At 42.4% G+C, this 143,424-nt stretch overlaps 3 protein-coding genes across 5 annotated transcripts; 2 read left to right on the forward strand and 1 right to left on the reverse strand.

The window, feature by feature from the left end:
* Positions 1–6,624: 6,624 nt before the first annotated feature.
* On the reverse strand, positions 6,625–10,160 carry SSNA1 (SS nuclear autoantigen 1). 2 transcript variants are annotated; one of them, XR_012463508.1, is made up of 2 exons: positions 9,986–10,094; positions 6,625–9,023 (listed from the first exon to the last, which is right to left on the reverse strand). XR_012463508.1 is itself a non-coding variant. In XM_074157352.1 (2 exons), exon 2 carries the CDS (start codon positions 8,962–8,964, stop codon positions 8,620–8,622), a length of 345 nt encoding a protein of 114 aa, XP_074013453.1. In that variant the 5' UTR covers positions 8,965–9,023; positions 9,335–10,160; the 3' UTR covers positions 8,444–8,619. The 2 variants fall into 2 exon arrangements, 1 of the variants encoding a protein (XP_074013453.1); XM_074157352.1 differs by having other exon boundaries at positions 8,444–9,023; positions 9,335–10,160.
* A 499-nt stretch (positions 10,161–10,659) lies between these two features.
* Positions 10,660–73,223, forward strand: WAC (WW domain containing adaptor with coiled-coil). 2 transcript variants are annotated; one of them, XM_074157017.1, is made up of 14 exons: positions 10,660–10,893; positions 11,044–11,080; positions 12,500–12,698; positions 34,867–34,973; positions 35,753–35,868; positions 36,346–36,458; positions 37,883–38,191; positions 47,752–47,997; positions 50,003–50,122; positions 51,098–51,246; positions 56,391–56,509; positions 65,543–65,729; positions 69,239–69,366; positions 71,749–73,223. In XM_074157017.1, exons 1-14 carry the CDS (start codon positions 10,853–10,855, stop codon positions 71,816–71,818), a joined length of 1,941 nt encoding a protein of 646 aa, XP_074013118.1. In that variant the 5' UTR covers positions 10,660–10,852; the 3' UTR covers positions 71,819–73,223. The 2 variants fall into 2 exon arrangements, with proteins under 2 accessions (XP_074013118.1, XP_074013119.1); XM_074157018.1 differs by lacking the exon at positions 37,883–38,191 and having other exon boundaries at positions 71,749–73,217.
* Positions 73,224–101,589: 28,366 nt separating this feature from the next.
* On the forward strand, positions 101,590–105,875 carry BAMBI (BMP and activin membrane bound inhibitor). The gene is made up of 3 exons (XM_074157459.1): positions 101,590–101,665; positions 104,730–105,020; positions 105,457–105,875. The coding sequence occupies exons 1-3, from the start codon at positions 101,590–101,592 to the stop codon at positions 105,873–105,875; spliced, it is 786 nt and encodes a 261-aa protein (XP_074013560.1).
* The last annotated feature ends 37,549 nt before the right edge of the window (positions 105,876–143,424 follow it).

The following is a 143,424-nucleotide window of genomic DNA, read 5'->3' on the forward strand; positions in this document are numbered from 1 at the left end:
TCAGATCAGGTGTCTGTTGTTGCCTCTTCTATATAATATCCTTACCCCATCCAACCATAACTTTTGTGGCACTATCAATCTGAATGAAATCTCTTTATCTTTTCAAAAAATTTTTCCAAGTGTGCCAAAACACGTCTGGACAACATGAAGATACTGAAGTATCTCTAACCCATCACATGGCAGAAGAGCAGCGTGTTCCTGGTCAGCAGCTTGGGATAACTAAAAATGTGGTAAGCAAGGGGCTGGGAAATAGGGACAACAAAAGCTGTTGCAGCAGGGAGAGGAGGATAGGGCTACAAATGAGGGCTTATGTAGTAGCAAGACTGGGGGAGCTACTAAAAGCAGTGAGGACACAACCTAAAGCAAGTTGTTAATGACCAGGCTATTTAAATTATCCTCTCTAATGGCAGACAGCACTGAAATATTACAAGGGTTTCTACCAAGAATGTTCTAGACTTGTTAAAATGTTCAGTATAGTTATACTTTATATATTTTTTAAGGTGTATATTTATCATGATACGTGAAATAGAAGAATACTGCTGTCAGGTGTCACCTGTCCTAGATCAAGGTCTTTTTTAATCAGAATTCATACAGCCAGCTTCTTTTCCCTACAGAACAGTCCTATCTGCCTGTAGCTCTCCAATTCCTGACTTGCCATGGTACTTCATTAACACAAAATGAGCTGTGGTGGAATATGGTTACCACACAGCCTGATGCTGTTACATGTGGTCAGAATGCTGTTGTGTGGTTTATATACCATTCCAGATGGACTAGAATTCAGATACTCCACTGCATTTAAACACCAAGGAGCCTCAATATCTAGAAAACCCTTAAAGGCTGTTGGTACAAATACCTGGTGGTCTTACATAGGTTAGCATAAGGTAATAAGAAGCCTGATGAAAGTGAGACAAAACACCAGGGTCTGTAAAGACAAGCTATCTGAACAAGGTTAGGCTTGTAAAAGGTAATTAATTAGCAACTATCATTAAAAGTTCATTCTGTTCCTGTGACCTGCCTCCTACAGTCAGCTCCCAAATATGTGTGAGTAGGGGCTTGGAGAGAGCGGGTCTGGAAAGTAAGAATAGCTGCTCCAGAACTGGGATACTTCACAATGAAGGTATCCATGGAGAAATAAGTAATACTTTTAAACATTGTCATGATGCTGCATGCCTGGTAAAGTGAGTAATAGCAGAAAATATGCATCTACTCAGTTCTTTCTTTCCCTTCCCCCAACATGCAGGTTGAAAATGCATAATCCAGTTGGTTTATGTCAAAAGCCAAACAGGATGTGAATCCCTTGGAAGCAGCCCAAGTCAGAGAATTCGTGAGGCTAAAAAAGCAAAGCCACCATCCCCAGACCTGTCCCTGATTTGGGGCAGATTACTACTGAGTGTCACTGTCTATCAAGGGGGATAAAGATATTAACATTCTCTGTATGGTACTTTGTGATCTGTTGATTGGAAGCACTTGTTTCTATGTCCTATATAAGTATGTATATACTTGGCATTTTTAAACATTTTTTAAAATAAACAGCATGGCATAAACCCAAATCTTGTTTCACTTAAATTGCTGCTGTACAGGTAGTTTCTTTCTGACATTCCCAAAGAAAACCCATATATTCCCATGCACAACATGAGCGCGTATGGCAGAGTGCCACAGGAAGCCTCAATGGAAAACTTCATTAAAAACCAAACAAACAAAAAACCGAAAGTACATTCCAAATCGAACAAGCAATGCTGGTTCCAAATCATTTAAACTACTAAAAGGAGCCACAAAACTTGCAACTCAACTGAAGGATTAGACAGCATTTGACCAAGAACTCGGTGTACTACACAGTGAATACAAACCACTTACTGGCTTGCGGGCTTCAGTGGAACTTGAGCATCTGTATGTTTTCCTTTGGCCATAGATTTTTGAACTTGAACAACCTGAATCTAAAACAAGAACACTTCAGGCTTTGGAGGAAAGCCCCTAAAGGGAATACGATTTTAAACAAATATCCTTCTCATGGAGTCACATCTAAAGTTGCACATCACTAAAAGACAGAATTTCCCGAGTTTCAAGAACAGAAACAAGCTACACTTTTCTAGCAAGTCCAGTGACTCCTGAGTGCACAAGATTTTGTAACTGTGTCCACATGGGCAATTGCTTTTTGGCAGGGCAAATTAACCCTTGCTGAGCATCGTACTGCCACAACTATACTGCTTCCAGCTGTACCTGAGCTCCTGCATTTAAAGATAACCCAATTGTGATCAGGTAACAAATTCCTTGTGACTGAGAACAGGGACTGGGTTTTCTTGTTTTCAGTTTGCTTAAGTGGACCTTGCAACAGTAAACTATGACCACTATAATCACTTGGTTTGAATCGTCTCACAACCCTTTACCATGAGCCAGGCTAACAAAGGTGCTCCTCTCTTTCCACAGGTGGGTGGTCTCTACTGAAAAGGCAGCTGCTCTTTTGCTCTCCACCCTGGTATCCATTCCCTTCACACTAGCAACAATTCTTGAGGAAGCACCAATATTGAATGATTTTCTTTACCTTGGGATTGTCCATTACAGCAAGTAAGCCCACCTACTACTGGACAGTAAGCAGCACAAATCTCCAGCAGGATTTCTGTTACTAAACAGCTGCATAAGCATATGAAGAATTACTACTAGTTAGGTTTTTTTCAAACCTCTGCCAGAATATGATTCAGCCCTGAATACCAATTTTATTTAAAAAATGCATCATTAACTCTCATGCTGATTTTCAACTCAAAGTGTTCTTACTGTATAAAGAAAAAGAGGCTTCAAAAAAAGTTAAAGCTTGCAGAACACAAAAAGGATTTGGTCTCTGGAATCGAGAGACATGAGCCATGCCTGATCAGAATGGGTCTCCAATTGTTAATAACCATGTAACAACAACAGAGAATACTACAAGTGATAATTTGATCTAATTCCGAATAAAGATAGGGAGATTTGAAAGCATTTAGGAAAGAGATTTGCTATTTTTTTTTTTTTTTTTTACGATGTTCAACTAAATCAACAAAGCAATTTTAAAAAAAATTAAAGTTATACATCTGTCATAGACTATGATGGAAATAATTTTTTAAAAAGTGTTCCCATATACCACGTATCAATGGAAAGCTTCTTACAAGAGCTCTCACTGGAGCATGAGAACCTATGAAGACTTAACTTTAAAATGCTCCATGATCCGTCTATTCAGTATCATACTTTGAAAAACGTTTAAAATTAAGTGTTAAAAATTGTTCAGCCTCTTATTTTGTTTTACAGTCCCTACCTAACACTTCTGTCTTCCTGATTTAGGCTGGCCACTGCAGAAAGCTGTGTGTCTGCCTCTGACAAGATAATAAATGAGAACACTCAACACTGTTAAAAGTCCTTCAGGGCCAAGTACGTATATTTTATGAAATATGAGTGGTGGTAAGTAGAGGGGAACATCCCACACAACTTAATATGCCTTGAAGTGAGGTGCGAACAAAACTGAAGCTCCCATCGCAGTCAGCAGAATCACAAATCAATCCCACCTCCAGAGGGAGACTGACTTTTCTCAAATATCTTTTCTTGAACATGATCTCTGTCTACAGCTGCCTATTTTCCTACAATACCGACAAACTATTTCAAGCAAGAGTAACATTTTCCCATTTATGACGTTCAAATTAAGCATATGTACAAATATTACCAACTTTGAATGATGTAGCAAGCCACAAGCTAGCTACAGTCAAAAGATTTGACACCATCATTTTCAATGCCGCTGCTAAATAAGATATCCAAGCTCATACTAGAATTTCTAATTTACTGTAGTGGTTACTGCAGCATAGTCTAGTCTTGCACAAACAGACAAAAAAATGCAGATTGTTCCACCCCATGAGATCTTGTGAAACTACTTTTGAAACCACTACAAAATTAAAGCTTTTTATTAGCCCCATGTCTTCTAACATTGTATTTTTGTTAAATCAAACTACAACACTGAACTACTTTTCACACAAATCCCATAAACTAAGTCTATGAATGACCAAATAACATATAGCTCCCTTTTCTGCAAGGCTGAACCTCTCCATCACGTTTTATTAATAGCTAACATGTCAGTTGTGTCACCTGCACACATCTGGTTTTTTTACAGATAGATATTAAACAAAACTTCATCTGAAAATCAATTGAGGAAGACAACAATCAAGGACTACTCTGGGGCAACCGAAATTAAAGACAGATTTATAAAGCAGTAAGGAGCAAAAACCAAAAAAAAGACTCATTCCCCTGTTTAAAAAAAAATATAGAACAGTCATCCAAGAAGCAGTTACGGTGCCTGACTCCCACTGCCCCCAGCCCCCGGTAACAACAGTGGGTGACAAAGCACCTAGTGCATAAACTAAACCAAAGGCCAATCCGTCCTTCCCCCAGCGGAGCGGGGAGAGATATTTACATCTATATTTAAAACTACACACATTTTAAAAAAACCTAAATGACTGCTCTGATTTTAGGAAAACTTGTGTATTCATCTATCTGTTAAAAAAAAACCAAAACCAAACCAAAAACCAACACACACACCCCCAAATCAACATTAAAGCATGTATTGATACTTCTTTACTCACTACTGAAAAGGAGGGAAAACATATTAAAAAAATGAACTTTTTTATCTACTTCTTACATAAAAACTCAAGAGGCCAGGATCTAATCAAAATTCAGGATAATTTCAGCAACTACCACAAGGTACATCTTCTAACTCAAATTTCTCCTAACATGCAAGATCATCTAAGGAGTAATAGATATTGGTCTTCTGCGCAGGACTCATCTACACGATGAGTTAACTGTAGACATTTGATCCTTTTGCTAACAATCTTCTGAAAGTTCTTATTTCAGAATTGAGTACTTTGTTCCAACTTAGCTTAATCCATTTAATCCATTTGGAGTGAGACACACCTATACCACAAGACCTAGATGGAACCAATATAATTAATTCTGAAATTGCAACCCAAGACCAAATCATCTGGGTTTAGATTACAGCTTGCTTTGTTGTTTGAACTGATAATTCTTTGGGTGTTTGAAGATGCCTAGTCTTCCTAGTCTGAAGACCTCCTAATCCAAGGAAAAAAACCTCTTGTATTCACCGAGTTAAGTGCCAGAAAATTGCCATCCCTCTGCCTAAATTCTCCAAGGTCAATCTGACATACACACAGTGTGCATCTAATACACTGACAGGACTTAGGGCTCTTTATAAAATCCAAGTAGTTCACCAATTAACATTTACAAGAGAGCTACCAAGGTAAGAAACAATGGCAACGCATCCTGTGTGAGCCTGGCACTACCCTTCCCCAGCAAACAGAAGGCTCAGATTCCACTGTCTCCTGCTGGAACTGGCCACTGTGTAGCTGAGTATGTCAGTTTGTGTTGCTCTCCACCCCAAAAATTAGGACCCATCCCAATTTACTCACGTCCACTCCTGTAAGGTGATTAGCAGAAAGCGTGTGTGGCAAGGTACCTGAATTGCAGGATAAGCATCTCTGCAGAGACAGTGACGGATTTTAAATGACTGCTTCTATACGGGACTTCACCTAGTGGTTCATGTAACCACCTCCACACAGAAAATGACTTTAAACATACCACTCACAAGCAGTTTCTTTGCTAACCATCAAACTCTATCTATACATAATAAACCTAGCTTACTTGGCAGAGTCAACGCTCTAATGTTTTGAAAAACCTTTTGATTGCTAGAGTTGTACACGCTAGGTACATGTTTAAGAAGTATTGCTATAAAAGCTGGGAATCATCATCTCTCCTCCTGTTATTTAGAAACGAGGTGAGGTGCTACTACACAAGTTCAGGAAATCAGAGCAGTACTCAAGATGCATTTCACTGGAGCTTTGAATCAAGCCCAGGTAGGAGTTTCAAAAACTGTGTCTCCTCACATACCAAATGAACTACAAGACACCCAACACAGCACTTTAGATTGGCACTACAATTTGTTAACCTGAACTTTTGTCATTAAGGCTCCTAGATTCTAAGCACTCAAGTAAATTACTGGATCTAACCCAGAGTCATATAAAATCAATACAAAAATTAAGTCAGGAATAAGTACAATGCTTTAAGTTTATAACCTGCCTTACTTCATGCAAACTTTCCATTGCAGACCAGCCCTACAGAGCTGCTGTAATCTGCAAATTACCACTTCTTTTCTAGCAATACTACGTATCTTTTATTCTAAACACAATGAAGCTGTTTAAGAAAAGCTATTTATGTCAAGATTTATACTACCTGAAAAAAAAAAACAGTGAAAAAGGTTTACCACTTCAGTAAAAGGACAGGGTAAGTTCATTAGGGTTAATACAGAATACAATGGTAACAGCTATTATTGAGTAACAACTCTGCAGGTGCACTTCACAACGACTCCACACCTGGGAGTTATTCTACAAATAGGCAAGCCCTAGAGATACAGTATTATTGCTCTTCATTCGTGAATCTGAATTTAAACAGAAATTGTATAGACTGGGACCACTGAATGGAACTCTAACAACATTTCAACTTTCAAATAAAAAGTTGGGAAGCCCTAGTGTGTGTAAATACTAGCCGACAGTTACATTTTCCCTTAGTTTTGTAACTTAAAAAATTCAAACGTCTCCAGTATTTCAGTTTTGACACTGTAATAGCTACACTTAGATGTAATAATGGTCATGAAATAGACTTCTTCAAAGACTTACAAAGCTTCTCTTAAAACTTCTTAACAGCCTAGGTAGACCAAGAAGAGGCATTATTTATGATTATTCTAAGGCAAACAAATCTGTAATTATTGTCTGAGACAAATACAAGAAATTAACTATACTGTTCTCTATAAATGACTTTTTTATGATACTTTTTTTTCCACATAGACAATTTTAAGTTCCCCTTCAGATAAAAAAAGCAGCGGTTTACATATGCAAATGTAAAAAAAGTCCTTGCTCTTTACTTAATACCTTTTCCTGACTCGTCCTATTTTGATGTATATTAGTTACTACTACCAGACTAAGGGAAGAGAAAACGCCAGAAACATCCACTCAAATAAATTATGGTTTTGCTACTAAAAAATAGCAACATTTTTGTGTTTCACTTCAATATAAACAAGGCGGTCCTGAATACTGCAGTACTACAATGAGAGCAGTACCCCATAGATTATCAAATTTTATCACCTCAGTATTACTCGAAGGAAGTCAGCAGAAATGCTATACAAGTAAATTGTTGATTAGCTCGGTCACACTAATCCCTGATGCAGCATCACAACCAGAAGAACATAAAATTTGTTTCACATTATTGCTGAAGAGCTATTACTGAAACTATTCACATCTACATACTCTTTATACTTGCACCTGAGAGACACAGTTATCAAGTAAGGAGATCACAATTGCACTTCTTTCAATTTAGCTAATTGGTATAGAATGAAGATTTGACTATCAGATGCAGATTAAAAATAAAGTTACTGCTGTAACACATGAATGAGCAGGACAAAATGCATGCGTATGTACACATACACTGAGGTTCAGTAACTACTAGAAATAGAAAATGGGATTAAATTCGGATTTCTGTCATGCTGTTACCTCCTCCCTGATTTCTAAACTAAGTTCTACCTTAACATCACCTGTAAGAATACCTGACAGCTGCAAACTACTTGTAATCTCATTTTCTACTTTCATCTTTCATTTGTATTTATTTCTCTTGATTGCACGTTGTTCACTATTCTTTACAATCTTATTACAATTATTTAATAGATTAGTATAGAGCTAAAGGGCACTAAAAAGGTTTCTAGAAAAGTTCCATTATTGGTTTTTAGTTCAGATTATCTTCTTCGGCCATGTATTTAAACCCTTTGTATTTCTGATTGAACCACAGTAGTTTTTTCAGGACTTCTAGACACCAGTGAAATACAGTCATCTTTTCCTTATGCATAAGTGGCTTAGTTGGTCCAAGCTTACATGGTGTAGCTGCCTGCAGAGCTGTGCCCTGCACCTGGGAGGCATGCACTTGCACCAAAACCTGTCTTTCACCATAGTCTCCTTTCTAAGCAAGGGTTTTTGAGTATAGCTTCAGAAGACACACGAACCATAGTCACCTTACCCCTCCGTTATTCCAGACAAGTGATGACAGTAAACAGGGGCTGTCTTTGTGCATGCATCAAACAGAACTCCAAACTCCTAGAGGAAGCTAAATAGTTGGTTTCTATTTGGTCCCTAACAGCAAAGCCTAAGCATTTGTAAAGTGAAGTAGTATCTGATCACTTGCATCCACTAGTTTTCAATCAAACAGGAACTCACTGCTAGCCATCCAAGGCCAACCAATAAAATATGATTTTTTTCACCATCTTCAGAAAAGCCTTGAAGCACCAGCATATCAAAACTGACAGCCTCACATCTGCCTCAACTACCTATCTGCAATATAGTTTTGTAGTGTTTAAGTAATTAGATTTTTTTTAAACAGCAAAACAGCAACTTTATTTCATCTATTTTCTAGTGCATTTAAAAATAGTAATAAAACATACAGAAAGGTTGGAAGAAAATCCCTCTCTGCTTATACTGTCGTTGCAAGGTTCTGTGGCTAACCACATTTCTCACCTAGTGGAATTTTAGCACTGTGGAGTCCAAACATTTGACCGTTTCATGTTACATTAGTTTTCAGTTCTGGCATATGCTTTAAGCTTCCCACTTCCTTCTTCAAGACGTTAAGCAAAGTTCTAGAACTATCCAATATCTTCATGTAAGCAGCTTCGGTTTCAGCAAGAATTTTATCAAGCTCATTCCGCGAAGCTACCTTTTGGGCCAGGTTTTCACATACACACTCCAGTTGTTCACTCAGGACTTGGATTTCATGCTGGAGTTTATTTTTTTCCTCTTCTGCTTGCTGGATTTGTTTGTTCAGCTCTTCTTTCTGCGTACACAAGTCTTCAATGCATTTCACCAGTTCATTATTGTAACCCTGAAGAACAGCTCCCTGCTGAGTCATCCTCCCTGAGTTCTGCCACCGCTCCCTGAAGTCCCCTCTCAGCAACAGCCTTCTGCACTCTAAAAAAAAAAAAAAAAAAAAAAAAGAAAAAAATGGAAAGAAAAATTCTGTAAGAGAGTTATAATGAATAATGCTACGCTATCACAGACTGAGCCACGGCGAAAGATGCTTTGCTTAAGGTTAACAAGCTAGTTCCGAGTTGTGCTACATCTCTTCCTTTTGCAGGAAAGGGGCAGGACAATATTCAGCACCTACACTATACCTTTACTGAAAGCTACTCTCTCCTATGATACCCTCATAGCAATGCTCAACTGCGGTATCAAGAAGTTCTATTATATTTTACAACATCTGAATATACGATGCTTTGTACCTCAGACTTGGAGGGTTTGGTCAGAAATAACCAAATGACCCTTTCCCAGGAGACGGCTCAGCAGTGATCACCAGCGGGAGCATCCACTCGGCCTCTGATGAAGAGGAACCTCCTCGCAGACTGAGCGCCAGGCACCCACTTCAGAGAGCCCGGGGCCACCTGAAGCAAACCGACCTGGCGCTGTTGCCGACTGACGGGCGCCGGCATGAAAATTTTACCGAGGCGCGGACGAGCTGCTCGACGGCCAGAGGCTACCGTTGGCCGCCGTTAGCGCCCCTCACACCCCCAACCCCGGCGGCCGTTTCACGCCGCCCGGGCCGTTCTGCCGCCAGCGCCTCGCTCCCTCAGCGGCGGGGGCGGCCTGGCAGAGTTTCCTCAGAGGCCGCGAACAAATCGGCGCCGCCGCAAGGGCCGGGCCCGACCTGCCCGGCCGCCGCCTCCCCAGGGACATTTTAACAGCCTCTTTACCGCCGAGCGCTTCCTCGCAGAAGACAAGCCGCACACAAAATGGCTCCTGCCTATACATCAAGTCCCTGGGCGGAAGGGGAGGAGGGGGTAGGTAAAAGGAGACCTTCCCTTTCCTATCTGGCGGCCGGGTGCCGCTCACCCCCGCCCCGCCACTTCTCTCGCAATTCCCCCTATTACCCCCACCTGCCTGGCGTTCCCGCCCTGTCGGCTCCCAGCGACAAAGACCTGCCGCGGCCCGGCTCCCTCACGGCTCGGCTCGGCCCGGCCTAGCGAACGCTGCCCTCGGCCAATCAGCCGGCCGCGCCCGGCCAACGGCTGCTCCGGCCGGCAGCGCCTAGGAGCCGCCCGGCTGAGGGGTGACGGAAATACCCGAGCGTTTCCGAACGTGGCGCGGAGCGTGACAACATCTCTACGGAAATAACCGATGTTTTCCGAAGCCAGGTAGCGCTCGGGAGCGGAGGGCGAGGCGGGCCAGCCGACGGGAGGAGGAGGAAGAAGGGAGGGGAGTTACGGAACGAGCCGATGTTTGCCGAAGGGAGAAATTGAAGGGCGTTGGGCTCGGCGGAGGCAGCCGATGTTTCCCGAAGGCAGAGTCGCCCGAGAGCAAAGGGGACAGAGGGGACGGAGCGTGTCGGAAAGAGCCGAAAAGAGCCGACGTTAACCGAGCGCGGCGTCGCCCGAGTTTCCCGGATGTAGTTGGAGGAGCGGCGGCGGCGGCGGTGGCGGCGGGCGCAGCGGGGGGAGGAGGCGGCCGCGGCGGCAGCAGCGGCGGCGGCGGCGGAGGAGTCGGCGCTCCCGGAGTGTCTCAGCGTGCGCGGGGCCGAGTTGGTGGCGTCTCCCCTCTCGCTGTGCGCGGAGGAGATGGGCCCGTGAGCGCCGCTCCCAGCCGAGCCGCCCGAGCCGCCCCCTCCCTCCCTTCCCCCCCTCCCTGCCCCCGGTCGGCGGCGAGGCGGAGCGCTGCCTCCCCCTCCTCCCCCCTCGGCGCCTGTGGCCCGGCCGCGGCCGTCCCCTCCTGGTCCCCTCACACTCACACACACAGGCCGGGCATTGATGGTAATGTATGCGAGGAAACAGCAGAGACTCAGTGATGGGTAAATCCCTTCCTCCTTCCTCCTCCTCCTCCTCTGGCCCCTGGCCCCGCGGGGTCTCCCCCTCCCCTCCGCCATGTTTGGGCCCCCTTCCCCGGCGGCCGGTAACGGTTGTTCGCTAACGTCTCTCTCTTTCTCTCGCTTTCTCTTTAGCTGTCACGACCGCAGGGGGGACTCGCAGCCCTACCAGGTACCTCAAGCGCCGGCCGCTAGGCCCAGGAGGAGGAGCAGGGGAGGAGAAGTGGGGGGGGAGCTACTCCAGCGGAGGCTTCGGCCGCCGCCGCAGGCCGCGGTGCAACAGACGGCCCGGTCCCGACTCTCGGCGCCGTTTCGGGCCCGTGGGGAGCGGAGGGAGGGGGGCGGCAACGGCCGCAGGCGGAGGGAACGGGGCTCCGGCGCTCTTCCGAGGCCTGCGGGACCGGGGCGAGGAGGAGAGGCCTAGTGCGACCTGTGTAGGGCTTGGGCCTAGGAGTCGGGGAGGGTACGAGGGGCGGGAGAGCGAGCCAGGGTCACTTGCAGTGGAGTGGAGATCCAGGGGGAGGTGAGTGTTTTCCTTTTAAAAACAAAAGGCATCTTGTTCTTCCCCCACCCCCCTCCCCAAGTCCTTTCTTCTCCCCAAAACTGCTGCTATGGTCTGTAACCTGAGCGGGGCATGGTTTTAGACCCTGAATAACTGGGGTTGCCAGTAAGGCTTAATTTCTGCAGTTGCCAGCTGCTAGGCATGTTCAGAAACCATCAGATCCTTAAACTGCTGACAATAACTTCAATTTCTGTAACGTAGATACTGTATTCCTCTGCTCTGTCTACTGAAAAAAAAAAAACAATTCTTAGGGTGAGCATCTGGGGAATGCCATATATTGTTGTACTGCTCTCCTTAGGGCACAGAATTGAACTGTTTTATTACATTTCTGTGTATTTGTAGTGTAATCTGACAGTCCAAGGCAGCTGTCAGTGACAGTTCATATAAATGTAAACACTTGCCACTCAGAAGCTCACAGTGTAAAATCAAGCAAGTCAAAGCGAGGCAGAACATGTAGTTTTTGGTAAATACTTCAAAATGAATCGTCATGTTACATGTTTTTGGCTCCCAGAATTCTAGGGAATTTTTTATTACATTTGCTGCAGGGTTGCTAGTACTGAAAAAGCCTTACAGAAGTTCAGGGTAGTGGTGAAAATGAGTGGCCTTGACTACAGTATGGAGGACATATTCAGAGTTCACACTGATTAATTTTAACTTTCTGTTTATTTTCTTAATACCAAGTGGAGGCTTGTGCTTCTCCCAGAAGTGTGGAAGTACTGTGGCCCATTTACTATTGAAAGTGTCCGTCAGTGAAAAGATGGAGAAATTAGGGTTTTTTTTAAGAGCAAGTGTTATGTTGGATGTAATAGTGGGAGAAAATGGTTTGAGTTCTAATTACAGAACTTGTTGCTTTAATGTAGGTAATTAAAATCAGAAGGACTTATGCTGATTGTTTAAAGGGGAAATGAAAATTAATTAACTTCAAAAAGTGTTTCAGAAAGAGATCTAAAATTTAGAAATAACATTTTAACATCAGTTCTGTAAGTTCACATCTAACGTAAATGCCTATTCTCTTGTGATCTGTTACAGGCTCTTAAGTACTCATCCAAGAGTCACCCCGGTGGTGGTGGTGATCACCGTCATGACAAGATGCGAGACGCCACAGATCCTTCACCACCAAATAAAATGCTGCGGCGCTCTGATAGCCCTGAAAACAAATATGGTGACAACACAGGGCACAGTAAAGCAAAAAGTGTGCATACTCACAGAGTTAGAGAGAGGGATGGTGGTGAGTTATCTTTCATTAACCTTTATTTAAGTAATAACTAATTTCTCATTAAAATTTAGCCATTGCCACTCGGGTGATGAGATTGTTACACTAAATATGCCTTGTACCATGTTTGGAAGACTTCAGTGAAACCAAAGTGCAAGTTTCATTGGAAGCAATCATTTAGGCATTGTAACACCTATTAATTTTCTTATTGTTACAGGTATGGTAGTTTTTCTTATAACCACAAAGATTAAATAAACTTTTTTTTTTTTTAAACTGACTTACTTATAAGTCTGACTTACTTTAGACGTACTGCAACATTTGATAACATGAAACAGTATTCTGAATTTTTCACTAACAATAAATATAAGCTGTTTTAAAGACGTTTTTAATACCTCTGTGTATTGTGGTGCTGTACTGTGTAGTTAACGTGCTTCATAGGCTAAACCCCATAAGAAATGAAAAAAAGCTTCTTCATATTTAGCTGCTGTGTAGAACTCTTAACAATCAGAAAATGATAATCAAAGGTAGCACTTACTAGAGCCTTTCTTGGCAGGAGCTCAGAGAAGAATGTTCACAGTCAAGTCAGCCTCCTGTGTTTTTACAGGATATTATAGACAGTAGTAACATCCCCAGTATTTTTTAACTGATGTTATTTTCTATCCCTGCTTCCTAGAAAAAGGACAGAGTAGGATTTTCCTTTTAATAAAAAATGGTAGCAGTTGCAGTTTAGAAAATCCCTGTTACTGACTGAATTTGGAAGCATGTTTTTCTTTTTTCTAAGTACTGTATTTTGTCTCTGTATCGAGTTATAAAGTGAAGTATTCAAGTAGAGAACTTAGAGCTTTTAATCAGTGCTTTTTTGTTCCATATAAAGTTAACAACTTGTGATGTACAGATATATTTATTGCTGCGCTACTGTTACTTGTTATAATAGTTAAAGTAAAATAAATAAAATACCTGTAAATACCTTTTAGGAAATACTAGTTCCACACTACAAATGTGTTTATGGTACCCAGGTGTTCTTACAATTCCTATTTGTTTTTCCTTATTTGGATTAATATAGAGGCTCTGTAGACCACTGATAATGTGGTATTATGGCAGAGGAGGACTATAAAAACAGGCATCTTTTGTTAGTACACTGATTTTCGTTATATCTGATCATACTTTATAGTTATCTTGGAATGAAATGCGTTTGTAAGGCCTGTAGGCTACTATTCTGTGCTACTTTTCAGGACACAGAGATGTCCTCTCTTATTTCTTGTTCACCTGTTCAAAAATACTCATCCTACGTACTCTTGCAATTCTGCTTAGTTTTGCTACAATTGGTAATTCTTTCGGCTTCAGTGGAGCTACATTTAGTGGAGTTATGCCTATATGAAAATATCTGGAGGAAGAGATTCTGTATGGGGAGCGTATTTGCTTATTCGTGTGTTGGGATTGTTTTTAAGATAGAAAAGACATTCTGAAGATCTCAATGAGTCCACCTGGATTTAGTAGTTGGGGAATGACCTGAAGCATGGATGTATACGGTAACAGTGGAGAAAAATGAATTATTTGTAGTTTTGTAAGTGGAACGAACACTATCACACTGTACCTTCTTTCCCAGGCTGTTAAGAGTGGAAAATTTCCTTTATTCTAATCTGAAAGTGGTCCTATGCACTTCATATGTTTATAAACTGGGAGAAGAAAGTAGTCTGAGGGAAATCACTAATTTTAAAAGATGAACATTTGTACTACTTAATTGAAATTAGAAATGATCTTTTGGGTGTGTGTTGTTAGTAAGGTTAGTTTGGCCCCAGTTTCAGCTTTTTAAAACATATTCAAAACCACCAAAGTTGCGTTAAATCCTGGGTATTGCGTGTTGTAAGCCAAAGCTGAGCCAATGTGAGCAGGAGGTTTGCAACTTTGTCTTTGATTTACTGAATCTTTCTGTCAGTATGAAATGAAGGTAGGTGTTAGAATATAGGTGAAATGCTGTGGTATTGCGGACATTTGTATATTGCTAATATGCAAAAGACATAATCTAATAATTTACCATGTTCTCTGTCTGTTGAATTACATTGAGGTACTGATATTGATACAGTTTTCCCTTAGTTTTGCAATTACAGACATACAATGGAAAAAAGAAAAAATATGTTAAGAAAATAGCTAAAATGTTTCACTGAAGTCCTAATATAACTAAAGAATGTTAATTGGCATTGATGCTACTGTAGTTCTTTTTTAACTCTTCTGAGGGGGGAAAAGGTTGGTTTTTTTTTTTTCGTAATAGCTGTGCATTTCATTGTTTTAAAATCAGTGGTGCTTGATTTGGAACTACTACAAAGGTCTTATTGCCTTCCTATGATCTATCTGAAATTAACAAAACAAAACTCAAATCTCCAGTGTTTATTTCCACAAACTGCATTAAAGTCCCAAGGAAACAATCTCTTTTTCGCTCATTCCTTAGAAAACAAAACAGAACAAAAATCTGGAGTGTTACTACTGAATGTAAAACTGAATTAACCTAATCTCTCCCTTTCAAGTCAATGTTTAAAAAGTCAGTCCTGTATATCTCTTAGTGATTTTTGCTGTCGAAACAGGAAGATTCACAGGTGTAAGATGCTGATACTTGGGACTCATTTAGTTACAATTGGATCACTTCTTTTGTGGTAAAGACAACTGGCTAAATGTCCTTTAAAGCTTTAAGTGTACACATATAAAAGAACTGTAATTAAATTGACTGAAAATTAGTAACTCAAAAATGGTAGAACCTCCCCCTGTAATTTTTGGTACCTGTATAAAGGTATTTGTTGTTACAGCTTATTTTTCTAATACTCATGGCAGAATCTTCTGTGTTTGTAGAACTGTAATCCATGGTAAGAAATTCAATTGCTTTCAATTAAGGTTTTAAAACGTGTTATGGGTAAGCCCTCCATACTGATAGAGTGCAAACAAAGCATTTTTCAGAGTTGCTTACTGCATGGTTTCTGTGGAATGAGACTCTGTACAGAGATGAGGACTTTTCTGGAGAGAGACTTGCAAGGGTACTTGCAAGTTTTTGTCACATCCCCGGTTTCCAAAGAGTAGTTGTATATCCAGCGTATCAAAGAACTGTAGTAACTTTGTTCTTGCTTTCAGATCTTTGTGCATGGGGACGTCGTCTCTGTATGCAAGTGTTTAAAACATAATGAACAGCTACCCCCCTCGGTGCATCTCTTATTTCTAGGTCAGCTGCTATAGGCAAGTGTGGAGTTTGAAGAGATTAAGGGGTCTTACGAGACCAACTTGAGTGTGAAGTTCCTTAACAGTAACAAATAGGGACTTAAAGCTAGCATTGTTTACAGGAATAGAGCTATGAAGGGTCTTGTAGATATGGAAAAGTGTTTCCATTAAAGAGAAAAGGGAGGTATAAAGATTTGAGGGTCCTCATTCTTGAGGGTGGACAGACTGAGAGCATAGATGATCCTTGTACGTCTCTTTACATGCATAAATGAGGTGATACTGGTGCAGGAAGGAAAACAAAGAGGTCAGATAAGTAGGGTAGCTTTGGAAATACTGTAAGGGAGAGATATATATTATTTAGGAGTAAAAATTACAAGATGCAACCCTTGGTAAAAAAGGGAAAAGGATGTTTCTACTTAAATATATGGAGCAGAATGACTGATTAAGATACATAGTAGAACTCTGTACAAAAAAAGTTAGTTCAGTTAAGCCACATGTACTCAGTTGTTTCTTACTGTGAAGATACTAAGTGTTTTGCTACATTTATATTAAAGAGACTTTGAAAATGTATGCTTCATGACATGATCTTACTGAATTGTTCAAAATAACAAATGGAGAGCATTAATGTACACAGCATGAAGTCTTTTTCTGGATTTTGTGCTAATTAGGTTATTTTCATGAAATTTGATTATAACTTGTGATACTTAAATTCCAAAATGTAACTGAACTTTTGTATGTTTCTTTTGCACGTTTTTCTTTTAATTGGCAATTAAGGATGCTGTCAATGACCACTGATATTGACTGACTGTAATACAGTTCTAAGATTCAAAATCCTACTGCTATTAGAGATTGAATGGAATATTTTAAATCAGGACTTCCTAGTTTTATTGAAGTCTGGTGGGAGCTGCTGTCATGAAGTGTAGGCTTGCTTTGTTTCCAGTGGTTCCTGAAGGAGTTCAGAGTCCTCATAGCAAAAGGACAGCGAACAGCTGGAAACAGAGCGTGAGCTTTTCTTTCCTGTCTTAGCAACCCTGGCAGTAGAGGGGGACAGGAGGCTAACTGCTGATTAAATTAGCGTGATCATTGACGAGCAGTCAGAAATAAGCAGGGCATTAGGGCAGGTACAAGAGAATGGAAGCTGCCTGGGCAACAACGTGCACTGGAAAGGGGAAATTGCAGGGTAGGTGGAAAGAGGGAAGTCTGAGAGTAGTGAAGCATAGCAAAGGGTTGAGGAAGAAGCTGGACTAGATTCCGTCTATTTAGTTAGTATTAACTGCTGTTAATGTTCAAGTAATTATTCATTATTATGAAAACCCATTTCCTCACTGTAACTGCATGGTCAAAGCTGGGGTGAGAGAAGTCTGTGATCATACATGAGAGTAGGCTCTCCATAAAACATGCTTTGAACATGCAACCTCCCTCAACATCCAACTGCAAAAAGAGATGATTTGCTCCCTTCTTGCTTGGATGTTGGCTGGATGGCTCTAAAGGAGGGGGGGTTGGTTTGTTTGTTTGTTTTTTAGGATAAATACAATTGCTTCCAGGACCATTCACCTCTTAGATTTTTTTTTTTCTGAATTAAAAAAGATGGAAAAAGTAGATTGCTGTGTTTTTTCTGATTTTTATAAAAGCTTTCTTTCAAGTCTCACTAGTACCTTCAGTTGGGGGGCGTTAAGTTTGCTTTAAAAGTTTAGAAGTTTTAGGTAGAATGTAGCTTTACATTTACTTAGTGTATTTGGCGATGTTTCTGAAGTGAGTTTTTGCTGGATCAGTTGTATAACTTATTTTCTCTTTTTTTTGTTACTCTGCTGTAATGTTCTCTAATAGAAAAGAAATTGGAACATATGTGAACATAGTATCACAGTAAAGGTAAAACTTTTGTATGTACTTCTTAAATTTTGAGATTTAGAATGTTAGTGTTCAAAATTACTTTTGAAAAGTGGCTGCAAATCTTGCTTCTAAAAAGCACAGGATGGAAGATATAAAAACCTACTGATATTAGGGAAGAATTGTGGTATTAATATGATGGTATTAAGTGCTAAGTCTTTATGCATTTATGTGGGTGCAGTCCTCTGTGTTTCTTTTCATGAAGTTCAAGTGTTTGGTGTAGGTTGAGAGAGTAAATATGTATTAACGGGAGACTATCTGAACTTGAAGCTGCAGCAAATGGCAATAAGCAGCGCTTTTCGTTTGTAACCTGTTGTTGCAGCCACTTGGGAACTTCGAATTTCACTTACTATTCTTACTTTCTTCTGTTTGCTAGTATATAAAATACAGCTCTGTAAATAGGTCCTTTAGGAGTTTCCCTTTAGCGCTTGATCAGTTTAAGGAAATATGTGTCTGTAAGTGTTTTAAGAACTCATAAATAGAGTTTTTGGATTCTAAGTGTAATTTGTTCAAGTCAGTCAGTCTAATAGCTAGACCTGGTAAGCTTTTGTATGTAAGCTTATTTTGTTTTGGAAAAGGGAAAATACTGGCTATATACAAGATCAGTTAAATCTGCTTTTCTTTGGTACATAAGCTAATCATAAGGGAATGATTTTTACTTAGCATCATGCTTTCTTATTATATGCTTCTAGCCTTTGACTTTGCAGAAATGGAATTACAGCCTATGAAACTTTTGGGTTGCTTTTTGCCTTTTGTACTTTTGGGTTGCTTTTCTGAAGGTGAAAAGAAGCAGTGAAAACCCTTAGTTTCTGATGAGCTGCCTGCTGCTAGGCCATAGTAAAGATAGCAATTTGTAACTTATCTGGCTCTTTTTTTTACTGGAATTCTTCTGTGTTCTTTAATGGCCCCTGATTAAAGTTAGTTCCTTAACCACTGTTTGGTACACAGCTGCTTTCTAAGAAGAGAAATATTTTTTTTATTGACAGTTTACACTTGTTTACCCTGCTGTTTCTACCTATTCTGTATAAAGTATTGAGTAAGCTAAGGGTCATTAAAGCTATGCAGAACTTGCAAGAGAAAGCTCTGCCTCTGTTTTGGCTGAGAGAGGAGGTGATGCTGTAATAACTTTGCTATGGAAAACCGTATTTTAATGGCACCCAATTTGCAGTGTTAACTACATTTGTTCATGAGGTCAGGCTTTTATACAATTTCATACAATTATAGGGAAAGACCTCTCAATATACAGAGAAATTGTTCTTTATATGGTTCTTCAGTAAAGAAAAAATTTGTACTGGCAATGAAAGGCAGTTCTCAATGTTGATGCTTCTAGGCTTATGCTTTGTCAGTAGTTTGTTGTAGTGTAAAAATGAATCCTTTCTGGACACAGATGTAGCACTTGAGAAGAGAGAAGCATTTCTTTATGTAGAGTTAGACTGAATTATGAAGGGATCACCAAACTTTGTGCTTGACTGCAGGTATTCCCTGCTGTAACTTTAGTATTAGAAGATGTTTCCTTTCTTGAAGACTTAAATAGATTTCCTAGCTTTTAACAATAAAACTACCCTAGAAAAAGCATATAAGTTCACTAGTTTTTCCTTTATCCCAATAATATTTTGCTAGTAGTAAAAGAATGCTGTTTAGTTCTGGGCTTCTTTTGCTTGTTTTACACTTTTTGTGCAGGTTTGCTTTTTTACTAAAGTAGTGTGGGTTTCCATTTGAAAGTGCTAGCCTAAGCATCCAGGGCATTCATGTCTAGATTTCAACATGAACCTGTATCCCTTCAGTACTTTTGTCTATTAAAAAAAAATACTAACCAGAGCAGTTATGGCTTACTAAATTTTTGCTGAATATTTTATCTCTTTTCTGAAATCAGCTTTCTCCTTGTGGTTTACTCTGCACAGGGAGTAATCTTAGAATTATGCCAGAGGCTAAAATTTTTATTTATTGAAATTTTTGTTGAAAGTGTTGCTTTGCAAAGCAGTATTTTGAAATTCATTCGTCTGTAATAAGTGGAAAATCTACAGTAATTAATATAATATATTCCTATATATAATATACATTCAATATATAGTATATGCATTATATATACCAAAATTACATCAATTTCTGAAGCGTAAGCTTCTAAAATAATTGCTGATCCTGTAGTTTTTAATCACTTTCTAAATTATTCAAAAGACATCTTTTGAATCTGATACTCCGTGATTTTCCTGCTGCAGAGTTAGTCTCAGCCCTTCAACAGCAAAAAAACCCCCAAATCCAAACAGTGAAATAGCCTGGAATTCTCCTGCATATACTTTTGCATCTCTCCTTCTCCTCATAGGCAGCGTTTAATTTTTCTCTCTACTTTCAAGCTTGTGAAGTGAGATGTGTGTTTTAAAGCACAGACTGTACTTGCCCACTGCAAGGTTGCCAACTTGCCCACTAGAAGCAGGTTCCTGGAGCAGTATTGAAGAATAATGTCTGGTTGGAATGTCTGTCCCCCACGTTACTGGAAAGGGAGTTAAATTTTTGAGCAGATGACTGACAAGAGACCACACTATTCACTCATGATTATCAGATGGGTTAAGAGATGTCTGGTAAGCTTTTGTGGCCTTGACTTATGTTTATAAGTCAAGGCAATGTTATATTGTGTTTGAAATGAAAACGAGGCCTAAAGACCGTTGTTGATTAGGCCCCATAGTATTTTGGGGCAATCCTGTTCCTTGTTGTAACTACTGTAATGAGAATTGTAAAGGAACAGTGCGTCAAAGTTTGTTTCTATGGCAGAGGTATGATAAAAATGTTAATATTCTGCTTTTGTCATCAGTCAAAAAAAAAAAAAGAGAAGTAAGTGATGCAGTATTGAAGTGCTTCATGAAAAGGGCAAGGAAGTCGGAAATACAAACAATTACTTTCCGGAGCTAAATTCCCAGTGTCTGAGGGGTAGCAGACCTCTCCAGGAGGTCCTTTTTGTGTCTAAAATTTTATCATTAATTTTTTGATACACTTCAACTAACTTCTCTGACCTGCTGTTTTGGGGTAGACATGAAATAGATGATTCTTAGCTATCGAGTAAAATATTTTGAGATCTTTAAGTAAGAAAACATTGTTTACATCGTATGTTTTATCGATCAAAACCTGGTAACTGATAGATCCCAAAGATACAAAACTTGTGATCATCAAATGAGCTGGGTTTCGTTTGTTTGTTTGTTTGTTTGTTTTTTTTAATGTGAATAGCTTTGCTCTTGGTTGTAAGTAATAACACTTCTTTATCAACAAGGAAGAAATCATAGGATCATGCATACACTATCAGTAATTTAAGACTGAATGGCAAATAATAAAAACCGTTCACTAGTACAGAGCTAGCTAAGTTATGCAAAAGTGAAAATGCTAATTAATCTACAGGAACATGTAAAAGTGATCCACTGTGTAAAATTTACACAGGAAGGAGTGTAAAAGATACTGTGCAGAACTATGACTCTTAAAACAGACATGAAACTCATGCGCAATTAAGAGCGTAAATATTGAGTGCTGTGTTACCCAGAAAGGATATATGATCAGAGGAATATCAAGTAGGACTAGAGAGATTACCTCTTAAAGCTAATGTGACAGCTACTGGAATATGGTCTCTGTTTTGAGTCTCAGTTCGGAAAGCAGGCAAAACTGCAGTTTTTCAGAGAAGAGGCAAGAAAATGACTGCAATTGAAGCTCATGCATTAGAAGGAGAGACTTGAAGAGCTCTTGATATAGTTACAAAGAAAACATTAAGGGTTTATTTGGTTAATTATTAGAGGGAAAAGAAATGGCATACTTAAGAGTTGTTGAATGTAGCAAACAAAGGTTGAAGATCCAGTTACCTTAACTTAAATATTCAGGAAATAGAAATTTGTCAGAATTTTTAATGTCATTAGTAACAATTGAAGTGACTTGTTGTGATAATTTTTGCAAGGGTGGAAGTTTTGAAAGTGGATGACTTAAAGACAGTTTTCTAAAGTTTGTTTCATGAAGAAAAGTACTGTTTTTTCTATCAGTGGAACGTGAGTAGTTCTAGTGTAAATATTGTAGATTAGTAGACTTCAAAGAGATTAAAAATTGTTAATTAGCTTCGTAAGTAGCATTCCTGTGATAATTTCCCCATCACCACCTCCAAGTGGCTTGACTCATGGCATGTGAGGATTATGAACCTGTGAATGTGTTTCATATTGCATTATAGGATTTTGGGACATTGAGAATACTTGGGTTTCGTCATTGAGAATACTTCATTTTAATAGTGGAAATAAACCTTGTTTAGTATGTAGAGTCTATTTCTTCAAAGATGATTGCACACTTCCACTTTAATGCATCCACTTTTGATGTTTTTCACTGATGTGTATGTTTACCAGATTGGATTTTAGTTTGCTGGCTGTAACTACACAGCTTCATCTAGTTGGACAGTATCTTGAATATCTTGAAATTGTTTTGCTGTTTCAGATTTGCAGAATTTGCATATGACAAAACATAAAATTCTCCTTAAATTTCTTGTTTTCTTTGACAGAAGAACTTGTTACAGAAAGGTTGACATGCTTGTCTCGCATTTTGGAGTGATTTATAGGCCTTTTCCTTTCCCCCTCATCGCCTCCCAGCATACGTTTGATTTCAAAGTTAAATTTGTTCATATGAAAGTTGGAGAGTGAGTGATAGCTTCTGTAGATAAAGGTTTCTCTTTGGGATAGAGAAATGCTGTACTCCTAAAACTCGTCTTGTGTAGATCATGTTTATGCAGGGTATGTGAAGTGAATTTAGAGAATAATGCAGCTAAAATTCTAGTTTTTTCCTCCCCCAAGGGTATGGGATTACATTTAAAAGCTGGTTTAGGTTTATCAAATTGTGTTGTTTCTGTTTCCACATCTTCTTAACTACAGTTAAGGTTTTAGCTTAAGTGTATCGAGAATTAAAACGTATTTAGAATCTGTTTTCTTCTGAATTCTGATACAGGTATTTTTACTCAACAGAAACTGTTACTGTGTCTTGCAGAACTTCTTGAAGAGGCATGTCATAGGCAGAAAGAACTCGTAACATTTATTAAATAAAGCTTTTCTTTAAATAATCAACAGTCTTTGCCAGACTTTTGCATTCATTTGCATCCTTTGCAGACTATTGCATTCAAATATATAAGATAATAAAGGCAAGATACACAATGAGTTAACTGAATGAAACTGTAGTCAGTTTGGTTGGTTTTTTTTTTTTTCTTGCCTCCATATGCAGTCATCTGACTTATCTGGATATTTATCTTGTAATTCATTGTGACCATAAAGGAAGCAGAGAGGCTAATTGGACATAGGATGAGGGCTTGACAGTGACATCTGGTTCCTTGCTGTCCATTTTTCTGATTCCTGTTCTTAGCTTTAGCTTTGGCTGTGAATGTGAGAAACAGATCTGGGCTTAGAGACTAAGATGGCTACAGGACGAGATGAGAAGCAGGATACACTAGGTTACTTCTGCTTATATAAAGATCAAACCATTTTTATTTAAATCTTAAATAGGCCAATATTGAGTGGAAATTGGTCACAGATCCTTTTATGCAGTAATTTTACTAACATGTTGAATAATAATAATAAAAAATCCTGATCATGGTCAAACTAGTACAGCTTCTTACTGGGGAGAAAATATAAAGGAATTTTAAAGAAATTTGTAAAATTATGTTTTCCTATTTTTTAAATATTTGTGATACTTGTTTTAAAAAACGCAGAAGCAGCTGTATGTTCTGAAAACATTGTATCATTTTGTGTGTTTATGTATTTGGTTAGAAAATGTTAGCTTCTTGTGTTTGATCAGTTCATCCCTTCCCTGGTTTTAGGCAGTAGTTGAAGGCATATGATTTTGTGGCTTAGGAAATTCCTACTGTAAAATCAGTGTGGGTTGTTTGTTTGTTTGTTTTTTTATTTGGTGGTTTTTTGTTTTTTGGTGTTTGTTTTTTTGTGGGTTCAGTTGATTTGCTAACATGAAATTCCTTCTTACCTTTTTCTTACTTTTAGAGAGTTGACATAGCTACTCAAAGTGTAAATGAAAATGGCTCAGCTATGTCTCCTCATGGACAGGTGATTAGAACCCCAAATGCTGCTGTGTTTATGTGGGGAAGAACAGAGCATGGAGGCACATCTCCTTTTACTTGTGTATAGAGCTGGGCTAATAGAATAGGCATTCCCACCTAGTGGGTCTTGAAAGGGGAATGGTGTTGAATCACTTTGATAAATTCAGAGGAAGAAAATTTATTTAGTTGGGTCATCTTTGTAAGTGTTTTAATCTTAAATACCATGTATCTTGAATTTACTACTACTTGCCATTTTCCCTTGAAGAGTGTGCTTCAAAACTGGCACTGTTATTACTCCGTACAGTTGTTTTGTCTGAGGAGCTGCCTACCAGAGAAAAGCTTGTGAAAGGATTAACTGTGAACATGCTCATTAATTTCTGCAGAAACAAAATGCAATCGGCTGATACAGAAGTATATTTTAACAAATATTTCTATTTTTTTTTTTAGTAAAATCTTGAGTGATTTCTGGCCTCTTTTTGGTGAAGTGAGAGCTTCAAATTTATGCTGTAACTGTCCCAGAAGATTTGAGATTTCAGTGATTTTGGTTTTGACAGTAGTGCTCTTTAATCTGCTTATTACAGGAATCTGAAGATCAGCCTTTTTGTTAAAAGAAAACATAATTTGAAAAAATATACATAGTAATGGGCATGTTAATATTAGACTTTCCTAGATTCAAACTAAGTTATTGTGTTAAATTGCCACTATTGGCACTTCCTTATAGAAGAGTTCTCAGCATAGTTAAACTTTCCAAAAAATCTCTCCTGCCTTTTTTCAAACCTCCTACATCTGTAGCTGTAAGAATTTCAGTATCCCTAGTAAGATTAACGTTTTTTTTAAGCTTTTTTTTTTTTTTACGAGAAACATTTTGTATTTCACCATGTTACAGAAATCGGATATATTTAGGCATGTCAGATTTACTGAAAATATTAGATTATTAGAAATAGATTAATAGATTATTAATCTATTAGAAAATAGATTAGATCCTCTGCCTTGGTTTCCTACATTTCTTAAATGGTGTGCTGTTTTATGTCCTCCAAGACTGTCCTCTGACAGTCTTCCTCAGTGCCTTCAAGGGGCAGCAGACACAAGCTAGAACGCAGAAATTTCCATCTCAACATGAGGAAAAATTTCTTTACTCTGAGGGTGCCAGAGCACTGGAACAGGCTGCCCGGAGAGGCTGTGGAGTCTCCTTCTCTGGAGATATTCAAACCCCACCTGGATGCATTCCTGTCCAGCCTGCTCTAGGTGACCCTGCTTTGGCAGGGGGATTGGACTAGATGATCTCCGAGAGTCCCTTCCAACCCCTACCATTCTGTGTGATTCCTAGGTAGATTTGTTACTGAATTTGTTAGTCACAGAGTTATAAATTATTCATATCTATCAGTAGCAAAAATGGGGAAAGGAAATTATTGATCTGCCCTGCTCATCTCATTTATTCTCTTTCAAACATAGCTATTCACTCCCAAATGTGGGAAAAACCCAAAGAATATTTTTTTATTAAGGCATATAATTCAAAATAATACACATTTGTGCATAAACTCTACTGTACAAACTAGGTAATGCTCTTTACCTGTTTTTTCTGCTGTGTTTATTTCATATGATTATGTTCTTCTGGATGATGGTGTGTTCACATCCAGTGTTCCCTGTGAATACATCAGTGGGAGTTCACATCTCTTCTAGTTAAGTAGTTTGAGTAGTTTGCTCGTTCAGACACCTGCCGTTGGCAAGTTAACACAGTCATACTTTTCAAAACCACTTATTTCTTTTGAAAGAATACTATTTCTACTTGATTTAATATGAGAAATTATATGATCCTCTTCATATTCGAGTAGCGTAAAGTTCACCTCGTTTACTGCCTCTATTAATGATTGCAGTCTCTATATAGTCCTTTTGAGAGTGTTTACTTAACTAGGGAAATAAAATGATACACTTGGGCAGCCAGACAATCATAAACTAGATTTTCAGTTTGTAAACATAACTTTAGCTTTTTGTGGAGAGGCATATTTTCCTATAGTAAGGAAATTGAAGGAAAGACCAGTTGAATTTTAAGTATATATTCAAGAATTATTTATTGGGAAGAGGGAAGAATTGTCTTGTCACCTACTGTGCTTTAGATATTTGAAAACCCTATTGCACAGTACCTTTATTAAGATAAGTATCCAGCCTGAAACTAAGACTATGAATCTGTTGTATTAAAACCTGTATGCATTAATTCTTAGGTGGATCCTTGGTTGCTGCGTCCCCGGTTCCTGGGCCAGTGTTTTTTTTTTTAATTAAGAACTTCTATGGGGCAGAAATTGATTTGACTTGATTTTTTTTCAGAATGCTGTTAGTATCTCTTCTTTTCAAAACCAATTCCCAGTTGAAGATTAAATAAGCATAAAGTTAAAATCCTTATATGAGTTGCATATCTATGCTGTAATAAATACATACGTGGTATGGTATGTCCTGAACTGAAAGAAGCCTCATCATTTCACAAGTTATGTAAAAGTTTACTGAGCAACTGCTGCCTCTAATACTAAATATTTTCAAGTTAGCTTGCTCATTTGTGATCAGTTACTAAAAATTTTATGGACATTGCTGTTGTCTCAGAAGAGGAGCAAAGTTCTCTTCCCCTGGCAAAGAGTAGTAGTACCTAAGCAGTGATCTTGTACTGAAGTGGAGTTTGGTTCATGTAAGATCCGGTTATTAAGTAACTGGAGGACGAAAAAGGCTTTATTGTGTTAGTCTACAAAATAAAAATAGAAGTGAATGATACAAAATTCTGCATGCCTTTGGAGGGAAGTCAAATTTGATATATCTTGAGATACGAATTTGAGATAATGTGACTTACAGTTAATATTTTTAAGACACATTTAAGGAGGAAGATCCATGTGTCTTTTTTGTTTTCCTTTTTTTTAATGTGGTTAGGCATTGATTCTGCCACAGCCTTTTTATTAAGGATACGAGTATGATAGTTATGTCTGTGACTAACCTTTTTGCTGGATTGCTGGAGTATTTTGTAATAGCGACTCCTTTTTCTCATCTTCCTACAATACCATGTACTTGTGGAGTTTCTGATTCTGAATGGTGCACGCTCAGTTGAAATGAAGGAAACTTTGGGATTAAGGTTGCAAGTGTTTGTCACTGCATAGCACTACCTGTGTTCAGAAGAAGCTGCAACTCCATCTTCCTTATTTCAGACAGAGAAATGGAAATTTTCTTGCATGTTAATTTGTAAGTAATACATACTGCATTCACAGAATCTTCAGTTTAAAGTTCTTTGTCCCCAAGAAACTATCCCCAAAACATTAAAAGAAAATTGAGAGTTGCTAAACAACATGGCTTCATTCTTATTTAATCTTATTTTTGCTCACAGGATTTTGTCAGGGAGATTAAGTTGTCATACCTTACCTAATTGGTTGGAGCTTCTGAGTGGGAGTACTAATTTGGTGCTGTTGATACATAGAAAATGGAGGAGTAGTCTCAGAGCTGTGTTCTGGCCACTGTGCTTTGTTTTTCCTCCTTTGTAAGCAGAAATTGTTTTGCACGACCCCTGACTTTGTCCACACTTCTGTCAGTGATGACCAGTTTATGGTGTATCCGTCTTCCATAGTGTTACTGTGCTGTTTGTAATCTTAAAACATTGTAATACCCAATTTTTTGAAAGTGTCTGCCCTTAAGCAATTTCCGTCTTAGGTCACTGAGGTGTATGGTGTTAAACATCAATGTTTCTTCCAATATATTTGTTTATGTTCTTTAGGAAGCTCCTTGAATTAAAAGTAAAAATTGTGACACCCCCCACCCACAATGTTAAGGGATTTGTTTATCTAGTTTTAGTAACCCTTAAGCCTAATTTTCAGAAAGAATTTAAGCATGTGCCTGTTGGTAATAATTTAAAAATACTCCAGATAACTAATACATTTTTTTAGAAATTTATTGAGTTCTCTAGTTTCTCTTTTTCTTGGGTTTTGAGACAAGAGCTTGGTAAAATTGCAATTATCTACTGACATTTAATGTGTCTCAGTGATTGCAGAAACAGATTCAGGGGATCTGACAGAAGTGAAATGTTTCTTTTGTGATGCACACTGAATATACTTTTATGCACACTGTTTTCTATTACAGCAGTTTCTCCGTCTTTGTGGTGACAGCTTATTATCAGGTGCTTAGCTATGAAGTTAGTTTCTACTTACAGCCTAGCTTAAAAATCTTAATATACTTTATTTGACATGGCCTGAAATCCTGTTCACACCTTTCTTGCTGTATTTATGTAGTGGAGTTCTTCTCTTTTGAAGAGCTATTGGACCAGTCTGAGCCACAAACCAGTGGCAGACAGTCTTCTGCTTACTCTGAGTTGTTTGGTATTGTGGAAGCCTTGTTGCCTGAGGTAGCATGGTCCATCATTGGTGGTGCTGTTAGATGTCCATTACCATACTGTATTACAGTATGTTCATGGGAGGGCTGTTTATTTGGGTTTCGTGGTGTGTTGCTGGGGAGGACTTGGAAGGGGGAAATTCAGTCTATTGTCAGTATGCTGTGCTGGTCCACACTGGAATTAGGAGAACGTCATTATTAGTTCCTGGTAAGGATTCTAACTGTCAGTTTAACACATCTTATGTTGCGTGCCATAATTAAAAAGCCTCTTCCTGTATGAAGATCTTATTTGAAGCTTTTATTTAAGGACAGAACCACCTCTCTTCTGCACTCTTGTACACTGTATTAGAGATGTAAATGTCTTCTGAGCTACAGTCAAGAATGAAAGCATAGTTTGGCTTTATTCTCAACTACCTCTAAGTTGTTTTTAGAGCAATGTCCCACTCCACTTAATCCGAATGTGATAACGTTAATAAGTGTTGCAAGATTAAAAAGACTTTAAAATTGACTGTCATCAGTGATGCTGTAGCAGCGAGTTTATTTTTTATTTAACACATTGAGATCTTCTGGGGTCATGAGCTAGAGAGTTAGGAATATGACTCTGTTGCTGAAGTCTGTAGTACTTTTTCATGTTTTCCATGGGTAAAATTGCTTAAGCTGCTTTTCCAAGTTGATTGATCTCAAATAAAGTAGGTGCCTCAGAGATGTTAAGCAGTGTTGAAGGTGTTGGTAACTTACTGGGATGATTATCCTGTGAATCAAACACTACAAAACAGCGTGGACTTTGCTGTCCTGAGGGAAATGAGGCTATGTAAGCTCTTTTGCTTGTAGAGCTACTTGGTGACTGGTATAAAACATTTATTTTGGGGGGCGTAATTAATATGTAATTGGGCAGTACAGTGATCAGGCTAGATTTTCTTTCTTTTGGCAGAACACTGTGCATTCAAGTTATTACGTTATGAAATTCTGGAAAATGTTACTGCACAGTTGGTGTATTCTCTGAGGCCATTGCTTTGCTAGAAAAATTGCAAGTTTTTATGCTTTTAGTTGCCTATGGAAGGCAGCCATATTTTATTTCAATACAGCAGGCCACAATAAAAAAAGAAAGATTGTGTTTTGTCTTATTACTTTTACATGTGGCCAATAAAAATGGCCATGATAGGCTGTTCAGTTACTGCTGAGACGTTGTGTATTGTGTTCTTCTTGTGTTACTTTTTTTCCTCCCATATGCAGAACTTTAGAAAATTGTTCTGCATAAAGATTTGCACTGAAGTGACAAAGATGTCAGTTGGAATACACTTTAGGTATTTTAATTTAGGCTTCTCCTAGATAAGTTTCTATCATTGTTACTGTTTAAACAAGCCTTAATTAGTTACCCCCATAAAATATCACTACCATAAACTATCTTGCTGTTAAGTTTTCTCTGTTCAAAAAATAATTAGTGTCTGTCGGTTGGGCAGTATTTTTTCTATTGAGGAAGTTCAAGTTCTAATATTGTCTCTAGTTTAATGAATTTGATAGCGTAGTAGCTAGAGGTGAAACATGGAGTCATGGAACAGTATGTATGGAGTGGAAACAAGTGGAATGAACTTCCTTGCTTTTCTGCTGCCCATTGTTTCTTTCCATATGCCTGGTTTCTGGGCACAGAAAAGAGGACTCTATTAGAGCCCTTCCTGAATCCCTGTTCCCTTTGGAGGGAGTGAAGGGGAAGACTGACTTTGAGTTCCAGTTACAGCACTCATTATTGCTATGGAGCATTTTGTGTGCTTCCTGCCCAGCTGGTGAGCATTTTTAAACTTTCTTTTGTGTTATCTGCACTGGCACTTTTTATTGTGGACAAAAGGAGAGTTAGGATGTTAACAAGGTATTTGTCTGACTGAAAAGGAAACATAAATGCACTACCTATGTTGGGCTGTATAAGGTTAATTATTGTACAGTGCAACACTATACTACTACAACTACTGTTATTCTACTATTTGTGCCTGGCTAAAATCTTGGGTGTGAGTGGAGGTGTGTGAACTTGTTTACAGTCTAATTTCTCAGTGTATGTTTGTTTGAAGAGGATGAAAAATAGAAAGATTTTTTTACTGTTTGCCAATCTGGATTGTAGATTATTTTTCAAAAGTAGCTCTAATGTGTCTCAATGTTCTGCATTGTGCATTTCCGTTGCAGATTTTATGTTTATGGTACTGTATAACGTTATGAGCTAAAAAGATTTTTAATTAGGCTAAGACACTTGGATGCCAGAGGGTGGTGTGGAATGCATGGTGATGTATTTGATGCTTTTCAAGCAGCAAGAAAATTTATCTTAGCTGTTAACAGATGCATGCTGTAGTTGTGAGCATAGGTGTATAGGTTTTGGAAAGGAGAGAGTTTCAGCTTGCTCTTGAAAGATGGCAGGGGAGAAGGGGAGTTGCTTTGTTAGAGCAGTCTAATCCTTAGCTCTCTCAGAATTTCAACTTATTTTAATTTCACAAAGTTAAAGTGATGTTAATGGAGACATTAATTAAATGTGATCATTACTAGAGAAAGTTGACTATGTTGCAAAATGGAATATTCTTATTTAACCCTATGTTATATCTGTTTTCCAAGTCCAGCGTAGTGTTGAAGCCTCACTGCAGTTCAGACTGTCTTGGGTTCAACAGTTTGGATCTGGAAACTACTCACAAAAGCGTTAAAGTGATTCTTGGCATGGCAGAATCTCAAATCTGTAATAGGCATTAAGTCACAACCTGGTTTTTGAACTGGTTCACAGAACCATGCTTTTTGTGTTCTCTGCTGATTTTCATGCATCAGTGAGGAAGATGTGATTTTTTTTGTTTGAAAGATTTCATGATAATTTAACCTTGACTCTGACCTGTCCTATGACCTGTTCAGCACTAGAGATAGTGAAGGCCTGCTCACAGGGTTGCATCACTACAGCTTTATATAACTGTAGTGCTGATGCCCTTCTTGGCCATCTTCCAGTTAGGAATAGCTCTTTCTAGATTTAACTGCTTCCAAAATAATGATTAAGCTGAGGAAAGTCACAGTGATGGTGAAGTAAGCATGTCTATGGGGAATTCTGCAACTGAATTGGAGGATTTATAACACAATATGAATTTCCTATGGTGCACCGAAGATGTATATTTGTAGTTGCTAGATCGTGAAGTATGTTAATAAGAATTGTAAAACCAAGGTTTTTATCCTTTTTTCTTGAAGAAATTGGGACTAGTAAGGAAGGTCTAACTCTAAGAGGAGAGGGTAAGAAGTGCTGTAAGGGAACGTTTTGAGGGGCAGTAGTGTGCTGTCTACCTTATCAGGCCTGTTTCTGGGATATGGCCTGTTCTCATAATCTACTTTGCCAGGCATGCAGCTGGGAGGCACACAGCTGATTGCAAGTCACAGCCACCTTAAAGTGGCTTGGAGTTAGGCTTTGCTGATGGTGAAAGCTAGCATACAAGGGGAACCCCCCTTCTTTTTAGAATAGACCTCCACTTGTGGATTGCTCTCTGCATACTCTATGGCCTTTTAAAGATCTTGAGCAACTTTCCCTGGCAACCTGAGCTTGCAATGCTTGCCTGCCTGGGTTGTCGGAGTTCCTAGGTGACTGCTATGCAGGTATGTACCTTTTTATACTGAGGCAACAAGGTTTTACTATGTGGTTAATTTGGTGATACAATTTTGGTGTTTGCGTATGATCTTTAAGCCCTTAACTTGTTTGAAGTGCCTAAAACTCTTGTTCTCCAGAGCATCCTTTGGTTTGGTCTTAAAAGCTTACCAACAGCAAACATCAGTTTGGCAGCCCTTTCATTTGCTTATTCCCTTGAAGTTTGGGTACTGATCTAAACTTAAAACAGTATTAGGCCTAGAATAAAATGGAGGTATGGAGGTGAAGCTGTAACTGTCCTAGACACCATTGAGTATTGATGGTTGGCCCTTGCACAAGCCCACGTAGCTTGTCCTGGCAATCCAAGGCAGTTGGTGTTGTTAGAGCAGCCGTGATCAGTTTTTACGCACCTGAGGCCAGCTCAGGTAGGGCAGGACCCCTAGGTTCAGGGCAAGCCCATGGGTGTGCAGCCTGGGGGTCCTGCTGGGAGGACTGCAGCTCAGCGCGGAGAGGCCCAGGGGCTCCTGATGGAGAAACTGCCGCATAGTGGGTGTTCTGACTATCGGTCCCAGCTGTGGGTGGGTGTGACTGCTGCAGCCGCTCCGATACCCGCTCCGAGGTGCCTGGTGACTCAGTGCTGGGGCTGGGAACCGGGGCGTGAAACAGTGGGGGGATGCTGCTGAGCTGTTAGACCGCGTGGGGGCTGAAAGTCTGCTCAAGGAGCTTGAGGGGTTTGTTTATGGGTTGGATAGAATTGGCTTTAAAGGATTTTATTGATTGAATAGGTATGTTGTTGGCTCTTATTCATGTTCGGAAAACATATGTTAGATTAGATTCACTATGGTGCTGTAGTCAGGCCACTACAGTATTTAAAAACCACTGACTCCATCTTGACTATTCTGAACAAAGTGTAATGTTACTGCATCCATGGTACGGGATTACAGTATATAAACTGCATTGGTGTTTTCTGAAGTTTTGAAGTGACTAATATCAAACTGTTCAAACAGGCCATCTGGTAAATTTTCATCTTGATTTTTTCCTTTAAAAAGGGAAATTGTTTTACCACATAGCGGAAAGGAACTATGTCTGCTTTAAGCAGCCTACAGAAATACGTGAAGAATTTTTCGTGCTTTTATCTCAGTAGAGTTTGGGAAGGGTGTAGTAAATAAATAAAGACTATTATCAAAATTATTACTACAAAAATATTAACTATCTCATGCCATAATCAGTGTTTTAAAAAAAACAGTTGATGTGATTGAGGAGTAAAGTCTTGTAATTATAACATGCTTCTGACATACATTAAGGGGAATTAAATGTGTCTGTTTTTTATAAATATATATTAAAATCTAATATGTGGAATATTCTAATGTACATAACATGTAAAGTCACATTATTCACTAGAAGCTCAATTTTTTGTTGTTATTTGTGTGCATCAAAAGCATGTGATTGTGATTATTGCTTTGACAAGCTTAAGTTACCCCCATGGTAAATCATTCCACCTGGCTCTGAGCATGCAAGAGACTTCTGGTGTAGGACTAATTGTCTTGATTTTGAAAGGGTGCATTTAAGGACAAGACATACTGTTTCAACCAAGATAGTGCAGGAAAAGGTTCAGAGCCACTGATGGTTCAGGTTGCAGTAACTCATGCATGTGCAAATCAGCCTTTAACCTTTGCTAGGATACTAAACAGATTAGTCATGGTGTATCTCTTGCTTTTTTGATGGACTCTTTTTTTCTAACCTGTAGTGTTAGAGGCAAGGAGGAAGAAGTTTGAAGTAGTAATTTTGTCAACACTTGAGAGATAGAAGGCTCAGCATTTGCATTATAATCTCTCTCATTCTGCACCATGATATATCATTTAGTCATCTTCTGCGTATGTGGCTCTCAGAAAACTTAAAAAAAATAGAAGTGTTTTAATGGCTCCATTCACTCCCACCTATCAGTCCACTATCAGTGGACTGTTCTTTAACGTAGTTTCATGTAAGATACAGTATTTGCCATTTGCAAGGCACTTTGACTTCATATTTAGATCGCTATATAGTATGTGAAGTTAGTGGTTTGTAATGTAGCATCCCTAGGTATTTAGAAACTTTTCAATAGTCAGAGGAAAAATAAAGGCAGTGAGAGTGTTATATTTGGAATATCTAGGGTTTTCCCTGAAATGTGTAATAAAGTGATGTTTTTTTTAGTTCAATGTGATTTATGTGAACATTTAAACTTAGGAAAACGAAATCATATAAAGAAGAATGGAACAGGGTTTTACTTGCTTAGACATTTTCAAGGAATGGGAGGCCTAAGAGCAGGAAATTTAACATAAGATTGCTAAGGGCTTAATGAATGGCCTTGTTTAATTGTAATTAGAACTGTTCAGGTATAACTGGTGATTTTTGCTTAGGCATAAATGCAGATATAAAACATGTTGAGAATTATCTCCCTTCGCATTGCCCAGCTGTTCTTTTGTGTCTGAGTGTTTTCATGGCAAGAAAGAAGACTGAGTTACCTTGAGAAGCAGTTGTTAGGGAGGTCAGAAGCAGATGGTGGTTTGGGAGATTCTGCTTTTGGTGTTCTAGATGTCAATACCTATATTGCAGAGACTGGGGTGCAGGAAAATTAATCTATATGTATAAATAGAAATAGTTACCTAGAACCAGTTAAAAGTAGTCTCAAAGGGGTTAAGAAAACAGCATTGCTCCAGTGAACTTGAAACCTGATTTTGTGTATCTAACTGTGTAGGCTGTTCATAAACCCATTTAAACTTTTTGACTTAATATTGAGGAAAAAATGTCTCAATTTCTGAATTGACATGTTAGGACTCCTTCAACCATCGAAAATATAAAGGCAACTTGTTCGTTTCTAGTGGAATGAAGTTTGAGAGTAAGACTAGTGAAGGGACATACTGCATTATTGTAACTAGAAAGGTATAGTGAACTTTACGCTGTGTGAAAAAGAAATATGTGTATGGTCTCCCGAAATATTTCTGCATCTGAACTATGCTGTGTTCCAGACCGTGGGCAACTTGCCTTTTCCCCTTCAACCTTAGAATGCAAATGATTGATTTCCTTCAAAACATACATGGTAAACAGTCTTTCTTTTTTTTCTTTAGGGACCAGTTACTCTCCACAAGAAAATTCACATAACCACAGTGCTCTTCATAGTTCAAATTCACATTCTTCTAATCCCAGCAATAATCCAAGCAAAACTTCTGATGCAGTAAGTATTTGTGACCGGTGTTCATCCCTGTGTCACCCCATTCACACACACTATATTTTCACCATTTTTGTATAAAACAGGCAGAATGTAGATTACCTGCTTCATTGAGTTTTCCAGCATCAGTCATTATTTTGTAAACACTGTGTAAACCCAGGCTGCAGTTATTATATGTTGTAAAACTGTATTAATTGATATCCATTAGAGCTTGGAGGTACCTGTCTGGAATTTTAAAATACTAGATTATTTAAATAAAGTAGATATCGGGAGAAATACTTTCCATTAACTTTGTTGGTAAATCTAGAGGAGATAGTATGATTTCACTTATTTTAGATGCATTACATATTGTGAATTTTAGTCACTTTATTATCTAAGTTTTAGTATTTAGCATGGTGCTTGATAAAAATTGCAGTGAAAGCAGAATAAATACATTTGTGAAGTGTTGAAAAATTTTGGAAATATAAGTGATTTTTGAGGAGGTTTTGAGGTGCAGAAGACCAATGTTATCGATACTGCTGTATCCCACTAAATGTACTATTAGATTTTGTTTCAGAGTTGATGGGAATGAACCAGAGGAAACTGTTGCAGAATGCAACAGAAGCGTAGTGGTCACATCTTTAAACTATCGAAATGAAACAGGCATTTAAGGGTGGTGTAAATAGAAATTAGTGATATGGGTGCGTATGAGGATGCTGTGTGGTTTTAAAAATGGTAGAAGCTTTTAAATTTGTATGTTAAAACTCTCAAGTAGTCTTTTGTCCAACACTGTTTCTATTTTAAAGGCTTATGATTCTGCGGATGATTGGTCTGAACACATCAGCTCTTCAGGCAAAAAATACTACTACAACTGCCGAACAGAAGTTTCACAATGGGAAAAACCAAAAGAGTGGCTGGAAAGGTATATGTGTGTGCCTATTTTCATTGTATAAAGAGCAAATACTCTTAAGTTCATTTAAGAGCAGTTGATCTTATCTAATAGATTACTGCTATAAAAGATTGTGGTCCAAGTCTACTGTGTTCCTACCCTTACCGTGACCTCTGGACCTGTTTTATCCTGTGATGATCCAGAGTGGGGGGGGGGGGGGGGAGTATGGTTGGTTTGGGTTTTTTTGTTTTTTGGTGGGCTGGTTTTGGGTTTTTGTTTTGGTTTTTGGTGGGTTGTTTAGTGTTTGATTGGGTTTTTTTGCAACGTTAGTGAGCTGGAACTACTATACTGGGGGCTTCGACAAGCACTGATGTAAGGAGTTTGCCTACACCATCTGTAGCAGCAGGCTCTTAGGATAGTTTAATTCATCTCATGTAACTTCACCTGTAGAAAGTGTTATATTATTAGATGATGTAAGTTCTTACTTAACTTGTGTTTTCTTTTCTTCAGAGAGCAGAGACAAAAAGAAGCAAGCAAAATGTCAGTTAACAGTTTTCCAAAAGATAGGGATTACAGAAGAGAGGTGATGCAGGCGACAGCTGCCAGTGGGTTTGCCAGTGGAAGTATGTGGGTTTTTTACAGTAATACATTCTTGCCTTGTTTGCATTACTGTTTTCCTTTTCAAGCTTAAAAAAAAAAAAAATTCCTTTCCTTAGCTGTTTTTCTCACCTTTTTATTTAAAAAGGCCAAAGCAGATAGCACATACAGCTCTCCCAAATGTTGTTTCTTAAAATAACTTTGAGCCTTTACTAGTACAACGCTTGCTTAATGCTTTTCATGGTACTCCTCCTTTTTGCAGCTTTTACTGCCTAATTTAATTATCTTTATAGGTTGTTATTGAAACAACTTGCCCTGTTTATGGTATAGTTGGACTGTCGTGATCATGGAGACCTGTTAATGTCATAATTCTGAACTTAAAAATAGAGATGCAGAAGTCTCTTCCAAAACCTTGATTGCACATCTGAAAATAATAAACTAATTTAATGGATTATGATATCAGGGTTTTCGGAGACTTGTGTACATTATTGAAAGCATATTTTTACGACTCCAATACTCTTAGCAAAGCCTTTCCTGGACTATGTATTTCTGTTACTTGGAAATCTTTATCTTGATACCTAGCTTTAATCTTTGTCAAATCTTTCTGGGAAATGATTGTACTGTGAGGTTATTTTCTGTATGCTGGTGCAGTAGAAGCCAAGGTATTAATCTTCCCCTCCCTGCCCGCCTTAGAACTTGATGAGGCAGAGAGGTATAAAGGGCTGTTTTGTTGTGTATGCTGAAACATACTGCATATGCTAAAACATGCTGTATGCTACAAAAAGACAGCAGAAATGCATATTGCAGTAACTTTGTTTTGTGGCACTTGAAAAATCTAGGAATCGCTAAAAAGAATTTGCTTGGTGTTTTCCCTGTGACACATATTTTAGTGTCTATGGTCGTGTGACAAATGCAGATTAGTCACTCATTTAATATATAGTCTTCTTCAGTTGGTTCAATTGAAAGTAAATTCTTTGTAGTAGTACTCAAGTGACTTGAAGTGGAATTCTTGGAAGGCTAGAATTTGAAACTATTAAGTTATACTCAATGTTCAGGATTTTCAATGAACAAAAGAAAAATGGCACGAATTATCTCTTCGTGCTAAATATAAGATGGAAATAATAGATTTTGATTTAGATTCTTTTAGGAGACTTCAAAAGTTAACTTGACTGTAACACTTGTTATAAAGCAGCCTTTCATCAAAACACAGTGCTTAACCGGAACTCTAAATCAAGCAAAGGTCAGAGAAAATGCATTTTGTCAGTGAGTAAAGTTAAATTTTGCCTTTTTAATGCTGATCTACTTGAGGCTATTTTTAATTGTAAGAAGTTCAATCAGATCTAGTTGTTGATGTGCAGCTGTATTAATCAAAGTCACTGCAATCTTAGACAAGTTTCTAATTTAATCTTTTTTTCTTATTGCAACGTTACTTGGGGAATCCTGAAAAAAGTGGAAGACAAGCATTCCAGTGACGCCAGTAGTATGCTCCCACAGAATATTTTATCTCAAACGAGCAGGCACAATGACAGAGACTACAGACTGCCAAGAGCAGAGACTCACAGTAGTTCTACTCCAGTACAGCATCCCATCAAACCAGTGGTTCATCCAACTGCTACCCCAAGCACTGTTCCTCCTAGTCCATTTTCTCTACAATCTGATCACCAGCCAAAGAAATCCTTTGATGCTAATGGAGCATCTACTTTATCAAAACTGCCTACATCCACATCTTCCATCCCTGCACAGAAAACAGAGAGAAAAGGTAATGTCTAATGAAATTCCTTCTAGTATTTAAGATGATGCGTGGCTTGTTTAAAGTATGTTAGTTCTAGAATTTAAATGTATTTTGTCCTGTTGATTGAGTTTGCTTAGAACCTGTTTACTGTTTTAATGTGTTTATTTCCCCTTAAACAAAGTTTGCTGTATCTTATAGAACTTCAATTTGACACTGCATTATTTGCTATTTACTGGCTTATTCTGCAAATTATAATTTCAAATGATAATTTGAAAGATGTATTTTAGTAGGACATATTTTAATTTTTGTCCTCCTGTTGTTTTGGATCTTTGCCATTATTTGAGTTCTTAACATAGTTACACCGTTTGAAACTCATTTTGGACCGTTATATTTTATGAACTGCTGTTACTGTTTGGAATGCCAGTGTCAAACTTTTCAGTAAACACAAGTGCAATTCTTTACTGTTACATGTCTGTAACAACTGCTCTTCTGTTTTGATCTGTGTCTTGTGATATACTGGATCTGCAGTTCTAAAGGTGCTGAAAGTTTGTTTTTCTGTACAATACCAGAAACATTTAGAGTCATCAAGCAAAGATCAAGACTTTACTGCGTATTGTTTGTGACCCTTCAAAAGTCTGCATTTTAATTGGTTTTACTTCAGTATTAGGGAAGAAGAGTTCAAGCAGACTGTGAGAATGGAGATGTGTGTTATTAGTGATGGTGTGATAACTTTGGTATAGTTGAGTTCCTAGAGAGTACCATTGTATAAGAAAATTCTATTTTGGAGGCTTTGGGCAGGGAAAAAGTACTTTCTGATAAACATGTTTGTTTTTAATTTAAAATATTGTCTAATTAGTATGACACAGTTCTTTTTTGAAAGATGGCTTGTTGCCCTGTTGATGTTTGCAAATCTGTCTAGTTACAGAAGAATAGTGCAGCGCTAAAAAGAAGACCAAAAAGACTCACATCACACACTGGTCTTATACTCTGCATTTGCTTTCCTGCCTTCCAGTTTTCTTTATTAAAGAATTCCAGCTTTTACACAGAGATAAGTGCAGTTGGCCATCCAAAGCATGCAGACAGTACCATGCACTGGCAAATACTGCAATATAAGAAAATTGTGCATGTAAAGAAGTTTTGCATGTTTTTCTTGAGACTGTGTAATTTTTATATCACCTGGTACATGAACGCTGACTACAAACTACAGAGGAACAGAAGATTTTTCAGCAAGCCTTTTTCTATTCAACGCAGTAAAACAAGAAGTAAGGTCTACTAGTTTGTGCATGGTTCTTGTGCTGAATACCACAGTCACCTGCTTCAGTTCAGCCTCTGTTTTGATTGCAGTTTGATCCACTTCTAAACTCAACGGTACAAAACATCCACGTCAAGTGTTCTCTTCTGTGGCATATCCTCTCTATTTTCATTGCTGTCTTTAAAATATACTTAAAGAAAATCCTTATTATTGCTCAGTTTGGGCATGTACTTGATTCTTGTTTGGTGTATGATCAGACTTCAAACTGGATGTATTCTTTCCCTGCTTTACTGCATACCTTTATTAGTTGCTTCTACTTACATTGAGCAACTGAATCTTACTGCAAGTGGAGGAATTTCCCATTGTGACAACTGCTACAAATGTTGGCAGGGAGTTCTAGTATTTTTTACATATGACATTAATTTGAGAACATACAATTGGGTATGAATAGTGAAAATGATCGCACAGGGTGTTCTTGACACAATAAATCCTACTTTTGAATCTGTGTTACCATGGCTGGTTCCGTATTAAATATACACTTAATTTCTGTATTCCTATGTAGTTTTTTTTTAAGTCTATAGTGGTTAAATGGATAGCTTCTCTGTAATACTCTTGCCTCGGTGTGTTTCATGGCACTTCACTGTGAGCAAATATAATACCTGAGCTTCAGACAGTGTGGATTACAGAAAGTTAGTAAGTAATTGAAGAATTTGAATAGATGAATGTTAGGCTTAAAATACTTATTCCAGAAAATGTGAGTTTTCACATGTTACTTGAATACCTCTCTTCCTGCAGGAACAGAAAAATTCAGTGCAGCTTGTATTATAAGTGATCGTTCAAAGAGTATATTCAGTAGTCTTGCCTTTTTTCTTTTTCTGTGAATGTTGGAGTTTCTTTTGTTTGCTTTTAAAAAATTTGACCAGTATAATTTCTGTAGCATTTTACATATTTAAATTTAAAAGAAGGGAAGAAGCAGTGCTGTATGTGCACTGGGATGGTTTTGGATAGCTTGCTTCTGTTACTCATTTTCCCAGAGGTGACTGTGAACCTGTAGTACTATAGGTATATGGTGTTTAAAAGTATTTGTTTGTAGCTATTATGCAAAATGAAAAAAATTAAAAATTGTCCTGAGACACTCAGTTCAAACAATCTTCTAAAAGTGTCTTTGTAAAATTGTAAAATAGTTTGAGGGGTTTATTTTTACACAAGTAAAGCAAACAGTCTTTGGGTTTTTTTTCTGTTTGCTACCTGTGCCATCCCTCTCTCTTTCGAAAAAGAGGTTAAAGCTGTATTTTTTTCCTTATAAATAGCTTGGTCCAAGTGACTGAATAGTATGCATAGTAGTCCTTGTCTAAATGAGTTCTTGCTTCTTGTCAGTGTGTTGCTGGCAGCCTTATGCTAGCATATATATACCACTGTTTTAATAGTTCTGTTCTTAGTGTGTATTTTTTAATGCAATAATAGTTGTGAAAAACAAAACAACAAAAAAACCACAGAAACCAACAACTACATTTTTTTCAGCTCAATCTCTTTTGCTGCAGGGGTATGTTGTAGTCCCACAAGGAGATTGAATAAAATCCCTGGCTGAACTCTAGCTCAGCTGTTAGCAGTAGCCCTCTGCCCTCAATGGCTGGCAGTAGTGGAGAGTTCCTGGGGAACTATTTGACCTCTACCCTTTGGTTTGAATGTTCCAGTCAGAATCTGCTGCTTCTGTTTGTGCTCACTGTGAGTGCTTTATGCAGGTAAAGTGTGGGGTTGCTTTTCCTACTTTTTGGCTGCTTTATCTGTAGGGCACATCACGTTTTCCTATTTCTAATTCGGTTACTGAATAAAACGTTGCATTGTCTTTATCTTAACAGTGTGTCTGTCTATAGGATACTTCTCACACCTTTCCTCCAAGTCCCATCAGGCAGCACTTCTGTTTCTAGTGCAGCGATACTCTCAGATTTTCCTGACAGACTCAGCACACCAGCCTGGTGCAGTTCTGGCTGGGTTGTGATCCTGAGGCTGACAGGTTCAAGTGGTTGGTCAGTGACAGCTGAGCTGCTTCTTCATCCTTTTCTCACCCCTGTGGTTTTCTTACTTGTAACACTTGTTAGTCTTTAGCAGTCAGTTATTAACATTGCTCCTGGTATCGTTGCATCTTCTTTGGCTGAGTTTTGCAGTTTTAACTATATTACTCAATTCATACAGTGGTTAGAAAAAATTACACTAGCGAGACTGTTAGAGGTTTTTTCCAGTACTTTATACTTGTTTGCTGAGCATTGCTGTCACATTTATTTTGGCAGCAGAGGTAAAATACGAAAATTAATTTTTAAGCTGGAGTAATCCAAATGAGAAAAATACTGATTTTTTTTTTTTTTGTATTTTAAATAAGTTGAGTGTATTTGAGAATTCAGTTACTGTTGTTGCCATACTTTAGTTTAGCCAAATGTGTTTACAAAATGCATTGCTTTTAAATATTGATATATTTTGGTGTGGCTTAAGGTCCTTAGCAGATTACAACTGAACTATGCAAAAAAAGTAGATGGGACTGTCGCTGCTTGGAGAACTTAGTTGGTGGACTACACACCTAAAGTACTTCAGCACAGATGAATGTGTTATGATTCTTAAGCATCAGCAGTAAACCAAGCAGTTCAGTTAGCTGTTCGAGGTGGTAGTTGTTTAATTAGTATAGCAGAGGTGAGGTTTATAGGGCAAGAAGACATTGAATTTCTGAAAATTTTGTGATGCAGTTTTCCTCCCAGAGAGAGCACACTGTGAGAGCACACGTGCATGACTGTTGCTAGCAGAGCAAAGATACAGCTCCAGCTCACAATAGAGTGATTGGGTAATATTGTAGTGTTGAACCCAAAGGACTTGGAAGGCATTGTTTTTGTTTTAAATGGAATAAAAAAATTACATCAGTGGTAAAAGATGTTGGAACACTCAAAGGATCACATTGATGATTTGGGAATTATCCAGTCAACAGTAGTAATTCCCATGTCTTTAAAAAAAATCTGTGTTGAAATCAATTAGCTGTCCATATATGTGGCAGAATAAGAGCAAGCTATATCTAATAGTATTTTAAAGCTACTCGTTGTGTAGGGAGTACTGGTATGTTAGTTGTGAGAAGGAGGACTGTGAAGGAAGTTATTGCACAAAAAAATGCATTTCCTCTTTTTGTTTCTTTTTTTTCCCCACTCACTTCTCTGTCACACTAACATGCCCGAATAACTCGGCACGCCGTGGGGAAGAAGGGAGTGAGCAAGTTCTGGGAACAGGTACTTAAAGGACTCCGGCAGGTAGAACAGGGTGGCTGAGGCACAGCAGAGCTGCAGGAGTGTTGGTGCCAAGAGCCTGTCGTTGAAACAGAGTAGCTGAACAGTCAGAAGACTTAGTTTTTCACCTCCCTGCGTTAAACCTAGTCTGAATAACTTTAGCTGTAACATACTAGGCTGAGAATTGCCTTTTAGAATGTGATACACTAGTGGATCAGCTGTTTGCTTAGGAGCAAAGGTTCTTGTTGGGAGGAACAGAGATAGGTAACAGCAAGATTCAGCGGCATTTGAATATAGCGCCTCAGACTCTGAGAAGCGAAGGGTTTGGCTTCTTGTATCTAGGTTGTAATCGAAGAACATTGTGGCACAACTGCTGAAAATGATCTGTGGTGGTTTTTTTTTTGAAAGGATTTCTTGGCCCTGTTATTAAAAAATGCACAATGCTTGGAAATGTGCAGTGTAATGTTTCCATTCTGACTTGACGTGATGTTTTTGGGGCAGACAGTAGCCTCCAGCTTACTTCAGTTGGGATATCTCCCTGTGAAACCTGCAACAAAGGCGCGCTTTTGTCATACACATTCTTGTCATAGAGAGTACTGCCTGAGAACTTGAGCTTCTATCCTTTTTGTCCAAAAGATGTGATGCAGGTCGTACTCCTCCAGAGTAGGTGATGAATAGAAAGCTCTTTCCTAATCATTGTGATCTTCCAAAATTATTTTCATTATAAAAAGTTTTTTCTTGCTCCACTTCAGTGTAAAACCAATTAATAGTTCTTCACGTTAATCTCCACATCTAGTTGTTTTTGTTTGCTGATTACTTTCTTTTCCTCTTTTTTTTTTTCTGATGGCTTTATTTTTGTTCATTTTCTTCCATAGAACTAGTTTAGTTCTATATTGTAGTTCTGTATGTAGGCTGTATCTAATTAGCTTGTTTATGTGATTGTCAGAACTCATACTTTATTTTCATATTGTTACAACAAAGTGAACAGATTTTTTTTTTTTTTAGAAGTCTTCTTAAAAGCTCCAGAAGTTGAAACTTTAATGTTCTTAGCTTAGCATGGAAAAATTGGTGCAAAGTCATGCTTTTAAAATCACAAGAAATGATTTTAAAAATAACCTAATGGTTCAAATTAGGTTTATGAACGACTGCTGTGCAATCAAAAGCCTTATTTTGCAATAATACTGTAGTTAGCTTGTTAATGTACAACACAGGTGTAGAGACCAGTGTATCTGTAACTGTAGAGTTGTAAAACTAAAGGTCTTAGATTTGCAAAGATATTTTACTTTTCTCAGTAGGCTGTGTTCATTTTGACTGTATTTCAGTCAATGATTGAGGCTTCAAATGCATTTAAGAACTACAGGACTGTATAATTCCAAGCATTTTTTTAAAATCCTAGTAAATGTTCTAGAAACTAGGAAATAGTGTTTAAATGTTGAAAGCAAACTTAACTGTGTGGCAGAATATGCGATGAAACAGTCTCTCGAAGCAGATCAGAAGAAAAGAGGAATTAAGGAGGAAAAGAAGGGAGTGAGAAGTTTCTGCTTCTATTTGTGGAAAAAGTAGGGGAAATGCACACACCCCAGAGAGTGATATCTGAGGATTTTTCTTTCATTTTGAGGAGTTTTGACTAGTTGTGTTAACTTCAAAGGTGAAACTTGCAAGTTCTGTATAGCATCATAAATTAAACCAGTTTTAAGCCTTTGTAATTATATTACACAAAAACAGATGTTTAAGTATTTAGAGGCTTTGTTTTATCAGCAGTATTTCTTGGATTTATTTCTGTGAAATCAAATGTCCAGTCTGGAAGACATGGAGTAAGACAGTTTAGTTTAAGTTAAGGTAATGAAAGTTGTGATTATACGGAACTAATCTGTATTCTATACTGTTTAGCATGTTTGTTGTCATCACAAAGGAGTTTCCCTTTGTAGAGAAGAAAATAGCCATTCAGGCTACTTAATGCAAACAAGAAATACTTGTATTTCCACAAATACTTTTTTACAACTTCTTTTTGGCAGAAATGTTTTTACATCCTTTGTTTCACTATGAATAACTTAAATTACTTAATTTGTGAAGTGCTATGGTGTTCTGAGCATTCATTGTATTCTTCATCTTCTATGATGTTCAGTGACACAGTTATAAGATGATGTACATGTAGATAGTCATGATCAGGGAGATCTATTCTTTCACAACACTTGAACTGTTGGTTTTGTAATGTTAACCATCTCAAAAGATGGGAAAGTTAGCATTAGACACCATCCTTTCTTCACATCACTTTCTCTAGGTGTTTAATCTCAGTGAATGTACAAAAAATCTCTGTTGTGGGTATATTTTAACACATGCTTAAAACTCCTGCAGTAATACAGCTACAGAATAGTGTTTCCATATTGTCTAAAAGAATTACCTGGACTGTATTGTTTTGATGTAATTCAGTTTGCATTTTTATAGCAGAGAAACTCACCCAAACTAAAGTACTTTTGCAGACCTCTTAGAATTCAGTGGGTTTGTATGACCTATTTTGAGTCCTTTTATTCAAGAAATGAATAAATATCCAGAACTGGTCTTAAGTTTTGTCTTCAGTGCATTGTTAGCTCAAGTTTGCCTTTGATTCAGTTTATTTTGTGTTCAAAACTGCAGCATGGGTGAAAAATACTTCCAGCTGTTTGGTATGGTGGTGTGGTTTGAAGCTCAGGTATTGCTTAGGTGAATTAATAATATAGTAGTGATTTGGTTCTTTGCTTAAAATAATTCAGCTGTGAAGACAAGCCTAACTACATTAAATATGATTTGAAATTAGTGCTGGTAATTGCTTAGTATTTTTTTCTGTTTTGTTTGTTTCTAAATTAGGGTGTTGGGGATTTTTTATGTTTTTGGCTGTAAGGTTCTCAAAACTGCAGGGTAGGGGTCTTGTACATAAAGGTACTAACATGCCCCATTGTGCTTAATTCCCTTGCTTTTGTCTGCCAGTGTATCTCGTCCTTGTGTGGACTGTGACAGATCCAAATTCAGTTTAAACTTCATATACTTTTGTTTAGTATGGTAAGATTCTTGTTTGCTTGATATGTCTGGACTTGTAGTTGTCTTAATAAGTTTACTATGAACACCATAATGTAAGATTTGTATCTAATACTTTTGTAACGGACTTGTACTAATGACTTACTGTTTTAAGGGGAGGGTAATACCTCCTCAGCTGTCCTAGTCGCATGTTACTGAAAACCATAGAAAAATTTTGTAACTACATTTTTTCCTCTTCAGTCTTTGTAACGCTTCTTGTCCCTCTGTAAGTTCTTCTCAGGAAAGATCCTGGCCAAATGACCAGGTCCCTTCACAGATACATTGAAAGCCAACCCCTTGTCCTGAGGAGCTTGTAATTAGATAAGGCCACCTATTTTTCAGAAGTTTGCCTGAAACATCAAAATGCATATGTGTGCCCTGGCTGTTGCATCCTTGCAAGCTGTCAAATTTGGATTCTTCAGCATTTTTTTTTCTGGTTTAGATTTCTCAGCTACTTGACTGGAAAAGGGGTTTTTTGAGTATGTGCAATCTACTATGAGCTATTTCTACTGTAACTGCAGTTACAGCAGAAGTCCCCTTTTCACTGAGATCTCTAATCTCATTTGCTTCACGTATTGATTCTCACTTCAGTCTTTTTTTAGGGTTCTACAAATTAGTCTCAAAAGTTGCAATTAAGGCTGTCAGAAGACAAAAGCTTTTGGAAATTTTGCAACACTTCACTCTTACGTAGTAACACAAAACAAGACCTTTTTGTTGTTTTTTTTTTTACTAAAAGTCAGCCTTGTCTTACCTTGATAATCTCTCCAAAGAAAATAAACCAAACACGCCTTTAAACAGTTTCCCAGTCAATTACTATAGCTTTCATTTGTATTTTTGCCTGAAATGTGGAATGTCCAGATTGATGTTCTCTGCCCAGTTTGAGGTGGGATTAAAATGCAGGTCTTCAGTATTATGGGCAAGCATCCTGGCTGAGATCGTGGATCCATATCTGTCTTCCCACTCTTCATCTGACCTGTTTGGTGCTGTAGAGGTGTTAGTCTTGATTGAATTTGGGGGCAGAGATCTCCAATGGGTTTAATGGGGATGAGAGAAGCTAAACTTGAAATATAGGGGCCCAGACTTCGTAAAGGAAGGATACGTGAAGTGACTGATGGTACGCTTTAAGTGGAAATACTTTCAGTGCAAGAATTTCTCACAGTACTAGAAAGGAGGAGAAACTTTCATGTTAACTGGAAGTCAAATTTAAAATTAATTAAATAGCTCACATAAATTAGAACAAATTGCTATACAGTATAATTGAATTTAGGTACTAACCATTTCTGTGGATAATAAGTGTTGATATTTCCTAAAATGAAATTAATAAGAATAAAGGTCTTGATGCTTCAGGAGAAGCTGACAAATTTGAAACCAGTTACGGCCAAATACATCTCTAGATGTTTTTCCACTCTGCTGTGGAGACATTAACAGCTCATGTTGTATATTTCTAGTACAGCTCATTATCCTGTCTGTGAATCCTGAGCAATGTAGCTGGATTGTGTATGATAGACTCCGGTCTTTATTTTATAGCTTCTTGTAGTCTGGTCTCTGAAGAAATGAAGCATGGCTTATACCTTCCCATCAAATTTGACATATTAACCTATCTGTGAAGTCCATGGACTGTAAGGTTTTGGTTCATAGTATATTTTCCAAAGAAGTACTGGAACCATGAGTAAAAACATAGAATATGAGTATATGCACAGTAAAATAAAAAAATCCCTAAGGAATTTTTGGCCCACGTTTGTCCTAAAAATTGGAGGGGGAGGGGGAGGGGAAGTACTGGCAGCTTTCAGTCCAGTATCTTGAAGTGGAAAAATTTTTACATGTGTTCCTAACAAATGCTAGGTTCAGTAGTGTAAATTACACTAGATATCAAATATCTTCAATTTTTGTTTTTTGGTGTGTTTTTTTCTCTTATAACAATAGTCAAGCATTTGATCTTCTGAATTTAATATGAATATTATACTAGTGAGAAGTTGTCAGGTTATATTGGGGAAAATGAAAATTACTGTCTGTCTCCTGTTCAGAGTCTGCATCTGTGGACAAGTCTGTATCCCATTCTTGCACAACTCCTTCTACATCTTCTGCTTCTGGACTGAACCCAACTTCTGCGCCTGCTTCATCTGCTCCTACAGTTCCTGTCTCACCTGTCCCACAATCACCAATTCCTCCATTACTTCAGGACCCAAATCTCCTTCGACAGCTGCTGCCTGCTCTGCAAGCCACCTTGCAGCTTAATAATTCTAGCGTAGATATATCCAAAATCAATGAAGGTAAGGAATCTTTAAAGGTGATGTAATTTCTTGTTTACACGCATTAGCATGTTATTGGATATTAAGCTCTAGTAAATGCAAGCTTTACTTTAAAAGAAAAGTGAATAAATGAATCCCTAGATAAAGTGGGGATTGTTTTTGTTTGGGTGGGGTTTTTTCCTGTTAAACCCTTTTAAATTAGCCAAGTAGCATTTAAGGCCGTTAAGCTAATAAATGCTGATGTATGTTAGCAGTCTAATTGAGACTGGTGACTTAATTGCTGAATCAGCATTCATCTGTTGCACAAAATTTAGTTACAGCTTTTTGTTCTTTTGTTTCGTGCAGTGTTCTTTGTTTTCTGTCATTTGTGCTGCTATTCTAATAATATGTGTTTGCAAATACTGAAACTTCTAGGGATTCTTAAATCTTGTTGCCTAACAACTTCTTTTTCTTTAACAGAACATGTCAGCCTTTCTGAATAAAGAGAGCATATCAGTCATTTTGCTAGCAAGTTAAATTTTGTGCATGTAATTGGTGTATCCCTTAGGTTTTTGTCACAGTGACCTAGTTCATTAGAAGAAAGTTTAGAACTAGCTATAGTGCCTTTCGCTGCAAGAACAGGTAGAGTTGATGCATTGTTGAATGTAATTTTATCTAATGTGGTGTCTGCATGTTGCAGGTTACTGATGAGCAAAGTGGCGAGGGATTTTTTTGTTTGCTTCTTTGAACTTCTTGTGCACAATCAGTGATTTAAATAGGAAGCAAAACATTTATATATAGTGTCCAGAGTTAATTATCTTTTAACTTTTAAAAAGTACAAACCTTGAAATTCAAAATAGTAAAATTTTACTGTTGTGTGTGTTACGATTATTTATAAGGAAGAGCTGTCAGTTGACTTCCTTTTAATCAGCAAATACATTGTCTTCATTCAGTGCTGATAGGCGAGTAGGTAATTATTTTTTCCTGTGCAGGGAGAAGATTTTAAAACTGTAGTGCACTAGGTTGGGCTAAAAAAGTAGGAGTATTGTGCTTGTTTGTGTTAAAAAATGAAAGGTCTGATCAAGACTCCAATTGTTTTTTATTAGAAAGCTGCCAATTTAAGTTCCTAGTCATTTTTTCTTGCCACATCTGAGCAGCAGCTGTATCTGCCTTGGAGCAAGAGTGTTTAATATTGTTCTGATGGCAGGAGGGCCTGGCCAGCAGGCCCGTGTGGGCAGGGTGACTTCAGCTTGCGCAGCGGGACTGCCCTTACTGTGCACATGATGCAGAGTTATTCTGTGTTTGTGCTGGTGAGTCAGTTTTTTCAGACTTGTGCATGGGTAGTGTATGTTCAGGAAGTATCCCACAGAGCCTGTAGACACTTTCTGAAAAGATTAGTTCAGAGGCTGGGTCTCATTGGCTCAGAGAGCGAGATGCTCTTCCTGTGGAGTGCAGTTTTAAAACAGTTGGTTGAAAATGATTAATTTTTTACTGGAGGAGTGGGGGATGGGACAGCTAAACCCCGAACAAATATATTACATTTTAAAGAAGAAACATTTGAGTGTCTGGATTTTTAACATGAAAGATCTTTTTCCTTGAACAGGAAGTCTTCCGGCCCTACCCTATCTCTTTTAGTGAGTTGAAGTGATAATGCTGTTTAATTTTTTTCTTAAATTATTGTAGTTAAAAACCAAACCAAAACATATTCTGCTTACTACAATAACAAATTGAATAAATGTTCTCTTTATGTTTACTAGAGTTATTGATGCATAAGATCAAGCTGAAGAGTTAAATTTTTATTTTCTAAAATATTTTTTTTTTTAGTGTACATCTTGGAGAAAACTCCTAAATAAAGGACTTGGTTAGACATGCCAAGCATTCGTTAATTGAATTCAAGTCACTGAAAAATAGTTCAGGTGGCTCTTTGGTGTACTGTGGATGTAGGATCAAAATCAGAAAGAAAATGCAGCTTAAATGTATTTAGCTAGTTTGAACAGTTTAAACTGATGTTCCAGAATAGCCAGTAAAACAGAATGTTTGTTTTTAGTTCTAACAGCAGCTGTGACACAAGCCTCTCTGCAGTCTATGCTCCATAAAATTCTTACTGCTGGACCATCTTTCAATATCACTTCCCTAATTTCTCAAGCTGCACAACTGTCTACACAAGGTATTCAGAGTCTTCTTTTCACTTATGTAAAATTGTTACGTTGCATTTTATAAAGGCTGATACAACTGAAACTTGTAGAAGCTGTCTCTTGTCCTATCTTTGGCCATCTGGCATAGAGGATGTTGAATGACTTCTTTTTCCAAAGATAGGATAAGAAATTGTTACATGGGGAGCGGGAAGATGACAAGCAACTACGTAAATGTGCTTCTCTGTCTTGCCTTTTGGGATTTTCTTTGTATGTTAACTAACTCTGTATGAGTAATGCAAAACATGTCAATTTATTCTGAACCTGAATTAGACGTTACTTAATGTTCATTATAAAACACAACTGTTCCTTGGTTGAACACCCTTCTTGTAATACTGTGCAACGGTGACTCTTGGGGGAGGCCTTAAATTCTTAAAAGAGTGGATTTTTTTTTGTAGTCTTTCAGGCATGGTATTCTTTCGGGTAACTTCAATACATTGTGGTTTCTAATTTAATAAAGCTAGAAACTTAAAACAGTAAGTGCAGTCATATTATTGAGTAGGTAAGCAGAATCATGCTATTGTTAATTTTAACCAGTAATTAAAACATGGGCGGGGGGCTGTTGATAGGTACCTAGAATGGATGAATAGGTTCATGCTTTCTTTCGGTTAAGTAGAATTGAGCACACTAAAACGGGAATCACAAGTTAAATTAATTTAGTCTCTCTGTGTGTAAAAATCAGTGCATAATAGCTTCTTCTAAAACTTGAGGGAAGGGAGAAAGAAGTGGAGAGTTTGGAGAAAATACAATTCTTTAGTTGGGATTGTTGTTGAACGTTTTATTGTTCCAGTTGTTCACCTCCCCAACAGTCTCAAGTTTGAGTGTGTTTGTCTGTTATCTAATACAGCATACTGCAAAGTACCAAAAAAAACCCAAAAAACTAATTCACATTTATGATAGGACATGATTTTATTAAAAAAAAAAAAAAAAATCTTTTTTTTTCTTTACAGCTCAGCCATCTAATCAGTCTCCAATGTCTTTAACATCTGATGCCTCATCGCCAAGATCATATGTATCTCCAAGAATAAGCACGCCTCAGACTAACACCGTTCCGCTGAAACCTTTGATGGCTACGCCACCGGTATCATCGCAGCAGAAGGTAAGGTCCTTTTGATTTATGCCATATTGTAGTAAGAAACCATTATAGGTAATAGTAAGTATTGCTGCTATAAATCCATGTACTAGCAGTTACATATAAAATATCTATGTTATCTTTCCCTGTAGAAAGAAAAAGAAATTGAAGCAACTATTTGGCTGTACTTTTGTGGTACAACTCTAGCATATAATTCTAGTAGACTTTTCTGTTCTTAAAGAAAACCTTGTGCTCACTTCAAATTCTGTCTGGAGATATTACCAAGAGATCAGTATATTAACATTGAAATGGAAACAAAAACTTAATCCAAAGGCAACAGGTGATACAGTTTCTAGACTTCAGCCAATAAAAGATTGTTAGAATGGAAGAGAAATTCTTGGGGAAGTTGACTTCATGTAGTCTCAAATTTGGTTTAGAAACATTCCAGGTATTTACAAGTCAATTAACCTTATGTTCATTTCCATCCCTGTCCCCACGCCCCCATTCATTCAGAATTGCTTAATGGGATCAGTGACTAGGAAACATTAATTGAAGCTAGCAAATAGGCTCCTAAGTTTCTTCCTAAGGATGGAAGTAGAAAACATAAATGAGAAAACAAAGTTGTCTTTTTTTACTTTGTTTTGCTTGTATAATCCCTCTGGTGGGTCATTCTTCAGAGGAGAAATGTCTTTTGCAGAGTCTGAGCTTAGTATTCCATATCCTACAAGTGGCAATACTGAGGAATAAATACGGTTTAGGATGAGATTATTTATTTCTAGAATTTCTCAGTCCAGCAGATCAGAGACTCAGTTTTGCTGTGTACAGGGGAGGAAGTAGATGTAGTTAGAGACACTCAAGATGAAATTCCCATTTTCTTAAGGGTTTTTCTTTTTCCTTGTTTAAAGACTTGTAGACTTGTGATTCGTCTTGTAGGGCAAGGGTGCAAAGAGATTCTGGGTTAAAGGACCTATTATACAGGAGGATTTTGGTACTAAAGGAGAGTGAAGGCACAGCTACTGATTTGCACCCTCTGGTGGAGAGTAACCTTTTACATTCAAGATAGTTTCAGTGGTAGGTAGAGCTGGAGGGCTTAACACTCTTGTGCCTTTTAGGCAAGTTTTAAAAAAACACACAAAAAAAACCCCAAAACCAACAATTTAGCAGTTTAAAGTGTTGTTTTGACTGTGAGAAATGGAAGTTTGTTGAGGAGGATTTGGACTTCTCTTAGAGGTTTGCTGTTGTCACACAATGGGAACTCGTCCCATCTCTTCATTTTACAGATCTTTCCTTTCAGATTGAAACCCTCAGATTTTAACCCAGTCTTATCAGTGTGTTGCTTAGCGTATGTAGCATCTTATCAACGTAAGAAGCATGCCTCTAAAGAGTCTTGTTTGATTCCCTCCCCAAATCCCTGTTGCCTCCTACCCCTGGCTTAGCTAAAACATCTTTCAGTTTTCTGCTTGGAAAAGAACCTCTTAAGTCTTGAAGGCCTTTAAGGAATACTTTTATCTTCAGGAGGACAGATTGCATTCCTCATCCTAACCTAAATTTTCTTATATTTGAATTTTTTTCATGGGTACAAAGAAAACTAAGCAATTCTCCGAGTTTGTTGTGATTGACAGTGGTAAAATGAATTATGAAAGCCTCATGTGTGTGCTAATCCTGCTTGTTGTCCTTGTTTCTGCCCTTGGAGTGCATCCTGAGTTTATGTGGTCATGTCCCGTAGCTAGGTGACAAGTAATGAAATGATCAAACAGCAGACTTGAAACAAAGAAGGGAGATGTCTGGCACTTTCAAATCTTGGAATATGAAAAAGAATCTTTTTAAATTGTTTACTGTCAGTAACTGGAAGTTGATCTGTTCTGGTCCCTGCAACCCAGAGATCTGAATATACTTTATAAGTAAAGTTCTGATTATCAGCTACATTATAAACATGGCAAGAGCTTTATCTTTTGGGATCATCTTTATCTACAGTGTTTTCTGAAAGAAAACTTGAAGGAAGGACAGCTCAGCAGTCTTATTATTTTCCCCACAAAACATTTATCCGTGTTCTATAAACTTTGCTGCTGTAGTATTTATCATCCTGCTACAGATGTTTTCCTAGAACTGTGCAGACAGACTTGAACACGCTGCCTTTCACCCAGTATAAAGGCCAGCATTATACCTATGAAGTAGGTGATGTGGTAATAAACTATGCTTTAAAAGAAAGTGAAGGCAGGGCAAGTGTTGTAAGTGGGCACAATCTGTCTTAATTGAATATGCTTTTGGACACACAAGCCTTCCCTCAGGTTTTCAGTAGAAGGAACAAACTTCAAGGCTAAACACATGTTTGAGAAGAATTGATCTGACTTCAGTGCAAGTCATAACTACAGCAAGGCTGCCACTCAAAAAAACAACAGAAAAGGTGTTGGTTACTTTATGCTTTTTCTGATGTAAGAATCTCTACTTACATGCAGGGCTCTGTGACTGCCTATAGTTAGTGACTTAGCCTGCAGGATTTCACCTCTGGTATTTTCAAAGGAGGATATTGTGTGTTTTATTGATATATTTATATATATATATAGCAGTTCTTCAGAAAGTGTTAATGTCTATAATGTGACACATTTTGAAATTACTATATTTTAACCCATCTTTCCGTAAGACTTCACCATAATGAGGTGAAATTGCATGTTGGGTTTATTTTTGAAGCATTTACAACATGTTTGCAATTGAAGTATTAAGTGTAACAAATTTCTGAGTTACTCCTCCTAAACTATAATGTCTTTGCTTCAGAGTGCCATTAATCCTGATGAACTGCTGTGTGTTATTATCTACATTGGCAAGTTTTCACTCCCATCCCTCTGTGAGGAAGTTACACCTCTTACTACACTGGGATATTGTAATCAAAAAGCTTTATACTTTCTAGGTACCTGGAGTAGCTTCACAGGTATCAGCTAAACAGAATTAGTAGTAATGTTTGTCAGAAGGAGCTTTTCTTGGGTTTTGTATTCCTCAATTCTGGTGCTAACAGCAGAGCTGTTGAAATGTTAACGTTAATTGTTTGTGTGTTAGTCCCACAAGTAACACATTTTGGTTCAGTATCAGATAACTTTTCCAGTTCACTAGGGAAAGAACTTTCTTGATAGTTCTTGTAGTCACATAATTGAATTCCCTAAGATGGGATTGAGATGAGAATTTAGGTGGTAAGAGCTCCAAGTGTAAGCACATCTGTTTTAGTACTCCTTTGGATGTCAGTCAGGTTACCTTATCCAGTTCTAAGAGTTTGAGGTAAATTGTGCATAATCAAGATGTGGTGCTGTGCCAGGACACACTTGGTTTCAGAGCACAAGCTCCTTGGCTTAGGGTGCTTCTGTGCAGCAGGCACAGAGGAAGCAGAAGTGGCACCATGCAAGCAGCGCCCGGTGCCGGACGCACAGAAACTTGGGTGGCTCTGGGAACAGTGTAGTGCCATCTACACAGTGGGGCCCATCGCTTAGGACGGCATGAACATATCTGTACTGCTTTTAAATTCAAGCTGGCATGTCTGCCTGGAGGTGTGCTACGTGCACACGGCAGCTCAGGTGTCACAGGCTCCAGGATCCTGGGCATCACATTTTGCTATTGAGCTGTGCCTGTGTTGTAGGGTTAGAAACTGTTCTAAATTTCTGCAAGACAACTGTGTAAAGCATAGGTTACACAGACCTCTCAAGCTCAGTGAGAATATTGCTTACAGAATTACTTTTTTTTTTTTAGCCGTTATTATTTTTCTGTTCCTGGTACACTTACTGTTTTTGAAACACTTGGAAAATAGAGAATATGTAAAATTTTTGTGGCTCGTTTGTTTCACAAATATGAGCTTTTCTTTACAATCCATTTTTGGTTTTATTTTTACCAGCCAAGCAGCTGGTTAGTTTCCCAGTTTGGATCTGTAAGGTGATTAAATTATCTCTGATGGACTTTGCATTTGAAATTGTTTCTTCTGTTTGAACAGCCTTCATAGTTGTTATGTCTGCTCACAGGGTGAGCAAAATTCAGGCATTGATAGCAAAGTTCTTTGTGTCATACATTTCATAGAAAGAATCAGGTAGTCTTTTTTTCATGAATCGGTTTAGGAATTGCTATTATTTCACCCACCTTCAACTGTTCATTTCAACACACTGAGTGATCTTACAGTCATATTACAGTTCTTACAGAACCATGACTTTTTCATGGTGCTATTCAGACTTTTTTTTTGGCTTTTAATGATAATTTTAAAAGGTGGCTTTCCCTCTTTGGCATATAAGTAGGTTTGAGATTACATGAAGATTTCTTGTATATTTAAATAAATGAATTTATGTCTTGAGTTTACTTTAGCAGATACTGTCTTACTTGCCGTCTCTAGTTTGTTCCGCAGGAGTCTGTTTCTGAAACTGAGAAAGTTTCTGGAGGTTCAGATGACCACTAGTTAGTAATCTACACCAGCTTGATGTCAGCAAATGCCAGACAGGCTGCCCAATTTACATTTTTTGTCTTTATGGCTACCTAGAACCCGTTTTTCTTCCCTCTTTATTTCTTAAAATTCTTAGCTTGATTTTCCAGAATGGGGGATAAGTTTTGGAGCTGCTTCCTCTCTTGTACATACTTTAAAAGGGACAGGGGTATGCAGAGTATGGGGCAAAAAAATGTATCTTGAACTCCATGTACTGTAACTTAGATACTAGTGTGTTCCCAGACTTTTCATTTTCATCTTTTTGTAGTTCAGGAATTCACAGAAAAAAGACAGTATCTCACTGTTGGTTTCTTAGTATCTTAAATACGAATATGTATCACAAATGAACAGCAAAAAGCTACTGGTGACTTTTTTTTTGGTAATACATTTTAGAACTCACAGTACAGTTAAAAAGGGGGAGTAGCAGACTGATAAACATGCTTTAGATTTGTTTTTCCATATCTGATAGAGGTGTTATGATCCTGTTATGACCTAGTTCTGCTCTTGCTATCTAGCACAGCTGTGGAACTGTAGGTGATTTTTAAAAAAACAAAAAACAAACCAAAAAAACAAACCTTGTGAAGAGTATAAGAATTCTGTCAACAAAAGACCATCTATCAAAAAAACCCCATTGGTCTTGTAACTTGTAATTTCTGTATTTTCCTCATTTTTACACTTTATGATTAATGTGGAGGAAATCTAATTGAAGTTTTGAACTTTCCAGGTTGCTACTCCAGGTGTTAAACAAGGACCAGCTTCACAGGCAGCACCTCAGCAGCCGGTAATAGCTGACAAGCAGGCAGGGCATGAACCTGCCTCTCCACGAAGTCTTCAGCGCTCAAGGTATATTGAAATACTTCTCTGTGCTATCCTCTGGTTTTGCTCTGGACCCAATGTATGTTGTATGTGTTGCTATTTGTGGATTCTTCTTTGACCTATTTACTGAACATGATTTAGCTCTGCTCTACTGAAAAAATGCAGCTAAACATCTTTTTTACAGAGCTAATGTGGTAGATTCTCCATTTTAGGACTACCACTAGAGTTCCATTCACAGAAGCAAAATAGAATTAATATTTCTGCCCCATCAGTCCAGAGTGAATTTTACAAATGATTCCTTGTATTTTGAATTCTGAGTCTGGAGTTTTTGTTTCTTTCTGTGCAGTTATGGGATTTGCTTAGTGTTACATATTTGTGGTGTCTTGCTGTAGTGTAATTTGATTTTTAAATTAGTAAGAACTTTTGTCTATCAGACAATTTCGCTACTTTAATGAAAAACATTCAAGAATGAAGTAAGTTTTACAAATACTTCTGGTTGGCCAGACTTTTTTGTCAACATTGCAGCCTCTGCAGATGTTGCATGATAGGAGCATTTAGCCATGGATTTACAAGGTGGGTTTAGAATCTGTATCTTGTCTGAAATTGTTCTTTTGGGAAGATGGGCTTCTCATTGTGTAGGATGTGCACGTTAGCATACTGGTTCCAGGGGCTGCAACTGAAGATTTGTCATAAGATCCTTCCTTCTGTGATGGAGTCATGGTCTAGAACTGTGACAGGAGGAGATTGCAGGTTGACTTTTTTAAAAAAGTGCATCATTGCAATGAATTCCTGTAAATCGTGTTGCACTTAAAAGCTAGATTTTTAGAGTGGTTGAATAAGGTGTGTGGTATGACATTAACAAACAAACAAAAAAAATCAGCACACTTTCCTTGTCAGCATACCTGACGCTACATGGTGGTGCTTTCCACATCATAAAATAGTGAGATCCTTTTATCTGCCCTTCTGAGACTAATAATAAAAGGGACCTTCAATTATGTGTCATTGATGCAATAATTTATTGTTAGATTTTCAAATTTGTGTTGCTTTTTGTTATTTTGTTGAGGAGAGAGGGGTTGTTTTGTGTTTGGGTTTTTTGGGGGGGTGAGTTTTTTTGTTTGCTTGCTTGGTGGTGCTGTCCCAGGGATTGGCTTTACTGGAGACACTGTGATATTGAACAGTTGGAGAGGACAAACAGAAGCAAGTCAGAAGTTTTTAATGTTTGCTATCTTACAGACACTTCATTCTAATCTTTGACAGATGTCTAACCTACAACTTATTTTCCTCTATGGGTAGAATAAAGACATAGCGTACCAGCTCCAGTCTCAGTAATTACGGATAGGGCTGCTTAAACCTTTCTGAATTACAGTACCAAAATTAGAATTATACTTGGCAACCAGCTAAACAGTTTTAATAAGAGGACTAGACCTTTTTATAAGGAGCACTGGGGTTTTGGGAATAGCTCTCAGTCACAGACCCTTTTGTCCTTTGCTAATCACGTTTCCCTGTAGGAAATCTTGCTAAGGAAGATAGTCTTATTCTTGGAAACATCATGGCCATGAGTCTATGTAAAGTGATACTTGGGGGCATTTGGCCTGCTAATCCATACACCGTACCTGGTGTCCCCCCTCCCTCTCCCTACTCTGGCATAACCCTTACCCACATTGAGTTCCCTGTAGGGGACTAATGGCCCTCTGCAAACCATCGCTCCACTTGACATCAGCATCTTGCTGGAGAAGGGAAGCTGAGTTTGTCCAAGGAATGTACCGCTGAAGCAGACGGGTCATACAAGTAGCACTGTCTGTGTTTGAGGAGGAGGCGCAGGAGATGGTGCACAAATAGAGGAGAGCGTGCAGCCAAATATCGAAGATAGTGCGACAATATTAGTATTGTTTAGTGTCCTAAATCTCTCAAATTTTTACACGTTTCTTAGAGTGGTATATTGTGCATCACGAGGTTGTGCATTTCTGTTTCTTTTGGGAAGTATCTCACTTGCAAAAAATGGGTGATTAATGAGCAGGTGATTTGGAAAAAACTGTGCCACTGGTATCTTCTTCTGTTCAGTGCGGTGGAGCTGAATGGAAATGGACCAGCTCAGATGTAGATTTACTCATCCACAAAAGATTTCATGTGTCCAGGCGGTATTTCTGAATTTATAAAGAACAGATTGTTCCTTTGTAGGTGAAAGCAGTCAGGCAGATTGAGGACTGCTCTTGGGGCTTTACTTTTTTTTATATGAATGAACAACAACTTCGCAACTTGAACTGTGGACCAGTGACCCACAAAGAGGCTCTATGAATTAAGGTTGCATTTTTCTACAGCTTAAATACAGATTCATTGTGTGGAAGTTAATTACAACTACGTTTCCTTTGCTTTTACTATTACTAAAAGTTTTAAGCAAAGGAGCTGAAATTATTTTTTACTTGTTTGGGAGGAAGCACTGCTAAGAAATATGTGAATATCTATTGATAACTTTAAGTTGTGAACATTTCAGCCATTTAAGTTAATTAATGCAATGTAGGCATACAGTGAGTCTTTTTGTAAGATATGATTCCAAAGACACACCATGAATTATGGCTGCTTTAAAAATGGAACTAAATAAGTGCTTCCATAATTAATAGTTTTATCAGATTGCCAGTTTCTCTTTATTTCCAGAAAGGACTGGGAATATTTTTTCCTTTACCTTAGAAAATGCAAAACTACTGGAGGGGGAGGTGTTTCTTCTCATTTTCTGTAGGTTGTAAGATTTTGTGGTTTGTAGTAGTGTATTTCAAAACCATCCTGTTTTCATACAGTTGTGCAGATGTCTTTACCTCTCTGGGAGCATTCCGTTACCTGTGATTAGTCAGTCTTTAGCTCATCCAGCAGCTAAGGCAGGTATTTGGCTTTATTGAAGCATTTGAAAATACAGCAGTGGTTTGGTGTATCATTGCTGCATGCATAGCTCCCCCTGCTGCTAACATAGCAGTGCTAGGATATTTGGTGACAGTATGTTTTATTCATAATTAAGATACAACTTTGTTTTTGAGAAACCCACAGATTTTGTTTAATTTTTTGGAAATGTTTCTGATGTGGTTTTTACTGATGAAGTAGGAGTCAGACAAGCCAGGTTGATAAATGGAGAGGAGGCAATTCATAAGGGAACTTTGATTCTATTAGAACTAAGGATTAAATAAGCATGGAAGGTGATGCCTCAGTTCTACTTAGTTAATAAATGTAGATGTTCTCTGCACCATCAGTATGCTGATGCTGTAGGAATACATAGAAACATAGAATAATTTAGGTTGGAAGAGAGTTCTAGTTGTGATCTAGTCCAAGTCCCAACTCAAAGTAGGACCAGCAAGCTTGAATTGCTAAGGGCGTTGTTTAGGTGATTTTTGAACATCTCTGAGCATCTTCTAATATTTGACTACCCATATGGTGAAATGGTTTTTTTGTTATGTCTAATTACAATATCCCTTGTTGCAACTTGTGTCTCTGCCTCTTTTCCTATCACTGCACATCGCTAAAAAAAAGGTCTGGCTGACTGCTCTCCCCATAGGTAGTTAAAAAGAGTAGGAAGATCCTTCAATCCCCTTACTTCAGACTTTTCCAGACTGAATAAACCCAGTTCTTTTAGCCTCTCCTGACGCAGCATGTGCTTCAGCCCCCTAGTCATCTGTGTGGTCCTTTGCTAGATTCCTTTGGTATGGCAGTTTAGTTCTTGTCTGGTTTTGGGCTTCCCTCTACATAGTTCTCTGGATACTGTGGATCTTATCAGCTCTGAAAAGAGGGGAGGAATTGTTTTCTTCAGCCATACTCTTGCTAATACAGCCCAGCATGTGCTTGGGCAGCTTTGCCACAGGGATACGTTGCTGATTTGTATTTAACTTGTCCACCAGAATCCTCGGGTCCTTTTCTGCAAAGCAGCTTTGTACCCACTCAGCCTGTGCTGCTCTGTGGGATTGTTGCAATGTTGTTGCATGGGATTATTCCACCCTGGAGGGCAGGACTTTGCCGTTTTTCTGCCCATTTAGGTCCTTCTGAATAACAACCTACCCTCCAGCGTATTGACTGCTCCCCCCAAGTAGGTGTCATCTGCAAACTCGCTGAGGGTGCGCTGTGTGCCACTGTCTAGGGTTTTAATAACAGTGTGGGTCCCGGTATTAATCAGTCAAGAACAGCACTCGCTGGCTTTCGTTTGGTCTTTGTACTGCTGACTGCAACCTTTGAGCCCAGCAGTTCGTTCAGTTTTCCACCCACCTTAAACATGAAATACGGACTTCATAAGTGACCAGTTTGGCTACAAGAATACAATGGAAATTGATGTCACATGCTGAAGTCAAAGTAAACAACATTGCTGCTTTCTCCTTATCCTCCAAGCTGGTCATCTCATCATAGAAGTCAGTGAGGTTGGTCAGGCATAATTTCCCCATGCTAAATTTTTTGTGCCTTTTATTCTTTCATGTAGCTGGAACCCCTTTCAGGAAGACTTGCTCCATAACTTTCCCAGACACTAAGGTCAACTGGTCTGTAGTTCCCTGGGCTGTCATCCTTGTGCTTCTTCAAGATGGCTTTAATGTTTGCTTTTTTTTTCCCCATAATCAGAAAACTTGCCTGCTCAACGTGATGCTTCAAGATGATGCAGCATCTGAGTTACACTGGCCAGCCCCCTGTTTATCCTTGAGTGCATGCCCTCTGGTTGCATGGACATATGCCCAGTTAGCTTAACTGTTCCTTAACTTTTTTTCTCTGCTGTAGGTATTTCTTTACTCACAGTGACTCTGCTGATGTGCTTGTGTGTGTGGAAGGCCTGAAGGTAGACCATCCCCAGAAAAATCCAGGCAAAAAAAAGTTGCTAACTATCCTGGCCTTCTTCGTGTCCTTTGTCTCTAGATCCCCTTGCATTGTAGAGGGGCAACCTACCTGTTCCTTAACCTTTCATTTGCCCCTGATGTACAGCCCTTGTTGCCCTTCATGTTCTTGGCTAATTTCAACTCCAGCTGCAAAATCTAAATGCCTTTTTTTTTCCTAATCAACTGAACATTTCTACAGTTAAGCCTTTGCATTTGTAAGTGGTTTTGAAATAGCTGAGCCAGCTAATGAAGAGAACACAGAGCCCAAAACCCAAAGAGTATTTTTTACCACAGTTACATCATTGCCATTATGCAGCGCATGAAGGACACCCAAGGCGATCAGGCCCAGCCAGCATGGGTTCATGAGGGGCAGGTCCTGCTTGACAAACCTGATCTCCTTCTATGATAAAGTGACCCGCTTGGTGGATGAGGGAAAGGCTGTGGATGTTGTTTACCTGGACTTTAGCAAGGCCTTTGATACAGTCTCCCACAGTATCCTCCTGGAGAAACTGGCTGCCCATGGCTTGGATGGGAGTACTCTTTACTGGGTTAAAAACTGGCTGGAGGCCAGGCCCAGAGAGTGGTGGTAAATGGAGTTAAATCCAGTTGGCGGCCGGTCATGAGTGGTGTCCCACAGGGCTCGGTACTGGGGCCGATCCTCTTTAACATCTTTATCAACGATCTGGACGAGGGGATTGGGTGCACCCTCAGTAAGTTCGCAGACGACACCAAGTTGGGTGGGAGTGTCGACCTGCTGGAGGGTAGAAAGGCTTTGCAGAGGGATCTGGACAGGCTGGATCGATGGGCCGAGGCCAATGGGATGAGGTCCAACAAGGCCAAGTGCTGGGTCCTGCACTTGAGTCACAACAACCCCGTGCAGCGCTACAGGCCTGGGGCAGAGTGGCTGGAGAGCTGCCTGGCAGAAAGGGATCTGGGGGTGTTGTTCGACTGGTGTCAGCTAAACATGAGCCAGGAGTGTGGCCTGGTGGCCAAGAAGGCCAACAGTATCTTGGCCTGTATCAGGAACAGTGTGGTGAGCAGGACTTGGGAGGTGATCGTCCCCTTGTACTCTGCACTGGTGAGGCCCCACCTCGAGTACTGTGTCCAGTTTTTGGGCCCCTTACCACAAGAAAGACATTGAGGTGCTGGAGCGGGTCCAGAGAAGGGCAGCGAAGCTGGTGAGGGGTCTGGAGAATAAGTCTTATGAGGAGAGGCTGAGGGAGCTGGGGTGTTCAGCCTGGAGAAAAGGAGGCTGAGGGGGGCCCCTTATTGCTCTCTACAACTACCTGAAAGGAGGGTGTAGCCAGGTGGGGGTCAGTCTCTTCTCCCAAGTCACAGGCGACAGGACTAGAGGAAACGGCCTCAAGTTGCGCCAGGGGAGGTTCAGATTGGATATTAGGAAGAATTTTTACACTGCAAGGGTTATCAAGCATTGGAATGGGGGGGTGCCCAGGGAAGTGGTTGAGGCATCATCCCTGGAGGTGTTCAAAAGACGGGTTGACATGGTGCTGGGGGACATGGTTTAGTGATGATTTTTTTTTTTTTTTGTCAGAGTTAGGTTGATGGTTGGACTAGATGATCTTGAAGGTCCCTTCCAACCTAGATAATTCTATGTTTCTATATATTCTCTCTTCTGGTGCCTGGAACCAAGGGAAATTTATGTATACAACTTGAACAAAGCTGCCTGCAAGAATCCTTCTGTATACATTTTTTTTTTAAATTCTAAGCTTTTAAACAAGTTTGGGGGTTATTGAAAAGAATGAGGTTAAAGTCTTTCCTGCAGAGCAGTGTGCTGTACCTAGTTTGTTGGCTGTTTGGAAACCTGTTGTAATTCTTTGCAAGTGTGAATGATTAGGATAAATGGCCTGGCATTGGCCTGTGAAGATAGTTGCATTATGCTGGGATGTTTTCAGTCCTCGAGGGGGTAGGTTATGCGATGAATTAAGATACCTCTCAAATTTGTTTTTTCTTCATGTTACTTTCTTACTACTTGCCTGCAAGTGATGTAAAGTTTTAAGAAATAGACTGAAACTGTTTCCTGTGTTGAAAAGCTGCTGCTGGTGGGAGAGTGATTGTAAACATAACCTTAGGAGTAGTGGCGGGTACTTCTAGGTACTTTCGTAATTAAAACCACTATTTCTCAGTATAGAGAACACAGAGTGCCACAGAACGTTGTGAGATACTGTCACAATTGTGGTGTTAGTGTTGTTTCTCTGTCCTGCTTAAGCTTACTGCTTCATCTTCCCTTACAAGGGTGGGAGGACAGAGCAGACTGTTTCCACCCTGACCTGTCCATGTCCATGTTCGCATGGATAACTAGCACTGCTCCCACATCTTCTTAGCAAAACACATGAACCAGGGAACAGAGCCCCTTTCTGTGAGTGTGGGGCGCATGGGTGTGATTGAACGAATACTGGAAGGAAAGAGCGTAGAGGCCTTTTTGCAAGGGATGGGGGAGTAGAAAAGGGCAGGTGCTGAAACGTCAGCTTCTAAGCTTCCCCACCATAGGTTATATACCCCTCCCAGTGCAAGTTCTGGTTTCCTAGAAGATCAGATCACCTGGACAGCAGTGCTTGCAAGGAGGAGACAAACCCCCACATTCTGATCCTTTGTTTGATAATGGTGATATACGAAATAGGCATTTTGATGCCAGTGGACGTTGCAGTAGAGTTGTCTATTGGTGATAGAATATGGAAACTGAAAAACAGTGAGGAACTCTTACATGTAGCAGAACTGTGTAGATGAAGCTCTGGCATTTGTCAGATGTGGTTGGATCCACATTACATGAGAGTGTAGTGTTCCTGCTGGCCCTGATAAGCTGGGCTTCTGGACACATGGGAAGAAAATTTAAGTATTAGTGATTTTTATATTTTTGGGGGGACCTTCTGTAGCTTGTTGGGCTTAATGTTAGGTGTTCAGGTTGCATATCATAGCTTTATTGAGAGAAGTGATAAACGTGAAACAAAAAACTTTACTTCTTTACCTACAGAGCTTACCATCCAAGCGTATGGTGGAGGGGTGAGTATTTGCAAATTGGGAGTACAAAAGTCCTTGCGGATTACTCAGTCATATCAGTTTACCAAAGATTTACCTATGCGGTACTGCCTTTTTTAGTCATTGCAGCAGGAATAGGCTTTTGTGAGGAGACAGGATTCTTAAGAAGGAACTCTTAAGACGGCCCCTCGCATACATGAGGAGCATCACAAGGTAGACAGGAAAAATGTCTTGTGGAGTGAGAGGGTAATTATTAGAGGAATGCAGTTAAAAAAGCCCCACCAACTTTGCTTAAAGCAATGGCTAGAATACATTGTGGATAACGTAATCTTGAGCGCTGTGGATGCCAAGATCAGCATGAGGGTTCCTTAGTAGAAATTAGAGAAGCTTTTGACAAAGAATTATAGTTGCAAAGTAGAATTGGAAAAGCGGTGTGTTGAAGTAATGTTCAGATAATGTAACATGTTGTGTTTGCTTGCATATGGAGATCTGAAAGGGGACAGTCAAAGGCTTTGTCCAAGGCACAGAGATTTTGATTCATCTAGAGTACACATATCAGCTGAATGTGTTTCCATGCACCTGTTCTCCAGCAACAGGTTAACACGCCAGCCAGAAACACTGCAGCGTGAATATGTTCCAGTAAAGCAGTCAAGTTGGTAGCTGCAAACATAGTGCTCCTGTGATACTTCTGCTCTCTTGAGTGCTTTAAGTGAGGATTTACATTATCACAGAGTTACTAAGGTGTTTGTGTTTTGGCATTGGTAAATGGTTGTACTCCTCAAAGCCCATATGGCTATATGTTTAGATCAGGACATCAGACTTTGTATTTAATGATTACTGTGACGCTTGCTGACACTCTGTTAAGTAAACCTGCTTGACTCCATCTCATACATCATAGCTGCACACCAAAGATTTTCCAATTATTTGAAGGAACAACATATGTGTATATATTCTCTATCTAACACAAAAATATAGACACAGCTTACATGTCTTGAACAGCTATCAAAGTTAAGAAACAAAAAAACCCCTGTTATATTGTAGCACTGCAACAGTTCCCATGCAAGCAGGAGGTCTGTGGAAAAGTGGCACAGGTTTGGTCTACCAGAAGTATTTATTTGTGGTTTAAATGCTTTATGTGTTTTTGTGGCTGGAAGCAATGAATTAAGTGTTTATTTCTCTATAGTTTTATCTGTGTTTTTAAATGCTCACTTTTCCTTTCAATTCTTTCTTCCAGTAGTCAAAGAAGCCCATCACCAGGTCCAAATCATACCTCTAGCACTAGTGCATCAAATTCAACACCGGCACCGCAAAATACATCTGTACGACCCACTTGTTCATTAACACCTACGCTAGCAGCACACTTCAATGAAAATCTTATAAAGCATGTTCAAGGCTGGCCTGCAGATCATGCAGAAAAGCAGGTGAGTACACTTGTGCTTTTGTTCCCTGTAACAGTGCAAAATGTATAGCTTAAAATCTGGTCTTCTTACACAACTTGCTTTTTCTAGGAATTAGAAGTATTTTTAAAAACTCTGGTGCTTGGCCTTAGGCAGAAAAAAATAGAGAGAAGAGGGATTAGGCCAGACCTGCAGATTTTATGTTGTTGTTGCCATTTAGCAGTTGAGTGTTTTTAGTCTTGCTTAAAGTACCAGGGCTTTTGAAATTCTCTCAGATGAATAGCTAACCTCATAACTATTTTCTTACTCTCAAAGTTGTGTTGAAATTTACAAAGAATGTAAATTTCAACAACTTTTTATAACACATTTTTGTGATGTGATGTATGGGTTAGGTGAGAGAGAGAAACTATTTGAGACAACTCCACAGTTTGAGTCACTGATTTGTTAGTTCAACACAGTGAAAAAGGAACTCTGCCTTGTTTGTTGTACCCAAGTTTTAAAATGATGTAGAGGGCTCAGACTGAATTTGGACTATTTTTACATAATGGGAAATGGAGTAGGATTGCCATCCATATTTTATAACTAACTGCATGAAACCTATCCTGTTGTGGTAATACAGGGAAACTTGGATGCACGTCAGCTGCTTGGAATGTATTATTCAAAGGAACCGTGTTGGTTGAGTCTAGTTCAAGTCCTTTCTCAGGCAGCTCTGTCTGACGCGGTCTGTGTGGGATATTAATCTTACTTAGCCCAGCATACTTTGCTCTTTTGAAGAGTGGTTGCTTGCTGGCTCAAGCCTACACCGGAGGCTTTTAGGTAGTAATTTTTAGGATGGCTTCTAGAAGTGCAGTCTAGACTGATAGCCCATTTGGACTCTTTTGGGGTTCTTGTTTTGTATCTTTTCATTAATTTTTTTAAATTCAATTTTGAGACATTACCAACCACTTCTTTCTATGGCCTTGGCTTGTAGTTTTGATAGCATTGCTTTCACTGTGTTCTGAATTGACATATATTTTAATGCAGAAAATATAGATTTATACAGTTATAGGTCATTTTTTCCTCACTATCAGCAATAAAGAGATCAAAAAAACCAGCTAATACTAGGCGATCATGTACTCAGTTGGATACTTTCACCTTTGTGCCAAGTGTTACATGTTATGTTGTCCTGTCTGCTATTTAAGATGATTTCATGTGACAGTGTTGCTTATAGACCGCTTTTGAAGAGTAACACGTGAGGGACTTAACTCAGATATTTGATAGAAAAAGTGGATGGAAGTATAGGTGTAATACACGTTGAAGAAGGTAAGCTAGATGAAAGTGGAGAGGCTACAATATGCAGTACCTTGGTTTCTTCAGATTTCTAACCAGATGCATAGCTTAAATTGAAATTGGGGCATAAGAGCACATGTCAGACTAAACTGAAAAATAAATAAGTAAATAAATCAGGTGAGCCAGGACAGGTATGTGTTAAAGCAGTCAGACTTGAAGAAATGTACTGTGCAGTACTTAGTAGCTAAAACAATTCTCGAACCACTAGCAGTTATCTTGCAGAATTCATAAGAAGCAGTTGATGTGGAAAACTGGAAAACAATCCAGTAATGTGATTAATTGGAAAATAATCAACATAAATATCTTTAAGCAATGTGAGAAATGGAATTGTAGGTGGTCTCGACTCAGTAATTGTAGAGGTACTTGAGTATTGAACAATATCTAAGTAGAAAAATGATGAATTTACCATTTTACAAACACCTGGGAAGAGAACCCTGATAATAGTCAGTATGGACTTTTTAGAAAGAAATTATGTCATGTTTTGGGGTTGTTTTCTTTTTCTTTTGGTAGCAGGCTTTGGTAGTATGGGAAAGCAATGAATGTTATATCCTGATTTGCACCAAGACTGTTAACACCTTTTAACAAGAATCTTGTATTCAAAAACAATTTTAAGGCCTTTTAAAGGAGATTACTTTAAGATGAGTAACTGATCAGCTTAAAAAGAAGTACTTTGAAAGTCATTATTGATAATTTACTCTGTCTCAAGGCTTTGGAGTTGTGTAGGGAGGACATGCGAAATGATAGCCTACTGGAGCCAGGGTACTCCTGGCTCCTGGATGTCAACACACTCCAGAAAAGAAAACTTGTAATGTAGGGAATGGAACACAGAGTACTTCTTTGAACTGGAGAAATGCCAGAAGTTGATGGAGACCTGTGCTAAATACTATTATTTTGGGGAAGGAAAAATCAAGTATACAAGTATTTAAGCAGATGTTGTGGATTAACCCCAGTAGGCAGCTAAGCAGCACACAGCCGCTCGCTCACTTTCCCCCAGTAGGATCAGGGAGAGAATTGGCAGGACAAAAGTGAGAAAACTCGTGGGTTGAGATAAAGACAGCTTAATAAGTAAAACGGGGTGGGAAGTGATGCAAAAGCAGTCACTTAACAGTGCCCAGTCAGTCCCCTAGCAATGGCAACCCCTGGAAAACTGCCCTCCACAGTTTTATTGCTGAGTGTGACATTGTATGGTATGGAATATCCCTGCGGTCAGTTTGGGTCAGCTGTCACAACTGCATTCCCTCCCTGCCTTGTGTCCACCTACAACCTATTTGCTGTGGGAGGGTCAGAGTGAGAAAGGGAGAAAGCCTTGATTCTGTGTAAGCACTGCTTAGCAGTACCTAAAACATTGGTGTGTTATCAACTGTTTTGCTCACAGATCCAAAACATAGTGCCGTATAGGCTTCTTTGAAGAAAATTAACTCCATCCTAGCCAAGCAGAGAATAACATTGTGAAACATAATACTGCAGGAAAGGATCTATTTCAAAAATGTTTTTTTCAGTGTGCCACTTAAAAGAAATCTGCTTTCCTTATTGCAGTGTGATACACAGGACCTCAGAGTAATTATACTAGTCTCCTTGGTGCTGTTGAAGAGTTCTCTGGAGTCATATATCCAGTGCAGTGACAAGACTTGAAGAAATGCACAAACTGGGGATAGATTGTGCCTTCTAAATTTACGCTTCTCCTTGTCTCTACCTGACTAAGTGGGGATATTAAACTGATGGAGTTTGTCTGGAAGAGAACACTTGAAAAGGGTTGCAAAGTGGGGCGCTTTTCCTGTATAAGGTGGCTGGAAAGAAGATGGCATTCAATTGTTTTTGTCACTGATACTTAATTTCAATGGGAAATTTAAGTCTGCCACTGAAGTAGTGGACAGAGACTTTTAACTCCTTTATTAAATTACTTTGGAAACTCAGAGCCCTGTCATATACTGTCTTTCAAGTTGGTTGGGTAAACATTTGTTAGGATCAAGGAAATCTAAAACATCCCTGTCTAACACAGCATGGGGCAGCCAGTGTTGTTCATTTCTGATTCTAAATGGGCTTTTGTAGAGAATTTAACATAGTTCTGATTTAATGTTCCCTTTTGAAGTTAGAGTGCTTTGCTGTTCCAAGACACAGTTACTCAGTGATCCTCAGGCTACAGCCAATTGTTTCCAACTAATTGCATGATTCAAAATCCTAACCTTTATATGTAACCATTTCAGGCATCAAGATTACGTGAGGAAGCCCATAACATGGGAAGTGTCCATATGTCAGAAATTTGTACTGAATTAAAGAATTTAAGGTCTTTAGTTCGAGTATGTGAAATTCAAGCAACTTTGCGTGAGCAAAGGTAAGTGTGTGCTTTGTGTTTATTTTCAAAATGGTAATTTTCAAGGTGGTATTAGTATTCCCATTCTGGCATTGTTTTGTATGAGTCATGTTTACTGATGACTTCGTAAGTATATTAATACTTGCCAGGTTTGCAAGCTGTCTTTATTGTACCTGTTTCCCACACAGATACTTCTTAGTCTCCAGTGACTAGAACCAGATATGGAACTTGTGTATGTATTTTCTCTTAGAAAAGAAGTACTTCCCAGATACATTACTGCATTAGGAAAAACCGATTGACTCGCACTGCTTCAGCATACTTCTAAAATATCTGTCCTTACATGGTGCATAGATCACATAGGTGCACATCTGCATGGTTTGTACTGGTCATAAACACTACAGTTTGCACAAGATATTATTTAGGTCTAAAGCCAGAGCAAGTTTGAACAGGTGTCATTTGATATCACAAGCTAAGGAAATATTAATGTTTGGTACTTAGGTGAGAAGATCTTGGGGTTCTTTAGCAAGATGTTGGTTATAGCAAAATAGACTTCTGCTTCTTAAGCATGTAAGCAAAGTAGACTTCTGCTTCGTAACAACTATGTTGCTGAAGACTGTTGTGCAAGACTGAAAAGTTTAGTCTTGTGAGACGTGCTGAAACTTTTCAGCAGTAGTCATGATCCTGAATCTATTTTCACATTCAGTTTCCTTTTTGAGTGATGTTATCCCATTAAGTCACACTACAGTTTGAGTACTGTGATTCTGATTTACTGTTTTAAGTGGCTTTAATAGCTTTGAACACTGTTTAAATAGCCAGTTTTATCTTAGAAGCTCTTGCTTTTTGACAGTTAGTAGAACAATCCTTTAGTCAGAAGTAGGCTATAAAATATTTGTAAATCCTAATAAAGAATCAAAAATATCCACTCTTTCTGAAAAATTATTTTTTAACTTCATTGCATAAATTACAATTTCTGTAGTATATTCAGTAAACTGCTTGGTTTCTTACGGGTTGCATCTCTTAAGATTTCGCTTCTGTCTCTAGGTGCACATTTGATCTGAAATAACATGTCATTGTTCAGCTCACTAAATAGCACCTTGTTTTTTGTACACTGTGTATCCTTAAACTATCCATGGATAATGATTCTTATGACTTTGAATCTATGATAACATTTACCTTTATTTTTGCTGCAATCCCAAAGATGTGGAATACATGGCATAAGTAACAAGTCGGTGGGGGGAGGCGTTCGCAAAGGATGGGATTATCAAAGCAAATACACTTGAATGATGATATTATTTCTATACTTTTGCACGGAACTATTTAAATTAGTTCGAAGAGGGAGCTTTATCGCTAGACAAAGAGATTATATTGTTTTAACCATAACTGCCGGCATATGAAAAGGCACTTTTTATTGACTGGTATATGTTACATGCCCACACCTTGTAAGCTTAATGGGGTTTTTTCAGGGTGTCTATCTTAATCGTTTTTCACCTGCCTTTCAGTAGAAAATTCACTTTTACTGAACTGGGCACATATTTGAAAAGTGTTTTACAAAAATCTGCTGAAGTGGATGCTTTTTTTGTGTTGATTAAAGTTGCTTCAGACTTTCCAGAATATGCATATGAAAATTCAACTTTCCTCAAATATTTTCTTAATTCATTCACAAGCTTGTGTTATACTTTAGCATCATGAGAAGTTGTTTCAAAATATTCATTGAAAATTCTGGGAAGCAGTTACGTAAACCAAATGTTCATGAATCACAGTAATTGGTTATGTCAGTTCAGTAGAAAAAGGAAAAAATGTATAAGGGAATTGCTAGCAATATAATTTGTTACTAAGCCAGGTGTAGTTACAACTTTTTCTTCAGATGTCTTTTCACGATCAAATATTTTGAGGTTAGATCTCACCGTAACTAGAGGCTACCGCTAACCATGGAGCCGAATACTGGAAAAAGACGTGTGGCACCTAGAAGAAAACTTGCTTGTTTTAAAAGGTTTATGAGCTCTTCGGGTTGTTGTACAGTCTGGAAAACAGCATGACACAGACATAATACCATTCTTCAGAATATTCAGTTCCTCGACGTACTCTTCCAGTGTCCCACTTTTTCTGGGAGTTAAGTTCAAGTGAAGAGCAGGCTTAAATATAATTGTGTATCAGTCATAATGAAATACAGCAACGTAATTTTCTGAACTAAGGTATCAAACATGGCAGGTCTCTCTGCATCTGCACACGGTGTTTGTCGGTGATTGAACAGATTGGGAATTAATTTTAAAATGTCTGAATTTTATTAATAGAGCTAAGGAGCTTGGTATCTTTCGTTGAAATTGTAGAAGTACTTCTGTAGATACTTATTTAATATCTCTATAATGGAAATATTTATACTGATTTATTTCTTTTCTCTTGCAGGATACTATTTTTGAGGCAACAAATTAAAGAACTTGAAAAGCTAAAGAATCAGAATTCCTTCATGGTGTGAAAAGTTGTAAACAATTGCACATGGTTTTGAGTACAGGAACTATTAAACTGATGCCCAGTCTTAACACTTTTGAGCTGCATTTGAGTAGACTTTGGACCGTTGAGCTGGGCAGAAAAAAAAGTTGACATGGGGAAGGGGACAGGAGGGAGTCAAATTCAGGGGAAAGATACAAGAATGATTTGTAAAACCCTTGAAATGTAGATTTCTTGTAGATGTATTCTTCACGTTGTAAATATGTTTTGTAGAGTGAAGCCATGGGAAGCCATGTGTATCAGAGCTTAGACATCCAAAACTAATCAATGCTGAGGTGGCTAAATACCTAGCCTTTTACATGTAAACCTGTCTGCAAAATTAGCTTTCTTTTTTTTTTTTCCTTTTTTTTTTTTTTTTTAGTTAATTTATCATTCAGAAATCTTGCATTTCCTAAAATTCAATGCAAGCGCCAGGCGATCTGTGTCTAAGGCTGCAACAATTTGGGTAATGTACAAAATATCATGAAACAACTGTTTCCACACTTGCACCGAATCGAGAGCAGTGCTTCTCCATTTCTGTTTTACAGAGAAATGTTTTTCATTTTCTGTGTTCCATTTCCCCGTGAAATCCTAAATCTGATTTTATCAGTTTTTTAATGCTTCTAATTTTCTCTTTTCTTAAGGCACTGTTGCTATGGCACTTTTTCTATAATCTTTTCATTCCTGTGTACAGTAGCTTAAAATTGCAGTGATTGAGCATAACCCACTTGTTTGTATAAATTATTGAAACGTATTTCCATTTGCACCCTGTAAGAATGGACTTATAGTACTGCTGGGCACGTGTGCTGAAAGTACATTACTTGCTCAAACATAAGGAAATAGCCCAATGAACATGTTAACATGGTTGTGGGAGGGGAAAGAATTAAAAAAAAAAAAAGCTAGTCAGATGTGAATTGTATCTGTTGTAATAAACATGTTAAAACAAAGAAACACTGGTTTTCATTTCCTTTGGTCAACACATATTAAAATTTGGTCTGTTTGGGGACTCTTTATTAGAACTGTTCTTGTTGAACATTTTTGTACTTAAATAATTCCTCAAGGGAGGTTTTGTTTAAAACTTGTAAACAGGAAAATGTGTATAAAATATTTAATGAAATATAAAATTCAACAAGAATGATTTAAGACACCTCCCCAACAGTTGTCATATGTTAACTCCTGGTTTACCTGTCTTGATATTATGACATTTCATTTCGAAGGATGTTTGTGTTGTAGCTAACTGTTTAAGTCTGGTGCTGACTGCTGTTCTTAACCATCACAAAACGCTGAATTTGTGTAATTGGAGCAACCCACCGTTTGAAAATGGTGGCAAAGCTCAGCTTTGTATATTGTTTCCTAAAGTATATTAAAAATAAAAAAGAAACTATTGCTACTACAAAATAAACGTGACTTTTTCTTTGCTTAAAAACAACAGAAATAGCCATAGCAGTACTAGTTGAATATTTGCAGAGGTGGATATGCTGCAGTAGTCTGGTCAGTAAGAAAGATTGTAGGTGATGGATTAAAAAAACCTTGATGATAAAGGTGTTAACATGTGATGCTACATGTTTTGTTCCTACAAAATACTGTCTTTCAGCACCAGAAACATTACTTGATTTTTGGTTTTCCTTTTCTCGTGTTGAGGGGGCTCAGACTGATATTTTTGTTTTAAATCAGTTGTTTTCAGCCGAACGCTCTGCCCTAACAAGATACTGCAAATGGAGCAAGTTGGAAATACCTTAACTAACAAAAATAAATGAGAAATCAGGATAGATTTACTTGTAATTGTTCCTTACTTTTTAACCCAGTATGTGCTGTTGTGTTTTGTATCATGCAAATGTTTAGTTTTGCTCAGAAAATCAGAATAGAATAATCTTGAATGAATTAATTTTAACATTGTTTCTGCATTTTTAGGGACCCAAAGCCCAGTGGCAGAAGGTTTCCTGAGACTGGTATTTGCCTAACGTCCTGTTTCTTGTAATGCTCCTTCTCTTGAGGTTGCCCAAGCGCAGGGAAATAGTATGTGAAACGGATGGACACACAGGGGATCTTTCACCGGTGGCTGTCGTTAGTTGTGGTATTCTGCTGTTCAGTTACTTGATGAGACAGAGGTTGCTTCTGTCTTAATAGACATGCTGGGCCTATTTCCCACAAGCTTATTTTGTTTCCTTCGGATTCATATATTAACCCTCTATAACATCCTCTATCAATGACCTCCACAAGTTAATTTTGTTCTGTATAAAATGACTTTGGATTATTTATTTAAACCTCTGCTTTGAATGAATTTTCTTACATGGCTGTCTGCTGTCTGTTGTTCTTACCATTAATTGTTTTAGAGAAGAGTCTCTCTTCCAGCCTGAAGAGTACTGGTGCTCTCGCTGCATTGGGGGTACTCCCGGCTCAGGGGTGCATCAGGGGCAGTCACTTAAGCTTACCTTCAATTAACATTTGTCTGCTGTTTATATAGTTAAATTTCAAGTCCATTCTTGGAATTAGGAGCTGGATGGTTTTTATGAATGCGTCATCCCTGTTGCTGTCCTAGAATAAAATTCTGCCCTCACCAAAACCCAGTCTCATTTACAGACGTAAGATGATAATGAGGCAATTCTGGATGTTTTAAAAATACTGCCTTGACTTGGAAGTTTCCTGCAGAGGAATACTCTGAGCTGAAGTGCCATCTCATTGACATTAGCACTGCTCTTCTGCCCATGTTTACTGATTAATGGTATGTAGGGGTTTCGTATTTATTTTATATTATTTCATAAGAATCGGAGCTTTTGATGTAAGAGGAATTCATTTCTTTGCCTAGCCTATCTTCTTTGGCACTTGTTTTCTTTTGCAGTTAGTCAAGCAAAAGCTTTCTTTTGCAACTGAGATCTATATGTATGTTGACTTTTTTTGCGAAGAAAACTGTTCTTGGCTGTGATACAGTTACGGATTCCATTTGCACGTTGCTCTTTTCAGATATTTGTTAAGTTCTTCTGTCTTGTATCCCTTTGGTCTTGCTACAACAGGTGTTTGGAAAGATTCAGTCTTTGATAGCTGCAGGCACCAGCTCTATTCATCTGACCTTTCTGGATGCCTGTGTTGCTGCTGCTGTACTAATTCAGCTGGAATTGTTCCTTGAAGATGCTCCTTGCTACAGATTTCTGTATTTCCCAACTATGGCATTTTGTTTGAAGATCGTCTCTGAGGAAAAGAGCTGATGTAGACTTTCTACCAATTGGGGCTCCAGCTAGCTGAGGATCTGGAAGTCAGGAAGCACTTTTCTTCTCCCTCATAAAGACACTAACCCATCTGATCAGGGACTTCCTAGAGAACGGACTGTCAGGTTTTGTCTTCCAAGGGAGCTAGTAACAACCTGGCAAATCTTGTTGGATCCTGGACAGGTCCTGCCTGGAGCAGCCGGGTTGTATGGCAGCTGTACTGCATGGCTCCAAATACCACACTTGGCACACCAGGTTTGCAAACATGGCTTGAACAACCTTCTCTTTCCAGCAGTTACTTGAGATGCGTGACAGTATTTTGTCACCTTCTGTTAGTCAAACCTGCCAGAGAGCATTTGCAGAGGGATGCCATCTACTTCTGCGTGCAGCGTCGTGCTCATGGTCCCTTCACTCCAGTTTGAAATCTCACAATTTGCGTTGAGTGAAACTTGCATTAATATAGTGAAGTTCAGAATGTTGTGCTCATCTTCCCTTTTACTGTATGTTACAAGAAAATTCGTCCAATTAATTATGGATAATACTGTCAGAGTCATCTGCACCAGTAGCTAGAATGGTACGGGGTCACTTCAATTGATTCTCTCCCTCTCTTCCTCCCTAATTTCTAAGTCGGCACATGGAGGTCTGTTAGCGTGTTTGCCTTTCAGAGCTCTGAACAGCTTCCTTCTCCTGCCTGGCCAGGCAGATTTGCTGTCAAGATCTTACATGTTTTTCTGTCCAAAAATCTGTGATTGGATCTTTTTTTCAGTGTAATTGGGATGCTGTCGGAGTTTGACTGAGGTTCCTGTTCTTCTGCTAGATGTGTCCTCATTAGCAGCAGAAAGCTTGTGTACTGGGAAGAGTTATTTGGCAAAGGGACCGAAGCCTGTGGCAGATGGTGCTACAGAAGGTGAATGTGTTGTCAGCAAGCCTGGACTAATTGATGGTGCGAAGGGGCTCTGATGTCTGTCAGCTCCATCCGGGTTCCTTTAGCTGCTGCTCTGCATCCTCAGAGTAAAGGCTTTTCCTTTCTTCTGCATTTTGAAAGTTTAATTGAACTTTTTCTTCTTGTCAGGGATTCAATTTGACAGTAAGTCTATCTTTTTTTAAAATGGGAAAGCTATTAAGCCACTGGCAGCACTGCCTTTCTGCTTGCAATAACATTGCCCGTAGAAGCATGGATAGCTGACCCTCTCGATACTATTCTTTCTCAGGATAAAAGTTCTCAGAGTTCACTTTGACCTAGGGTGGCATTACAGTTTCATAGTTATAAAATAAGTTGTATATTTTGTTCTCGTGTCCCCCCCCGGCATCTCTTCATCTGAACAATTAGAGAAGTGGTGGGGGTGTGGGTCTGCGCAGAGTGCTCTGTGTAACACACAGTGATAGGACAAGATCTTTAAGTTCTCTTAAGGTGATTTCGTTGAAAGAATTGGTGAGGGTGAGGCTTCGCCCAGTGGGAGAGCTTACCTGACATCCAGCCCCCTGCAAAAAAGAATGGACCCTTCCTTATTGCTTCCCTGCTCCCGCTGAGTCCTTTGTGCCAGCTCTGGAGAAGTTCAGGGAGCAAAGCCCCAGCAGAAAGCTGCCTGGTAAACGTGTCTGCTGACTTCGCAGGCTGAGGAGGTTCACACCGAGGGGCCAAGCAAGGGCAGGGTGGGCACCTCCTGTAGGGCAAGTTAGAGAAACTCTCGGGGCAGCAGTAAGCTCAAAGAGTAAAGACTACTTGCTCTTAAAATTTCAAGCTACATGTGCGGAGAGAAGGGCTTGGAGCATGGAGACTGGTCCAAGTTAGGTATGTTTTTCTGAGGTTTGGACACGTGTGTGCTTTCATCTGAAAAATTCATCTCTATGAACGTTTGCCTGCTGTGCAGCTGAACAAAATCCTAACCTAATGACCAAATTGCCATATTTTCAGCTCAGCATGAGTAAAGGTCTAATTATCAACTATACTCTCAATAATATATTTAAAACAAAGCACCCATCCGAAAGCAAACCGCATCTTCTATAGGTTTGGAATACAAATGGAGGCGTGTCTCCAAGGAGATGCTACTCCTCTTCAACTATTACTCCCCGTTAAACCAACACGGAGCTGCTATTCTCACCCTGGATGGTTTCTTTAGAGACCAAACCTCTCTCTAGGATGAGGAAAAATCAGCTCGGCTGTCCTCATCTGCCATCTGATGAGGTTGGAGCGTTTCCTGAACTCCTTAGTTGTTCCATGAGGATTTTGCAGGCTCCCCTGCGGGAGCCCCATGAACAAGCACGTGTCCTCGCTGCGGGTCCCGAGCAGCCTGCCAGCCTGGGGGTCTCCCACAGTTCCTGGGGCAGCTCGGGTGCTCGGCAAGCCTTGGCCTTGTGCCCGTACAGGGAGAGATGCAGCCTTTTTCTCTGCGTGTGCTTTCTCTCTCTCTCCCGACAATCTGCCTCGCTTCTGTGGTGGCTGAAGCTGTGTTTGGTGCCTGCTCGGGGGGACAGCACAGCATCTGAGCTGGTCCCAGAGCCGCCCCTGGCTCAGCAGAGACAGACCAGTGCGTGGCCTGGTAAAAAGCCTCTGCTTCAGCTGGTACTTTTTTTACTCAATTGGAGTTTTTAGCGCTGTAGCAGCTGAGGAAGCTCCAAGGTGCAGGAATCTTTCTGGTACCCGTGAGGGATTCAGCCCTGGAGGGTCAGAGCAAGAGACCCACCGAAATGAGGGTTCAGAAAAGCACGGTGGGGCATCAGTACTCGCCTGAACGGCATCGAGCGCTGCTGCTACGGCCAACTCAGGTGTAATTTGGCCATGCGAGGCCAGACCCCTGTTCCTCTGGAAACTGGGTTCCTTTTACTTAAAAAAAGGTTACCAATTTTGGGGCTCTGCTATCCCACCTAAAATAATCTTTGGTATAAGACCCTAAATCTCTGTATTTTTCTCCTAGCTAACAGGCATGGCTTTCTCTTTTCATTGTTAATCTATTTGAAGTTGTTTCTCTAGTGCCCGGTTTCTGCAGTGACCATCCTTCACCCGCATAAGATTAAGTGGAGTTTATATGTTAGGTGTAGATTTTTGGCTGATTTATTTTTTTTTATCTGAAATGGCAGCAGTTGTTCCAAGCTACTTGGGACTAGAGGTATAATTTGGAATAGTTTATCAAACAGAAGGCAACATTTTGGCAGCTGGCTAATGGGAATTTGCTATGTGCTTTTGCAGTTTCACTTGACTGATCTTCGTGGCGTTGGTAATGGTGATCTGAGTTCCACAAAACCTATTTTGTGCAGCGGAGAATGGGATGATAAACATCATCCCTGGATAGTATGTAGTAAGAGGCTTTGCTTCAGGCATGCTGTAGATTGATTATTCAGCATTTTATAGTCTGAAAACAGGTTGCCATTATCATACATTGACACAAATAGCTGCTACTATTTTTAGGTAAGCTATTCGTATCACAAGAGTAACTTCGGCTCATAGCCAGCGTGCACTAGATTTGGGAGGATCTAGTATGAAAACATCGAGACACAGAGAGGCTTAAACCTGTTTCAGGCTTGCGCAGTTATACATAGTTTTAGATGAGGAGCACCTCAAAGAAACCTGCCATTCACTTCTTAAATAGTCATTTTTAAAAATCTCATCTTTTTAATAATTCCATTCTTTTGAACTGCCTTGTTCAACTCTGATGGGATTTGGATTATTGCAAGAGTTTTCACAAGGGAAATTTTGTTAAACGCATTTTTTTCAGCAATGGCTTCCCTGGCTGACAAGTAGAAATAATTATATAATCTCATATTTTGTACCTCTTCATAGTAGAGGTGGTGAAAATTTCTCTTTAGAGTGGGAGGGATTAATTAACTTATGCAGAGTTATTCAAGGGAGAGAATTCCTCCCTGGGAATCTAACATCATTGTGATGTACTTTTGTAATGCCTTAATTTTTTTTTGTATGTATCAAGCAAAGCATACATAAATGAGAAATGTCTTAATAAACAGTGTATCCTAAAAACCCTAAATTCAGAAGAAACTTTGAGAATCTATAACTTTCCTGAGGGGAGGAAAAAGTTAAAAATGAACTCAGATTTGCCTGTTCGTTTTGTAACACGCTTGAACTCTGCACAGGCTTGAAGTTTTCAATGAGGTTGGATTCAATCTCATTAAACACCATCTTTTCCGTGTGCTTTTTCATTGTGTGGAATTTCCTGGGGTGAGTGACGGGACATTTGTCAATTACGGGAAATAGTTTTAACTGAATCTGCTTTTCAATATTAATCTAAAACTCAGAGGTTATTAATGCATGTTAATCAATGCAGAAGCAGGCTGCAGTGGCTTTAAAGAGACTTCCCTGAACTGAGAAGCCAACCCACTAGTTTTGTCCATTTTGAACCATCCAGGCCATTTTGTTTGAAATGTTGCTCTGTCTTTTTAATATTGAGGCTTGTTTTTGCTTCCCACCCCTACTTTTACATCTCTTAGGATCCTTACTGTGCCCTGCCATAGTGAACCTTCATCCTTGGTCATGGATCCTGTCCCCTCTTCAGGCCAGAAGTGTCACACTCTGATATTTCAGTTGTGCAGTATCTCTTCTTCCAGGTAGGGTTTTATCATCCACTGCAGTCTTACAATCTTCATGCTGAAGTTTTGACTGTGAAGGCCTCATCTTCCTCTGCAGATTTTTGCTTCCCTGCTGCCCTTCTCCTCCTCTGCTCAGTGTCTCCCAGATCGTCTCAAGGTCCTTCTGTTGTCTAAGGGCGATTCTCTTACTCCCCCTCTGGTTAAATCTCTCGTTGGGTGCTCAGCAGACAGCACGTAGGGTAGTCTTTAAGGAAAGTTCCTTCTCCCCTTAGTGACTGGACTGTCAGCCCTCACACCGTCTGGTCTCAGAGACAGAAACCGGCCCTTGGGGCTCTTGCACCCAAAACTTCTTGGGCAGCACCAGAAACGTTCCCCGTGAGGCAGAAGCCAGGGGGGAGGGCGGTGGGTGCCACTGGGTGTCAGTGCTTGCCCAGGGACCGGCCCAGCCGGGGGGGCAGCAGCTCTCCCCAGGATGCCAGCTCTTGTTTGGGACATTACAGGGGTGTGCGTGTGTGTTGTGTTGTCTGGGCTACTGTGTGGTTTCCCCTTCCCTTCACCACCCACACCTTAATCGTATTTCCATGGTATTTCCCAGAAGAGAGCACGCAGAAGCTTGTTTTTGAGGCCAGTTGTTTGAACTTCTGCAGTTCTTTCATTACCAGGCACAAACCCCACCATTTCCTTCTGGAAAAGCTCCATCTTCTTTCTACAAGAAACTGCTGGTTTCTTGTAACCAAAACCCTAGGGAACCCAAACTTTTACCTGATTAAAGCTGAACTGAAGACATAAGGCCGGGTGAGAAACCGAAAGTTTCATCATTCTTTTTTATGCTACTTGTGTTTCTTACTGTTATCTGAGCTGCCATTGTACCTTTTCTGAAAAAAAAAAAAATGTTTTGGGGAATGGGATTTCTAAAGGGTACTTCTTAAAAATAAAAATTCAAAAGTCAGTACTTTGTGCATATGAGTGTTGCAGAATTTCCTCTGCCCACAAGGGCTTGCAGCACCTGAAGGGAAGGGTGATGCTCTGCCTGCTCCTGGTGTTCAGCCTCACCTTTCCTCCTCACAGTGCTCATCCTAATCTGCCCCCAGAGACCCGGGTCTCGGCTACTGTAAAATAATGGCAAGCAAAAGCCTGTTAGGAAGAAGCAGGGCTTTGGATACTCCTATATCATCCTGGAAAGGATGCTTGATCTTAAAGCCTGTGTTTGAGTTGGTTTTGCAGGTTAGTGCACCTCCCCCCTCCCCGCCTCTTTGATTCTCTCCTTTCTTAGCTAAAATAAACAGAGCTTTAACATAAAATATAATGGAAATATAATAATATAGAATTTGCTAAAACAATAGAAGGGGCCAGCCATGTAGGCGTTATTCTTACTACTGTTAATTGACTGGAGCGTATTATGCCATTTTGCAACGACTTCTGATTTCATCAGGGCTGCCCCAGCAGTGGTGCTGGACCCTCTCTCTGGTCTGTCTGGATGCTGCTGACTTCAAGAGTTGGATATACTTGGGGATGCAATTGGGAAACGAGTGGGGAAAACATTGTTTTCATGTTGGTTGTTTTTACTCAAAGTGTTGACACATTCCGTCCCTCCAAGTCTCAGTGATTAAATGAGGAGGTTTTTGACCCTGGAGATGACAAATAAATTCACTCGGCTTGCCAAACTCGAAATGGAGTGTCTTGTGACGAGAGAATGGTGATGAATTTTTTTGCCTCCCCTACCCTTGCTCTCCCTCTCCACATCCATCCTGCTTCCTCGCTTTTGTACGTGGCAAAGCCACTTTGTTCCCTTGGTTGGTGGCTTTACATTCCGACACACAGACTGCACAGGAACGCTGTGCCTGGGTTTGTGTACCCAGCCCTAGGCCCCAGTGAGCCTGGAGGTCACCATGCTCCTACCTGGAGCGACAGGGTTTGAACTTGCTTCTTTTTTCACTTCAGGGTCTTGAGAGTCTTCAGCATCATCCCCAGGGAAGGGAAACCATCAGCTAGTTTCTCCCAAACCACCGAACCGAGAAGACGTTCACTTGGTGTCACCGCTGATGGAAGGCAGATCTGAGCAGCTCTGAAACAGCGCGGTCCCTTGGTACCCTTCTGGTCTGTTTGCTCTCCTGTAGTGGGAGTAAGGCAGAAAAACCCCACCAGGCACAAAGCTTGCCCTTCAGAAACCCCAGAGAGAAGAGGTGAAAGGACAGGGACCCGTCACCCGGGACTGGCCTGCCCTCCTCCCACAGAAATGCAGCTTGACTTCCAGCTGACCTTCAGGCTTTTTACAAGCTTAAACAGAGAGAGTTACAGAATTGTTAACAGCTATTTTACTGCACTTACAGATTGTGTGAGTTGCGTTTTATTGGAACGCCGCACTTGGCAGGTTCTGCATTTGGCTGCAAGGGGAAGCCGAAGGGCTGTGGTTGCTCCGACACGTTAACCCCCTGCTTCCACTGAGCCAAAGAGCCGGGCACAGCCGCAACCTCTTTCCTTACAGAGGTGCCATGCCAAAAAGCAGGGATGTGAAGCTGGTAGTTTCTGACCAGGGGAGGATATACCGTGGGGTTGGAGGTGTCGAGGGACAGAGGGGTACTCTTTGATCACAGTGCCGTATGCCAAGTCTAGCCGTGCTGTGGCTTATTGCGCAGCTTCACGGAGAGGTGATGCTGTTCCCCTTGCAGCGTCAGGTTCCAAAGCGACTTTCTTCCAATTGTTTTTTGAATAAGAGCTCTACTCAGAGCAACACCACTTAAGAAAGAAAACCTCTCCTTCCTTTTTCTTCTATAGGCATCATTTTGCAATCTGATTTATTTCACTTTTTTAATTGATGCTTGCAGTGTCGATTCACACAATAATGCCTTAAACGCTGGTAAAAGGCCGGTGCTAAAGGCATTCTGTGGAGTAAGAAATTGAAGTCTCGGTGGTAGAGCGTGGCAGCGTTCAGCCTCCCAGGGTGAGATCCTGGCTCCTGCTGGCACTTGCTGGAGGTGCTTTCACAGTGTGAAGCTGATGAGAAAGGGGGACTGCAGGCTGAGTGACCCCCAGAAAGATGTCTTCACAAGTTACTTCAATTCATGGAGACGAGCAGTTATGTGGAGATTCCTTGTTTTTCAAAGAAAGGTTAATACGTGCTTTTGAAAGTGTTTTTGATGACTATCCCTACTGGGTATAAAGTGGGACTGTCCCCTTGGACTTTGCTAGGTGGCTCTGTTTTCTTCGATGTTTCTTCTCATTTAGCATTGGTTGTTGGTCCATGACACCAGCTCTCCTCTGCATTTCTGTCTGTGTCCCTTGCTTCTTATAGGGCTGCATAAGCTCATTTTATTTCAGGCCTAAGCAATTTGGGAAGCAGAAAATTTAGACAAGAAGATGGGAAAGCTGTGACTGCCCGTTCTCTTTGCTCTGCTCTCTGGCTTGATTTTGCATCTATCTGTCTTCACGAAGGAAGAGGCCCTGGCAGCTCCCAGATGAGGTGGGATATTGTAGCCTGTTTTCCTTGTCCCATTATATATTGGAGAGAAAACAAAATATGTTGACCAGCCCAGCTTGGCAGCACAACCAGAGTGTTGCAATGAGATGATTAAGAAGTCTAATTGATTGATTTTAGTGTGAGAACTGAGACTTGGCTCCTGTATGTTTGACTTCCCAAAACTGCTTAGACAAAAGTTTGACTCTGCCAAAATACCTCCTCTGTACCATAAAGCCACATCTAGCATTCATAAAACATTTTCCTGGGTGGAGATCCTGCCCATTTCCTATTCATTCATGGGTCAAATGTAGCCATGCCGTAGCAGCTGAAAGGGTGAGGAGGATCTTCTGTGGCTTTGGCTTATGCTGACTGAGCACAGTTGATCAGTGCTCAGGCTGAGTAAAAACACACGTAGACTTGGGAGGAATTTTGGGAATGGTCTTCATAATTTTAGTTGAGAATAGGAAATAATTACTTCTGAGACCCAAAAAGGATTTGGGGCATTTCAGAAACTAGGAAATGGCCCTCAGTCTGCACAGCCTGGTCTGTCATAAAACAAGATGCACTGACAACCACTAGAAGTACTGGGAAAAGTAGGAGGAAGCTACCGTGATAAGCAGGTATCTTAGCTCAGTTATTATTCGGTTTGAGCCAGTACCTGCAAAAGCTTAGCCCATTAGATGAATTAGCTTTTCTAAAATTCCCTTTATTGTTTGCTCCTCCAAGGGAACAGCAGGAACGTGCATTTAAGTCATGAATTTTGGGGTAGATTTCCTAATCTAAGCATGCTGACCCCACATACCGGTGTAGCTTTATCTAACGTATCCACTGGTGTGACACCTCTACAAATTCCCTTCACTTCCCTATCCCCATCCCATCCCCCAGCAATCCCACCCTTAGAGAGCTCAGCTCTTCTGAGGTCCCAGGTCCTGCAGCAGAGGTACCAGAACAGCAGTGTTGGATACCATGGAGAAGTGCAGATGCCCATTACAAAATATTTTCAGTGGTATGCTCAAGTGAAAAAAAAAAAAAAAAAAAAAAAGAGTTTCTGGAGATGTCAAAAAATGTGGAGACTTAAGTCTCTTGACTTAAATATGTAGGAACACTTCTTTCAGTGTTGAGATGACATTGAGATACAATCTTGAGTCATTTATTCCTGTTTCTTTGGCAATGATTTTAAAGCATCAACTGATAAACTGTTTGGAAATGGCCAAGATTGTAAAGAAACAGGGGGACATAAATACTGTCTCTGTCGACAGAGGAAGAACCAACCTTATTATCTGAAAATAGACAATATGTGCTTAGCTGGATAAGAAAAAATGCTAAAATAACACAGATGAGAACTTTTACCTGCCTTCTTTTGAATGTTAGTGTTTTTAATGCCTAACACACATGCTAACAGCTAACAAAACTGACAGGGTGCATGCTGAGGACAAAAACGTCTCTCTGAAATGTTGGACTTCTCTTACTCATATGCAGGTGCCTGCTTAAAGGAGAGAGCAGCTCACCTAGGTGAGTCTCAGCTCTCTTTCTGACAAGACAACCTTGTCGTGAAAAGAGCCGATCTCTAGGATTGGTGCAGTTAGCCCCTTTTCTGTTGTGGGACAAGCTGCACTGGCAGCCAGAAGCAATACCCTTGTTCAGAAACAGGTGAAGGGGGGTTTGTTGTGGCTCTGGTGCTCCTCCTCTTCACCTGCTTTAAAACCATCTCTCTTTTAGTCTTTCCAGATCATGACAAAACCGCTCTGATTGAGCTGAGTTTATAGGGAATCCCAGCACAGCCATAAAATGCCTCCAGCCAGAGCCATCTGCTGCTGCTTCTCCAGCTGCATCTGTTTAATGAGAGGTAGCATCTCTGCCCTCTTTTTGCAACCTAATAAGACAGCGGGACACAGCCAGGCTTGGAGAGGGTTTGTGAACCCTCAGCCCCAGCAGCTGTGAGTGAATGGGGGACAACAAGGGGGAGTTTCATGCAGCTAATGGCTGGGTCACAGCCTGTGGGGCAGGAACAATGAAACACAGAGCTGCTGGAGCTGAGATCCCTCTCGACCTGCAGCTGTGAGGGCCAAGTCCACACGGTCACCACAAACATGCCGTGCTTCAGCCTGGGTCCTGGCCTGGGTCACTAAGGGCTGAGCTTCACTTTTTTCTGCTGGTGAGGGTGAGGAGAACACCATCTTCCAGCGTGGGGAGCAGTGCTGGGGAAATGTCTGTAGAAGCAGACTGCCAGAGTGAGGAAAGGTCGGATGGAGACAGGTCCATCATTCCAAAGACTCACACAAGGCATGTGTAGAGGCCTCCAAAGGCAAAAGCTAGGAAGTTGGAGGTTTGCAGTAATATCACTAATAAGAGAGGAAACGCTGCTCTGCAAGGAGAAAGCAGTCACTGCTTTGGTGGTTGTACCTGCTCCTTACTAGGGAAGATGGACTAGATTGTTGCCCGAACACAAAGTGACGACCAAACGTCGTTGGTGTGGAAGGAAACACCACACACCTTAACCTCTGTGCAATTTGTGGCTATTACACCAAAGAGGAAGCAAAGGGTGGGAGCCCCTCCACTGTTTTCCCAGGGGTTACTGGCTCTGCTGGTGATGACGAAAGGGGGAAGAAGGAGTGCTGCGGCTGTACACGCAGCTGCCATGCCAGGAAAATCAGGTGGACCAGGTTGCCTTTCAGCAACTAGCAATGTCACCCAAAGCATGGAGCATGATGGTCATGGAGGGCTATAATCATCTGCACGTCTGCTGGGAAAGGATGAGTGGGATGCAGAGTGGCGAGAAATTCCAGCATTTGTTGCCATAATGAGTTTCATACATATATGTGTATAGTCCTACCTATATGAATGAGATGGAAAAGGATTTTTTCCCCACCTTCTTTATATATAAAAAAAAGTAATCAAAAAAGAAATTCTAGGTTTGAGTCTAACCAGTAGAACAAACCAGGCTGACTGTGAAGATAAAAGGTAATGTATCGCTGTTTGGGAATACAAAGTAAGAGAAGAACAAATTAAAGACAAAAGTCTTGAGTAAAATCAGAATTAGTAGGTAATTTTAGGGAAGAAGCCTAAAGTAAAAAGGAGTTAAGCAGAACCAGTAATTCCTTTAAATAATAATAATAAAAAAAGTGCTGAGAATACCAAAAGAAGTGGTTCTAGCATGGATGAACGAAAGAAAAAGCAGTAAGGGGGGATGCTGGCTACAATGTGATCTCTTCTTTCACAAGGTCAGAGTTGTACAGAAAGTGAAATACAGGTTTCTGGAAAAACATGGGATGAAACTCATCAGTGAAAAGAACAAATGTGCACATTCAGTCGGGAGAGCCCATGGCAGGAACACGGCTGGGGAGCAGCTGCTGGGGGAGCAGTCCGCAGAAAGTGTATTGCAGGTTGTCTGAGAGTCCATCCTGTGTATCATGAGCTGAATGTGGTCACTGATGGTGTATCTGTCAAACATGGCCTGCTCAGTGATGCCGGTCTTCCCAAAATCCCTCTCTAGCCAGAGGAGAATCCTCCTACAAAGAAATTTGGGCTGCCATAGCGAGCCTACAAGACTATTCAGGAACACCCTCTGGAGTAGCCTCTGTGTTTGCAGCAGGGAGATCAGCTTCTTCTCAGCTATGGAGAGCTTCTCAGGACACATGCCAGTGTGTTGCTGTTGGAGAAAACCAGTGAATTCAGAGGTATGAACCATATTCCAGTCTGCAAGATACACAAAATCCTGCAAAGAGGGCTTGAGGTGTAGCTTGATGTCCGTATTTGTAGGCTGCAGTTTGGAAGGAGTCTGGAGGAGAACAAGGACAACAATCTCCAAATGTGACCTGCCAGAGAGGCCTAAAAAAACCAGGGGAAGCCTAAGGGGGGAAGAGGGGAACATGCAATATGCAAATCTCCAAATATATAGAGGGCTGTTGTGAGAAGAAAAATGTGTTCTGTGTCCTTGGCAGGTAGTGCAAGGAATAAGAGGCTTAGTCTACACCAAGGAAGACTCGGGTTGCTGTTTATAATGAGATACAGTAAGTAAAGAGCTGGGAAGAGCTGCCCCAAATATGTTGTTGGGGTTTTTTTTAATTAACCATTACTTTTATTTTTCCTTGGTTCTGAAGTGATCATGGATGCCAGGATACTTTATTGCTGCCTGCAGCTCTTTCCTTGTCATTTCTGGATGATTAGAAATGAACTTCCAACATCTGTAGAACTCGATGGCTTCAATTTTGGATGCCAAACAGGTCTTGCATGTTATTTAATGTACTGGAGCAGGAATCCAGCGTTGGGTAGGGCAGCACTTTGTACAACTGAATGCTTTCTGAAGCCGAACTGAGAAATATGGTTAATTTCTGTTCTGTTCCACTGTTCTTAAGGGGTCAAACAAGATGGTATCTAATGATTTCCATAGGAATATGGCTAGTATTTGCTAACGCTTTTCTGTTAAGGGCACTGTTCAAGGGAAAGCCAGGAGAAGAGAAAGGTCTGTTTATTGAGATCTACTGGACTCCTGCAGTACAACACTGTCCACAGTGTACTGTTTTCTGCTGAGGGAAAACAATCGCTTGAAGTAAGTGTGACTTTTTCCAGCGGGGATACTTTCATGAGTGTTACTGCTGGGTGTGCAAATTCACCAGCTCATTCTGGCTGTAGGTGCCGCATGGCTTTTGCCAACAACTTGCTCTGCTTCCCACATCTGCCACGTTCAGACCTGGTTTGTAACCATCGCTCTTTTGGTAATACATAAGAGCGTTTCTGCGGCAAATGGGAGCTTAGTGCCACTAAATTCCCCTGAAGAATCCCAGTTTTAATTGTTAAGGTTGGAAGAACTGAGAAGCTCGTGAACGAGTTATTGTGCTTTCTGAATCAGCTGTAGGATTGTTCTTGGTAATGGTCCAGCGAAGTTTAATATTGTGATAAGAGCTGGGGGGGCTGGTGACAGAATTACGTGTTTCACAATTTATAGAGAACCAATTGCCATTTATTTCACTTCCTTCAGAGTTGGCATATGCGTTTCTATTCAGGATTGTCACCTGCACCACGGATGAGAAGGCACAGGTCTTTTAATCAAATATCATGAGAATTAATAATTTTGGCTGTTTTTTGTACTAGGCTTTGGGGATCTTCTGGAAAAAACATGCTTTATAAGCAGAGAGTATCTCCTGACATATTATCTGCCAATCCCCGCTGGTTGCTGGTGGGAAGTCATTGCATACCACTGCATTTTTAAGCAATCTGTGCTGAGGGAGTCTGAGGCAGCTGTGTAGTTTTAAGGATTAAGGTAGGACCCTGGCACAGTTTCCATTTCCAGATTTTTGACAACCCCTCCTTTCAACACAAATGAAGTAAATCTCTGACACAAACATAGTGTGGAGGACTGCTCCAGATGTGCCAGCAAAGAGGGAAGGAGCATGCTTTCTGAAAAAGCCACATCATTTGTGCTTTCCCAATTACATCATTGAAATCAGAAAGGAAAAAAACTCAACCAGCTATGTCCAAACTTTCATCCAGGATGGTCAGAGATGGAATAGGTCATGGGGAGACTTGTTTTCTGGGCACAGTGAAAAATCCTAAGCTTGGCATGCTGGAAATAATGATCTGGTTTTGGAGCAAGGCATCATGTTTTGGGAACGAACGTATGAGTGCTGTTGCAGAGTTGCCAAGAAGGATGCAGAGGGCCCCTTTCTGCAGAGACAGATCCTGACAGCGCTGTCTTGCACAGGGGATGTCCCTGAAGGCTCCTACCCTCCTGTCAAACATCTGCTCCTTGGACTTCAGGTGCACCTCAGCCTCTTTGTGCTCTCTTTGCACCTACCCCTCACCCCCGGTTCTCCCCAGCACCTCTGCAGTGCCAGCTGGGCTCCTCACCTTCTCAAGTTAGTAGAGAGGACTGCGAGGACAATTTTTCACATGTGGATGTTTGGCGGTGCCAGTGCCTGTCAGTCAGGGTGTCCTTAGCCTTCATTACTGCATCCCTTTTTCCTGGCACGTCTCACCTCGTTCCTTCAGCACGGTGCCGGGGCCAGCTTTTCTCACTGCGGCATTGGCGCTCGGATCTGCTCGCTGCTTTCCACTCTGGTGGCTCATCTCTCGTCCTTCCTCCCTGCTAGATCTTCAGGCCCCTCTCCATTTTGGCCTGTTTTCACTCCTCTCTGCCTCATTCAACCACTTAATACATCTTCCCATTGCTACTTTCTAGCTTCATATGTAAATACAGGGGGAAATAGTGTGAGCAAGAGGAGATGCAAAAGAGTTTGGCTTTTTGGGGAGAGGCCTGAAGATCATGTCAGTAGGGATGATCCCGAGCTCTTTCAGTGCTGACCATATGTGAAGAACAGAGATTTACCTGGGAGCCCAGCACAGGGAAGGGGGTGGGTAGTTCAGTCACAGCAATGTGCCCTGCAATGGAAAACAGCTCAAAGCCAGGAAAACTGATGGCTTCGTGTAGCACCTGAGATTCCGACCAGCCAGCACTGGCTGTGTGGGCTCTAAACGCTGCAATAAGCAGGAGCCCTAATGACACTTGAGGTCAACTTTTAGTCTGTGAGCTGTCCTCTTTCCTGGGTAGCTGCTTGGCAGCACCTCCGGCACCAAGTCTTCACAAAGTCCAGGCTGGAGCTCAGGAGAGAGGAAAAAGGATGACTTAGCTTTGCAGCAAAAGCATCCAGGAGAGATCAGCGCGACCGTTCACAGGACACTGCGTGCTGGAGTCCTTGAGAAAGCTTTCCTACCATGAGTGATGATTCTGGTGTAAAATACCCACTTTTATTCTCAGCTCCTTGCCATTTGCCACTGCTGCAATATTTAAAGCACTTTCCCTGGCCCCTCTGCTGAGGGTGGGCAGAATAACCCAGCCTCACCCCAAGCACTGGCTGGCACTGGGCAAAGAGCAGCCCCAGAGCCATGTGAAGCCCTGGAGCCCTGCTGCTGCCCAGTGTGCCTGTGCTGGGTGGTGTGTTTGGTAGCCCCGCTGTGACAGGGAAGCGGCCTGAAATGGTGTCACATGCAGCTTTACATGACAGAGCTTCACAGCTGGCACAAGAGTCCCAGTGCACGTTTTCGATGTATTTCTCTGGAGGCAGAGAGCGAAGGGGTAGGGTGAAGGCACAATGGTAGCAACTTCTCTGGAAGGCCAGGGGAGAAGGAGTAGTTGGACAGTAAATCACTTAACACGGGAGGGGGGAAATGTAGAACGGTCTGCTAACTGCCCAGGAGCAGCAGGAGGAGGAGGTGTGCAGTGCTCTGAGGAAGGCTCACCTGGCTGGATGCCCATCCTCCCGCCCACAACTCCTGAGCATCTTCAGCTGGCACTGGCATTGGTCTCATCTTCATGTGTGACCTTCCCGTCTCCTTCTCCCCTGTTTCTGTCTCTCCTTCGCTGTACTACTGAGCTCCCCTTTCGGTTTAATGGTACAAAAATGTCACCTAGTGCCTGCAAGGTGACCCTGGGCATCTGAGTGCCACTTCTGCCACAGCAAGGGGGACAGGCAGAGCTGCCGGGCGCGCAGGCTGAGATATGTGGTGCCAGGCTCCTGGGGGCTGAATCAAGTGGCACCTCCCGCTACAGGAAATAGAAGTGTTTCAGTTGGCACTTGCATCATGAATTAACCGATGTTGTTTTGACCTGAGGGTTTCAGGAAGGGCAAAGAGATTGAGTCAAATGAAATGGTGCCGGTTGGGGGCGGCACAGGGGGCAGAGCTGGTGCCAGCGCTCTCCTCTGCCACCCCTGCTCTGAAAACAGCAGCTCACAGGATCCATCTTCCATTGGCACAGAGCTTGAGTCCAGCTTTATTTATGCAAATGCAGCTCAGATGAATATAACCTGTATTTATTTAGAAATGCAACTATCTAGACCTAACAACAGGGATCCTAACTAATGCAGATTATTGTGTCTGACTTTTGCCACGCTACGAGCCAGTCGCTAAGTGTTCAGCAGCTGTTTCCCTTAATTTGGCTTCTAATACCAACCCTTCTGTTACTCCCATGGTTAGAATAAAATGAGTTTAAAATCTGCACTTGGGAGGGAAAAGGACATTCTTCTGTGTGTTATCAGTCTTCCTGATGGGCTCTCCAAGCAGAGCTAAAGAGACACAGTATCAGGCTGAATGTGTCTTTAAAGTGATTGATACAGTTTTGTTTCATTAGGACTCCGATAATGAAGATAAAAATGAGAATTTGACTCTGATTGAATTGATTTAAAAAGCTGGTGGTCATAGATGTGCCACTTGGAGCACATGGTCCTGTCTGGAGTGTGGGGTGTGCAGCAGACAGGGCTGCAGCAGGCGCAGGCAGCACAGTGCTGCCATCAGTATCAAAGGCAATGAAGATAAGACAAAGCAGTTGGCCAGCATGTTCGCAGTCTATGGCAGACTGGTGTATTTGCTGAAGGCCATAATTCAGCCTCTTCACTGCTTTTTGTAGGTAGGAGCTTCATCCTTACAGCCCAGTTCACTTTGGCTCTCAGACTGCCATAGAGCTGCTTTCACTACCTACTTCTTATAACTTTGTTGTGTCTATGAACAAAAAGGAGGAAAAAAAAGTGAAGGAAAACTGTTCCCTCCCTAAATGTGTGACAACAGTGAACACGAGAAAGTGGAAGAGCATCATGTTGGATGTATGGCAGAGGGAGGCAATGGCAGCCTGGCAGCCCGCAGACGGCAAGCACCAGGCATGTTCTGCAGCAGAGAGGTGTGAAGCTGGAGGCTGTGTGTGGGCAAGGCTTGACGGTGACTGCCGGGCAGCACTGGCTATGGGGCTCTGGGCAGCACCCACCTGCTCCCCGCCTCCACCGCATTTATGTTTCACTACTGCCTTGCAAGCCTTTACCAGTGGGGAGGACCTCAGTTTAATGTCCTGTTCTGCTATATAATGCTTTGCGTTATAAAGGATGCCCTCAGAATGATCAGGACTGCTTTCTTACCCTGTGGCTTAATTTTTAGTCCTGTGTAATTCTAATGTCCTGTGATCTTCCCTTTAGTGGTTATGAAAGCACAGGGGCCACATTTCTTCCCCCTTCCAGGATTACCAGCTGTCTCACCTCATCTCCCCTGCCCCCTTGCTGCCTCTCAGCCCCATACTGTGAGGAATTTGAGTTTCTGTTCTACTTGGTATCACTTTCGGCCAACACTCCGCTTCCCTCCACCCATCCTTTCCTCTGCCTGATCTGCCTCTGATGTTGCAGTGCCCCTACACATGAACCCTTGTGGCATCTCAAGATGTTACTGGAACAGTTGTTATGTCCTTCTCTGAGAATTACCCACTGAGATACACACTGAGATTATCCACTCCATTGGAGGGTGGGCAGGACAGCACCCAAACCTCTCCCGTGGGTGCTTCCGTGCTGGGCTGCGGATGGCAGGGATGGGTGATTCCTTCTGTAGCTCCAGCCACAAGGGTGAGAGTGCCTCAGGGAGGGCTGGCAGAAAGCTGAGGATATGACCATCTTCACCCTCCCTGGCTGGGTCTTCAGATGCTGCCCTGCCCAGCACCTGGGGTGTTCAGTGCTTCCACTCTACCGCATATCTGCCAAAGCTCACTGCAGCTCCTTTTGCCCTGTAATTTTCCCCTTTTACAATTTTCCTGACCTCCAGTTATCAGAATTACAAGCCGCCTCTGATGTTGTTACTGATCCTGTCCTAAAGCCAGAGGAGGGAAGCCTCCACAGTCTGCCTTCACAGCCCCCTTGCCAGCCCAGAGCACACCTCCACATGCTGCTAGAATTTAAGCTAGTCCACAGCCTTTACTGACCCACAGCTCCTCACGTCCCTTCTGCTTTTCATGGTAAAGTAAGAATTAAGGTTTTATTCTTATTGCACGTCTGTGCTTAGAAGTCCTGCTGACTTGTTTTTCAAACAGCAGCTTTCTGGGTCTGAATTATTAAGGTCTTGTTAAGATACGTATCCATCTTCTTGAAGCTGCCGGTCCTCGCTCTGAGATCTAGCTCTGCCTTTAGCCTTTTCTATCGCATTTGCAAATGCCTGTCAGAACTGGAGCTTGGCATAAACTGGCAGAGTGCTGCCTACTTAAGTAGCCGAGACTCCAGTCTATTATAATGTGTATAGGCTTTCCTGACTTGCATTGACTGCCTCGTCTCTGGCGTTTGGCTCTGAAATATGTGGCTCAGAAAATAGAGGTTGAGCAATAAATATTGACTAATACTGAGTAACATATCACTGGAGAGTTTCTTTATCTGCATCAAAAGCTTTTAGAGCTGCCATTGTGGAGGGGCTGCTGACAACAGTTATTTGCAAGAGCAGAGAACAGCCTCGTGTAGCCCCCAGCCCCTGCAGAGCATCCCAGGTTTTGACTGGGTATAAATCCTTCAAGGAACTGACAGCTGTGATCAGACCCTGTGGACAGTCTGTCTTGCTTGTGCAAATATGAGCCCGAGATGCTTCTTTAGAAAGGCAACAGGCTCTGTTTTTCAAAACAGGCTCTGGTTTGACTGGCCTATGTGACTGTTTAACTAGATGTCCTGTACCCAAACTATAGCTTTCTGTAATAAATGTTACTTGAACTGTATGTTCTCTCCTGCTACAGCAATATTCAATTTACAGGTTTTTCTGGCCTTGTCATGGCTCCAGTGCTACCTCTCCTCTCCCGCGTGCATGCTATGCTGTGTCGGGACATAACTAATGGTTCCTCATGCTTGGGATCTAAAGTGAATATCTAAAGAAATATTCCTAATATTTGCCATACCTTATCTCTAGACACCTGATAAATCAGATCTGACTTTTTAGGTACAGTTTATGAATTCTGACGTGTAACACCTTTACGTGGGTGTTTCACAAGGTGATGGCTGAATCCTGGACGTTAACTCCTGAGGCTGGGGGTAGGAGCTGGTGTGAGCCCCGCTGTGCCACCGGCTGCTGCGCGGCTCCAGCGACTCTGGCAACGGGGTGACTTACGGCAGCTGCATCCTCCTCTTCCAAAAGCAGCGACAGCGCTACCTAGCACCTTTTAGCGCTGTAGGAGAGGGATCCGGCACCTCCCTGCTAGGGGTGGCTTTGCCAGCAGAGGGCAAGACGTGCCCGCGGTGAGCCCGGAGCCGCCGGCCCGGGGAGCCGCCGCCCGCAGCCGCGCCCCCCCCCAGCCCCGGGGCTGCTGCCGCCTTACCGGCTGCCTGACTCCGGTGCCACCGTTTCGGCCCCGGCTGCATTAATCTAAAGGAGGGTTCAATAAGCCCGTCACGGTGCTGGTGTCTTACTGCACCCCCCCCGCCCCCTCTCCGGCTACTGAAGCCGCGAGGGGGATCTCTGTATGTACGGGATCAAAGGTGAAGCGCAGTTGTGTCTCCTTTCAAGACCCTGCCAAAAGCTGGTGTGAGCTCTGCTCCAACATCGGCAAACGTGCAGGACAGGTCCAGCGTTAGAGAGACAGAAACAGCTATACCGTGCCAGGCAGAGGCACAGGGGAAAGGCACAGGGAAGCAGCAGCTCCTCTCCAGCGTCCCTCTCCTCTCCAGGTGAGCCTGCACCCCCCAGCTCTCCTCACCCATCGGGGAACCTGTGGAGGAGATGGACTGTGATGGCAGAAGCGGGGGTGTGCAGGGGAGGGCTGAAGGTTAAGGGGCCGGGGCTGAATTTGTTGCCCTGCCACGGGACAGGCACAACATTTGTCCTTGGCCAAGTGATTTGGTGCTCAGTGCGGAACTTTCAGCTCACAGTGAGGGTAAATGGATAAATGGTGGATGAGAAGCTCAACATGAGCCGGCAATGTGCACTGGCAGCCCAGAAAGCCAACCACATCCTGGGCTGCATCAAGAGAAGCGTGGCCAGCAGGTTGCGGGAGGTGATTCTACCCCTCTGTGCTCGTGAGACCCCACCTGGAATACTGTGTCCAGCTTTGGAGTCCTCAACACAGGAAGGACATGGACCTGTTGGAACGGGTCCAGCGGAGGGCCATGAAAATGATCAGAGGGATGGAGCACCTCCCCTACGAAGACAAACTGAGAGAGCTGGGGTTGTTCAGCCTGGAGAAGAGAAGGCTCCGGGGAGACCTCATAGCAGCCTTCCAATATCTGAAGCGAGCCTGCAGGAGAGCTGGAGAGGGACTCTTTGTCAGGAAGTGTAGTGACAGGACAAAGGGTAACAGTTTTAAATTGGAAGAGGGGAGATTTAGATTAGATGTTAGGAGGAAATTCTTTATTGTGAGGATGGTGAGACACTGGAACAGGTTGCCCAGGGAAGTTGTGGATGCCCCATCCCTGGAAGTGTTCAAGGCCAGGCTGGATGGGGCTTTGAGCAACCTGCTCTAGTGGAGGTGTCCCTGCCCAGACAGGGGGGTTGGAACGCGATGATCTTTAAGGTCCCTTCCAACTCTAAGCATTCTATGATTCTATAAATATACTGAAGATGCTTCAGACGCCGGAGTCCCCTACGGAAAGGAAAAGGAGGAGTCCGTGACCCCAAGACCAGTCATATCTAGAGTGACTCTCCCAGATGCATCAGCTCCAGGGCTGTTGAGCTATCAGCACAGGAGACAGCCCCGTCCCGGGAGCATCCGTGGTGCAGCAGGCGCGGGGGGAGGGGGGCTGTAGCCGAGGAGGCTGGAGCCGGGAGATAAGGCTGTGGCAAAGGGCAGGGCTGGTTGCGGGCTGCAGGCAGGGAGCCGGGCTGGGCTGCGGCGGGGCAAGCCGGGCCCGGGCTGTCTCCTTCATGTGTGTCTCACTTTGTATTGAATGATGTTAAGCAGAGCTGGAGCTGGCGCCTCGGCCTCATTACCTTCAATTACAATAATTGTTGCCTCTCTCCAGTGTTTTGCATTTCTCCCTGGGGGAATCTCTCTGCTGCTTCTTTTCCAGCCTTGCTCCAGCTTCCCCCTATCGATTGGATCGCTCTGGCCCCGGTCCTAGCAGCGATGCCTCCAGGAGGATAAATGCAAATCGTCCTATTGATTCGGAGGAGTAGGAGTGCAGCTCGTTTGGGGGAGGGAGGATTAGTTTTAAATGAAAAAAAAAAAAAAAAAAAAGAAGTAAACTGATGAGCATGGCAGGAAATGCTTCACTTTCTGGGCCCCTTAAAAAGTGTCTCTTTATCATGCCCTGTATCTGGGGGGGGATGCAGATTGGTGCCATCTGGATGATATACCACATATGCATGGAGAGGTGGATGCTGCTAAGCAGACACTAGCCTTGTTTCCTATTTATTTTATGTGAACAGGTATCACTGAGCATCTCTGGGACGCAGCTCCCCTCCTCCAGTTTGCAGGTAACCGAGTTTCACTGGGGACATGCTAACTGCTGCTGAAAGTGAGCGGGCGTGTAGCGTGCTGGCCTCCATCCGCCCCTTTGAACTGCCCCAGTTACGGGGGATAAAGCTCCCTGGGAGTTATTCACCTGTGGGAACCGGCTCTGCAGCCTGTCTGTCACAGGGGAGCGGCTGGGGAAGGAGCCAGGCTTTGGGCTCCGCGTAGTCTTAGCTCCTGAAATGGCTACTTGAGTCAATAAATTCATGGCCAGCCCCAGAAGTGGGAAGCCAAAGAAATTGCGTAGAGTCATATTATGCTCCCTGCCCCCTGGGCTTTATGTTGAGCATAGCTACTCTAGCTTAAGCCTTAATTATTTTTTAAAGGCAATAATCAGCATAAATAAAGGTAATTCAGTAGAATTAGCTTGTGTGTATCATATCCAAAATGCTAGCAAAATAACTGGGAAAAGAAAGTTGTTTGTTGCGTAGCGTTGAGCAGTTAACAAAAAATACTACTCTGATTAATATTGCTCCAAAGCTTTAAACAGTCCCAATGTTTTTTTTTACTCATATCATTTCCAAATGAGAAATTCCCAGCCAAATCCTAATTGCCAGGTACAAAAAAAGAATGGATATGGTGCACAAACACTGCTTTTGACACTTATTTGAAATGACTGCAGTGTAGCAGTGCTAACCTTTCCTTGCTGGTGAAATCAGCATCTTATGTGGCAGCACTGGCGAATGCCAGCATGAGCATGCAAATCCAGCAGTATGCAAATCCTCAGCTCCCCGAGGAATGTGGGTTTCCCCAGGACAGGGCTGCTGTGATGCCCTGACTATAAAGGTGAACTTGGATGGATTTCCAGTCTGCAGTTGTTATCCATTTCTTTTGCCTAAATTTTTTTCTTGGATGGGGAACGAGATTGGTGGAAGGGTTCAAACAGGCAGAGAATACTGGGTTAACATGGTTGTTGTTAGAGGTAGAATGAAGGGTTACATCCAAACATCTGGGGGAAGTGGTGGCCAGTTGCCAGCATGCCAGGCAAGTTTATAGAAGGGTGAGGAATTCGTGATAATGTTCAAAGCTACCAGAAGAAGGAATTACTTTTCACTGCAAAACATTTTTCTAGGGGTAGTCGCTTAAGTCAGGGGCACCTGCAGGCTGAGGTTTCAACTCCATTTAGTCAGTTTTGCAGCCACGCTGCTGCTAATGGCACATACATCGTAGGCAAGAGCAGCAGGGACAGGCGTTGATGTCAATTCATGTGAAAAAGAGAAAGGGAACATATGAAAGAAGCAATACAAAGGGATGATGCTGTTTTTTTTTTCCCCCAGAGTCAGAAAGGAGCTTTTCTCTTGTTCAAAGTAATGTATTCAGAAAGTGCTGCCAGCTTGGCCTCTGTCTTGGCTTGTTTTATTTTCCTCCTTGATCCAGGAAAGACCTAAACCCCTCATGCCAGTCATCCTCTCATGCTTGTGCCAAGGCTCTCGAGCACATGGAGCTTCTGGAGAAGATGGTGGATGTGGTTTGGGATTTCTTTGGAGGGATTTCACTAGCTAACATTGGGAGGGAGACTCTTGCCTGGCTGCATGGCTCATGTGCTCCTGGTGGAAAATAGAAGGCCTTTTCTGGAGTGTGATGGTAGGGGAAAGCAGGCCCTGCGCTGAGCAGTTGCTCGCCTGGTAGGAGAAGCCTGGCCCTGGAATAGTTCAGGACCTTAGATGCTTGTTTGAATTAGGCTTTAAGAAGGATTCATCAGTTCTTAAGTCCTCCTGGCAGAAACTTAGTACTTCAACTATTGCCCTGTGAAATGAAGTAAACCAGCATTTGAGTGGCCTGCGAAGCCTCTTTGGATGGATCTCTTCTTTTGGTTGGGAATTTCATCTTCTTAAAGATAAAGTTTTGCATCTGTGACACAATCTTGAGCTGATGCAGAGGGGAACGTGCTCCTGTGAGACGCTTCCCAAAACAGTCCCTTTCCCTGAGGTGCCCAGAGGCTGATTTTGCAACCAGGTCCTTTGTTCGTGTTGGTTTCAAAGGGCTTTGCCGTATCTGGTGGGAGGGAGCAGCCCTGTGCTCTGTGGGGCTGTGCAGTCCATACCAGTGGAGGCTCCAGGCTGCTCTCCCATGGCTGCTGGAGACACGTCATGCAGCCTTAGGCTCCTGATGCTTTCCTTGATGGTTCCTCGTAGTCATTATAACACATTCCTTCTGGTTGCAGAACATATTGTTATTATTGCTTTGTGCTGGATCTGTCTCCTGTCCCTTTTTTTTTTTTTTCCAGGCCAATCTGGCTCTGTTTGCTCTTGCCTCTAAAACAAAAGCAAATTAGCGCTGCAGAAGCTGAATTATTTTGTTTATGTTATGGTCTGTCGGAGGACCCCACGCAATCCTTGCGCAGCTCCCTGAGCAGAGTACCAGTGAGCGAGGAGACACAGTCAGTCAGTCAAACCCTCCTGGCACCCTGGCTTGATCCTCAGGTTCCCCAAAGGGTCTTTAAAGCAGTTGCTTTGGAGGAAAGGAAGGCTGAGGAGAAATCCCTGCCACCCCTCTGTCACTTGTGGTACTTCAGGCACGCCTGTGGCGGACTGAATTAGCAATTTTTTTACAGTAAATTGTAACTCACAATTCAAACTTGACAGCTGTCAGTGAAATTTGCTGCTCAAAACTGATCTTGAGCACATTGCCTTCTGGTTAGTCTGTCCATGCTCCCTCGGCCAGGATGTTTATAATATTCAGGGAGTCTCTCAAGTTACTTAGTGCAGTAATGTGGCTCCACGAATAAAAGCCATTTCCAGTCTGTCGGTATCGCATGTAACAAAGGAGATCTGCTAAATGCGCTTGTCACCAGCGGTAGGAACAGAAGAAACAAAATTGCACATGTTGCTGTAATGATTCTAAGTTATAATGAATGATATTTTCATATGTTTGCAAATGAGTGTCTGATAGCTGGTGCCAGAGTGGGAGATATGGCTTGGCTGATCTCGCTGTTTTTGTAATTTCTAAACAGAAACAAGAATTAGAAAATTACTTTGTGGTGGAGTGCAAATATGTATAACATAAGTGTAAAGACTGCGGTGTAGCACACGTGTATCTATCTTATACATATGCAAATCGCAAGACTCGCAGTAAAACCATTATAACCTGTGATGGCATCAGCACTAATTAGCTCGAGATCCAGTCTGTTCCTCTCTGCCAAAGTAAACTGGCGTTATCTCAATCTCAGATTTCATATTTCCTCCTTTCTCTTTCAGGGAGGACTGTCTCTGTCACAAGGTATTATGTCCTGAATCGAAAACGTCTTTAAAGACTCACAAAACATTTCAAATTAAAATCCTAAAGTCGGTTTTGCTATTAACTTATTATCTACACATCATCCAACAGCTTTAATACTAGCTGCAGACCCAAATTATTTAAAGCATTTTGCCTATAAATGGGAAACAGTCGGTGTTCAAATGCTGTAGAAATCAAGGCTTATAAAATGTAATGAGAAAAGAAAGGAGAAAACTAAGTTAGCAAAGAAATTTTAACTATGGGGCACATTGTTTTCAGGACCAAGACATGAAGAAAAACGGTTCAAGCTAAACATGACCCACAGGAGCTGTGTCAGAGCCCGGTGGTGGAGCATCACCTCGTGCTTCCACTCCCAACAGCTGTTTTTCGAAAGGAAATGTTGGAAGAACAGTTACCTCGGGGTGTATTTGCTAACAGCTCTGACCCACGGACCTGCTGTTGCTGCGTGGGTCGTGGAAGACCCTGGGGGACAGAGTGGGAGGCACAGAAGCCCCCCGAGCTCCATGGAGCATCCCGGGCTGTGAGGATGGCCTGGACCCATGGGGTTGGAGACTTCACAGTACACAGGAAGGACATGGATCTGTTGGAACGGGTCCAGCGGAGGGCCACGAAGATGATCAGAGGGATGGAACACCTTCCCTGTGAGGACAGACTGAGAGAGCTGGGGTTCTCCAGCCTGGAGAAGAGAAGGCTCCAGGGAGACCTCATAGCAGCCTTCCAATATCTGAAGGGAGCCTACAGGAGAGCCGGAGAAGGACTCTTTGTCAGGAGATGTAGTGACAGGACAAGGGGTAACAGTTTTAAATTGGAAGAGGGGAGATTTAGATTAGATACCAGAAAGAAATTCTTTACTGTGAGGGTGGTGAAGCACTGGAACAGGTTGCCCAGGGAAGTTGTGGATGCCCCATCCCTGGAAGTGTTTAAGGCCAGGCTGGATGGGGCTTTGAGCAACCTGCTCTAGTGGAGGTGTCTCTGCCCGTGGCAGGGGGGTTGGAACTCGATGATTTTTAAGGTCCCTTCCAACTCTAACCATCCTATGATTCTATGATTCACCCGCACCCTGGTGTTACCCTGGCACCTCTGCGCCGCATCAAGCCCAAACGTAGGTTTTTCATAACCTTGGCATAAAACCAAGAGACCCGGCTGCAGTGAGACTTCTGGCATGCCAGGTGTTGCAACGCTTTCGCATCCTCCTGTAGCCCTGAGTGTCGGGAGCAGACAAGCAGGGGGAGGGCCGGCAGGAACCGGGCGCCGGGGGCCCGGTGGCAGCGCCGCGGGCGCGGGGCAGGGAGCGCAGACGGGGAGGGCTCGGCCTCCTCTCGTTGGGGCTCAGCCTTTCATCAGAAGGCGAGGGGTTTATGTATTCATTAAACACGGCTCCGCCAAGCTCGCAGCCAGAGCCGTCGCATTTGCTTGCTCCGAAGGGGATTATTTCGCGGGAGCCCCGCCCCGGCCCCGGGGAGCCCCGAAACTAAGGCGGCGAGCGAGGGCGCTCCGTGCCGTCACCGAGCGCTGTCACAGCGGAGCCCCGGGGAGCCCGGGCCCGCGCACTTAGTGCCCATCATTGAATTAAGCGGGGTTAACGGCCCGCCCCGCCGGACCGCCCGCAGCCGCCGCCGCCGCCCGGGGGCGCCGCGGGCGGGAGCGCCCGTCGCGCCGCGGGGCCGAGCGCGCCGCCGCCGCCGCCGGGGCGGGGCCGGGCAGGGGCGGGGCGGACCCCGCCCTCCTCCGAGAGGTGCAGCCAATGGGATGGGGCGGGGCGGGGCAAGGGGGCGGGGTGGGGAGCGCCCGGCACCGGCGGTATTTACGGGGCGGGAGGCGCTGCCGCCGTGTCAGTGAGGCAGCGCCCGTCGGGCAGCGGTGTGTTCGCCGCTGCACTCTCTGCTGCGCTACGGGACGGGGCCGTCGCGGAGGAGTGAGGAGAAGGCGGAGAGCGGCAGCCGTCCCTCATCCACCCGCCCGCCGCAGCGGTGGCCGCGCAACGGTTCTGCCCGCGGGCGAGCGGCTTCTCGGCGTTCCGGCGAGGCAGGGGCGGGCGGCGGCGTCTCAGCCGTGCCTGCGCTGCGGGCTGTGGCGAGCGGCGCCGCGCCGGCGGGTAAATGGATCGCCATTCCAGCTACATCTTCATCTGGCTGCAACTGGAGCTGTGCGCCATGGCCGTCCTGCTCACCAGAGGTGAGGCCGCGGCGGGCTCTGAGGGGGGCCGGGGGCGCCTGAGGGGAGCCGGGCTCTAAGGGGGGCCGGGGGCTCCTGCGCGGAGCCGCTCCTGAGGAAAGGGGACCTGGGGTCTGAGGTGACCCGTGGCCTGAGGGGAGCCGCTCCTGAGGAAAGGGGACCCGTGGCCTGAGGGGAGCCGCTCCTGAGGAAGCGGGCCGCCTGAGGGGACTCGGCACCTGAGGGAGACAGGGCGCGGGGGACCTGAGGGGAGCAGGGCCCGAGGGAGCCGTTCGGTCGGCGGCGGGGCGGGCGCCGCGGCCGCCCCCCCGGGCGAGTCCGGCGGGAGCGGGTCGCGGCGGGAGCCCCTCGCTGAGCCTTCCCTGGCGGGCGGCGGGGAGCCGCCGGGTCTGCGCCCTCCCGCCCCGCCCTGTCCCGTCCCACCTGGCCGCCGGTGTGGGTCGGTCCGAGCCTGCCGTTGTCAAAGCGGGGGCGGCGGCCCGGCCCCGGGCGAGCCCTGCCCTGTCAGCCGCCCGGGGAGCGCCCTCCCGGGGCAGCGGCGACCCTCTGGCGGCTTGTAATCGCCGTGCTCCGGGGAGGAGGGTAAAGGATAAGTTAGCGCGGTGATGGTGTGCGACGGTATTTATTTATTTTGGAAGGAAGGCTGTAATTAGCCCTAAATAACAGCCCTTGCAGCGTGCAGGGGGGAGCCTGCTGGCCCCATCAAAGCGGGCAGAACAGGGAGTGACTGAGTGATGTGAAGTCGCAGATACTGAAACTATGTGCCTGATAATGATATAATTAGGGGATCACAGACTTCTGGCTGCTGTTGACTTCAAAAGCTTTTAAGAGAAGCCTGCAGTCTCTCCTGTAGCCATCTTGACTAAAAGCAGACATTTTTCTTTAATAGCTACATACAGTAACAAGAAAGAGGAGGGAACAGAAGGGCATTGTTCACTGTTTCAAAATACTAAATAGCCTTTCTGGCCTTTTGCATAGCACAGGAAGAAACTTTATGAATTGACAGAAATACAGTTTTAATACAGTAATACAAAGTCCATTCTGTTTCACTGAAAACGTGGCTTCAATTAAAAAGCAGTTGAATTAACCTGATGACTAGCCTGTCAGATCTTGTTTATAAAATTGTCTTAGGTCAATAAAATGTAGATTTTTAAGTAGGATTGTACAAACAGTTAAAATGGAAGTATGTCTATTGTTTCACTTTCTTTCCGTGTTGTGCTGAGACTCACGAAACGACCGTCGGCTCTGGTGATGTTCCTTGTTTGCATATTATTTTTAATTCTCATACACTGAGAAAATGATGAAAATCATTTTTTCAGAGAGGCGTGGGGGGAAGACCTCACATAGAATGCTTAGAAAATGATTGAGTCTTTTTTTTTATAGCATGCTGGATGACAGTGTGTGTGAATTAACGAAAAATTAGGTTACTTGGCCTAAAAGCCCAAGGGAATTGGACTGGAGACAGTGAGACACTCCATTTGGCTTCTATTAAGCCGAGCTCTTTAAGAGCAGCGGGAGCTTCAAGGCCTGGAGCCTGCAGTAGCATTTTGGGGAAAGTATTAAGGTAGGCTGAAGAGGGGAAGCTGACTTGGTTAGGATGACTTTTAATATCTTTCAGAATACTTCTTAGGTATGGGGGTGGGAGGAAGCATCATAAGAAGGGGTGACAGCAGGGAAGCCTTAAGACTGATTTTTGGAGTGCAGTCTGTAGAAGGAAGACCTCGGACAATTCAGCTGACTTTGAAAGTTGTGGTGCCGCTATGATGGCAAGTACACCAGGTACACCAGAAGTAGTTTTAAGTCCACTCTTTTAAGGATGGCTCCAAAATCTGGCTTCCTTCTACACCTTGGATTGATGGCACATTGAATTATGTTTGAGTTGCAACTTGCCTCGAAAGAGTAAGTTTTCCCTACAGCGCAGGATGCATATAATTCGTACCAGAGCAGTTTGGAGAGCACAAAATGAAGAGTTTTATGAAGGGAACTTTTTTATCGCTTCCTTCAGAAATTTTTGAGGTTTCCTGAGAGATTTTTCATAGAGCCAGTAGAGGATTTTCAGTCTAAGTGTTTCCCCTTTTGACCGCATGTTAGATTGCAAGCAGAATTGGGGAGGGGCAAGGGGGAGCTTTTAGCCTTGCAATTTCACCCCATTTAATAACTTTACATTTGAGTTGAGAGACATTGACTCTGGCGAACAGATTAATTATAAACTGCACTACTTCTGTTTTATAATACCGTGTTGTTTTTTTTTTTTTTAAAAAAAAGCCTTTTTGCGTGAATGGATACTTAAAGAATTTCTTTCTTTCTGGAGAAGTTACAAATAGTTGCCCAGTTTCACACAGTAAAAACCTTCCTGACTGGGAGACTTAGATGGTAATGGTTCTAGCTAATAGCTTTATAAGGTGTTAGTTAAACCTTTTAAATTTTGGCACAGTATTGAGAGGTAATAAATTCAGCAGTTCCGATTTTTTTTTTTTCTTCATTTGTCACACAAATATTTAAACCTAGTATTTTTGTTGTGTGCTTATTCCCAGTTAAAAGAAGCGTTACCTTTATAGAAATAGAATGCTGTTCCTGTGGTAATGGTTCAAAACGTAGATGTCACTTCCTTATACAAGCCTTCAGTCCTATTCCTTTTAAAACTGGGATTTCATTTTAAATGTGGTTTAATGCAACTGCTGACCGCGAGTGGAAGTAGCTATAAAATGGTCTTGTTAGTTATTTACTTTGGGGAAAAAAAAGCCACTGTGACCTTCCTCGCCCACCCTCCCCCAGTCCCTGTTTTAGTGAAATGTTCTTGCTTTAATTCAAAGGACTATAGTACTAGTAATTAAAACAAGTGCCCCAAGGCATTTGCAGGGATTAAGGTTACAAGGAGGTAGGCACTGTACAGTGATGGGAAGGAAACAACCCCTGCTCTCAGGGACTTACAGCCTAGAGGAATACCCCAAAACTGGCACCGAGTCTGGTTGTGTAGTGCTTGTGGCAAATAAAGGTACCTAGTGAGGTGTCCTTAAAGGACCAAATTCTTACCTTTCTTGCATAATTTTTGGGTTTTTTTTAGGTGAAATCAGATGCTACTGTGATGCTGCACACTGTGTTGCAACTGGCTATATGTGCAAATCTGAGCTTAGCGCCTGCTTCTCCAGACTGCTTGATCCTCAGAATACACATTCTCCACTTACTCATGGCTGTTTGGACTCTATAGCAAGCACAGCTGATATCTGCCAAGCCAAACAAGCACAAAACCACTCTGGCACCACCATCATGTCCACCTTGGAATGCTGTCATGAAGATATGTGCAATTACAGAGGACTGCATGATGTTTTGTCTCCTTCCAGGGGTGAGACTTCAGGTAGGACAAGGAAGCTTCAGTGAAATCTGTCTTCTGGCTGTCAGGCTGGTGACAGTTGAGACTTTATGTGTCTGCTATTGATCTAGTTGTTAATGTAAGTAGAGACACCAGAGGGAGAAGCGGATGGATGGATGCAGGGGAGCATCTCAGCTGAGTAGTTTTTTTGTCTGCATTAATATTGGAGGTCTGTCTTGTCAACTTAATGTTGCTTCTAGGAAGCAGTGGCATTCCTAGTTAAATCAGCTAGCAGGGTAAGAAACTCCATGTTATCAACAGCCTTAGAAACTCACCTTTAACTTCAGGAGTAGTTTCTGTAGATACTGCAGAGTGTGTAGCTGTGGCTCCTTAAACTTGTCAGTGTGGCATTCAAGGGAGTTGCTTATATATAAACCAGTTCTTGATACTGAACTAAGCTTCATGTCTTTCCCCTTTGCAGGACAAGGGAGCAGATACCAACACGATAGCAGCAGGAATCTCATCACCAAGGTGCAGGAATTGACCTCTTCAAAAGAGTTATGGTTCAGGGCAGCTGTAATTGCTGTTCCTATAGCTGGTGGGCTAATCTTGGTGCTTCTTATCATGCTGGCCTTGCGGATGCTCAGGAGTGAAAATAAGAGACTGCAAGATCAACGACAGCAAATGCTCTCCCGTTTGCACTATAGTTTTCATGGACATCATTCGAAAAAAGGGCAGGTGGCAAAATTGGACTTGGAATGCATGGTGCCTGTGACTGGTCACGAGAACTGCTGCATGACCTGTGATAAAATGAGACATTCAGACCTCAGCAATGATAAAATTCTTTCGCTAGTCCACTGGGGAATGTACAGCGGACATGGGAAGCTGGAATTTGTATGACCAATTATTTTTTAATCTGAGCTAAACTTACTCTCTGAACTCTTGAAGGCCTTTGGGTTCTGCTGGACAGGAGCACTTTATCTTAAAACAAAAACTCTCATAAATCATCTTTGAGAAACAAAGGACCTCTGCAAACAATCTTGGATATTTCTTCTGAAGGATTCCAAAAGTTGTCTTATTTGCACAGAGTAAAATACACTCAAATGTATTGTTTGCTTTAAAGTTATGAAAGCAAAAATTAGAAGTTGTAAACACTGTCACCAGGGTTATCTGAACTGTAGGGAGCTGAGAACTGAGTTATTATAATAAACTGTATGCAAGCTCCTATGTTTCCTGACTTATTGTAAAGATTTTTTAAAATATATATATTTTGTCTGAAACTTGCTTGTGACTTTTTGTTTTGGAAAACAATTTTTTTTGGGGGGTTGTTGGGGAACAAATCAGGGAGGTATGTGTGGTAAATGCTGTCCATAATGATTGGAGTCTGAAAACAGAGTCTGTTTTCCTGCTCGGTGAGGGAAATGAGGTGGTTATTCCAGAATGAAGGTGGCAGCTTTGTTTAATACCTCAAGTAGGAGTGAACCCACATCCTCAGTTTTTGGCGATTGTATTTTGCTCATAACCTGAGTGAATTCTTCTACAGCTTTGTGTGGTAACTATTTCTTCCTTGCTGTTAATGAAGAAGTGCTACCTCTGTGCAAAACACGTCAGAAATTTGCTCCAAATTCTTTACAGCTGGTTTTCCTCCCTTGTATTCGTGTATTCTATGATCTCTTTTTTCTTTTGTACCTTTCACACTCAGCTTGGGGGGGGGAGAGGAGGTAAACCTCAAAACCACAAAGCCTATTCTGCTGTGTGTGTGTATATATATATTTTTTTTTTTTTTTTTTTCTGCTGATAACCCCTCTGGGCACAGTGGAAAACACCTGCTCTTTTCTAGTGTAACTCAGTATCACACGCTGCAGTGGGACTGAAGAATCAACAGTGTGCTTGCTTTAATCTCTGGCTCCTCCTTTATGCTGCTCTTGCATAGGTGGCTTTTCCTCCCTGCTGGTACTTGTGCACTTGGTTGTTTCTCACTCCTTCAGCTAGCTGGCTTCGCTTGATTGTTTCATTTATTCAGTGCCTAATTGCTAAAAACAAATGAAACCTCTGGATTATCCAAGGGAGCTTTATTGTATTTATTTTTCTTGTTTTACTAGATTTTTGTTGCAGCAATTAAAGTAGACTTGCTTAAAAGGCAGATGACATGTTGTGGTGTAAGAGAAGTCTGAAACGCTGCTGTGGGAGATGGTATCCATCTATGTTTTAAATAGCTTTAGAAATGCTTCTGGCTGTCAAGTTGAGCCTCCACTGTTGCCACCAGCGGAAGGGGGGTGGCACAAAGGGAGCTAGGACCGCCTTGCAGCAATGCTCTGACCTTGTACTGCTCACTGCGGTAGACTGCTTGGGGAGGTGCAGCCAGAAAGGCAAAGGGATGTAAGCAAGGGAAACCTGCCCCTGGAAGTCGCAGGTTTACGTTCCTGGAAGTACGCTTAGACCGTGGGGGAGAAGTTGGTCGCTTGGCTGTGCAGACTGAGGTGTTGATACTCCACACTCACCCATACAGTTACACTTGCGCTGGCTGAGAGCAGTGAGAGCCTTGGGAACGCCAGGGTCCCACCGTGCCCATGTTTGCAACATTGAAGTGTACTTCAGAACAATTAGTTTCATCTATGTAGCTCAGGTGGCTGATGCTTCTTATTTCCTCCAAGTGCCTGAAAAGTTGCTTTTAATGCCACAAACTATGCTCTCTGATTTCTTTTTTTTTTTTTTTTCCTTTTTCTGCTACTAAAGTTTAAGAAATTATATGGCTGCAACTGCTCTTGGAATCTGGCCTGTAGTCTTCTGGCTGACCTCTCCCAGTGCTGCTTTCCTAGAAGAGCTCTGCCCTTCCTTTGCAGTGATCTGAAAGTCCGGGGCAGTTAGCCGCTCTGCCAAGTGCGTTATTTTGGGGAATGACTGGCCAGAAGAGACAAACCTGGAACTGTGCGTGTCAGATGGAGCTGCACCAGTAGTTAGGATGACTAGACCAGTTAGAAGATCTGATGTCTGAACCTTTCAAGTGCTTTCTCCAGAAATCTGAGGGAGCATGTTGTATAGTCACTTAAGCATCCTGTGGCCCTAACAGCTCATTTGCTGCTGATTTGAATGCATAAGGGCCTACTTATGCTTGCCATTAAACGGCTAGTAAGACCAGGATTCTGTAATTGGTCCCTTGCTGTGGAGATGCTTTAAAGAAGAAAAGAGATTGTTTGCCTTCCCCTGCAGCCCTGGGAGCAGGGCCACCAGAGTTTATAGAGTTGAGCCACTCCGGTTGGCAGCTGCCATCTCCTGGGGCTGGTCTCTTACCTGCTGTGGCACACCTGTAGGTCAGGTGTGGTAGCTGATAGGGCCTAGGAGTTTCTGGCTTGTGAGTCTTCTAAGGATGCAATCTGGATTTCCAATTTATTTTGAAGCCCGTATGTTCAGGAAACTATGTTATGAGCTCTGGTGACTGTCCGGCAGCAGCTATATGAGTTGTGGAACGAGCCCCACATCCTCTCACCGAAACTACTGCCTGCAGAGTCTGGGGGGCGTCGGTGTGAGCAGTAGCCACCTGCATCGCTAATAAGTATTTCTGTAGTGGCACCAGCTGTCCACTACACTTGTTAGAAAACCTGTATTCCTGTGACAAAGGGGGACCTTGGTGATGTTCCACAGGCTTCTGGGCTGCCGGGTGCAGTAGCAGCGTGGAACAAGAGAGCCCCAGCCAGCCACCACGTGTCACCTAGTGAGACAGGAATCACCAAAGATCCTGGCTGGAGGCCGAAGAGGTGAGACAGTCAGCGATGGCTATCCTTTTAAAATGCATTTGACTGAGGAGCCTGGATTTGTCATTGTGCTGTGCGCTCTCGGATTTCCCCTGCAGACAATAACAAACGCTCCTTTCTTTGAAACCGCTGCACGCCCTGCAGCGTAAGAAGGACAACCCTCTCTATTTCTAACTGAAAAAATCTCTCGGATCAAAATAAATGAAATCAAACATCCAAGATGTAATTTAGCTTCCCCCGTGCCTCTCTTTTTCCCGGTTCTTTCCTCAAAACAATAACAGTTGTGGCTTTTCTTAGGTCTCTGCTTCTCCCAGCTTTGAGAGCTGCTGGCTTGGTATGGCTCCTCTTAACTCCTGCTGAACTGATTCTATTAAAACCCCTTTACTCCACAGGGGGCTTGACCTTTTTCCGAAATACCAAATGCGTCTGCTTTGGAAATCACAAACTTCTCCTCCTCTAAAGAGCTTGTAAATCTGGTTTCAATATTGGGTGATTACAGGCTGTGCGGAGAGCTTGAAAGTAAGCAGCCGCTTCTGGTAGCGGCGTGCTGGAGCTGGGCTGCCACTCTCATTTTTCACCCCAGTGTGTGTTTAACGTAAAGCCACTGACGCCAGCAGATTCACCCCGGATTAGTGGTCGGGTGAGCGGCCAGGCTCTGCTCGCAAGGATGGCTTACCTTCTCTTATCAGCACCCTGGAATCCAGTTTTTGTTGTTGTACAACCCCTTGCTCCGCTGTAAATCCAGCGGTCCCCTTGCAAGTGGATGCTGCCCTGGAGGGTAAACACCCAGAAAAGCTTGGGGGAAAGAGCAAGGTTTTTTCCTTAGGTGTGATGGATGCATCTGCACCGTCCCTTGCTGCTGTCGTGTGTGTCAAAACAAGGTACGAACAGGGCAAATGTATTTCCAGGCTGCCTGTGTGGGATGGGGTGTGCCTGTTAGCTACCGGTCAGCGGGGTTCCACAGCGAAAAAATGAAAGCAAAATTTGGCCTTCTCATTGAAAAGGAGGGGGGATAAGAAGATTATCTCCCGAGGAAAAAAGATCCATGGTCAAAAAAAGACCTCCATAATATGGCACAACTTGAGTGAATAAAAGAAGGTGGTCTCTGAAGGGGGCAAAGTTGTCTTTATTTCTTTTTTTCAGATGCTTTCCCACGTGGAGATCAATGAAAGCATGTTTGTTTTGTTCCAGTGGCTGGTCACTTTGCAGGAAAAAGCTCATTCTTGTTTTGGTTCTAGGAGTTACTTGGGGAAATGGTATTTTGGATCCATCACTGTATTCTATTTCTGGGGAAGAAAAAAAAAAAAAGTTGTGGAGAGGTGCTGTAAAATTACAGTATCTCCTGGGAGGGAGCCCAGTGTCTCCAGCATTATGAATTCTGGCTCCCTCTAAATAAACAACCAACCTCTTTTCCTTTGTTTCACCTCTAACCCTTGTCTGCAGCCTTTACAATCCCAGGGAGTGAATCCTGAAGTAAAACAAACTGCAAGGGAAGGAAGCCAGGAGGGAGCCGCGGTGCTTGCAGATTAACAGAGCCTTCTGCTCTCCAGCCAACCTTGACAAAAGGATTCAGTCCTGAACTGACCTTCAGGGCGAAAAGCAAAACAAAAACCACCTTGACTTGAACTTTCAAGACCGTAGGAGTTTAATGCTGGGTTTGATGTCTCCTGAAGGGAGCAGGGAGTTAGAAATGCCAAACACCTGTCTCGGAAACCCAAATCCTAACAGTTATCAGGAAATCTGAGCCCCAAATCAAATGGCTTCGAAAAATTTAGGATTTGCTCATCACTGTTTCCAAGTGATTCATTGTTGCTAAAAGGGCCTAAAAATGTGCTTTTTTTCGCCCCCAGTGTGATTCTCTAGGCAAATATATAACATCCACTTAAGCAAACAGTGAGTTCTGTTGAAACATCAATATTTAGGTGCAACTTTTCACTGACTGTCTCTGCCTGGAAGCAGGTCCTGCCCCACAGCCCAGTGCTGCTCTCTCGCCTGTAGGCAGAAGGGAAGAGAACAAGTCAGGCCTGGCTTTGTGAAAAAAGACACTGGCATGAACTTAAGGTGAGACTTTCTTTTTTAAGAAGTTTCTATTAAGACTGAAATGTTAAAGTACTTTTCTCTTTCTAGTTATTACACTATTATAATACGTCAACGGCCGTGCAGTTGGGAGAAGGTGGTGAAATGTATTATTTCCCTCCCTTTGGCTATCAGCTGCATTTAAAAAGTATTGACTTGAGACAGCTTGTTAAGAACGGAGACTCTTCTTTAATTACTTTTTTCACCTAATTAACTTTCAGGATAGCATCTGTGGAGCAGCAGGGGGATGAACACTTGCCTTTCTTTTACCACATTTCCATTTTTAAAAGGAGGATAACTGAAAAAAGAGGTAAAAGCAGCATCATGATGAACTTTTAGCATCTGTCTGTGACAGAGGCTCCAGACAGCGGGGGACCACCAGCCTGGCAGTGCCGGTGTGGGTAGCCAATGTGGCCACCGGGCTAGTCTCTGCTTTTGGGATGGCTTCATCCCAATGGTCTGTGGGTTGCCAAGGTAAATCCCCTTCCTGTCACTCGGGAGGGAAATATTGGTGCTGTAAATCTCCTCCTGGCACTTGGCTGTGACAGTGGGGGGGGACGAACAGTGCGGGCTCAGGGTCCTGCCCAGGCTGGGCAGGGGGGGATGCTTGTATTGGTGTGCAAATCAGGGCTTGTGGCAAGCAGGTTGCTTTGAAATGCTCAATTTGTTTAGTTCTGGCTGTGAAGTAGTTATTTCATCAGTGAAAGAAGATTTATTAACCAATTTTTTATGGCTATCAACAATGGCTTAGCTCCAGCAGGGTCCCTAGGATTTTTATGAAGTGCAGTGGGTTCCAGAGGCAGAGGTGTTTTATATTGTTCTGGTATTTTAACCCAGTGAACTAAGGCCTCTATCCTGCAAATACTTAAGGATGTGCATAATTCACTCTGGTCCCAGGGGAGGTGTTTTGTCACAGTGGCCGGCGGGGTTTTGCTGAGATCCGCGCTGGGCACCTGCAGTTGCAGCGGGCCCATTGCTGGGGGGCTGCAGCAGGATCTGGGGGGGGGTCCCTCCTACCATGGTGTTTGCCAAAGCCTGGGAAGGGAGGGGGGGTGTTAAGAGTTAATGCTGCCAAGCCAGTGTTCAATCACACCACTGGTGGCCATGGGATTGGAGTTTTCCCCATGGCGGTGGCCTGGATGCCCTGGCTGGGGGTGGTGATGGGAAGAGCAAAGGCCCACGCTGGACACAATTCGGGGTGCAAATTAGCACGGATGTGTGTTTGTCAGAGGCAGCCTCTCACCCGGCCCGGGAGCCTTGTCCTGGGCTGCAGCCGGTTTTCCCACAGCCGGCTGTGCTGCCGGGGTGCTGTCTGGCTCCGCTGCCTGCTGAGACTGTGCTCGGGAGGGGACATGTTTTCAAGGTTTTGAAGTCATACCTGGTTTAGCTTCCCAAACCCAAAGCTGTGCACCCTGGTAAATCCACACCATCCCTGCCCTGTGCCTACACTGGGGGGGGCACCTCACTGGCCTGTGAGCCCCAGGCCAAGCTGTGGCTCTATGTGACAGATGTCCAGCCAGTGGGGTGATGTGTTTCATCCTCCCACCCCTGCAGCCCTGGGCTCTCTCCCGAGTGTGCTCATGGTGCGAGCGAGAGCAGCATAGAGCAGCAAGGGTGGAAGCGCGGATGTCTCTGCTGCAGCCTCGCTGCTGGCAGGATTGCTCTTTTCCATTTCTCTCTGCAAAAAGTTTCCATCACCTGTGGCCTTTTGTTATTTTGCATGCGAGAAATCACAACACGAGTGCTACGCCTGCAAAAGAGTGGCTCTCAAAAGCTACCAAGCGGTAATTCACCTTTCCTCATGCACAACGACCAGAGTTTTAATTACATAAACACATGCAATGTTTTTTCCCATGAAACCCCCCTCCTCAAATCTTCCTCCCTGACCTCCTGGGCCCCTGACCTGGCTGGCTGCAATCTCTCCTCAGCTCCTCATCTCACGGTGGTGCTCCTCTCTGGCTGCCCCCCATCCCTGGATGCCTTTCCCCAATCTCTCCCCGCCAGCCAGAGGCGCAGGGGGCCCTGCCTGCGCTGGAGCAAACTCTCCGTGGCAACAGGTACTGTGCCCAGCCTCCCGCACTGCTATCAGTCTGCAATAACCTTTCCCTTATTTGATTATGGTTTTTTTTTTTCCCCTAGAGGGACTGTAAGGGACAGCCACAAGTGTATTTCTCCAAACCCAATTCCACCCAACTGCTTGCAGGTGGGAGGGAAGGTGGGAGTGTGGTCCCCCCCATCACGGGATCCTGGGTGGGTGAGCGGAGCCGGCCTCTGCCAGCATCCGCCGACAAGCAGCCAACAAGCAGCCTCACCTTGGGATGGGGCAGGTCCAAATGCCAGGGACTTCCTCTTCATAAATAAAACACATAAAACCAACTCTCTTGGAAGTGAGTTTTTGTATAGCTTTTATATCAGAAGCTGAGAACACTTTTTTGCTGCATCGGCGGGTGACAGAAAGAAATACTTCTTTTTGTTTGTAAGAAATGCACCGAATTTGGGCCCTGCTCAGACTTTTTTTTTTATTTATCACAATGCCAATGAAACTTGCCATTGTTCTTAAAAACATCCTATATCAAAGCATTACATTTCTAGTTATGTTTATAGGCTAGCGCTAAAACTGCTCTACAGCAGCTTTTTGCTGCAGGATGGGCTGGTTGTGGGGCTCTGTAATCTCTGCCTTCATTATACGCTCTGTTATCTGTGTCCCGATTACTGCTGTGCTCTGCTGTCTGTGCGACAGTTTTGTCTGTAGAAAGGTTAAAAAGGTTTCAAAGGTTTTTCAAAGGTTTACCTCTTTGAAATGAACTTCGTCCCCTTATATCTGCTGGTGGCAATCAACGCTTCTGCCTTTCTCCTGCAAGAGAGAGGGACCCCCCCTCGGCTCTGGGGACTTTTGCAGTCCCGAGTGGCTCCGACCCGTTCCTCAGTCCCTCCTTTGCTGTCCCCACAGGCTGAAATGAAATGCTGGTGGTTCTGCTGGCATCCTACAGCTTCCAGGAGAGCTTCCCCCAGGAGGCATTTTATGGCAAGCACCTTATCGTTGATTATGGCTGAACATACACAAGCACTCCCGGTGACCAGTGCAATCCACTCTTTACTGGCATAATTTAACTTTATTTTCTATTTACATAAGGAGGCTTGGGTGGAGTGTTATGTACACCGTATCAGAAAAACAGTCTGCTCCACCTTGGGGCTGCGTGTGTGCTGGAGCCAGCAAACCGGCTGCCCCGAGGGCTTCAGGAGCTCTTTGTACTCCCAGAGCGTCTCCTCGCATGCGGGAGGCATTGGTCCCTCTCCTATCAGCGTCTTAGCAAGCAGATTATAATGGCCCAGTAATCTTCAATACATGGCCAAATATTCAATGACATTTCCTGTTTTTAAATGGCAATCCACGGGCCTGACGTAACAGTCCTGTGTACAGCACCGAGCGGGTGCCCATTGAACACGGCTAATCTCTTACCCAAACAGGGGATCTCTTCTGATACTGCACCCTACCTACATATTAATATTTGATCGTCATGAACAATTTGCAAATTTCTAATGAGTAATGAAATACCCTGGGAACTGGTTGCTTGCAAATAGTTTCCAGAGTATTTCATTACATACGACAAATTTGTGAGTAGTTGCCAGTGTTGGGATTCCGGAGTCGTCTGCTCTTGAGGGAAGCGCTGCTGCAGGCCAGACGGGCTGGTGTCTGCTTCATCACAGCTGGGGATGCTTTCAGAGGATTTGTGTCCCAGCATCATCTGACACAGACATCCAGCAGCAATATTACAGGGATCTGCTACCTATATGATTCAGTGAAAATGAATCAGAAATACAACATACAGGTACAGTTTCCAATCTTTACTTAAGTATCCTATCCCACCGATTTCCTCCACAACCAGCCATTTTCCTACTTTGAGTAAATGATGCCCCCCTGGACTTACAGATACTAAACCCACTTTTTCTTGATTTTGGGGATTTTTTTCCCCAACAGATTTCCGAAATGCTGGGACGGTTGAATAGCAGTAATTGGAGAGTAATTGCCAGGAAACACGAGGTTTCCGAACAGGACAGGGGAGTCCTGCCAGAGGAAGTCACTGCGAGTTTTCACCTGGGCCAAAGTGGAAGGTTTTGGCACAAAAGGAAGATCAGAGCATGCAAAATCTATTTTCTTCCCTGAACATAGTCCCACCTGTAGCTGTAGTAATAAGCAAGCCCCATGTGACGTGATGCGTAAAGAGGGTGAGAGCATTGTTAAACACCCCAGCTTGCAGGCAGGACACAGAGGTAAGCTTAAACCTTGAATTAGGTGCTGAACTGCAGGCCACTGAGGCTGGCAGCCTGTGCTCAGGGCCAGCCTGAGTCGGGTTGCCTTGGTGGGGCACTGTCATCCTCACTGCCGTGACTGTCACTAAACAGCCCGCTGGGTTTTTTGTAAGTGAAAGCTTGACCAAAGGTCTCCCGTCTCTCAGGGAAGCTTCCTACCTGCTGAGCTTTGGGTTATACATATTCTAAAGCACATAAAAATATGTGTTTATAAAACTTATAATGTCAGTCATCTGAGTCTTCTGGTTGAGACTGGAATTATGTAATTAATGTATTGGTACTACATAATTTATTCCATAACTGTGTAAAGTTTTTATATAATTAATAATATATTCAATAGAACCCAATTTATCCGAGTACCCTGTCCAGTTGACTGCACACTCATCCTTTGCTCTTCTCCCTTCTTCTTCTGCCCAGTCTATATGTTCTCCAGGTAGGGAGAAGACCACCTCTCAAGGTGAAAGGACTTTTCAGGTCTGTTCCAGATATGAGCTGCAGATTCCCACTAAATATATCTATGTGCTGTGATACCTGCATATGTACAAGTGTGCAAGGGACTATAGGTATGTGGGTATGTACAAACATAAGTGCTTCCCAGGCAAGGACACGTGACAGCCACTAGTTCTCCAGACCAGCCTTCAAGATGCTTGATGTTCCTACCAGGAGACCTATTTCCAAGGGCACTGTGTTTCTTGGCCATGTCCTTAGAGATGTCATCCTCATACCTGATCTTTCCAGAGCTGATGGGGACTTATCCAGGGCACCGGGAAGCAATTTGCTTTGTGCTGTGGCAATGCTTGCTGTCCAGAGCGGACCAGCCCTCCTCTGCAGACAGGTTACAGAAACTTTTCTCCAGAGTCTGCACCAAATCAGAGATGATTCCTTGGAATTTCCTTCCTTCTTGTCCCACTGGCCAAGAAACATTCACGTTATTTCTTAAAAATAAGAAAAAAGACTTAAAATGCTGCGCTAAAACCATGTGTGTGGGGGAAAACCCCTACTTGGCCGAAGGCGGAAACAGTAGAGACATAGCAACAATTACTGCTAAGCCTGTTTATGTTTGTTCTCCCCAAAACATGAGGAATGGGAGTAAATACAATTAGTCACCAGCCACTGGTGGGGGAGTGGAGGCTGATGAGTCATGACCGCACTCAGCTCTGTCCCGGGAAAGGTCAGTGCCAGCCCCCGGTGCTGGGGCCAGACCATGGCCTCACCTCACCTCCCTCACCCCCACTCCTTGGGGACGGTGGCCTCAGGATCGGCATGCTGCAATGGACTATGTGGTGGTCCTACCACCCTTCCTGCCTCAGCTGTGCTATAGGATCCCGTACCAAGGCACGGAATTGCTCCTCCGTGGGATCTCTCTGCTCCCTCTGGGTGATGTCGCACTGGTGTTCCAGTTTGTGCTTCAGCTGTGCGGAGGATTGGGCCACCTCCTCACTCCTGTCCAAAAAATTGTAGCTGGAGATGGCACGGGTCTAGAGAGGCAATCAGGCACTCTGGAGGAAGCGATATGAAGGAATCTTTCCAGCCTGCTGTCTATAAAGTGAATTTTTAAGAACCTGTTCCAGTTGGTGACTGGGATGACTCCCAAGCAGGTATGTCTTACCTGAGACTTTCCTGCCCAGTGAGTGTGCAATGTTATCACACGAGCATCTTTTGAAACCTCTCTCTGATTTCTCTGCTTTGCCCCCTCAAGGCAAACAGATGGAAGTTTAATCCTCTCCCCTTAGTGTCTCTGGATTGCAAAGCCTTTGTCAAAATGGAGCCTGAGATCTTAAAACCTAATGCTTTTTCTTAGATATTGAGATAATTGGTATGGGTTGGACGCAAGGAGAATAAAGGCGGCAGGCTAGGCAAATGGGAAATAGCAGTAAGTGAGAACTAGATAATGGAAAAAGTAATTCAAAATTATTTTCTTCATGTCTCCATATACCAATTCGTTGCTAGGACAAATGGAAGTGAGCTTAATGGATTCTTCTCTGAAGGTTTGAGACTAGGTGAATTGAATTTCTGCCAAATAAGGAAGAGTCTGGGCATTTCCTATCCAACAAGATGAGAGAAAAGCAACACAAAAGAAATAAGGAGTCTTTCCCTATTCCCTATTCCCTATTCCCTATTCCTCTAATAGGTTAGGAAGGAATTCAGGTGGAAGTGGCAAAAACTGGAGTGACTCTTTCAGGTCACTTCTAACAGAAACGCACAGCCAGGTACAGAGGGGATGCAAAGCTAAATTGCTTTGGGTTGGATCGTCCTTGGGTAGGTGATGTTGTGGCTGGCCTGGTCTGGTGTTAGTGATGGCCCTTCCCTCAGGGGGATGCAGAAGGAGCTGACGTTCCTCCCAGCCACACTCTGAGGGTGCTGAGGTCCTTCTGCAATGGCTCTCACGCTGGGGATGGCTTTTCCCTGCAGGGACTGTTTGGGAAGCAGAGACTCTTCTCAGCACGCCTCTGTCAGTGTGTGCCCACGCCTATGTGGGTATATGGAAACCAGAGAAAAAAATGAAAGCTGTGCAAAGGATTTTACTTTCCAGGCCAGTTTTCTGTAGTGATTTTGTTATTGTAAATGTATTATTTCTGCAGCATTTGCTATCTGAAAAAAAAATGGATGATTGTAGGTGGATGTAAACTGGTGCTTTCTCCCGAACAGGAAGAACAGCAGTCCTAGAGATGCTTGGTCAGATATCTGTTGCTGCAAACCAGCTTTGTGGCATTAACTTCAACGAGACAGCACCAATCTGCTCATCTCAGGCTCTACAAGTGGGCATTTCCTTGTGCGTCATGGCTGTGGTTTTATTTAGTCCTGGCTGTACGTAGTCAATAACAGGAAGACTCTTGTGACATTTTTAATTGGCAGCAAAAGATCACACGCTTGCAAAAAATGTCCTGTGTGAAAACACCTCCTGTGGTGTGCCTGTGCAGAGGGAGAGCGAGGGGAAGGTCCTTTTGTCTCTGGGTTACCAGACAGGAGCTGCATGCCACCTACCCTTTAGTTTGGTGACAGAAACTTGCCCCAGCAAGAACCTCAGGATTTGTCTATCTATCCCCATGAAGAAACTGTGAGAGAAGTGGGAGCAGCTAATTCAAGTGTTTGGTGATAATATTAGCAGGGAGGATACTTTTGTTGGATAGACAATGTATGGTTGTCCCTTTTCAACTGGATTTACAGTGTAAAGTATTGTGGTGTGTCACAGGAACAGCTTAAGCACAGCTCCCAGGTAGATCAGTCCAAACAGCATAAAGGCAGAGATCAAACATAACTTTTCCTGTACTGACATAATGCACGTTGCAGTTTCAGTCAACCATAGCACACAAAAAAAAATTAGAAGGTGAACTACACAAATGATCAATGATGCTAATTACAGTTCCCAATGAGAGAGATAATAGCAGTGCAAGAGAAAGTAAATACTTATTAGCTCTAAGGAGCATCCTGTTATCTGTATGAAAAATAAACACATTTATCTAGGCATCACCTTAATGGCTCCGGCTATGAAGAGGCGGTGTGCTTACTTCACCCAGATGTTGGCATGATTTATCATGTCTGGTGAAAAACAGAAGTATCTCCACTGATGCTAATGAATGTAAAACTGGTCTGAATGGCCAACCGGACCTTAACGTTCACCTCAGCTGGTGCCAGAACACCAGCCTATTACCTTACAGCTATGGCAGGTGTTAAGTATTACTTAGCAATGTGGTATACGTTATATATATAATATGGTATGCTATACGACCCTCCCCCACCCCCCCCAGCCATCTATAACCCTTTTGAAGATCTTGTTAGCCCTAATGCAAAGTCAATGGGCACTTAGTTTAAAGGTAGGTAGAATGCATTGAGGGTCTCTGGAGGCAAGATGGCACAGGATTTAAGTCTCTTCTTTGAGATCCACGTGACAGTTTTGCTGAAAGCTGTTGTGGTTTGATGCTTAGAGGTGCTAAAAATTCCAGTGGTTACAGGGTGGGTGGCAAGTGCTCAACACTTCTGGACGTCAGGCCAGGCATGTCCTCCCTGGCCACCTCTCTTCAACCATCTCCCTTACTTATCGCCACCAAAGGCTTCAGCCCTGTCTCAGAGGCTCTCCATTAATGGCATAATGAACTGATACAACGCTAAGTCAAAGGATTCAGTGCTAGAGTGCAGTAAACATAAACATATGTTTAGCATTGGGTTATAAACTACTGTAGCCAAAGTGGGCAAGTGTTATAAACTTCAAACACGAAACAGATGCAAGTTAATTAGAGGCACGAAAGTGATGACAATAGAAGTGAGCTGTAGCAAGGAAATGAAATGTTAGTTTAGGCAGAAGTTGCTGCAGCTCTGCCTTACGCTGGAAATGCCTTCGGTCTCTGCTGAAGATGGGAAGGCATAGACATATTTTATCGGGACAGCCAGGCATGTTGCCCATATGCCAGAAATGTAAGTCACTGCTACGAGTGAATGCTCAAAGGAAACACAATCTGGCAGGCTTTTGAAAGCTGGGAATTAGCTTGCCATGAGGTTGGCTGTGGCTGAAGCCGGACTACAACACGTGTGAAGGTCCCGTGCCCTGTGTCAGTGTATACAGTGCCCGGTGTGGCCATGGGGAAGCAGATATCCCACCCGCGTGGGCATCCCCTGGGAGAGGGAGACTGGGCTCCCCAGGCAGTGCCGTGGGGTTGCAGCCCTCCCACCCCTCAAGGTCTCAGGTCTCCCCTTTCCCTCCAACTTCCCTGCCTTTCATCCCAACCAGGAGAGGCCTCCAGGCCGTGGCCAGGGTCCGTTAGGTGCCTGGCTGGTGGCATGAGCCCGAGTGAGGAGGCAGAGGTTCTTCACTGGGACTAGGCAACCCCTGTGACTACAGGGTTGTCCGTGGTCCCAGGGGTTACGGTCTGCCCCTGCCTTGCTCTTGCCTTTCCTCCTCCCTATCACTGTAGCCAACATTTAGTGACTCTCTTCTTGATGATAACTCTTCTCCCTAGATGTTAAACTCTGCTCATCTCTCTGACATCTGAGTAGTCCTAAAAGCAGTGGTTTGGAGAGGTCAGTGCTGTTTTATTAGGGTCCTGTGAGCCAGCATCCTCCAGGTCCATGCAGCTTTTCATGGCTTGCATGGAGATTGTGCAAGAAGAGGGGTGTCCAGTGTTGGAACAAGAAGAAAAATCCCGCATAAATGCCTTAATAACAGGAGCTCTGTGGTAGCTACAGAAGCCTTGGATAAGTTTGTTCCCTTAGTCTCAGATGAGCAGGTGTGAGTGTGCCTCTTAGTCCTGTGAAAGGCTGCGCTCCGGCACAGACAGAGCGTCTTTGTCCTCCTGGAGTGCTGCTCTGACGTTCTGCCCTCCAACATTTTCTACACCTCTGCCCGAGACAGACTTGGGAGCCAAAAGGGCTACCCACAAAGAAGATGGTTTAAAATAGCTCCCCTGACAAAAAGAGCATTGCTGTTCAGCCTCTCCTCCTTTCCTACAGCCCTTACCCGTCACCACCAACGCTGTGGACACCGAGCCTCTGCGCCCACGGCTCCCGGGGCCAGCAGGCTGCCTGGACCTCTGCTGCTGGGGCACTGCACCCCCCATTCCACCTGCTCAGCCCACCAGCATCACCGTGTACCCCCAGCGCCTTGTCCTACCGTCACACAGAGAAGCTGAGAAGCTCACCCTGGCATTTGCCAGCCCTGCCCAGTCCAGCCTCGTGCCCCGGCACTCCCTGTGCAAGCCAGGGCCTCGGAGAGGTACTTGAGGGATTAGCAGTAGGAAAAGTCTTCCTCTAAATGAGAATTTCAGGTTGGGGCCTGAAACACTAGCAGTTTGGAAAGCACCCAGTGGCTGTGCTGTCAGGGAGTGCTCACAAGCAGTAAAATAAAACCGTTGCCTAATTATAGTTTCACCAAGGGGCACTGTAACGCTATGGTATTAACTCCTTGCGCATAAAGAGCGATGGGCAGGGGCTTGCCAGCAGTGCTTCTACCTCCAGGAGATAAACAGGTAACGGTATCACGGTGCCGCCATCCAGATGGTAGACAGCCGCACGGCAACGAAGGCGAAATTACAGGCACGCTTACTCATTCCATACCAAATTACACATGTCTGGGGCAGGAATTACACCCAAGTGTTACCCAGCCCTCCCTTCATGGGGGGAAAAAAAAAAATCTGTGATTGGGGATGAACAGACCATGGTGGAGCAAGGCAGGAACAAAAAAAGGGCTTCCCACCATTTGTGGAAATTGAAATTGAAACAAACAGGGAAAAAAAAGCGGCAGCCCAGGGAAGGTTGTAATTACTCTACAATCAGCTATTCATTTAACAAAATCACACACCAGCACAGTGCTAATAGGAGGGTCCTAGCTGGCAGAGGGGTGCAGATTAAAGTGGGGAAGCTCAGACATTGTTGATATTTTTATTTGGGGAATGCTTTTCCCCTTTAATCATTTTAGACAAGATGATTAGAAAGAAAACCAGATTGCTGGAAATGCCTGCATCAGGGGGGAGAAGGATGGGGAGGTGTGCTGGGGGGGTGGGGGTGTTCTGTCCACACCGAGCTGTTTCTCGGGGCTGGGTGCTGTGGTTCCTGTGCTGCCATGGCAGGAGATGGGCAGGGGCAGGCTGCAGTGCTGGGGTCAGGTCCACGGCGTGGGCATGGGCTGGCCAGGGTGACACCCTTTCCCCATGCGCACTTGCTCTGGGAGGACGCATCGTGCAGGAGTGGCTGGGAAGGACGTGGGCAAGATGGGAGAGGGAGTCTCAAAACTCAGACGTGCAAGGATTCCTGATGCCCTGAGCAAACGCTGTAGGTTGGTTACAGCCTTCAAGTTTTGAGGAAAAATAAGTAGTTCTGTTAGAGCTTCCAGGCCTGTGTGTGCTAGGTAAAAGCGTGCAGCAATGTTACCTGTGATGAAGCACTGTTAAATGGGGCTCCTTTCGCAAGGAGGGGTTACTCACACAGGCAAGGGAAAGGACTGGAAATACTCTGCCACAACCGTGCAAGGTCATATTTCATTTCCGTAGCATTTTCTCTCCCCAGGAGGCAGCCGGCAACCAAAGCAAAGCTCCAGTCTCTGAAGAATTCCCTTATTAAAGATTACCCAGCTCCCTTGCTGCTCCAAAATGTCTCTTAGGAACTGCTCAATTCACACAGAAGGTATTTTGCTTTCTGTATATGGGGTTAGTTTGGTTTTTTTTATAAGCTGGTTTTTTTTTTTTTTAATTTAAAAATATCTTTCCCCTTCCTACCATCCTTCCAGGTCAGGATAGATGTTCTTTGACATAAAAAGGGGTTTGGGGCATGTTGAATTAAACCTTCCTGATTGACAAAAAGCAACTGTGGGGCCAAGATAATTAACTGGGCTGATTTGGTAACTTATCTCCCTAGTTCTGTCTCAGCAGCGATGCTTGCTACAGAGCCTTGATAACTGCTGCTGAACACCCCACAAAGTAAGAGAGTTTAATCACCTTTCAGGATATTTTTCAATCAACCATATATTATTATTTGTTCTTCATTTTTCTTTGTGCTGTTCCAGCTGAGGAGAGTTATTACGCCACTTTCTATTAAAATGATGAAATTTCTCCTTGGTCATAACTGAAGCATGAAGCCCTTCAAATGTCCCTGCGAACAGGATATGGTGGCCCTGACCTGTGCTGTCCTGTCCCCCAGTGATAGTCTGTGATACCTGCATTATTTTCCCTACACTCTGAGAGGGAAAGGCGTGTGAACAAAAACTCTGTGTTTTCCCTCACCCAGTAGAGATGAGCAGCACTAGGACCTGGACTGATAGTCTGAGAAAGTCAACCTGAACAACAACCCAGATACTGCTTTTTTGCTTTGTATTCCTCTTGGGGGACTGCAATCTGATGTTCAGGCTCTTCAATACACTCAGGTTTTTGCTTTCCTGGGTTTCTCAAAAGGGAAATTGTCATGGGAGAAGCAAGCAGGGCCAGGTGCTGCCCATCTGTCCCAGTACCGGTGTTAGCAGGCTGCAGGCTCAAGGCAGGCCAAGGAGGTGGTTCTCCATGAGTTAAGTAGTCAAGCTGTGGAGCTCCCTGCTGCTTAGGGGGTCTTTCCCAGTCTAATCAAGTTTATGCATGCAGGGACCAGACTCAGCAACAGGATTAGGTGACACACTATTTAACTTCTAGTTACTTGTTCAAAGCAAAAGGGGCTTTAAAAATGTCCTTATTAGTATGAATCACTGCTGAAGGAAGTTCTGCGCTACTTGCCTTTTACATCCTGCATCCCCCCCCAGCCGGCTGACCTTTGGTGCACATTTCTAAGTAGTGTTTACTTCCAAGACCTTTGTTTCTGCAGAGAAAGAACAACATAGATTTGGGTGGCATCATCTCTTGGTTGCCAGTGGGGCTTCAGCGCTTCCTGGGAGGGAGTTGCCTCCAGGACCGCAGGACTCAGATTATCATACAGGTTTGTGCTCCCCACCCATCCCTTCTCCCCTTCAAGTGACAATGAGGGTATCAGCTGTATCATGGCTTTTGTCACGTGGCTGCTAGTCCTTCAGGCATCACACCTTTCTACAGCTACTTCTAGGTTGTCATCAAATGGGTGCCACTCACTTCTGAGCCAGACTGGATTTATGCAGCTAAAGCAGAGAGGTTCCACAGCTCAGTGCCATTTCTGCCCAGGCGTAGACCTGCACCAACTTTGGCCTAACATGAATGCCAAGACCTGAATTTGGATCTGCTGGCCCAGGCTTTGATGTAAGTTTTACTGTGCAATAAAGCTTCTCTGATATAAATTGAGTGCAAGTATCCTGCCTGGCTGAGTACAATAAGACATATTCTCTGCACAAGCTGCATTAAGCTTTGACTTAGAGTCTAACAGCTCTTAATGTCTCTCCTAAGCTTTCCTGTTGAATGCTTGCATCATTTCGGAAGAACATTACAGATTATTTAACTGAAATAGCTTTGAGAGATTTGAAGGCTCCAAAGATCAGCTGCCTTTTACGGGGAAAAGAGAGCGTGTAAAACCAAAGCAGAGGTTGCTCTGAAGGTTCATTATTTATTTGAAGACAGCTTAGGAATGATTTAACAGGGTTAACTTCAGAAAGAAATATCCTGAAGTCCTCTAGGAGACGTATTCTTGCAAGATTGCCAGCTAGTTTATAACTGAGATTCCTCATGCTCCGTGGGGGTAATTACTGCAGCTGGGTTGGAAAGGCTTCGGTATTAAAACAGCAGTCAATGAGCTACTGAACACAGGCTCAAATCCACAAGGAGATTCTTAAAGCCTGGGCTGATTAGAGCAGAATAAATCTTGGACTGGATTGCCTGTCCCTGCTTTAATGTCTCTCACTAAGGGGGATACGGTATGAAATGGGGTAGGCTGGTGCGAGCGGGTCATGCATTTTATCTGAGAAGTGAGCTTTCCTTTTTCTGGGAGGTTGCCTGGAAGAGTCACTTATAGTGAAAGCCAGAGGTAAGGAATTCAGCACCAAGTTGTGTAATATCCAGTAGCAACATAAAAAAAAAAAAAAAAAGAAAGAAAAGAAAGAAAAAAAAAAAGAAAAACCTTTCTTTCTCAGCCAGCCATGAATTTGTTTAAGCACATGTAACGTCCTCAGAACCACAGGAGCCAAGTGACATCTTTCTAGAAATGCTTCTTGGGCAGTTGCTTACCTTCAGTAAATCCAAAACAAAACCCACATGCTTTAAGGCCTGTCAGTTCTCCTGGTGTCTGGGTGGATGCATGGATCCTGGTGTCTGGGAGGGGGCATGGAAAGGTGCTTTAGCTCAGACTCCTCTGCGAGGTGTTGCCCAGCTCCATCCTTCCTGCCCTGCGGGACGAGGGTCTGGGAGACCCTGCACCTCGTGTTCACTGTCCACCTGGCTCTGCACCGCCGGCTGCCCTGCCGTAAGCGGGTAAATAAAGCCCTGTTTTGTCAGCCCTGACTCTTGGGTGGTTCTGCAGTTCTCAACGTATTTTGTCTTGTACATGAAAGAAAGAATGATCTTTTGGGGATGTATACAGCCCCATCACTGGGGCAACCAGACACTTCACCAGGATATTGAATTTCTTTATCCTTGTAGACCTGCTGTAAGGAGAGAAGTGCTATTATCCCTTCTTTGAGGAGGGGAACTTGGGGACAGCACAGTGAAGCAGGAGCTGAGCTGCAGGGTCTGGAGATCCTGAGCGTAGCTGGGCGAGTGCAATGACACAGTTTTAGTAAAAGTGTCTCCACATTAGAGCTGGCACCCATGAGTTACTGCATTGTGTGTTGGGATCTTTACTCAAAATAGTCCAAACATAAAAAGACATGAGTTAGAACACTTTTTTTTTCAAACTCTGCCGCAGTGCTGGTTGCTGGTACATGTGCAATTCAGTAATATCTGCTTAGAGAAATTAGACAGGGCATAGTTAGCACTTTTGACCTTTTTTTCCTTGATCATGGATTGATTAGCCTGTGTTTTGTTTATCTGGCATAGAAAGCATGAAAGGGTATTTTTGGAGGTAACCAGTGGGTATATTTTAACCAATAATATTCTGAACGAAACAGTTAATCAATTTCCCTTTTTTGTTTCTGTTTAGAGAGACAAATGGGAAATGATCATTAGGGAGTAAAGGTTAAAAGCCATCAATCTGGTGAAATATGAACCTACAGTTTGTCTGGAAGTGGACATGGCTTTTTGGAAGCCCATTTGAAGTTTTGTTCTTGGGAGTATTGGTGAGTTCTGCCATTTTCAGCTCTCCCTGGGCCAAAAGTGGCTTTAAGCTGTGGCTGCAGGGCATGTGCTCTGCCAAGGAGTCCTTTCATTAGGGACCTTTGGTTTTTAAAAACATTGTCCCTGCAAACAACAAGAAACAGGAGTGGAAGTTGAAGCAATAAATGTTTCTGAAAGAAGCAGTGTGGTGGCCAGTCAGGAGTTTGGAGGGTGCCCATCTGTGCTCATCCCACTGTGGGCATGTGGAAGCAGGAAGGATTTACACCCTGGTGTGTCCTTAGAGCCCAATTCAGGGTCCTTACTCCTTCTTTCCATCTCTGGCCCAAAGAAAAGGCACTTTCCAGGTTTGAAGACAATTGCTATATTCTTAGCAAAGCCCTGCAGACCCTGGCCACCTGGAGCTGGACCAGCAGGTAGTACCAACAGCAGGGCTTTAATGGTGTTAAGAGGCTTCCTTGATTTTTTGGCTGTTGAATAGCTCATTCCCTTGCTCTTACTGTGGGATCAGGAAGCAAGTCATAACAAATATGTGTGTTTGAACAACGACTCATTTTCAAGAGCTGGAGCAATTATGATAACTTGAACTTGTTGGCTAGTGGATCCCAGGGCAATCCTTGTAGAAAGGAAAGGATTTTTTCCCTCCTAGGCTTCTGGAAAAGCTGGGAGTGCAGTGCCTGCCAGGACAGCTGCCATTTTTATTCTTCTGTTATAAGGTTTGGAGAGATATTGCAGTGTTAGGTCAGGTTTGGAAACTTACGGCTGCAGTGAGAATCTGGTCCTTCCCTTGAACCACAATCAGAGCTGGACAGAAGCGGTTTTTTATTCCTTGTATCAGAAGCTTTTGGATTTTGACTAAATTCTACTCAGGGAAATATCTCATATCCAGCCTGGACAAAAGTCATTCTGCAGAAATGCCACTGATGGGGTGGGTCTGATTGCTCCCTGGTGGGACAGGGCTGTGGTCCTGGTCTTTCGTGCTGGGAGCACTGGAGGTGCCTCTCCCCGGCTCTGCTGTTGAAGCTGTTCCTCCTTCAATAAGCAATAAAAGTCTCACAAAGAAGGAAACTTGCCCCCCATATCATGTCTCGGGGCTTACCATGACTCTGGTGAAACATCTCAGTCACAGGAGCCCTTGTTGTGCTGTGCTAACTTCTATGACCCCTTTTTTTACAGGTGCGTGTAGAGGTGTATTATTTTTTTCGGAAAGAATTCCCAAGGTCTCAGCTATGCTCTGATGCTGCATAAGAATATTTTCAAACTCTTAAAATTGTTTACTGAACAGGAAAACCATTTCTTGCCTGGTTCCAACTCTGCCTGGAGCACTGTGGAGGCATTGCCTGTGCCTCCCAGAACAGCTTCACCTTCTGGAAACAGTGCCTGTGAAACCTTCTTTGTCTTTTTTTTTTCTTTCTTTTTTTCCTTTTTTTTTTTTAATCTTTAACCTTGTCATCCTGCTTTGCGAGCTGCAAGCATGATGTTTCCTATCATTTTAAAAGAGACTGTTCATTGAAAGATATAAAAGCGTAAACAAAAAGTTCATGTTTGTTGGCACAGTTTTTAAATGCAGACATCTGGGTTAGAGATGTGAGAAAATTGTAAAGAATTTGGGAAGGTTCAAAGGCTCATGTTATTAAAGTTTTAATAATCTCCTTTTCTGCCTAGCCCCAGCCCCCTGCTAGTCTTTGAATCTTGAAGGAAAATGCCGTCTGAACAAGATTATAGTTAATTAGGGTAGGATCTTCTCTTTGAAAGCCTGTAGGAAGCTGTCCTGCCTTTTTATTTTTCAGACTAGAATGAGCTGTGTGTAGGAGGAGATACATGGCAAAAAGCACTTGAGTGCAATGTTTTAATTTAAAGACTCCAGGGGCTCTGTTAAGTTTCTATAACGCAGACGATGGTATTTTCACAATCACTTTGTTATGTAATCCCCGGAGAAATAATTCACCTGAGGTGAAATTCACACCTCGTAGAGGGGCCGGGGAGGGCTGGCAATAAACATGCAGGCCTATAGACATGTGAGCCTATAGATACACTCACCTATAGGCGCACGTGCACAAAGCTCATCACGCAGCTCTTCTGGGGCAAGTGGATGGGATGGGATGAGTCCTCATCCCCACTGCTCCCCTGGCGATGAGGAGGAGAGGGACAGGATGAAGCCTTTGCTTTGGTGGCCATTTGTTGCTTGCCCCAGGGCTGGCTCCCTCGGGGCGAAGGACCCTGGCTGGGGATGGGGTGCGGTGGGCAGGGGGGTTCAGTGGCTCTAAGTGCTGGCCCCGCAGCATCATGGTGCTGTGTGCTTCTTGTGGCATGAAGTAATCTGTCACCCCTGACTCACTCCTGAAGTTTTACACACGTCTGGCGTGTCCCCGGCAGTGCCAGCAGAGAGCCCACGGCACCTGCTTGCGGCTGATGCGCTTTCACAGCGGCTGTGCGGGCAGCTTGCAAGTACAGCAGATCTGCATCTCTCTCAGCTGTCCCCTGCTCCTGTTGCTCCGCTGGCTCTTGTAGACTCTTCCCTAAAGAGCTTAAACCTCTTCTGCAATTGCACGTGCAAACGCTGCTGCAGCCCCGGTTTGCGTGCAGGAGCTCAGCTTCTTCATCTGCAAGAACCTGCTGAGTCTTCGGAGCACAAAAATAACAGGCTGGATCCTGCACGGTGTCACTCAGCCCCCAAGAATGACAGGCGAGAGGGTACAGATGACCTGATGTTGGCCCTCTGTCTTTAAGGGTTCTACTGGTCAGTGTTCCTGGTTAACCCAAACCGAGCACGGACACTACACACGGTTCTCCTTGGCCTCAGCCCCTGCCAGCGCCAAGTGGCAGGAGGGTTGGGGCTGACAATTTCGTTTACTAAAGGAAATGTATCTTTTTTTTTACTGAGTCTGTCATAAAAAGCAAAGCCAGTTATATATTCTGGTCTATTTTGTTTTTAGTGCTTGCAAGATGTCCCGAGGGAGCTGTTTTTTTAGAAAAATAGGGCGTTAAGAACCATAATTTCCCTAACATAACAGTTCTATATTTATTTCACTTTCTATTTCTTTACACTCCCTGGCTTATAATAGCAGTGCTTTTCCCCATCTCCTCCTGTCTCTCTACTCTGCTAACAACCCAATTAGCGAGTGCCCAGAGCATGAAGCATTCCTGGCCTTGCCGCTGTTCCAGCCAGTCATTAACTAGGTGGAGAAGGTCTAACAAACACTGGAAAAAAAAAGTGAATTTGTTTTTTAGAAGTTAGTTGAGTTTTACAGCACTGAAATAGAAAAGGTAGTAAAAGAGGGGAAGGGGGGAGTAAACACATTGCCAAAATACTAAGTCAATTAGCTTAGTTGAAGGGCCAGGATTTTCTGATGTAGCCTGGAGACTGGAATTGCTCTCACCAGTAAAACACTTCCAGAAGGTCCAAAGAGCAGCTATGCTGGCTCCTCCCCCACCCCCCCCCCCCTGCCCCGAAGGATTTTGGTAGTCAGGCCTAAAACCCAGATTTTAGCAAAGATATTCTTTTATTTTTCTTGATATTGCTATACCTTGGATACTTTATACTCCATGATTGGGAATTCGGTCTATGCCCAGTTTGCTCCAAAATGCTTTACTGATTCTGAAAACAAAGTTCCTCAGCCTGAAGAGCCTGAAATCAAAGGTTTAGGAGTCACACAACCAATATCCAAGGTCAGTCTTCTGAGCTTTTATTCGGGTGCCCAAATAGGGTGCTTGGATGTGAGGCCACCAACAGCACCTGAACTCCGTAACACAGACACACCATTTAGCAAGAAACAGTGCCAGATGAGTGGTAATGAAGTGACAGGATATATCAGCCCGTGGCTCTGAGCATCGGTGGGCAATACAGTCCCTGTAGACACAGGACCATGCAGTACCACTGAGAGCATGGTGACTAATCTGTCAGCAGCACCTAGCTCACTGGACATGGACAAGGGGTGCTGTTTTTAGGAATGTATATTGTGGTAACACCAACCAAGCAGGTCATGACCCCATTGCACTGGCCCTCTACAAGTTCATCAGCAGAGTGGACCTCATCCAGTTTTCACCTCATTATCACACAGGCAAGCTCTCATTGAGAGAGGTCTGAGGGGAAACTTCCTAAGAAAGTCAGGGTTGGAGCCAGTCATTACTTAACATACAGTATCACAAAGAGTCCAGGTTTGCTAAATTCATGCTTTTCAAATGAGAAGTTGGATCACTCTTCCTAAACACAAACCCTCCCATCCCCGAGGTATATTCCCACCTGAACCTCCCAAAACAGCAAAGCCCTGAGTGCGCTGCCTTCAGCTATCCGACCTCTGAATGAGCAGATGGCATGGAGCCCAGAAGTAGAAAGACCTGTTTGCACTGATTATCTTAGGTGTCATTAACAGGATTCTTTACAAACAACTCCCTCCTTTGAAGAGCAGACATCCCCTTGCCTGTGGAGAATGACTTCGAGCACTGGCTGCCAGATTTCTACTACCTTTACAACGACCCTTGCAGGCTGGGACACCTCTTTAAGCTCACTGCTCTCAGGAAAGTAAGCTGAATTTTCTGCTGGGGTGTTGACCTGTCCCATTGCCCTTTGTGCAGCACATCATGGCCTGTGAAATAAAACTGAAAAAAATCCACGGACAGAAGGATTCTGTGACCCAAAGCTGCTAAGCACCTTCTAAGTGAACTCCTGGAGCCAAGTGACGTAGCTATTGGGAGAGCCTTTAGCTGAAATTAGTATTTGGAAATTCTGATATGAAGGAATTGAAGAAATGCAATGGTGAGAAGTGTCAGGCAGCTCCGGTTTGAAAAGTGTTAGTACATGTGGTTGCAGTTCAGAGAAGTAGAGGTGGGTGTGATATTCTGCAGCCTTCAGCTTTGCCTTTGGCATGGGATTATCCCCTGGGAAGGATATAGTATACCATTAAGTTCCTCTTTGTAAAGGTAATGAGGAATAATGTCTCTTGAAGTCTTACTGAGGAGGCTATAGACTATATGGACATTTTTTTTTTTTCTCTCTTATTACCTCTTGGTTTATGTGATAAATGAAACTCCTGCAGAAGAAAGCCTAATGTTAGCACACAGTAGGGGAAGAGGTAAGATGAAGGGTGACAAATAAACATATGCACATCATCCTAGCTAATTTAGAGCAGAATCTAGATTTATTTCCAAATACTGGAAAACCCATCCCAATTTTGCCTTTTCTGTGTAACTTTTGGACTATAATGGGTTGACAAGTGTGTCTTCTTTTCCCATTCTGGACTATATTCTGGTCAGCGAGTAAGAGATTGACCTGTTATATCTATGACACAGAGTATGACTGGTGTCAAAATTTGTGCAGTACCGTTCACTTGGGTCACATCTACACAAGTTTCTGCATTAGGTTCAGGTGTGCTGTGTGTGTCTCTGGGACTAATGCAACTGCAGTTATAAAAACGTGCTCTGCACTACTAAAGTTCCTTCCCTACAGCTTGGAAATGTAAACAGGCTCTGTTGGTTTAAGCACGTTAGTGTGTAACACACTTAATCTAACTAAAATGGAACAAAGCCCTAGGCATAACTTTGCAAAATAGGTACACCATCTCAGAATTTATCAATATTATTCTGTTAAATTAAGGAAAGTGCTGTTGCCCTGTATCACACAGAGATAAATTAAGACAGGATTAGGTTCTTCCTTTGTAATATTTGGAGCTGAAGTAGAGAACAACTGTATATGGCAAAGAATTTTTGAAAGAGTAATCTTTTTTTTGGTGGGAGCAGGTAAAAACAGGTTAGTTTTTAACAATACCTGATATGTAAAAATAATGAAATAATGAAACGTGGGCCAAAGAACACATGCAAATTTCATACATTTCATAGCAGGTGTTTCTTTAATATGATTCTCCTACCTGCTTCAGTCATACAGCAGGGACCTCAGCCCAGTAATCTGCTAATTTGTAAGTGAGAAACAACAAAAGCAAGGAAATTTACCTTAGTCAAATGCATGAAAGTCAAATCGAAAAGACAGAAAATGTTATTATAGAGGTCATTAAAAATTACTAGATGATGAAACTTTGCAGAAGAAATGTATGCAACAGAGTTCCATAATTCAATAATAAGGACGTTTCAACCTTATTTGCCATAGGAAATGAAAATGGGGATGCTGAGGTGTGTTCGAGACCTAGCCTACAGTTTGAAGGCAGGCTATGTTAAAGAAAGGAAATAATTAACCATGAAAGGCACCAAGTGGTTTAATAATTGTTATTCCAAGAAGGAAAGTATCAGTACAAATGGGACCGGAAGAGAAAGTTGGATAAACATAACTGAGGTATACGCTGTGTAATGAGCTGATGGCGCTACACACAGGAAAGGTCCATGCATTAGTTGATTTGCTAGGTAAAAGAGAGGTAAAGTCAGCGAAAGATTGAAGTAAACCATCAGTAAACAGGGATCTGGGACGAAATGTTCCCCTTACAGCACTTTTTGAATGTATAGTGCTTGTTCATCTCAGCCAGCTGTTCCCAGCTGATGAGTTGGTGTGGATGGGCCCGTCCAGCCCTGGCCCCACACTCACTTCACTGGGTTCCCCGTGTGACCGAAGCTCAGGGGCTGCAGAGTCCCCTTTTGCAGCTCAGGTTCACAAGTGGCAGTCAGGAAAAGGGTAATCGAACTCCCTGAATGTATCACGTACCTCTGAGAAAGTAATGTTTTGGGGAAAAAAAAAAAGGAATATGGGAATAGTCACTTCACAAAGTGACTGTGATGAGTGCAATTTCTAAACATGAGTAGAAGATGAAAGAAGAACAGGTGGACTCTTACCTTTTCTGCTTGTAAATGAAAAGGAAAAAAAGTGGTCAAGAGCCAAAGGTGACCAGACTGAATTTGCAGAGAAGACCATCTGAGACCCCTCCTTGATTCATTCCCATTTTGCTTCTTTTCATTAGACCAATGACACTCAATTAAACTAAAGGGCAACAACCATAAAACAAACAAGGAAAACACTTCAGTACAAAAACGATACTTGGCCCCACAGAGCTCACTGCTCTAAGGAATTACTGAGGTGCAGAGCTAGCAGGGTACATGGGCTAGGTACATGGATTAGGTTTTCCAGGGGATACTCAGAAATGAATAAGGATTACGTTAAGGATTACGATCAGCTGTGTGTGAGGGGTGAAGGTCTTGACTTGCTATTGCCCAGCAGGGGGGGTCTCCTGCTGGTTCCTCCTAGATACCCCTACCCAGGAATCCTTCACTCACCTGGAGAGCATCTCCTCCAGATCCTACTGGGACAGGATTTGGCACTACCTGGGCTTTTGTTTTCTCCAGCAGGAAAATTAATCTTTTCCTCTGAGTAATAGAAATGAAAAACATGAACGGGAAGAACTAACACCTGTAAGTGGAGAGCTGCTTTATTTAAACCATCTCCTTCCAAGCCTGTGGCTGTTTCTTCAAACCAGATTGCATAACCAGAAGGGATGGGGGAACCTCAGAGTCTTTGGCTGCAATGTGGAGTTGCTTCCTTGCAAAGAGCATTAGCTCTGTAATTCTTTTAGTCTCTGTTTATCTACATTTTTCGTATTTCACATCAGCTTTGAATTAATTCCAAGACTCAGCTGAAACTGTCCTATCTGCCTAGTCCTGAGTACAGGCAAGTGCAACTCTAAGGAAAGAAATTATTTTCTTCCAAGGGGAAGCAAAATTAGGCATAGCTTGCAATAAATTTGGGTAAATTTCTAACTAAATCTAGAAGTTTAATTTTACTACCTGGAAACTGGCTGGGAAAGAACAGATTTCTTTGTGAGATTCCTGGTAATTAATCAGCCTTTTTAGGGAGGTTTTTCTGCTTCTGAATCTGGCTAACAGGGCAGTGCAAAGCTGTATAAAAACTCAGAAAAAACCATGAAGCAGATGGAACTTTTCCAAACCTCTGCAACATTTCCTATTCTATTGAATTTTCAGTTCCATTTTTCTAAATGTCTTGTTTTATCTGAAGAATGTCTCATCGTGGTGCTGGACTGGGCTTTCTAATAGGTCCTGAAACTGTGTGACAGATGGGCTAAATGCCAGGTCTTTAGAAGAGACTCCAGGATCCTGGCTTTGTGTAACTGAATGGTGCATAAAGTCCTTCATTGTCTTGAGCCAGTGTAGCTGAGCAATTGCTCTTCATCTTGTGTCTCACCTCAGTCCAGCCCAGGCAGCCTACAGGAGCCCATGCTCACCAGCTGGGATGGGTCAGGGGTAAGGATTTACCAAAAGGAAAAGGGGCTTAGTGATAGAGCTGCATGGCAGGGCAGTTTCTTTAGCATCATTTGTGGGTTGTTTTCAGAAAGTGATTCCTGGTTCTCTTATTTCAGCAGGCTTCTCCTTTCCCCTCCTTTGGCTCCCTTTACTTTCCCTGGTTTACTTTTTGCTTCTATTTTTTGTTGTTGTTAGTAAGGAAGTGGTCGCTTGGTTTCAAGTTTAGGATTGGTTTAATGGTATGTTGATCAGCTGCCCATTGGTAAAACTCTAGTCCAGGGTTCAGCTGCATAAATGAGCATGCACTCTGTTGACTTCAGTGGTGTTACTCTGATTTCAACAGCTGAGGACCTCCCTCTGATTCCATTGAACAAAATCTAACACATGCAAAGTTTTGTTTTTTTTTTAAAAAAAAAAATCCAAAATCCTTTGCTGGCAAAGTGCATCTGTTCTAACCAGCACTGGAAAAATGCAGTTATTGTGAACTTGGTCTCATAGTAACAGCAACAATAAGGCTGTGGTAAGAGCTTCAGAGTCACTGGTGATGTTGGAAACACAAGGAGCACATCCCGTGCTCGAAGGAGCGCCCTACCTCCATCAGCACCCAGGTCCAGCAGCGTTGCTGGTGAGGACTCGTTGCCCTCGGTAGAGGTGGTTGGTGGAGCTGTGGGATGTGGATGTGTATGGCTGGCCCAGATGAGGGCAAGGAGCTCTGGCCCGCGAGCAGATGGAGATAGGGCCAAACAATGGGACTGGCAGCGGTGGCCGCTCCTCGCAGAGGCTCTCACAATGCAGCCCCGCCGCCCCAGCGCTGCACATTGTTCTCCTTTGGTCGAGGCCCCTATTCAATTAGCGAGCAAGAATCCTTTCCCCTGCTCCATTGCTGGCTCGACGCTATCACACTGGTCCTCGGGTAACCACAGTGGTTTGACACAAGGCAGCTCCGGTTGCGAGCTGTGCTGCACATTTATGCGGGCTTGCTTGGAAAGGGCCCGCGGACATCTGGTCTGAATCTCCCTCCCATTCACAGTCACATCCATGTCCTCTGTCACTTCCCAAGGGACTATAAATAACTCCCGGGGTTGATACTGCATGCAAGGCTGGACCTTGGGGACCGGCTCGTCCCTTCCATGCTGTGACTGGTGGGGAGGGCAGCGAGCGTGCTCCTCCGGCGAGGAGTGGGCAATGGAGGGCAGCCAGGCCAGCACATTGTTCCTCTCTGCAGGGCTTTGCTAAATGTCTTTTCTTCCTTTCTACCCTGGTGGCAGGAGGAACCAGCCCGTGATTTCTCGTGCAGACATGTAGTGTCAGACTTGGGGACCACAGTTGCTGTTTCAGATCCAGTTCACCTAGCAGGATCCCAATTGATGTCTGTGGGAGCTAATGCTTCTCCATACAGGTTTTAGCATGGTAGAGGCTCTGTGGGACTTAGATAGACAGGACAGATACAGGGCTTGGCTTTCTTGAACCAATCTATCACACTTTTAATTGCTTCTCAGTCAGTGATGCATTGTCACATTTGCTAAAGGAAACCTAGAAGAGGATGTGTTAACTCTTCTGCTCCTACTCTTTGTGGTTTTGTGGGAAGACTGAAGGAAAGTTAGGTCACAGAAACACGTTGTCTAACATCTGTATTAGGATGCGTGGCTTCGGTTGCGATGTTGTCAGTCCTGTGGCTGGAGGATCTCACATTTCCTGGATGTGAAACTGCATCTGAGCATTATGAAACTTGGCTTGTTGACTTTTCCCTTTTCCTCCTGCCCCAGCTCCCAGGGGCTGCAGATGAGAAAGAGGTGGCACGGACCGGTAGCCCTTCTAACAAAGGAGAAAGAGGCTACTGGAGACAGATGCAGGCAATGTTCTGGTGCCAGCAAAACCTGTGCCAGGGAGGAGAAACACACTGGACACTGGGAAGGTGGAGGATAGGATCCAGCAGGAAGGCACAGGAGAGAGTGGAGCACCTGCTCTGATTTTGTGCTTCCCCTCCAGGAGCAGGGAGTTTGTGTACCTGACAACAGGACTGGGAGAACAAGAAGAGCTACTGAAAAATCATCAGATTTTTTTCCTCCTGCGTTTCAAAGATAGCTTCAACCCCCCCTGGGACTTTGTCCTGAATGTCAGCTGCTCAAAACTATTGCTCTGCTCCATCACATAGACTACTCAGGTCTCCTATGGATGATGGTTTTCTGATGTTAGGGCACTTCTATCTGCTTCACTTGTTTCTGCTAATCAAACAACGTTTTCCTCTTCCACAGTTAACATTGTGAGGTGTAGATCCAAAATCCATAGGTCTCGAGGGAGACCTCCCAGCCTGGCAAGGCTTTCAGTCAGGCTCACACATTGTGAGAAGTCATCCTTACAGAGCGCTGGAGGATGCAGCCGCAGGGATTCCCTCAACACCCATTCCCCACCAGCTTCTCTGTGGCTTGGGAACAAGGAAATGTTTGGTAAATTTAGAGGAAATATTCAGAAATTCTGTGCAGAGAGATGGAGGTTGAGGGCTTTATAGTGAATAAAGCACAATTCAATCGAGCTCCAGTTCTAGCTAAGGAGAAACTGTGCTGTTGTGAAGAGTGTGGTCAGGCCAGGTCAGATTAATGTCATTCAAAAGCAGCGTGGGGATGCTATACCCTCAGTGTCTGGCATGTGGATAAATGGTGTCACCACTTTAATCTTCATAATAAGTACATGTTTGTTCTCAAAAAAGATCAGTGGCTGGCTGGTGGCATGGCAACAGCCCATGACACTGCCATATAGGAGACTTGGGTTTGGGGGAGGTGAAGGGGAATGTTGCCTCTAGGAAATTAAAAATTATAACTACAGCCTACTTAGCAAATGTCTGACTACACCCTTGTAACTGCACCACAGTGCATCACAGGGGAAGAGTTCTTATTTAAATGTCAAATAACAACTTTTTTCCCTGATGGGTTTTATAGGTGAATGGAAAAAGTCTGGCAGCTTGAGGATTTTTTTTTTTTTTTGTTGAATCCTTCTTGTTGTCGTTGTTGAAACCATTTTGTTTTAATGGAAATACACTGTGTTCAGTGGAACTTCTGAAACAGCAGAAGGTGTTTCGGCTCCAGGCTGGAATTATGTACACAGTACCTTGTCACAGAAGAAGTCTGAAGAGGGAGGACACATTCAGGATAAGGTGGAAGAAGGGAAAGGAGCTGCACCTGGGTTTTCCTCAAATTTGTGGCTGCTCTGAGATGTAGGTGTTCCTCTGTGCATGTCTGCCTGGCTTGACCAAGCAGTGTGCTCCAGTTTCCTTCTCTGCCCCTGACCAAAATGAAAAAAGTTTTGTTTTTTCTGAGGAACCACAACACTGCTGAGACTTAAAACATGTCACCAGGCAGGAGAAGAGCTCCCTGCCCAGCTCTCCATGTGGACTTTGACTGTGGCTTTCCAGTCAGGGTGATTATGTAGTCCTTACATTTTTCCATGTATTTTCAAACATGGAATGATTGAGCATCATTTGGAAGCCCAGAGCCAATTTTCTAGTTTAGCAGGGGATGATCTAAAAATTTTAGCCTAGAAGAGGCTTACAGCTACTTTAAATTATGATATGGGAATAAGTCACGGTTATGACCTCTGGAAATGTAAGGAGAGGCTCAGCTTAGTTGAGGAGTAGATTATACAGCTGTATCTACATATAAGTGAAACAAGACAAAGCTGGAATTAATGTGTGAGCCATTAGGTACAGCTTCCCCCACTCCTGTTTATCTTTGTCTGGTTTTAGACTTACCATTGAGAGATTCATAAAAAATGTGTGCTATGCTTCCTGAAGAAGATAAGCTTCCCTAGGCCCCCTTTCTATTTAATTGCTCTTTAGTGAAATCAGACTAGCTGAACAAAGCCAACAAGGCACAGCTAAAGCTTTTGTGGATCTCCTTGTAAAGACCTGTTTTCTAGTATCTCTCTTTGCAATGATCTATCTGTTTGGATAAAGAAATGGCACTGGCTGGGGACAAGGATGCAAATTCAGAAGTGGGCAGAATGAATATGGATCTACTTTCACTCATCTCAGCAATCTCTGAGAGACCTACTAGGGTTTGTAAATGGTGACATGTTTTGTGCACGTATGAAAATTAGAGGGAGGCAATGAGAGTTCAAACCATGGAGCAGGGCAAGACTGTAATATATCATGACACAGCATTCATAATCTTTATAGTCCTTTGGATCGCTGTGGATACCTGTCACAGAAAACTTTACAAGTTCCTTCTTACAATTAAAATCTTTCCTCTTTCTACGTTTGGCAGGCTGCTCCAGCACTCTGCTCTGCTAGGTGAATGGGTATGCTTGTTACATCTCTCTTAATCTACTCATGGCAAGTGTTGTCTTTTGGTTTAAATATTTCTCGCCTAGTTCTTATTTATGCCAATCGTCTACTTTCTCAGCCTTTGTGTTGCTAGATGATACAAGTGCTTCTCATCTCCTCTTGTAAGATACTCTCCAGTTTTCCCCTCATCCTAGTAGCCTTTCTCTTCAGCATGCATTAATCCAGAACAAATCCTGGGCATGCGGAGGTAAGTCCACCCCAGAAGACTAATCAGAGCAAGGGATTAGGCCAAAGACACCTGCACAGGATTTACTGTCTGCATGGTTTTTGCCTGTATTAATTAGCAGTCTCCCAGGCAATACTTGGCCCAGATTTTGGAGCTAGCAAAGGCCAAGGACCACTCCTAAAAGGCAGTTTGAGCTTGACTCTTTTGAGAAGGTGGGAGGGTTTAGAGGTTTAGACATGCTCTATGCCATGCTTCTTGGCCTCCAAGCCAGAAAGTAGTCCCCAGCATGTTTTCTTCTAGCAGTACACACGTAGCCTTGGTGACCAAAACTGGCCATGGTCTTCTTGATGAGGTCCTGCCAGTGCCTGACATTTATTGATTTCAGTAATACTTTCCTTCCTGTAGTAGAAATACTTAACTTCATTCTAGGTGACATTTACCTTTTCCAGTGGTCAGGCCGCATTGCTGGCTTGTAGTCATATACAGGGTTGGCACGAGCTACTGCTTATGATTTCTTAAGTGCACACCCTTTTACCTTATATAATAAAATTTTCCTCCATGTTTATTGTTTCTGAAGACTATTTGGCTCTTTTTAGGTAAAATTCTGCTGCTTTTCAGGATAGACAAGGCTCCCCTCAGTCATCTGAAAGTTTCATTAGACACTCTTTTGTGCCAAAATTGTTAAAGAAATAAATAGGATTGACACTGACTCTTGCGAAACTCTGCTAGTGATTTTCTTTCTTTCAGCTCAACCCATTGTCACCTCCCCTTTAGCCAATTCCTTAACTACTTTGCAATTCTTATCTTAATCCCCACTTTCTCTACTTGAACTAATAGTTTCCATCTGGCAGGGTATCAAATGCTTTTTTCTAGTCCAGATAAATGACATCTTCCCATACTTCCTTTGTCTGTAAAATCAGATAAGAGTATTCTGGTAGACAGGCAGAAGCTGCCTTTGTTAGGATTATGTTGCATTTTGTTCTAGTTTCAGTTTGTTTCTATGTTTTCAGTTGTTCCTTACCTCAACATACTTCTAAACCAGGGATTTACTCCATAGAGCCTGGAAGACAGACAGACATAGCACACATAACCTTTTCTGCAGCCTGCAAGGGTACAGCTTTTCAACCCAGGTTGTCTCGAATTAGAGGCAATAAAAATCTGCTGCCCAAGTCCTGCCCCAGCACTACTAAGGCCATGGTGCTGGTTATCATATACCTGAAACGCAGCACATACTGCTCCTTCCGAGCCTGCAAGCTCCTTGCGGAATTAATTTTGTTATGTGTTTCCAGCTTGACAACTCTTCCCAGGGGCACATGAAGGACCCGTTGTCCTGTGGGTGAACATCAAGAACTAGTGATGCAAGGCCCAGAATACCACCCACTAATCACTTCTGCACCTCACTCTACTTTCTAAGTCAGGTAGTGCAAATTAGACTGTTACACTGTTTTCCCTTGGACTGTCCATGGAGCAGACTTTAGGTAATGCAGGGAGTAGGAGATGCGGGGCACGCGTATGGACCAGAAAACCATGAACACAACTTGACACTGGTGAGTTTGTAGAGCCTGTGCTGACTTTTCTGCTGCTGCGTCTTTCAGTTGATGGGTATAAAAAACATGAATTGGCTTCTAAATTACTTCCTGATCCTTGGATCAAGTTCAGTGTAATGACAAAGCACAGTGAGTATATGGGTTTGGTGCTGGCTGGGATACATCTGCCTGCACTACCCTCCTAGCTTCAGGTACGATGTATGTATCTGCTTCTGGCACAAAGGATGTAAAAATTGTTGTGGTTCTAAATACATGATCTAACAAATGTCACTGCAAATTAAAGCAACCATGGTGGAAAAGATACAAACCTGTTCCATGATTATTACATGCCTCTAACAGTTATCTCCAGCAGTGAAGAGAAGATTCCCTGTGGGTAGATGAAGTTTACACTCGGGATTTAGGAAGAGTAATTAAAACTCTGTAAGTACACTCATTAATTTTCAGCTTCTGAGCTGAGGTGACACATGCTGCCAGTAACAACTAAACTAATACTACTTCAGTTACCTCTCTGCTTTTCTCCTCCAAACAGATTGGGGTACAAAAGGCATGCTAAGCCAGGCTCGCTTGAACTATTTATTTTCTTTTTTGCTGTTTTGCTTCTTTTCACTTTTAATTATGAAAGTAGGACTCCTTCCAGCCGAGGGTCTGTGCGCAGGGGGAGAGAGGGGGGATGCCTGCAGGCCTCTTCCGCTCCATCTGCAAAAGGCAACAAAGGAAAAACAAGTTTGCGGGTGTTGCACAACGATGTCCCTATGTGAAATTTCTAAAAGGGTCCACTCCTCCTCTAAAACCTTCTAGGGGCTCTCAGGCTGAAAAGGGACTGCGAACCCGAGCTCAAGAGTAAGGCTTTGTTCACAGTGCTCTCCGCTTCTTTTCTGTGTACTTATTTATTTATACAATCTCCCTTATCTTCTCTTGTGTGCCTTGCCATTTCCTTAAGCTCACATCTCTGCTTCTTGACCTATTCAACTTCTTTCTTTCATGACGTCGGTGAGTTTTCACTTTCTCCTTCATTCTGTCCCAGAATAAAGCCCCAGTTGCCTCCTGCATGTTTTCTGGGTGATTTCTGTGTATGTGTGTTCTGTTTTGGTTTCAAGAAGAAAAGACCGGATGGTTTTGATAGTTTGTGCTGCTGCACTGGGGAGCAGGGCTGGGAACCCCCATTGAAGGACATGTGCCCCAAAAGAGCCGCCTGCGCTGGCTAGCCCTGGGTCACCCCTCTCCTGCTAATGGGAGTGTTTTGTTGCACTAGGTGGATATGTGTGGTGCTCTATATTATCAGAAGAAATGTTTCACTGTGAGGGTGGTGAGACACTGGAACAGATTGCCCAGAGAAGCTGTGGATGCCCCATGCCTGGAAGTGTTCAAGGCCAGGTTGGATGGGGCTTTGAGCAACCTGGTCTAGTGGGAGGTGTCCCTGCCCAGGGCAGGGGGTGTTGGAAATGGATGATCTTTAAGGTCCCTTCCAACCTAAACCGTTCTATGATTCTTTGATTCTATGATTTGTCATACTGAAGTCTCATGTGCAGGGCAGGAGAAGCTCTGCCATCCCCTGAGCCAGCTCCTCACCTTGCAGCACCTGCATCTCATGTGTCTGTGGAGCAGCAGCTCCCTGCTCCAGGCTGGGACAGGGGACCAGGAGGGATGTTGTGGAGAGCATCTGGAGTATCTGACAGTGATGAGGCCGTGTCTATTGTGTGATCACAGGTGCGCACGTACCTCTTAGATGACCCTGACAGCCTGGTTGCCCACTCCCAGGCGCACAGACTGATGCGTGGAGGCTGATGCTCTCCAGTGAGGCTTTGTTCGTAGTTCATAAGGCATTCAGGGGAGCCAGGACAAGCTCTAGGCATTTTATATAGAGGTTTTATTGCTACTGAAATCTGAAAGATATACACTCCTCTTGATTTTCATTATTTAAATCCCCTTTGAAAGAAGGCAAGATTTTGACTTCTTGCCTCATACCATGTGCTTCATAGTGTATGGCAAATTCTTGACTGTCCTTCCAGATGGCATGCAACTCTCATCTGCCGAATAAAGTACAGCAGAATTAATATTTTAGTACTTAATTTGTCTTTTAGCAATTTAGGTCTCCCATACAAACTGCTTGCTTTGATCACTTGGAAAAAAATACTGATAAAATAAATTAAACGAAAAGTCTTGACTTAAGTTTAAAAACAACTTCCTTCTCATTAGGCTTTCCACGGGAACCATGTATCATATTTATTTAAGCATCGAAGAAAATATTTAGCCTATCCACAAAGGTTAAGTAATCAGCTGATAAGATTTGTAGCTAAAGCATGTTTAAATGTACTCATTAAACATAGTATGTGTTAGGTAATTTTTCAAAAGCTCTGCTTCTACATGTAAACCATTAGGAAGTGGAAAGGAAAAAGTAAAAAAGAACCAAAGCATTCCTTGTGAACAAATACAGTTGTGCATTGTATAGACTGCAGCTAGTGAGAGTCAAAAAGTCAGAATAACAAGACCCAGAAGAAGGCTATAATGATACAATTTATTCTTCATCAGCGACCAAGAGAACTAACCCCAGCATTTTGCTCTAAAAAAAGGACTACATATTTTAGCTCACCTTGTAATTTATGTCTATAATAATTGGAGAGGGAAGGTTGAATGTAACTTATAAAAGGCTCAAAGCCTGTGGAAACAAACTTTTCTTGGTGAACTGAATTTACTTTCCAGCTCTGGCAGAAAGCATTTTTTCATCTGATTGGTTTTACCGGTACACAGAATGACTCCATGTTAGGTTTGAGTAAAAGTAAAAAGTTACTTTTGTTCAACAAATGAAAAGAGTACCTTTTAGAAACAGACTATTTGCAGTTTGTTTTCTATAATCATTTTTTCCTGATTTGAAGTTCCGTTTTTAAGTAGAAGCCAAAAATGTCAATTGCTTTATTGGAAAGAATCAGACAAAAAAAGATGTCTTTTTTTTCTTAAATAAACCTTTTCCTTTGAAGACTCCCAGTCTGGTCTTTGTGATGACGTGAATGACATCTCTGGGCAAACAAATGAGAGAGTGAAAAGATGCCTTTTATATACAGGCTGCAAACTTGGGAATTGAGCTCAAGAGAAGCAGCAGATGCCATCTGGGCAATCTGTATTAAAGACTAGATTCTGCTGCTTTTATTCACAAATTGTTTTGCTCTTTGGGTAACCCCACTCTTTCCTCTGATGCTATGCCTGATGGTGGGCAGTAACTTGCAGTGGGACCAGTCAAGGGTTAGGCTGCTGCTCAGTAGGTGTGTGGCAGGATTTGGTGATATAGAATTGTAGTAAGAATTAAGAGATCAATGCTATATAAGAGAAATAAGCCCTTGATCTGCTGTTAGTGCTCCAGTTCAGGAGTTATTGTAGAGTTGCTTGTTTCTCTGTTTTGGAGTAGATATGAGAGAGGAACAGCCAAGCAG

This window comes from Numenius arquata, chromosome 12 (genome assembly GCF_964106895.1).
Source record: "Numenius arquata chromosome 12, bNumArq3.hap1.1, whole genome shotgun sequence".
In the NCBI taxonomy this organism is placed as follows: Eukaryota; Metazoa; Chordata; class Aves; order Charadriiformes; family Scolopacidae; genus Numenius; species Numenius arquata.

Coding starts and splice junctions, on each gene's coding strand:
- SSNA1 (XM_074157352.1), bottom strand. CDS start 8,964: ATGACTCAGCAGGGAGCTGTTCTTCAGGGTTACAATAATGAACTGGTG.
- BAMBI (XM_074157459.1), top strand. CDS start 101,590: ATGGATCGCCATTCCAGCTACATCTTCATCTGGCTGCAACTGGAGCTG. Junction 101,666..104,729: donor GGCCGTCCTGCTCACCAGAG/GTGAGGCCGCGG, acceptor GGTTTTTTTTAG/GTGAAATCAGATGCTACTGT. Junction 105,021..105,456: donor TTCCAGGGGTGAGACTTCAG/GTAGGACAAGGA, acceptor TCCCCTTTGCAG/GACAAGGGAGCAGATACCAA.
- WAC (XM_074157017.1), top strand. CDS start 10,853: ATGGTAATGTATGCGAGGAAACAGCAGAGACTCAGTGATGG. Junction 12,699..34,866: donor AGTTAGAGAGAGGGATGGTG/GTGAGTTATCTT, acceptor TTTTTTCTTTAG/GGACCAGTTACTCTCCACAA. Junction 34,974..35,752: donor CAAGCAAAACTTCTGATGCA/GTAAGTATTTGT, acceptor TCTATTTTAAAG/GCTTATGATTCTGCGGATGA.